This window comes from Colossoma macropomum, unplaced genomic scaffold (assembly GCF_904425465.1).
Source record: "Colossoma macropomum unplaced genomic scaffold, Colossoma_macropomum, whole genome shotgun sequence".
In the NCBI taxonomy this organism is placed as follows: Eukaryota; Metazoa; Chordata; class Actinopteri; order Characiformes; family Serrasalmidae; genus Colossoma; species Colossoma macropomum.
The window spans coordinates 14441219-14574073 of NW_023494796.1; the positions used below are offsets into that span (position 1 = coordinate 14441219).

Sequence of the window (132855 nt, forward strand, 5' to 3'; positions counted from 1 at the left end):
ACTCTGTCCATGATACAGTTATTCACTCTCTCTAAGAAGGTCTAGAGGTGTAATAGTGAAGATAATCTGATTCTCTGTGTTTCAGGTTCTGGTGGAAGGGGGAACCCAATGATTATAAAGGAAAGGAGGACTGTGCTGTAACTGGCTATAGAGGTGCTGGATATGAACGTGTATCAACCTGGGCTGATTATCCCTGTGATCACCTTGTAGTTGGAATCTGTGAGAAGAGTTTAACTGAATTTTAGTGAGCATGACCAGTAGAAAATTAATTTTAAAACTTGTTTGTGCATCAAATGCTTTCAAATCTTAAACCTCTGTAAATTTCACCTGCACTTCAAATATTGTTCATTGGCCTTTAATGGTTGACTTGGTGTAAGCCAGGGTACTCAAGATGAGAAGTAGAATGTAGTGTTAATAGAGGAAAAATTGTGCTGCTGCCTATTTTGGCAACAATACTGATGTAAAAGTGAGTGCTAATATCAAAAGTTTAAGTAAATAAAAGAGATGAATACAAAAAGCTTCCAGAACTGAGTAGAGTTTTTTTGCATTACCAAGGTGTCCAGGGGCTGTTTATTCAAATAAGAACAATGAATAAATTGAATCAGTAATGCGATGAAAAAACACAAGGCTCAGTGTATACACACAAAGGTTGAATCGGCAGACAGGTAATGTTACTGCTTGGAAGCTGAATATCTGTGTTTATTAGCCTCTACATTACATAAACACATAATATATTAAATGCTAGTTTTAGGCTGGAATTCCCCTTTAACTAAGCACAGTTAGTGAGTAAATGCCTTTGTTTCAGTTAATATTGTGGAAACAGCGCCTTCTGTAGGGGAAACCAAGCCTCCTCTCTTGTAAAAGCGACACTTAGACCTTCTTCTGGAGGGCTTTGTTGTATAGCAACAGACATGTTTGCTTTGCTGTGTTTTTTTTTACTGAGAATTTTGAGGTTTTCTGTAGTGTTGAACACTGTATGTGTATCATAGTGCTCACTAAATTAGTGCTCATTAAATTTTCTGCGATTTGATGAGTCGGAACCCACACAATTCAGCAGTAGTGTCAAAAACCTGCAATCACCCTTGCTGGACTAAGGCAGCAGCAGTCCTGGTCCTAAGCCAGCAGGTCCTGGTGCTCACTAAATTTTAAATTTAGAGATGCGATGGCACAGCTGAGAAACACTATTAATAATTTAGACTGATAATGCACATTTGTTTTGTGGGATGCCCTATGATGGACTGGTGACCAGTGATCGCTGGGATATGCTTTAGTACCCCCCGCGACCCAGGAGGATAAGTGTGTGTGTGTGTGTGTGGATAGTGTACATTTGTTTGGTGAGATGCCCTGTGATGGACTGGTGACCTGTCCAGGGTGTTTCCTGCCTTCTGCCCAATGACCTCTGGGCTAGGCTTCAGGGTCATCACCAGGCCCTAAAACACCCATATGCTATATGAGTTGTTCCTAGTTGATGCTTAGTTCAAAATATACTTTATACTTTAACAGACTGTCTTCATCAACAAAGCAATACGTCATTCGATTACTTCAATAAGTAGTCACATACAGACAGTCATCAGCAGACAACACTGCAGCAGACACCACAACAGTTACCGGAAACATTTAGTTGCAGTTATTACTGCACAAGGCAGTCACACCAGATACTGAGAGCAAAGGTTCACATACTTTTGCCACTCACAGATCTGTAATACTGGATCTCAATAAATAAATAACCAGGTCTAATATTCTTGTCTCATTTGTTTAACTTGGTTCTCTTTTCTTTACTATTAAGAATGTATGAAAATCTGATGAAGTTTTAGGTCAAATGTATGCAGAAATATAGAAAATTCTAAATAGACTTTCAAGCACCACTGTAAAGGAAAACAGTAATAATAACTTCAGCTCTCAGGGGATGTTTGGGAATTTTGGAACCAGTGAACATCAAACAGATTATACTCAGTTAAGCCATACTGGAAAGATCAGTTAGAACTTCAGCCAAAAAAATCCATTTAAACATACAACAGTGGTTTTCAACCTGTGGGCTGCAGCCCCCAGTGGGCCGAGGCAGTACTGCAGTTTTTTAATGCAAAAATTAGTAAAATTTAAAATAAAAGGTTATTTAAGGTAAGGCTAGGTAATTTAAAATATGACACATATTGTTGATTATTTGCAAACATGAAACATTTTATTAATTAAACTCATTGATTATTCAGGCAAAATGCTAGTTATTTTTATATTTTTTTGTGGGCTTCATCTGCGTGGGAACTGGAAATGAGTAACTACAGCTCTGTGCTGTTTGCTCAGGGGTCTTTTTGAATGAAGCTTTGAAACTCAACAACTTATACTGTCACTCAGAGACTAACAGTGAATGTGTATCTAAACCTGTCGAACTGAGTCACAACTCTGTTTGCAGCTTTCCTCTCTTCAGCCTGACATCCGGCACTCGGTAGCTGACAAATTATCCTTAAATCAGCAGAAACACACAAAAGTGGTTGTTTGTGTGGCTGCAAGTTGGGAATCCCTGATGCCGGTCTGGGGTGTTTTTTTCCTCCCCAGTTTGGTCGAATCCCACAGTCACACAATACCAGGAGGGCAAAAGTTAGACATGTGAAGCCAGCCACCACATCTTGGATTATGAAGGATCTGCTGTATTATATGTTTTATGTGTAATATTATGTTCAGTATGTGTTATAATATGTATGTGTTCTGTGTAATCAGTGTATGTTTTATGTGAGCTGTACAGAGGACAATGGGAGGACATTGTAAACAACTATTCCTGGCTGTCTATGTATAGGTTATGTATAGGTTGTATATCTAATTTGACAATGTACAGGCAACAGTGTGCCTGAGCCAGCCTATATAAAGATAGGCTTCTAGGTCGAGCAGGTCAGCTTGTCGTCTGTGAACCATGTGCACAATGAAGAAATAAAGATCAATGCTACAGACGCAAGGCTGGCCTCCTGTTCCTGGTTCTAAAGAAAGAGGGATCTAAAAATTCTACACATGGTGACCCGGATATTGCATGACCATTGATGTGAGTCAAGAACCAGTAAGATAGCCTCCTTATGCTGATAAGACTACATTTGTCACCCATCTACAGTTTGTAGCTGGTCTCTCTGTGTGACATTTCAGACTTTCACCTGACTTGGACTTCAGATAAATGATTAACAACTCCATTACCAAAACAATCAGAAAACTATCACAATTCATCTAACAAAATTTCTAATTTCCTTATTATACAGATAAACGTGTGAAATCCAATAAACATAATCAATATACAATATGAAATAAAACTGTATAAAAACATGCAACAGTGTCACAACCAACATGAGGGATGATTTATCCATGTACCACATTGATAACCATGCATTGACTTAATAAACCAAATTATATTCAATAATCAGAAACATTATGAAGGAAATGGCAAAGAATATTTAATAATACAAATAATACAAAAAACATTTTGCAGGGATTTGTCTAATTAACATCTCAAAAATATAGTTCAAACTTTAACATTGCTAATTGTTAAAATTAGAGCTTATGACTGATCTCCTCTAATATATGATATACTGAGACATACCGCCACTGTTACTTTTTGATAAAAGAAACTGTAAAAGCAAAATTTAAAAGGTAGATAAAAACAGAAATACAGTAATGGGTTGTAAATAAAAAAAAATTATAAGAGAGCTCTTGACAAGGCTTGCCTCAGTGAGCTGATCGGATAAATGAGAAAACTTTGTACTGCTGTGGAGCTCATAGTTCACTAGCAAAGTAATGAATCTGCAGTAACAGTCATGTACAACAGATGGAGTAGTTTGCTACATAAAACGCTGTTTTTATTGCTCTGGCTTTCTGTGAAATGGAAATTGTTTTAAGACATCAGTTCTGCTGTTTTTATTTATATCTACATTAATGTTGACTGGATCCCTCATCCCTCCATTTAACAGACTTCACTTGAGCTAATACAGTAGCAGATCTTACTTAAGTGAATGTTAAGTCAATGAATCAGTACCTTAAAAACTTAATTAAGAGTGATTATGTTTGGTGATGTCAGTAATTCCCCAACTGGCCACCAGAATACTAGCCCTGCTTCCAGGGTCAAGCCACCTGCACCTCATTACCTCCCTAATCAGTCTCACATTGACTGCTCCCCAAACTCAGCCAGTCGATGCAAAGCATTGCAAATCCCTTTGAGTCTGACTACTGAGCATTTGTTTTGTTTGACCCGCTGGTGTTTGGAACCTCTGCCTGACTTCTTGGAATCGGCCTTTACTCTTTTTTTCTTTCTGCATTGTCTGCCAGAGCCATAGGGCTGATTTACTGCCTTGTTGTTAATAAACCTGCATATGGATCCCTCACACCTCTCTGAGTCTGCATTGTCACAGGTGATGTGTGATGCAATGAATTCTGTGGGATGTTTTAATTAAGGATTTAAACAGAATGAATGAGAATTTGACTAATAGACAAGAGAAAAAGAAATGAGGAAAATCTCAAAGGGCCTCACTTATAAAACCTACTTAGTTCTAGACAGCAAGAGCTGTCTTTGTGATGTACTGCATCACATAATGCAACATTTCAGATGGATATAACCATGATTTTTTTTGTCACCTCTGATCTTTTTTCTGGGATTAATATACTCATATTCAGTACACCTGATGTGGATACATTAATGATCACATATAGTCAGGTCCATAAATATTTGAATGTAAACAAGGATAGTTCTTTTTGCTGTCTGTTACAGTATACTGGAGTTGAAATGAAATATAAGCTCAAAGTGCAGACATTCAGCCTTAATTTGAGGATATATACATGCAAATGGGGTAATTCAGATGTAAATACATACCTCCTGATCATATTCACTAATCCAGTGGTTCCTGGAATTCCCCCTGCCCTGCACATTGTAGTGTTTTCCAGCTCCCCACACCTCTACTTCAAGTCATAAAAGGGTTGTTGTGCTATTAGTTGGATTGTGTGTGTTAGGAGCAGGGGAAACATTAAAATGTGTGGGGGGTACTCCAGGAACAGGGTTAGGAACCACTACATTAATCCACTGAACTCCAGTATGCTGCGATAGGCAGCTAAAATAACAATAATTTTATTAATGTCCCAATATGTACCTGACTGTGACTTCTCTCCTACCAAAGCACCTTCTGACGGACAATTCTGTCTTGTTTGTGCAGTCATGTGACCCTTACTAAGTTTCTTTTTTTGTGTATGTGACCAGCCAGGAACCATTTAGAAACGCTCCTCCTTTAGTGTGTAGGGCAGAGGTGGGAACAAGTCATTAAGTTGCAAGCAACAAGTAAGTCTCAAGTCTTGACTATGAAGTCCCGAGTCAAGTCCCAAGTCAAGAGAATCGAGTCTCGATTCAAGTCCCAAGTCAGCGAAGGCGAGTCTCAAGTCAGTAGTCCTAATCTTCGAGTCCTAAAGAAGTCAGTCTGCATTCTTCAGCAAATTATGGCCACAACACTGAATAATGGTAACAGTACTATAGCCTTTTTAAATTTTTCACCCTTCCAACTAAAATACATAGTCTATGGTACACAAATAACAACACACTAAAAAAGAATTTTCTTCAAGGGTTCTTTAGTAAAGAAAATGGTTCGATAAAGAACCATGAACCCTCAAAGAACCTTTAGCATGATTAAAAATTGTTTTGCATCATGAAATGGTTCTTCAGATTTATGAAGAACATGCCGTAGATGGCTCTATATAGAACCTTTTTGAAAAGAGAAGAACCCCTTTGGGTGCTATATAGAACCCTTTTCAAAAATGTTTTATATAGAACCATCTACAGTACATTCTCCATCAATCTGAAGAACCATTTTATGATGCACAGAATGCTTTAATAATGCAAGGGTCCTTTGAGTGTTCATGGTGACAGAACCATTTTCTTTACTAAAGAACCCTTGAAGAAAACACTTAATTTTTTTTTTTTTAACCTTATATCTGAACATTATTTGTGATGATTTTTGGGTACACTGTGCACACAGGATTAAGATAAAAAAAAACTAGCCCAGCCAAGTAAAAACAACTGCTGGTTTGAGTTGAGTTTAAACAGCAGAAACCAAAATGACTGAGCTGAACAAAGTTTTCAGAAAAGGCAGCAAAATGATGGAGAATAAACGAAGCTGAAGTTGTTGACTTTTTTTCGCCAGCAGCTTCTTAGTTGAATTTTCCGTTCCACCTTCAATGGTGCAGCAGTTACGTTCAGGCGCCTGACTGCTGCACCATTTAAGGTGAAATGGCAAATTCCAATACGAAGTTGGCGAACAACAAGTGAACTGAAGCTGTTAAAATCTGTCAATAGAGAGAACTGTTTCTTTTGTTTTGCTACCATGAGGTTGCCTGGTGTTTCTCAATAAGACTGGAGTTTCAGTGCTGAGTGAGGGCTTATAGATGCTGTGGATGCTTCCAGCTCATGGAGGTGAACTTGAACTCTAACACTTGTCTTCCGACATAAAATAAATACAGTGCACAGTGACAGACATCTGACGACGATGCTATATCTCAGATTCATGGTAGGAAACTAATTCATTCACATGAGAAGTAACCAACAGAGTAGCAGTCTGCAGTCTGACGCCTCTCTCTACGCCTCTTCCACTTTGGGTCTCGAGCCTTTCCAAGTCATGACGGTCAAGTCTCAAGTCGAGTCTCAAGTCATCAAGTTCGTGACACGAGTAGGACTCGAGTCCAAGTCATATGATTCGAGTCCACACCTCTGGTAGGCCATTACATTTGGCTTGATTTGTGAGAGAGCATTTTCTTCAGAAGCGATCTCCTTATAACTTAAGCACTTTTCCCACAGACCCACCCTTCTTTGAGATGACATGGAATGTCATTCCAGCACTTCTGAGTATGTGTCAAACTCAAAAGCTCACCACAGTCCTCATGATTTGAATCATTTGGTTCACCTGGACACCAGAACCTGTAACCCAGAGAAACAAAACCATTAGTGAGACCTTCCAATTCAGTCAGGTTTAATGTTATGTGTTCAGATATGTTTCATATCATATGTTCAGTTAGGTTTAGTATAATAGAAGATAAGAAAATAACATAGTAAAACTATTTGCATACTTTTACTCCTCTGTTCAAGTTCAAGTAAGGAGGAGATTTAAGATGAGAATGTTTAGAGTTCGTTTAGTTCAGCCTGGTGTGTTTTCATGAGAGGAGAGGGAGAAATCATAGGCACTTACTTAATGGTTGGTGCTGAGCCGTCTGTCCATTTCCAGTCCCCTTCTGTCTTTGTGTCAGTCAGACCAATCCAAGCTCGATGTCCATCCAGTGTTTTAAGCAAAAATTCCTGTAAACATGGTTGCACAGTATGAAAATACTGCAGAAGAATAGTAGCTTTCTCACATGCACATGCTCTCTCTCACCTGTTCTTCACTGCTGTTTATGATCACCAGGTCTGCTCCTCTCTGTCTGCAGTCCTCTCTGCTCTCACTCCAGCTCTTCTCTCCAGTAGAAACGTAATAAACTTTGCCACCGAAGTAAAGCCATCCTTGCTTTGTATATGTATCTGTTCATAGAGCAGGACATACGCTGCTCAGTGTAATGTGGAAAAATGTGGAACACTAAGTTTTGAAAACAATGAATGTAATGTGGAGTTGTAGTTATTATTAAATGTGTTATTTTTACAGTAAAGACATGCTGTCAATCCAGACACTCCAATGAATTACTATAGCACTCTTAGTCTATTAGTAATGTTTAAAAATGGGTTTTGGCCCAAAGTTGAAAGTGAGGGCTGATCTTTCATCTTACAATCTTGAAGTCTTCCTTAATTGTATCATGCAGCACACCCGTCTGTAAGCATCTTCACTCATATGTTCCTTCACTCATTTATTCTTTTTATGTATTAAATAACGTAATTGTTGTTAGCAAGCAGTTTATTTCTCTCATACCTGCTCATAAGAAATGGGAAAAGACCTTTAAGCTTTGCTTAAAGCTTTGCTTTTGTCTGGTCAGGTCTGGTCAGGTCTTTTGTCTGGTCTTTGAAGGCAGTGTTGGATTTTGAATATCATAGTTGAACCACTTACACATGATAACAGCAAACTGGCAAATACAAGGAAAAAATTATACCCAGAAAAATAGCACCCCTTTATAGCAATGGTAGGGCTATCCAGCTATCCAGAGTAATCTGTTTGGTGGTTTTCTAACTGCAGGTGCCCATATATGCATGTGATGTGTTTTAAATGACATTTTGGAAATGGTTTGACTGATTTCATACAAAAAGGAGATTAGAAAAGAATAATTATCTTATTAAATAATAAGTAAGTATAATTATGATTCTGGTTCCCTTATTAACTGGGACTTTGAGAAATATTTTCTTACCAATAAAAGCCAACTTGTTCTGAAGCTCATCTTTCTCCTTCTTTAACTGGTCCCTCTCTATAGTCAGGTTGGTGCACCTGGTCTGCAATTCATCTTTCTCCAAAGTCTGTAGCTGGTCTTGGTGGGTAGCCAGGTGGTTAAACTTGACCCACAGCACTGTGATGCCAGTCAGCAGGAGAACACACAGCAGCCCCAGACACACTGCAGCCAGTCTGTAGCATCTGCTTCCTGCAGTGTAATGTCCTAGGAGGGAATGGATACAGAGACAGATTATTTAGCCTTATTTTATTTGGATATTCATAAACAGCAATCACAATATAGGTCTTTATTTGCCTTCAAGCCCTTCTTTTCTATTTTCTGGTGTCTGGCTGCAGGAAATGCTACCCCTTCATGGCTAAGGACATTTTCGGCCTTCAAGACTTCCTGTGCCGGCCTGTGTGATGCACTGCAGTTGCGGAGTGAGACTTTCCCTGCAGTTAAGGACTCTTTCCGGGCTAACAAAGTGACTCTATTCCATTGTCAGTGGAATCCCCTGCCAGCTGTGGGAACCATGTAGAAGTGCTAAATAAAAGTGATGACGATGATGGCATTTTCAGCTGCAGGCAGGGACAGTGGGTAAAATAACTGAGATAGGCAGACTGCAGATTTTGGAACCAGAAAGCCCACAGCTTTGCCAAGTGGAAGCAAGGTCCCAGCTGACCAGCAACACTGGAGCTGGAGCAGGACAGACCTTCCATGGGGAAAATCCTTCTTTGACCACAAGTTGAGCGTTGTATACAATGAGTGTTGCTCTTTGCCGCAGTCTTAAGTAGAGGAGTACACAGGTGCTGCTTTCAAGTGCAAGTTGGGTGGGTCATCAAAAGTGCGACTTCATGTGATTCATGAGAAGAGTGTTAATGTACATGTTTAAAATTTACATTATTATTAGCACTTATTATATTTGTATAGTGTTATTTGATTATTTTGATAGACTGTCTGCCTCTTTCCCCACCATGATTAAAATAGTGTTGGTATTACAATTCATAAACTAAAACAACTTGAAAACAGTAAGCACGTTCAGCCACTAGGAAAGGTGTCTTCAGAAGAGATTATTAGCTATGATATGACATGAAACAGGCAAGAGCCAATCATTCCGAGGAGGAGTTACAAACTAGAAGTTTGTGTGGGGCTGTTTTATCATCCTGCTCCCACAGAAAATCGGAATTATTTGTCTCGCACCCGCCCGCAACCAAGTATTTTGTCCTGCTCCTGCCAGCACTGTTCCATCAAGATGAACAGACATCCAATATCTGACACAGTCTAATTACAAATACAGTATCCTTGTAAGGACCCAGCCTGTGCCACCGTCGCCCTCTGCTGGCGGCCAGGTGCCATAACTTCAGGGAACTCCAATTCCCAGAAGCCCTTGGGCTGATTAGGCCCAACCATACACACCAGTGTACTCCTCTACTTAAGGCTGTGGCAAAGAGCAGCCCTTTGTCACACCTTTGTAGAGGGATGACTGGTACGGTACGCAGCCCAGGTGGGTATGTAAAAGAAAAGAAACAGAAAAGAAAAGGAAAGAGGGCTGGAAAAAACGTAAGAGAAATTGCCCCAAAACTACTTAAAAACCACAAGAAGGCTTGAGCTTCAAACGGCTCCAAGTCATACAAAAGGTGTTTGCTTGATTAAGAGCAACCAAGTGAAACAAAGTCTACCTCCCCCTCATAATTACAGAGGAAGTAACTTTTATTTTCTGATTATTTCACGTTTCTAGTTCAGCCTTTGTCTGAGCATGCTGCTTTCAGTGTTTCCTGCAGCGCTAACTTCACGGACTGCCGATCAGTACATCGTTCACCTCAACTCTGTGCCAAAGTCACATCCCATTATCTCAATAAATGTATTTAACACCCTTTCTCACGGGTTTTACGTCTTTGCACTTGGATCTGTTCCCAGCCGTCCCGCAACAATCCTCTGCTGAAATAACACAACAGTCACAGTTGTTAGACTCAAGTACCTTCACCAAATGCCATTGATTCCCAGTAAACACAAAGCAGGAATTAACCCACGGGGCGGTTATTTTTGGTGTTTGGCTGGGCTCAGCAGCTGTGGCCATATTACTGAAGGCCCCACTGTCTCTCTAAGCTGTAAAACTTTGCCTGTTGTTCACATAAATGGTTACTTCACAACTCTTTAGAATGACTTCATTCATTTTAACTGTTTTACTGTAATCCTTTTATTTTGTTTATATAAACAATGTAGTGATCGTTCTACTTCATTTAGGCTATTCATTATTTTGCAAGATTTCTTTTGTGTGTGCTCCGCCCTGCTCCCACCTGCAGTGGGCTGGTTCCCCGCCTGCTCCTGCGCACAACACTGAAAATTAGCACCGTGCTGCAAGATATTGTGACGGGTCCTGCAGGAGTGTAGACCTCTATTACAGACAACACACAGGTAAAGGACATAATAAGGGGCCAAGCTTATACACATATAAGATGTGTCTCAAAGTGAAGACAGCACACAAGGTAGGAGAGACCTTCCTAGCACTGATATATGAAGGCCCCTCTTTAATGCTCACTTTAGTGTACTTTCGAGATGGCCTGAACAGGCTGGACCAACATGCCACATTTTACTGACATAAGCAATGTGACACGTTTAAATATTGCTGCATTACATTAAAATTAACGCTTCATTACATTTCATTGCGATCTTTTGCGTTGCAGAATTTCTCCTCTTATTTTTCTGTTTTTGCCATTTTTCAGCTGTGCATGACTGATTGTGGGAGACTGAAGGTCTTGAAGGATACACCATCAATTTCTCACAAAAGAAAAACGCATCTCTCAGCAGCATTCAAAGGACCCTATAAAATGGAACAGCCTTTAGTGACATAACAGCCAAGAAATGCAACCTTCTTCAGCTACAGCTTTAGCTTTGAGGCATGGCTAACAGCACTGAAGACAAATAAAAACCACTTGGGATAACAATAATGACTAGGTGGGGTTATGAACTATGACAAACAGGTGAAAATATGGGGATATGGAGATAAAACAGAAGCAGGAATAAAACAGTGTGGCAACTGAACTGGGAAACTGTGACAGCATGGAAATTTAACCAAATAAATGGAATTCAGTTCAAACATATGTTTTTAATTTTTCAATGGGAGACACAAGTTACAGGCCCTGTGCTTATCTTGAAGAAAAAAAGAATCAATTGTCACACTTCCCTCATCCCAGCCTCCGAACTCCACTACCCAGAACCCCACTCTGGATCACATGACCACCAACCCCCCTCTCATGACTCCAGCGTTGTGCCTTACCTGACTACTGATTACACACACCTGTTCCTTGTCCTAAATAACTGTTAGTTTAGTATATAAGCCCGGGCTTTAGCTTAGTTCAGTGTAAAGTATTGCCTTTGTTATCAGAGCCTTACCAAGCCTTTCTATTTGTCTGTTTGCCATTTTGTGTATGACCCTTGCTTTGTTTGTTCTTTGACCTTGCCTTTTTCCCCTACCCTTTCAGTATTGCTGTGTCTGCTGGTTTGACGCTGTTTCTGTTTTTGGACATTTCTTTTTGGACTCTCCTCATGGTTACTGTTTTAGTGTATTGGCTTTTGACATTGAACTGACTTTGATTTCGGATTCCCCCTTTGTTAATAACCCCTTTTTACTTAAACGTGGTCTGCGAGTGTCTGAAGTCTGTCCGAGCATGACATAAATAGTAAATAAGCTAGTGACAGCGAGCTGAATGAATGTAATGAATCTGAGTACAAATTAAACTAAGTTATCTAAATAAGACAAAAGTCGGGAAAAAAAAAAACGTATGCTCTGTAGTGTATTGCTGTTTTTCAATGTATTTTTCAGTACTGATAATATTATACGTGCAGTGATTTTGTGTGAAATTGGATTTACTGCCTCCTGATTTCTTTACGCTGCCACATTGAAATTCAGCCAAAAAAACCCCGTCAGTTTCCTCAGATATGGAACCCAGACAGTTTAATGAGAAGTGAAACTTCTGTGAGAAGTGAAATCGCTTTTATATGATGAGAAAACTAACAAAGCTGGTGTCAGTGTGCCTGTTTTATTGACCTTTTGAAAGCTATATATTCATTTACAATAGAACTACAACCCCATTTCCAAAAAAAATGGGATGCTGTGCAGATTTTATAAAAATATAACGCAATGATATGCAAATCATGTAAACCATATATTTAAAGGAAACTACTACAAAGACAACATATGTTGAAACTAATTTTGTGTTTTGAAAAATATATGCACATTTTCAATTTTATGCCAACGACACATTCCAAAAAAGTTGGGACGGGGGCATGTTTACTACTGTAGTTTTGAAAGTGAAATGTTTTCCCATTCCGGTTTGATGTAGGATTTCAGCTGCTCAACAGTTTGGAGTCTCCTTTGTCGTATTTTTCATTTCATAATGTGCAAAATGTTATCAGTGGGTGACACGTCTGGACTGTAGGCAGGCCAGTTTAGCACCTGGACTCTTTTAATATGGAGCCATGCTGCTGTAATAAATGCAGAATGTGGTTTGGCATTGTCTTGCTGAAATAAGCAAGGCTTTCCCTGAAAAAGACGTCATCTTGATGGCAGCATATGTTGCCAAAACGTAAATATCGTTCAGCATTAATGGTGCCCTCACAGATGTGCACGTCACCCATACCATGTGCACTAATGCGCCTCTATACCATCATGAATACTAGCTTTTGAAAACTGATGTGCATTTCTGGCAGCATTCCTGGATCCTGTTTATATACAGTTTCTTCTTTGCCTTTTAGAGTTTTAATTAGCATTTGTAGATGCAGCGACAAACTGTTTTCACAGACAGTGGTTTTCAGAAGTGTTCCTGAGCTCATGCAGTGAATTCCTCTACAGAATCATGTCTGTTTTTAATGCAGTGCCACCTGAGGGCCCAAAAATCATGGCCAGCAAATACTGGTTTTTGGCCTTGTCCCTTGTATACAGAGATTTCTCCAGATTCTCTGAATCTTTTATGTACCGTAGATGATGAAAAGCAAAAGTTCTTTGCTTATTTTACGTTGAGAAACATTATTCTTGAATTGTTGCACTATTTGCTCAAGCAGTTGTTGCCCCTATCCCAACCTTTTTGGAATGTGTTGTTGGCATCAAATTAAAAATGGGCATATTTTTCAAAATACAATAAAAATTCTGTTTCAACATTTGATATGTTGTTTTTGTACTATTTTCAATGAAATATTAGGTTTAAATAATTTGCACATCATTGCATTTTGGTTTTTATTTACATTTTGCATAGCATCCCAACTTTTTTGGAAATGGGGTTGTACTTTTTTTCAAGTAAAATATCCTCTATGGAAGTATCATTTTTGCTTAACTTACTCATAAAATTATGTTGTCTCACATTAAGTGACCTGACAAGGAAGTAACAATAACAATCATTTCTGTTCTAGTACAGGGCTGATAATTATCTTTCCACTACACTGCTCAGCCTGCTCTAATGAGGGCAGAATACAGTCCAATTACAGAGATTGTGATATAGGCCAGTTAAAAAGTGCCTGTTATCAGTAACCAGCAGTCGGATTCATTTTCCTTCAGTTCTCGCTAGTTGGGGCTGTTCAGTTGTGTGTTTAGTGAACGTTTTTCTCTGTTCTCTGACAGGAGAGCAGTATGTTACAAAGTGATTCATCTTCCACAGACGTCTCATTGGTTTACTATTGCTATGCATTCTGGTTCCGTTCCCACTGATCTAAAGCACATAGACCTGTGTGGAGTCTAATCTTTTTTGCGGTTATTGGATGAATCATATATATATCAGAGCTGTCAATCAACTGTTCAGATAAAAATGACTTTTAGTGAACTTCAATATAATCATAAATAAACGCAGCACAGCTAGCACACAACTGAATCAGTGAACTATCAGTGATAGTTCTACAGTTAACTGCAATGACTTCTATGAAACTGAAAACATGCTAACTTGCTAAGGTGAGGAAGTGAAATTAAGACAGGGATGTGAGACTGGGCTACACATCAGCAGTGACTGACTAGCTAGCGTGCTCATTCTCTTTTGAATTCAAGTAAACCCACTGTTATTGGTGTTTTTGTCATTAAAGCTGTAGTGAGGAACTTCATAAGCGTTCAGGTTCATCAGTAGGGTTGTTTTGAGGAGAGATGTAAAAATGCATGAGAAATGTCAAGTGTGGCGTGAGAGCATGAGACTAGACCTAAATATATGAGCCTCACAACTTGGTGGTGAGTTTGAATGCCGTAGCTGTCCATATCTGGAAGCTGAAGAGGACAAAATATCTGATGGGATTGTGTGATGGAAAGAAGAGTGTCAGTCAGAGGGGAAATAAATAATAAGTAAAAAAAAATTAGATGCAGAAAACGGAGTTGAAATAATTTTGACTAAATAAAGTTTGGGTTCCGTGACTTTCTCAAATGTGAATTGTCAGATTTTTCATCATGATGCCATAGTTTTATGGTACACTGTTATACTGTGTTACACCACAAATAGAGTTTTTGTGATAAACCAGTTAGATGGCATGAAACATAATACAAACTACTGTTCTTTTAGCAGTAAAATGGGTCAATACCCTGTTCATTGACATATTGGTGTGAAAACATTTATGCTACATCTCTAGGGTGCATCCCTCAATGTGTAGGTGTGTATATATACTGCACCTGAGCTCTTGGGTTCCAGAAAGAAGGCTGTGGTCCTGTTGCTTTCCAAGTTGTCAGAGTCATCTGAATCAAATTTATCATACTTAATACCAAGTTTTGCTCTTTTGTAATCATTCATCTCCATTCTGTTGTCGTGTGTAATCCAGGCCTTGTGGGCAGCTTTGGAAGATGTATCAAGTTTATAACTTGTGGTGTGTTGTGAAACATTTGAATCATTGACGTAGGTGACCACAGAACAGCAGTTTTCAAGGGAACTGTAGAAGTCAAGGCAAGATTTAGAAAAAAGAAAACTCGGGTACAACTGCTAGTATGCTGACCATAAATGCAAAACCAAACCCTCAAATGACAGAAAAAGACCTGTAAAAAAAGTTTAGCTGAGACAGAAGTGGTGCTAAAAAAAAAACGTCTGTGAAAATCTAGATGCATTTTGGACTGATGAAGTAAAAATGCAACTTTCTGGTCACAAATCACCAAAGGTATGTTTGGACAAATAAAAGGAACAGCATTTGATGAAAAGAACACCATGCTAACTGTCAAGCATGGGAATGGATCTATTAAGATTTAGGGTGGTGTAGTAGTGAATGGCACAGGCAACACTGCACAGGTGGATGGAAAATGAATTTTACTGAATATCAGTAAATTCTGAAAGCAAATGTGACACATTCAAGAAACTACAGTGGAAAATTGGCTGACTTGTACAATAGGACAATAATCCAAAACATACCTCAAAATCTACCACAGACTACTTCAAGAAACACTGGCTCCTGCAAGGGCCCCTGTGGTTCCCTGGAACATCACTAAAAATGTATGAGTAGATCATTAACATGATGTGAACGTAAGATGGCTCAGGAATATTACAGAACTAGAATGATTCTGTAGGGAATAGTGGGATAGAATTTCTAAAACATCAGAGATACTTGCTGGCTACAAAATAACTGCAAGCTGTGATGTCAGCCAAAGAGGGTGTTATTAAGCAGTACATTAGTAGGGTGTCAACTTTTGTGTATGCCACAAAATGTACTTTTTAAGGAAGTTCTTAATATAAAGTAACTGTTTATTCACAACTGCAGAAAATGTTATTTTTAAAATTAGGTCTGCTGCGATGATAAATAACTGATTCAGGATTTTTGACTAGTCAGTGTACTCACGTGTGTCGTTACTATACCAAGGTGGGCATACAAGCAAATCCATCTACAGTCTAAACCGAATTTGGGCACTTTTAACTTGAACACTTAAGTCTAAAAATCAAATTTAAGAAGGAAATGTGCCCTGATTTGCCCTGCAGTGGGCACAAAGCCTCAGCACTCTAAATAGCACAAACTCCTCATGAGTAACCATGCTTCCCTGATCCCTTATTTTTGCTGACCTAAGCATTCTTGGAATCTGTGAAGGGAACCTCAATTGAGGAAGGAGGGAATTTCAGCTCTTTTTAAATGAAACCAAGCTCACTTCTGATCAAGTCAACTTAAAAAGGAGTGAGATGCTTTTTGTTCATGATTTAAGTGAATTTTAAAAGTAACTCTGGTCCTGTTCAGCACTGATGAGATTTCAGATTAATGAACCTTGAAAAAGGATAATTTAGTCATAGCTAAAGCCCCTGTCCTTCTAATGAAAAACAAATGACCCCATCTCAGGCCATTTGTCAAGCCTCAAGATGTCAGATGGTGTAAGCCAGAACTTTCACTATGTTGTGGCCAGTTTAGACCCCGTGAGGGCCTTTTAGGGTGGCAGAGGGAAAAAAAAACAACACAGCAAAATGTGTTGAATTTACTCAACACAATTACAGCAGAAAGTTGATGTTTTACATAATTTTCTTCATAAAAGAATAAAAACATTTAAATCAATCAAATTGAATGCATCACTTTTGTTTCCAGGGCATCAATGTTAATATTTTAGATCATAGAATTTAGACTGCCCTCATTACAGGTCACTCATGAGTCTGATGATAAAGCAGACAGACAGCTGAGTAAAAGGTGACATTATTACTAAACAGTCTTTGGCTGGGTGCCGAGCTGAGCTTAGCACAAACATATTCCACTCAGCACTGGATTCACCTCAGATGAATATGACCTCAACACACATACTCAGCTATAAAAGGAATTAACATGACAAATGATTATAGCTGATTCATTTTGCATCACTAGTGTATATATTACCTTTGCCTACTTCATTGACTCTAGCTCCCAGAACAGCACTGCTAAACAAACATGCATAATTTCATTATGTAGTAGAGTGACATCATTACTGTCTGCATCAGTCTCATCTGCACACAAAGCCAAGTTATTATTATGGTTAATCACCTACTGTTTCTGAATCATTAATTATGGTTTTAACTTTGCTCTAAGCTCAGGTAGCTCCCTTTTGACTTTTGTCTCATATGAGAAGAGGAGAGGAGAAGCAGGGGCTCACTAACCCGGTACTAAAGGCTGTTTATTTCTGTTATCTGAATAAAATCCTCATGACGAAAACACAATGTAAATTTCTTTTGTCTGTCAGTGGTAGAGGTATCAACGTCTACTGGTTACAGATTATATATACAGATTAAGTAAACTTTTAAAAGAAGATTAATTTAATCAAATGCAATATTTTGTATGATGTAGCTTCTGTTCCTGTAATGAAAAACAGTCTGACCTCCTATAGACCATTTGGCAAACCCACAAAAAAGAACAACCAGCTTTAGTTTAATTTCTGCTTAGTAACAAATTGATTTGGCAATACGTAGTTCTTGTTTCAAAGAAGAAATCTCTCAGACGAGTGGTGAAGGCCTCTCTCTTAAACAGCTCTGAGAGAATTGTCTTCAGAACATGTCTTGCATGTATAACTCAGTCTTATAACATGAGGTACGTGGACACCTGACCTTCACATCTACCTAAGCTTGTTGGACATCCCGTTTCAGAAAACATTGGCCTTAATATGGGGATCCTTCACTCTTCTGGGAGGGCTTTCCACAAGATCTTTGGAGGCTCATGTTCAGTTGCCCAGCCATGGAAACCCATTTAATGAAACTCCTAATGCACAGTTCTTGTTCTGATGTTTTTTCCAGAGGCTTGCTCTGTGAGTTTGTGATCTGCTGTCACTACTAGATGCTTCCAGATCACAATAATAGCACTTACAGTTGACATCGATTACATTGATCTAGCATGGCAAAAAGTGTGTAAACTGGCTTGCAGCAAAGGTGGCATCCTATTTAAGTACCATATTAAAGTCACTTAACTGTTCAGCACAACCAATTCTACTGCTAGTGTTTGTCTATGGAGATCGCATGGTTATGTGCTTATTCACACACCTGTTAGCAATTAGTGTGGCTGAAACACCTGAACTCAGTAATTAGGAGGGCTGTTGACATTCTTTTGTCCATATAGTGTGTCTGTCTCTTACAGAATCGGCCATAGTGTGTGTGTGTGTGTGTGTCTGTCTGTCTGTCTGTCTGTCTCTCTCTCTCTCTCTCTCTCTCTCTCTCTCTCTCTCTCTCTCTCTCTCTCTCTCTCTCTCTCTCATACACGAACACACATAAAAAATAAAATATACAACCAAAAAGATCATGTGCAAAGTCCAAAGGGATATTATTTTTTTTATTTATTTTGATGGGTGAGAACAGAATACAGCTTAAAGTATACATGGAATACGGGTAACAGCATTATCAGGATACAACAGGAAAAAAAAGTGCTGTCTGAACTACAGAATTGATGTGAATGTCAAAGGACTGTGTGGGGTCAAAAATAGCACTATAAACTACATTCCTATATACCTCTTGTAAGCATATGTCATGGTTATATAAGTAAAACAACAAGCTATACTGGAATCTGCCTAAATGGGTTACATGCATGCAAAGCTCACCAAGGTGAAGCTTGGTTACCAAAATGAAATCCACACAAGGACAGAAGTACTAGATATCAGTGCCTTTGAACGATTAAAAGCAACAGCAGCATGTGAATCAAAGAGTAATGGACCTAAAACTGAGTCTTGGGGAACACCCTTAGTAACAGACACAGTAGAGGATTTATGATTCTGAATAGCTACATATTGCTGTCTATCACTATGATATGAAAGTCAGCAAAGAGCAGATCCAGTAATACAAATGCTGCACATATGAGAGAGTAATAGATCATGAGATGGTAACAAAAGCGGATCTAAGATCAAGAAGCATCAGTATACTAAGAGCTCCTGAATAAATTGCACATGAAAGATAATCGGTAAGTCTTAAGAACTGATGGACAGAAGTAAGTGGATGGTAGATTGAGTCAATTTTATGCTGAAAAAAGTAAGCAAATTCATTGCATAATTTAACTGAACCAGAAGAAGCTACTACTGGGGGCTGCAGGAATTTGTCAATAGTGTTGAAAAGGGTCTTGGGCTGGCATGAGCTACGGTGGATCACCAAAGATGTATAAGTAGAATGAGCCCTATTTAAAGCATCTTTGTACACGTGGTCTCCATAGGCCAGAGAATATACAGTAAGGCCAGTTTTCTTATAAAGCTGCTTAAGACATCTTCCAGTGGCTTTCATAGCCCTAAGCTCAATGGTAAACCACAGAGAAGAGCAGGGAGGACGGCACTAGACTTTAAAACGATGCAAGAAAAGTATACAAAATGGAATTTTTATATACAGAGAGAATCTCAACAGGACAGAGAAGAGATGCCAGAGAGAAGTGAATCAGAAAAAGGATCCAGAGATTTCAGATTTCAGTTGCCATGGTTTTCTTAGATTAAAGATTCTAAGAGATTTAAAGTGAATTCAATAAAATAATGGTCAGATATACCAACATGGGTGCCCTGAACAACAATCAAATCCAGTCATACAGTTTAGGTCGTGTATGACCATGCTCATGTGTGGGAAAGTGTACATACTGTGTGAATCCAAAGCAGCTGACAAAAATCAGCACTAGTAACTAAAGCTTTGTCAGTGTGCACATTAAGGTCACCATGTAATATGACAATGTACAACAGAGCACCTATTTCACTAAGCAGTTCAGACAGATCCAGTAGAAAACTAGTCTGCATAGGCGGAAAATGATAGATTACTAGGACAGAAAGTAATGGAATCAGACCTTTTACATACAAGATGTTCAGAAGAAGATCTTTTGTAGGAGTCTATGGCCCGAAGATTTAAATTCTTATGGAATATTACTGCTAAACCCCCACCTCTACCTTTGACTCGAGGTTTAGACAGGTAGGCAAAGCCAGGAGAAGCAAGCAAATTCAGGTGCAAGATGTCAAGGTGTAAATGACAGTTTCTGCTATGTAGTCTGTTGGTGCATGTATAGTACCATGATGGGGAGATTGAAAGCTTTAAGGACTGTTAATCTAATGGAGGTGCATGCTGAGTTTAATACTTATGAATTTTAATGTCCGTCATAAAGACAAGGTGAGTTTAAAAGCATCCAAATTGGAATATCAAGTGTCAGAAAACTGCCTACCAAGTGGGACTTAAGTAGTTGCAGAGTAGTGTAAAGCAGGATTAAAACTTCCTGTAACAGACATTTAGACGTTTATGCAGTCATGAAGGTAATTATAAAAGTGAGAATGTTCATTAAACTGGAGTATCTACCCTGATAGCAAGAGTATAGTGGACCACAGTCGGCCCTCTGATGGCAAAGCTGGTGGTCCACTGGCGTTTTACTCAGCATTTTCTGGGCGGCCCACCGGTGGTTAAGCAGAGTAATAGACAAAATTCCACTTATCACTGCTCATTTTACAATCACAGTCCAATGTAGTTATTTTTCCTTCCCCTCTTTCTTTAGTTGTACTTTTGTACATTAGTTTAGTAAATGATTGTAATCTAGCACAGTGTCGGCAACAACACTTTCAATAAAATCATTTTACATTAGACCTAGTCATAATTTTTTTTCCTCTCAGTTGTTTGTAATATTTGTCTAAGTTTTATTTTCCAAAATAAAAGTCTGTGTGCATTTAAAATCTGTTTGAGGAGATTAAAAACTAGTTAGAGCTTGTATGCAGGACAGTAATCTGTGTGGTCCGAGGGTGGACCAGTAGTGGCAAACAGCAGACCGATTATATGCTCGCTGTCTGGGTAGTTTTTCCCATCATAGTCTGAGGCTGAATAGCAGATGGCAGATGCTCCAAAACAATAAAGCCAAGCAAAAGAGGGTAGTTCTCATCCTCCACTGTACAGTCAATGCCAGAGTGGCAAATCAGGCACAAGAAAGCTCAAACTGTAAGCATTACATCCAAGTGTATACCTGTTATAATTTGTAGCCCCAGTTTGCTGCTGATAAAGGAGTTTTGTACAGTAGATAGAAGCTGAAGTTAGCTTTTTATTCTCATTTCCCGTTCCGCTTTAAATTACGTAGCAGGTACATTGAGATGCCTGGATGGACGCTGACAAATAATTGCAGCACTTTCTGAAAGTAGAACATAAATTCAAAAAAGAAGCTAACATCAGCCTCAAGAGATTGGCGTATCAAATTCAGTGCAGTGGTGTGAATCTGGTCCTGGCTGACATGACAGGTAGTGCTCTACAAAGTTCATTATTATTATTTTTTTTTGTATCACCAATGTAGCAGTTTTCATGTGTGAATCTTGTCAAGTTGGACAGCAGCATGAAGAACTGCCAAAGTTGAAGGCAAAAATTAAAATATTACTTAAGGAGGATGAGGACATATCCGAGCAGGTGAGTAAGATTTGAAACATAAAAATGAAGATGAAAATGCACAGATTTAAGAAAATATTTTGCACGAAGGAAGGCAATGCTGTGTGTGTGTGTGTGTGTGTGTGTGTGTGTGTGTGTGTCTGGTTTAGGAGAAATACAGTTAAGTCTTTGAGGTGGGCTGGTCTATATCATGTAAATCTCAATCTAAGAAATCTCAATCTGTAAGTACAAAAACACTTTATGGCCCCGTTATTTTTAAGAGTGCAACATAAAAGAAGCAGGCAAAACAAGGAAAGGGGAAGCAGGCAACTGAGGTTGGAAAAAGGGAAATAAAGCAAAATTTTGCAATGCAAAGCAAAAAAGATAAACATATATAGAAAGAAAAAAGAGAGATGACATAATCTCAATCATGTGAAAATTGTCACAGTACTTTCCCTGCAGAAACTCAACAGCACAAATCCTTTCATTACTTCCTCCTCAGCTTCCTGTCTAGAGAGTCAAAGTGGAAAAGTGCACACACACACACACAGTGCCCAAACTGAAGATTTTAGTGTATTAGAGCTGGGACATCTGACAGAGCTGATCTGCACACCAAGAGCAGGATAACTGAAAACTTCAAAGGAGATCAAATAGGGTCTCAAATGGCAAAAACGAACCAGGAACGGCAGGGCTCAGGTGTGTATGTTCATGTTCTCTCACATCTGTACACCCACACATGCTAATTCTAACTAATTCTAATGGTTTAGTGCTGGGTTTTAATGGATTCCTTCCAGACGAGCAGGAGCATAACTTTTTCTACTTTTCTAAAATCAGCTGGTCTCAGTCTTCAAACAGTTGATCTCATGTGTTCGTGCTTTGTTGGAATGAAAACCTGCAGTCATGCTGACCCTTCATGGCTAAGACTGGACATGTCTAGTGTGAGGTGTGAACAGTTATACGCATACTGTGATACTTCAGCATTGCTGCTTTCTTTTTATAGGGTTTGTGAAAACGGGGAGCAGACTGGCTGCAGTGTGTCTAGAGCTGCCGTGTGTTCTCCTGATGACTGCCATCACAGTGCTGTGGGTCATGTTCAGTAATGTGACTATAGAGAGAGACCAGTTACAAGCCAGTTACACCAAGCTGAGTACAGAGAGAGACCAGTTACAAAAGGAAAGAGATGGAATCCAGGAACTGCTTCTGAAACTAGGTAAGTGAACATCTGTGGAGTTCAAAGACCATCATTGTATAATCTCTTCAAACGGCCTCAAAACTTTGTACATAACACCATCAGTTTTAGTTTAGGCTTGGACAGGTACAAACCCAGTTCCAAAAAAGTTGAAGCAGTATTTTGAAATGCTAATGAAAACAGGGAACACTGATTTGGAAATCTACTCTTAAGACCTCTATTTGAACAAAACAGTATGTTATGTGAATGCCTGTAATGCTTAACACATTCCAAAAAAACTGGAACAGGAGCAACATAAGACTAGGAACATGTTCAAACTATGTCTGGAACAGGTGAAGCAATCATGGTTGGGTATGAAAGGAGCATCCAGGAAAGGACTAGTCCTTTATGATCAAGGATGTGTTGAAGCCATCAGCAAAAACTTCAACAGTTTAAAAAGAATGATCCTTATCTAGGGGTTACTAGGCTGTTATTTATTTCACTCTTAACAGTGCATAATATCCTCAAAAGATTCAGGGAATCTGGAGAAATGTGAATGTGTAGGGCAAGGCCAAAAACTGCAACGGAATGCCCGTGACCTTTGACCCCTCAGATGGCCCTGCGTTAAATATCAGCATTCTTTTCTTATGGTTATCACTGTGTGGGAATATTGTGACAAATTATTGTTAATATACACTGTTCATTGCAGTAAAAGGCATATGTCCAGAAATGCTACAGACGTCTCTGGGCTCAATCCCATTTGAAATGTCATCTGACAAGTCAACCTTTCAGAAGAAAAGGACCATCCAGATTGTTACCAGCGTAATGGTTTGTTATGGTAACGGGGGTGGTGGGGCTATTAGGTGGTAAATTACATCTGTAAGGGCATCAATAATGCTGAACACATTTTGGAGCAACATATGCTGCCTTTTAGGCAATGTCTTTTTCAGGGATGTCCATGCATATTTCAACATGACAACACCAAGCCACTTTCTGCATGTTACAGCAGTGATCAACGACTGCAGCAAACAGTGTTCAATCAGAGAGTGCAGATGCTAGACTGGCCTGCCTGCAGTACAGAACTGTCTCTTACTGAAAATGTGCAAATTACAACAATGAAGGTCCCATATGGTTACACAGCTGAAGACTTCTGTAACATACGTGTGGCAAAAAAATCCTTCAAAACAATTTAATAAGGGGTCACTCTGTGCCACTGGTCACCAGCAGGGGGCCACGGCGGAGCAGTGGAAGAGCTGGTGGATCTGAGTCAAGGAACTCAAATCAAGTCAAATATTTATATAGCACTTTTTACAACAGGTGTTGTCACAAAGCAGCTTTACAGAAAAAAAATCAGGTTTTAGCCCCCAGTGAGCGTCGCCAATGGTGACGGTGGCAAGGAAAAACTCCCTAAGAGCAAAAGGAAGAAAACCTTGAGAGGAACCAAGACTCAAAAGGGGAACCCATCCTCTTCTGGTCGACTCCGGATAGCAGTCAATAAGAGCAGCAAATGAGATTTGACTGTTAATATAAGATACGGAAAGAAAGGAAAAGCAGGAGTAGTGATGTCTGTGATTAGAAAAAATGCAGCAGCAGCAGCAGCATCAGGAGGGTCAGTTCATGCAGGTGAGGTTTGCACAGCGTTGTACAGGAGGAAGCTCCATGATGGTCAGACTGGTCTGGGAAACAGGCGAGCAGTGGGCACCCAATAAAGGCAGAAGAAGCAACAGCATCAGATCACACAGAAGGGGCAGCTGTTCAGCTCGGCAGAGAGACACACAGGCAGTTAGTTCTGTTAAGACAGACTGATTACAGTATACAGTGTTAAGAGTGAAACAGAGACCCTGGCAGGCTGAGTTCAACAGTGTTACTATTACAGTGAAGGTGTGAGAGCACCAGGCACTCCTAGTCACCGTAGTGCACTATGTCAATGAAGCCCCAAAATCTGCACCCTTTAACTAACAGGAAAAGCTAATTACCAAAAGCTTGGCGAAACAGACAGGTTTTTAGGCTAACTCCAAGTCCCAGAATCCCTAGCGCTAATCAGCACTGTCCAGGCACACCTGCTGGGCTCAGCTTAAAAGCCCACACCAGCAACACTTCACTGTCACACCTTTGTAGAGGGTTGAATGGTACAGTACATTAGACGGAGGTTTGTATTTGAGCAAAGAAAAACGATGAAAAGAAAAAAGGGGAAAAAAGCCTTTTGAGGACAAAGAAAAGAGGAAATCAGTTGAAAGTAAAAGAGACCTGAAAGTAACACAAGAAACAGCTGAGCAGAACAGACAGGAAGCTCTGATCTGTCATTAAATCACAGTGCTCTGATCTTTGATTTTTATAGTCTCTGTTCTGTGAACATGCTGCTTCTTGGCATCTTCTTTGTTTGCCCTTTCCCACCATTATCTTCCCACCGTATCTTGAAGCGGTTTCTCCACCTGTTTTCCTATCTCCTAATATCACCATTACATAGTTCAGTGGTTTGAATCTGACATAGTGTATCACAAAAGCACTATTCTTTTTGTCTCCCATAGACATATTACCCATATTTGTACCTGTCATAAACAAAAAACATTTTTATTTATGACAGGTACAATAAACAACAAACACACTAATACTAATCTGCACAATTTGTGTCTTTGGCATTTTCAAAGTTGGCAGCTGTTTCATATTTTTTTTGACAGATTTATTTGGTAATGTGGTCATCTTGTATTTTTGAGTATGTAAATGATTAAATAACATTTCACTATCCTTTCAAAACTATCCACATGTGGTTACAAGTCAGTTCAATTACTTATTTTTTGCATCTAAAAATATGAACAAGAATCACACCAGCAGAACAGAAGCCCATCAGGCCCAAACCATTCTAATTAGTAATTTATCTCCTCTAACAGTGCTGATGAGCTGTTTTAAGACGAGAAAGACTGAATGATAAAGCTGTCATGGAAAAAGTAGAGAATGAATCATCTGTGAAAGATCATGAATGAATCAGTAGTTTATCATAAATTCGTGTTCACTATTATGTTCATCTAATGTTTATACTCTAAAAAAGGCTGGATCTACTACAGCTCCAGTCTTTACTACATCTCTACTGAGAAGAAGATCTGGAGTGAGAGCAGACAGTTCTGCAGAGAGAGAGGAGCAGAACTGCTGATCATAAACAGCAGAGAAGAACAGGTGAGAGAGAGAGAGAAATGGAATGAGTGAGTGGGAGAGAATAAACCATTGTTCATTATTCTTTGCTACAACATTCACAGGAGTTTATCAGTAAAGAATTTGGCAGCACTGAAGCTTGGATTGGTCTGACAGACAGTGACACAGAGGGGGTCTGGAAATGGGTGGACGGCTCAGAACTGACCACTGAGTAAAAGACCACTGAACTGAGCTCTGCTTATGGTTCATATTTCCCATTCTGTGAAGGTCTAGATGTGAAATAGTGAAGACATTCATTATTCTTCTTTCAGGTTCTGGTTTGAGGGAGAGCCCAATGATTATGACAGAAATGAGGACTGTGCTATAACTGGCTATAGTGGTGCTGGATCTGAACGTGTATCAACCTGGGCTGATTATCCCTGTGATCACCCTGTAGTTGGGATCTGTGAGAAAAAGATGAAAACAGAGTGAATGGCAGAAACTGCAGTTTTCACTCGTGGTGTTAACTTTTTGAAGTGGTACTTTTCTATACAGCAACGTGTTTATTGATCTTTATACCAGCTTTTTTATGCTGAATATACAGTTATTTAATAATAAAAATGTTTTCCATTATATGTAAGCCGTGATTCTTTTAAAATGTGTTATATGCAACTTCCAGAATGAAACTCTTCAAATGTTTCCTCAGCAAACAATGACAGGTATTTTTCCTCACCAGTAGGTGGCAGTAATTGCTGTAGTAGTTAAATGTCAAGCAGCCATAGAGTCTCGAGTTTCATCTATTAAAACATTTAAAATAGAAGATGTGCTTGTCATTTTCTAGTAATGAATGAAGAGAAAACAGGCAAATTTCATGGCCAATTTAGCTATAGAAACTCAGGTGATGTGTCTCAGAATTGGCTAACATGAGATTTTCCATCAGGCAGTGCAGCACAGTATGATTTAGTTACAAACCTGTGATTACATATTTTGTTGTCATCTCCACTGCCAAGTGTACGATACCCTACCACAGTCTCACCATGAAACTCTTCAACATGTGTATGCACATGTGCAAATAATGCCACTGGCAGGAGCCCTGTCACCCATCCTGTGGTCAGATCCAATTCCACCACTAGATGGGAGCAGAGAGCCACCTCTAGGTAATTAGAGATAACTGGTCACACCTGTGTTCGGCTCTACTGAAGAGTGGTTCTTTGTGTTTTCTGTGCTCAGTCATGAGTTTGCATGCATCTCTTGATCAAGCCAGTATTTGGGCAATTGCTCCCAAGTCTCTGCATTTGCTCCTGATCCCTTTAAGCCTTGCTCTCGAGTCACTTGTAACAACTGTGTAAGTGATAAAAAAAAAGGAAGAACTTGAATAAAATAAGACAAAGGGAAATAAAGTAAAAGAAACAGATTCAGCTTATCCTCCCTTTTCTCCTCCCTTTCTTGAGCCTTTTGGCTATCCCCACTTCTGGTGTTCTTTTTGAATGGTGGTGTAGTTCAGTTGGCTCTACTCTGGCCAGTGACCCTCTAGGCCACAGTTCCATCCCAGTGTGGGGAGTTTCTTAGTTTCTTCTCTTTGGAATAGTTTCAGTTAAGGTTTCTTCGTTTACTTTGTTCAGTTATACTATTCAATTTGTTTTTGTCCACCTCTGCCCACGGCTGGTGGTTCAACCAGTAGCAATTTGGCCTCCCATACCTGGAAGTCTGGGTTCAACTGATTTAGCCAGTATTCAAGCAGCTTAGCATGGTATGGCAAAATGCATGAACTAAAAAATATAACAAAAATAACATTCAATTCTGCTATTATATTTTCTGGAAATGGTCTCACCTACAGACTTAATAGTCTTGCAGGGAGACTTCAATGCTCATGTTGGCAATAACTGGGAAACCTGGAGGGGAGGATCGGGAAGAACGCCCTGCCTTATCTAAACCCGAATGGTGAGTTGATATTGGACTTCTGCGCTAGTCATGGATTGTCCATGACGAACACCAAGTTCGAGCACAAGGACATTCATAAGTGTACTTGGTACCAGAGTTCATTGGGTCGAAGGTCAATGATTAACTGTCATTTCATTTAACTTGGGACCAAATGTTCTGGACACAAATGTTCTCTTCGGGTGAAGAGAGGTGCTGAGCTGTCAACTGATCACCATCTGGTGGTGAGTTGGATCAGATGGCAGGAAAGACTGAGGGTTGGACCCGGTAGGCCCAAGCGAATAGTGAGGGTGTGCTGGGAACGACTGTCGAAGGCCCCTGCTTGGAATGATTTTTAACTCACACCTCTAGGAGAACTTTTCTCATGTGCTGGAGGAGGTAGGGGACATAGAGTCTGAAGGGACCCTGTCATAACCTCCATTGTGGAAGTGGTCAGGCATAGCTGTGGCCAAAAGTTTGTTGGTGCCTTACAGGGCAGCAACCCAAGAACCCCCTGGTGCTTTAAAAAAATAATTTATGGCCATCATAAACATAAAGCAAATATTTTTCATAAAACTTATTTTAAAAAAATAAGAATATATTGTGCATGTGCAATAGTAACAGGAAAAGCATCGTCAACCAGGAAATTGCTTCAGATGGCATGGTGGACATGAAGTGGCTCTTTATCTCCTGCCATCGTTTGTTATGCAGTGCAACTGCTATGAAATAGTGATGCGCATTAACTTTTTTAATTTGTGTTTTTAATGTTTTGACCATATATTAATGTTTCATTTTGATTATTTTGAGAGATACTCTAGACAACACCAGCAAACTAGCTAGCTAGCTAGCATCCTTGCTAGGTCTGCTGTCATGTTAACGGGTACAAAAGGTAGAATAAATAAACATGAAGTGATTATTGAATTGTATATTCAAATCAACAGTTCACGGTTTTTGAATTGTAGGTGACCTCGATATATTAGCATGGTATGAAGTGACTGATAGTGTTACCTAGCAAACTTGCATGATGGTTAGCATGACAGTTGCACCTCAATAGGAATGTTGTGCACAAACATTTGCTTTAATTAGTAGTGAAGTTGCAAGTGAATAGAAATTCTAAACCAGGGAATTTGATCACAGCTGAAATATATAAAGGTATGTTTATTTCTTTCACATTAGACTTTAAGTTTACATGTCTTGTAATGAGCCTCAGCAAATCCTGTTTAACACAGTGTGTACTACAACAAATGTTTGTGAATTAACATGTATTGTCATTTAATACATTTACACAGTGTAAGTAATTGTGTTGTGAATACAGAAGGTACTATTAACTCTTTAGAAATACATAACATTTATGTAAAAGAATTGCATAAATCCTACCAGTACTTCTAATTTAAACATTATTTTATTCATTCAGGTTTATTGAACATGATGGAGAAAAATAAATTATAATACCATTTTTTACATTGGATTTATGTATTTAAATTGAATGGAAAATTGACAGCCCTGCGATGGACTGGCGACCTGTCCGGGGTGTATCCTGCCTTCCGCCCAATGACAGCTGGGATAGGCTCCAGCACCCCACCGCAACCCAGAAGGATAAGCGGTTTAGATGTATGTATGTATGTATGTATGTATGTATGGAAAATTGACGTAATTAAAATACACAAGTTTTAACCTTTTGGGCTTAAATATTTTTTGAGTCTCCCAAATCAGCAGATAGGAATCAATGGGCAAAAAAGGTGGCAGCAGTGGTGATGGCTGAAGCAAAATCCAAAACATGGGAGGAGCTCGGAGAAACCAAGGAAAAAGACTTTCGGTTAGCTTCTAGCAGACAACTGTCCAGCAACTCCAAAAGGATATTATAAGTTGGTGGAAGGAGCACTTTGAGGAACTCCTAAACCCAGACCATATTCAATTTCCCTGGTGGAGGTCACTGAGGTTGCTTGCACCAGGGGTGGATGAGATTCACCAAGAAATGCTTAAGGCTCTGGATGTTGTGGGGCTGTCATGGCTGACACACCTCTGCAATGTCACCAGGACCTCAGGAACAATACCCTTGGACTTGCAGACCGGGGTGGTGGTTGCTATTTTTAAAAAAGGGGACCAGAAAGTGTGAGCCAGTTACCGGGGTATCACACTACTAAGCCTCCCTGGGAAAAGTTTATGTCAAAGTGCTGGAAAGGAGACTATGAATGATACTGTGGATATTGCGGATTGTAGAGGAACAATGCAAATTCTGTCCCAGCCAAGGAACGATGGACTAGCTTTTCACCCTCACACAGATTCTTAAGGGGGCATGGGAATTCACCGACCCTGTCTACTTGTATTTCGTGGACTTGGAGAAGGCTTACAACCATGTACACCAAGATATTTGTTGGAGCATGGGGTGCTGAGGCCACTACTCCGGGCCACTTGGTCTCTGTACTCTAATCCGTATACTCTCCATTAAGTCAAGCTTGTTCAATGTAAGTGTTGGACTCGCCAAGGTTGTGCCTTCTCTCCACTCCTGTTTGTGATATTCATGGACAGGGTATCAGGGCGTAGTCGAGGTCAGGAGAGCATTATGTGTGGAGGCCAGAAGGTGGCATCTCTGCTTTTTGTGAATGATGTCCTTTTGGCTCCATCACAAGAATACCTCCACTGCTCACAGAAGCAGTTTGCAGCTGAGGTAAGGGGAAAGGACCTGCCCCAGGTGGAGGAGATTAAGTATTTTGGGGCCTTGTTCATGAGTGATGGGAAGAGGCATCTTGAGATTGGCCACAGGCTGGGACAGATGGCAGCAGTAATATGGTCGCTGTACTGGACTGTATAAGTGAAAAGGGAACTAAGCCATAAGGCGAAGCTTTGTGTTTTCCAGTCACTCGACATCCCAAAGGGTCACAAGCTTTGGGTAATGAACGAAAGAATGAGATTGTGGATACATAGGGCAGACATGACCTGGGGGGTGTACTACGAAGCAGGATTTCAGGGTTAGCGAGCTAAGTTAAAGCTTACTTGGTTGTTTAACTCAGACTCATTCATGTCACAAGTCGCTCAGTTGTAAGAGAGTTGTATCACCATAGCAATTTATCCCCTGAAGCTAACCTGCTCAGAGCAGGTTAAATTATTCGAGCTCAAGAGATTGAATATAATCCTGCCTCTAAAGCAATTCTGTCTTTCCAAAAAAATTGCGTCACCCTTCTTAGATGACCCAGTGGATATTGGCACTTGCATTGTAAGAGGATCACTGTGCAGCGCAAGAGTATTTAGAGACAGATTGAATTTGCTTGCTTTGCCCAATGATGTACTGTTTGAAAGATATAGATTCTCAGCTGAGGGCATTATCTATATATGCAAACTTCTTGATCTTACGCAAGCAATTCCTCCCTCAGGAGCCACACACTTACAGTGCCACAAACAGTTTGTATAGAGTTGCGGTACTTCGCCACTGGCTCTTACTTGTACTCAGTGGGGGATGCTGAGCACCTAAGCAAGAACACTATGTTGGGCTATACACAGGGTTTACCTTGGACTGAAAGAGCTGCTAGATGTGTTTGTAGTGTTTCCAGGCTACTTGCCAGTGCAAAATATAAAGGAAGGTTTTTATCGGATTGCGGGTAGTTATTCCTGGTCGTGCTCATCTTTGTGTCTGTCAGTAGCTGTAGATAATGTTTGGGAATCCTAGAAAAAAAGACCCAGAGTAATCGGTGCCATTGATTGCACACACATTCCCATTATGACAGCCTTGGGAGAGCATGAGGCTGACTATGTAAACTGAAAGTCTTTCCACAGCATCAATGTGCAGTGTGTAGGTACAAAATTAAAAACTGTCAGTGCAGTTAGTAATGAAGCTACATGGGCCTAGGTAATTGATTCCATTACATTATTTACTTCCATAACAGTATTATTGTCCATAATGATATTTTGAAGTTCTGAACACATCTATTTCAGATAATTTGTGATCATCAGTGCCTGATAAGAAGTACTGATGCTAAATGGCCTGGTTCAGTACGTGATTCTCAGATCATCAGGGGGTCCACACTGTACCAGAAACTGGATCAAGGTTCCTCATTATTTGAATTTTTCTTCAAGTTCATTTTACTTGATTGTACTAAAACAAAGACCAGTGGCATGCAAGAATGGTGTCATGAGTTTATTGACTTCCATCAAAGTCATTTCTGTGGAGATAAAAATACAACTATGAGTATAACATGTAGACAATGAGTGCAATATATTGCAATGCTGCCTTCTTGTATTCAAGTTCCTGTATATCCAGCTTTATTATTTTTTTTATTTGTAGTGTCTTTAACTCAATGTCAAGTTCAAGTGCCCTTTTGTAAATGCTTCGGACGGTGTCTGTTGACTCACAATTGCAGGGGTTAGTTGCAGGGACCATGTACAGGGCAATGGACGGTTGAAGGCTTTACATATGCACCTCAGGTGTTCCTATGCTTGGCCTTGAGGTAGATGCTGCAGGCTCAGGGTGTGGGAAAGGTTGTCCTACACAAGATTCCATTGACCTACAGATAACAAACATGCTACGGTTGCTGATGAGTGAAGAAACACTGAATACCCCAACTGATATGTAAAAGACTCTGAAAATTGTTGGAATTCAAGTATAGCACATCCTTGTAAGTGAAATATGCAAGCATCCATAACAAATTGGCAACTTATTTTAGCTGTACATGATAAAGGTCACTCACCTCTACAGGTCTTTCTGAGCATGAAGATATGGTGCCCACATCTCCTGTGGAATCCATCTATGAAAAGAGGTTTACATTAATATGAATGTTTTTCAATATATGGTGTCTACAACTACACACACCTCTGCTTGAGAAGCTCCACCTATTGGAGCAGGCTGGCCCTCAAAATCAGGGAATCATTGTGTACTGTAACAATAAAATCAGCATCACAATAGGTTGTCATACAGACATAAAATAAGCCAAGCTATTTATTAAGATTTTGCTCATACATTCAACAAAAGTGGTCTAATCTCTGCTGCTCCCAGGGTTTGAAGAGCTGCCCCCAGTGATACCATTCATAATTGGCCTTCCACGGTTCGCCTCCAGAGCCAGCTCCTCAGTTGTTGTATAAATAGGTGGGGCCCCCCTTCAGTTTTTTTGCCTTGGCTTTTCTTGTGGTTGGCTAAGAGAAGTGTGAGTACATTTTTTAATAAAAGCCATAAAGATAATTTTCAACATAGGCAAAAGAGCATAAACAAGCAAACATGATGTTTAGTGTTCTTGTATTGTACTTTAACCTGCTGCCAAGACTGCTTTGGGTTGTTTGGATTGCACCTCTAAATACATAATTGTAATGGTTATTGCAATTTCAATCTGATTATAAATATGATTTATTGCTTAAACTAAAGAGGAGGTCAGGGTAACTTGGATTTAGTTTAAAGTCTACAGACCAATGCAGGGAAGAGACAGACACTCGTGCCGAGGATGCTTCAATCAAAAGTAACTTTATTGGCTAAATATGACACTACAGTTGGATAACTTGGCTAATAAACAAAAGAAAAGAAATAAACAAACAAAGGAAATGGCTCAGGTAATGTAACTTATTTCACAGTGTAAAATGGTATGCAAAGGTGGCTGAGGGCGCTCCTTGGGAAAGCGACTCGAGACTTAAGGACAAAGGATCTATAGGGCAACTTAACCTAAACTAACATATATCTAAAAGAGAATTCTTATCGAATAAAATGGCGCGAATCTTTACTGCACAAATGAAAGATAGCCAGCCTTACTTTGAAGTCAGGAGACAGGACTACGGGTCCTCTGAGATGGGTCGCTTGAGGACCGGCTGGAGCTCACACGCTGGGCGTTCCTTCGCTGGCCCTGGAGTCTTGGTGGGACTTTGCACAGGCGACGCACTGCAGTTGAGAGCCGGCTTCGGCGTCTCACCTGCCCGAGGATGAAGCTTGGAACCAGGGCAGTCTTCTGGCGAGGATTCGGTTCGCTGGTCGAGGTGCAGCTCTGGCTGGGCTTCAGAGTCTCTGGGCTTCTTCTTAGGGCTCTTTGAGGATGGAGCTTGGAACCAGGGCAGTCTTCTGGCGAGGATTCGGTTCACCGGTCGAGGCGCTGCTCTGGCTGGGCTTCAATCGGCTGGGGAAGTGCAGTCAAATTTCGAGGCTGCTAACCTGAATTAACTCAGAGCTGAAACTTGAAGAAATTCCTTACTTGGCCATGTAAAGAAATCTTCACTTTCCTCCCTAAGGTTGGGTTAAACTTAAAGGTATAAACAAAAGACAAACTACACGAACAACAAAATATCCAGATCTGATCTAAGCGTTCTAAACTCCTAAACTTTCTTTCTAACCGCGGTTGGCACAGACTTATGGAAGTTCCTTCTTCTTCTCTGGAACGTGAACTGGAACTGGCGTGTGCGCCGGTATTACCCAGCTGTTGGCCCCTCCCTTCGGGGGTGGAGCGAAGATGTTGATAGGTTCTCTTACCTAGTGGGTAATTAGCTATTCCTAGTTCTCAATTCTGAAGGGGGGTGGTTTCTCTGTGAGCGCCTTCCCAGGGAACTCCTTTCTTTGTTCCCTCTAGATTTGAAAAGTTTAGTTAGATTAAACCAAACAGTTTCAGATCATTGAATTAAGTTCCTAATATCCACAGCAGACAAACCTAACATTTGTGCATCATCCTACAGTTTTTATCCACATAACCTGAAAACAACTATTGTAAAGGCAGAAATAGTCTTACAGGTAACCCTTTGGATGTCTTTTCAAGGCAGGAGATTTAACACAGTAAAATCATTACTTCAAAAGAATAAAATCAAGTAAACGAGGAGAGTAAAAATAGAAGGCTAGATATAAGTGAAAAGAAAACCTAGGTGCATGCTTAGTGTTCTGAAATCACTACTTTAAATGGTTATTTCAGTAACTTTCAGACAGTTATCCTACACATTCCTAATGTCTGGTAAAAGAAAGGAGAATACACACTAAGTAACTGGGTACACAAATACAAGCATCATCTCTTGCAAATTAGATAGGGTTGATAGTCAAACATGCATATCAATGAGTGTTTCTGGGGTCCTTTGTGAGCAACAGTCCTTATAGTGGTGATGTGGTAATTCTTGTTTTCACACCTTGCGGTGCTGTGGGTCCATGTTTGAGATCCTCAGGGGATTTAGAAAGTTTAAATTTTCAGTTCTGATTGTCGTATCAGTTCCGTTCTTGGTATGTCTAGTTTAGTTAAAATGAGTCCTAACGAATGATTGCAGTTTGGAGTGGACATATACCTTAGAAATGTACTTTCTGTTACTTAAAGATAAAGTTGTCCACAGGACTTTGGAGAGCCACATGGCCACATTCCAGAGGGGGATTTCTTCTGTTCTGTTGCCCCCTGTGTCGAGGGAGAGGGATGCTGGTTCTTGATTCAGCTGTAAATTTGACTGAGTTTGGGGTTTTGAGTGTTAAGTCGACAGATTTACACTTTCAACTCCAGACTCACTGGAGCCAAAAGGCCCTTAATTTTTGGGTAAACACCCAGCTTGAAGTAAAGTTTCAGCCAGTGTTCGCTACATAATGATTGATAGGCTTTGTTTAATACAACACCCTACATAGCAACAGTTGTGCCTTTTCATGCAGAATCCTAATTTGTTCTGGCTGCACAATTAATATTTTGCTGATGATGTATGTGGAGCTTACGCATTGACGCGGCCTGCCATCTTTTCCCATGCTTCCTCACGAGCGTTTGCAGCAGAGACTGTATTACTTTTCGCCAAAAACACATGTTCGAAGTCCTCTGCTCTTCTGAGCTGAAGTAAGTGGCTCTGCTTTTCTCCATTATGCTGCACGTTCAGGCGGTTGAACACACCACAGGTTCTTACATTGTGTACCTGCCCACTTAACTGGATTGGAAAAACTTGACTTTATTTAGCTTCAGGGATTAGATTGAAATCCACCTTTGTGATACCAGTTAAGCCTGATGGGGAATGTTAGGCTGTCTGAAGCTGGCTTTCTTGAGCAAATACAGAATATATTATCAGAATATATGCTTCGTAGTACACCCCCCAAGCGGAGCTCAAAGTAGAGCCCAACTCCTCCACATTAAGAGGGGCCAGTTGAGGTGGTTTGGGCATCTGATTAGAATGCACCAGGCACAGCCTACTGGGTTGTGCTAGGACTTGCTGGAGAAATTATATCTCAAAGTTGGCCTGGGAGACTGTATTATTTGAAACTGCTGTATGTATATATGTAATTGATTTCTCACACCTGCAACAGACTTCAGGACTGACCTCTGCCAAAACAACAAACAAAACGTCACTAGCTCTAGAACACACTCTAGCTACCCTATAAACAAACAAAAGGAAACAAAAGACAGAGTGCTAACTTACCTCCCTGACCAGCCATACATATAGACAAACCCCATTCCCAAGCAAAAAGGGCAGCCACTCCCTTACAGCTGGTACACACTGACAATTTACACATACATATATATATATATATATATATATATATATATATATATATATATATATATATATATATAAAAAATAATAATATACACACACACAGTTACAAGGGGACAGGCTAAATTGAAGTTAAATACAAATGAAGTCAATAACCAATGAAACAAAGAATCAAGACTTACTAAATGTACAACACATTGCTGTTTTGCCTGTTGTGAAGTCTTCTCACCAGGCCATTGGTTTGCGTTTAAGCAGGTGGGAGGAGACGAAACCACAGAGTGGAAAGAGCAGGATCTGGGAGCGGGAGGGCGAAGCCACGGGACGGAATCTGGAATGTACACACAAAACACTCGAGACGAGGTGAAAACACAAGACATAACACCCCTGCCCCCCCACCAATGTGAACCGGGTCACAAAACAAAAACAACCCCCTAGCATCTAGAGAGAGCATCAGCAACTATACTGTCAGTTCCCTTCTTGTGATGATAGCAAGATTAAAACTTTGAAGTATGAGGGACCAGCACATTAGATGTTGATTTGTGTTAGATATGGGCTGGGGAAATACTAGGGGGTTGTGATCCCTGAAAACAGTAATAAGAGCTGAACTGCTACCAACGTAGATCTCAAACTTCTGCAGTGCAAAGGGAAGTGCAAGAGCTTCCTTTTCAATGGTACTATAGGCTCATTGATGCTTTTTCTTTGAAAAGTAACAAATGGGGTGATCCTCTTGTAGGAGGACTGGCTCCAGTACCACTGTCATCTACCTCCAATTTAAACAGCTTAAAAAGCCTTCACAGACTCAAACGCAGACTGGCACGCAGGGGACCAAACAAAAGTACAGGTTTTACAAAGGAGATTGCCTCCTGTTGATCCAGTAGCTGCATATGGTGTTCTCAGGTGTTTGAGTAAACAACATCATTCGGATAGGCATCTCAATTTGACACATCCCCTAGAACAATAGTCATAAGGCACTGAAAGTAGCCAGAGCATTTGATAGGCCAAATGCCATTATGGTATACAGAAGAAAATTGTCTGGCGTAGTGAAGGCAGAGATGTCAGAGGCACAAGCATTTAGGGGAACCAACCAATAGCCTTTCAGTAGGTCTAGTTGTCCCTGCTAGGTTTGTGAGCAAACATGATCAACACATGATCTTCCATTCAAGGAAGAGGAAAAGAATCTGTGACTAAATTTATTTTTTCTGTAATCAGTGCAAAATCTGCACGTTGTGTGGTTTCGGGACCAGAAGGCAAGGGGAACACCATAGGCTGTTATTGGGAACGGCAAGGCCATTTTTCAGCAAGTAATCAATTTCTTGTTGTAAGAGAAAACACTTTTGTGGGCTAATACAATAAGGGTGCTGCCTAATGGGTGAATGTCCGTTGACATCAATATTGTGACGTAGGACGAAAGTTTGAGACGGAATGTCAGAAAATAGAGAGGGAAACCTATCGAATAGAGCTTTAAGGTCAGACCGTGCATGTAACGGTAAGTACCACAGCTTTTCTGAGATGCATTGCAATGCATGAGAATTAGAAATGTGAGCACAAGGGAGACAGTTCCTACCTAAGTGGAGGTTATCACATTTGGGTGCATATTCACTGACAGAAGCTGCTACTACTGGAACAGGCATATGGGAAGAAGGCAGGGGAAGAAATAGGGTTTGTTTTTCCTCTGCAGAGTGAGCAACATAGGGCTTCAGCATATTCACATAGGTTATGTGAAATTTTTTTGCGATCATAATGTCTTTTTTTATTGCCTTCTAAGAGAAACACAGATTCTATTTTGCCAACTTTCAAGCTATGTGCAGATGCTCATGAAGCTTAGAAATGAATCTAAGCACATTATCATTAGAAGTCAAACGAAGGGGGGGACAACCGTTGTTCATAAAGTGCTCTAAGTGGGCCATGAATGAAATGACCAAAAAGTAGCAAATTTGGACTAAAACCAGTAGATTCCTACCAGTGTCACAAATAGCGAATATAAGTAGGGGCACTCCCTCATCTCAGTCTTCGCCAGTCTCGATGCAGTAGGTTCTCAACATGATGTTAAATGTCTGTTGGAAACGCTCAAGTGTGCCTTGTGACTCAGGGTGGTACGTGCTAGATACTTGGTGTTTTAATGTTGAGTTCATGGACTACCTGAGAAAAAAGCTGAGACATACAGGTTGACCCTTGGTTATACTGGATGCACTTAGGTAGGCCTAATGTGGTACAAACTTAATCAGAGTCTTGATTATCGATTTTGACTTTAGGGAATGCAAAGCTTCAGGGAACCTTGTAGCAGCACACAAGGCACGCCAAATTCAATTCGCCTGCATTGCCATAGTAGTCTTGGTAGAAAACGGCAGGACACTTTCCAACAGAAACGACTGACAGTATCTCGTAATATTTGAATAGACTGTCTAGGAAACAAACCTACTCAACACAAAGGTTTAAACACAGGCTCAACACCAGATTAAGTCAGAGTACTTGGCTGAACACACAATTCACCAGGAAGTAACACACTTAAAGCATTTACCTTCTTAGTTGGGGAGCTCAAGCGAGAACTTTTACATGTGAGAGCTGGACATACAGCAATAAGGTCATCCTGTTCATGACAAAAATATTCCCATTTCTCAGACAAAACATTGTGACAGGGATCTAAAATTTTGTCGGTAGGCTTCAGGCACCAGTTCATACGCTCTAAGAATTGTGGCTTTCACTATCTCGTAATCCAAGCTTTGACCCAACGAGGGAGAAGAACACACTTCCTTGACTTCCCCAACTAACTTCCACTGCAGTAACCGTGATCACAGATCCTTAGACCAACAAAGAGCGGTAGTGATATGCTCAAATATGGGAAAGTAAGCATCTACCTCATTTTTCTTTAAAAGCAGGAACAAGACTAACCTGTCGACTGACACCAGATTGCCCAGTGCACCTTACAGCTGTTGAGTGTGTGGGAGAGTGAGGCTTGGGCACCGGTGGTGCAGCAACTGCTTGGGCGACAGCGGGAGCGAAAGATCGAGCTATGAGAGATGCAGCACATCAGGCAAAACAGCAATGCGATGAAGTCCTCTTCCGACCAGGCCCCCGGGGCCCCTTTAAGCAGGTGGGAGGACACAAAACCATGGAGTGGAAAGAGCAGGATCTGGGAGTGGAAGGGGCTGAAAAAACACCTAGTGGAACATCTTATAACTAATTAGGTTAAGTGGCAACAGGTCAGTAACATGATTGGGTATAGAAAGAGCATCTCACAGAGTCTTTCAGAAGTAAAGATGGGGAGAGGTTCACCAATAATGCAACAATTTTAAGTTTGTCAACATAAAATAGCAAAGAACTTGGAGATTTCATCATCTATGGTACATAATATCATTAAAAGATTCAAAGAATCCTGCATAAAGTATACCAGCGATCACCAACCCTGGTGGTGCCTTCCTGCAGAATCAGGTTCCAACCCCAATCTACCACAGCCACCCCAGCTAATTAACACCTTAAGATTAAGACCAGAAGTCTTTGGCTGGATCAGGTGCATTACAGGTATGTGAAGTGGTGCAGCATGTTAGATGCAGGTAAGAACTGAACTCTTCAGGAAAGCAGATCTCCAGGGGGAGGGCTGATGACCACTGCTGTACATAGTATGCTATTTTAAACACAGCAGGTGAATTTGTCATGGACCATTTGTGATTGGCCTGCTCTAACCCTAGCTCCAACCTCTGCTTAAACACCTGTGTAGTTAGTTTATGAACTCATTATCCCTTATATCCTCCAGTTTGGCTTCACTGTGTACTGGCCTTGTGTACAAGTAGACCACATTTACACCTGGTCACTTCATGTGAGTAGTATCTGGATTATATCCTGATACGATTTTAACCACATGCATTTACACTTGGTAGTCAAATGCACCTCTGGTTAGTCGGATTGAAATCCGATTGCTGTGTGGGATGTAATATGCAAATCCTCTCATTATATGGCAACCAATTACCAATTATTTGTCTTATTTACCAATTACCAATTACTTTGTCTGCTGTTTGTTTTGCACAGTATTGTCTGTACATATGGCTATTAAGCATTTTGTTTCATTCGGCCCCCAACCGTGTGCGTCCCCCATGATTATTTTCCTTGCAGTCATGGATCACATGCCCAGTGACGTACTGCATGGGGAGGAGTTTTGCTTGTCGAATGTGTCTTGGAGCGACTAATGAATTTACACTGCTATAACCTCTGGCTCAAATGTGTCTCAGACCATCTTGTGAAGTGGTTTGAGTGATCAGATTTGATTTTATATCTGGTTTAAATATGTTTTGGGTGCAGTTACACATGCATTTTGTGTGTGGCTTGCCCTTATTCTGATATAATCCTGATACTCAGGACACATTAAGTGACCAGGTGTAAAACACTGTACTAACAATGTTTACTATCCGGTGTTGACCAGAGGAGGATGGGTTCCCCTTCTGAGTCTTGGTTCCTCTCAAGGTTTCTTCCTGTTTCTCTTAGGGAGTTTTTCCTTGCCACCTGTCGCCACTGGCTTGCTCATGGGGGTTTGGACCCGGATTTTTTTCTGTAATGCTGATTTTTTTTGTAAAGCTGCTTTGTGACAGCACCTCTTGTAAAAAGCGCTATATAAATAAACTTTGCTTGCTTGTTTGCTTGCTAAATGGGGTCAATGACAGAGTAAATTACATTTTTTCTCTGGTGTAATTCCTGCTCCATCCACTAAGTGGGAGTATGGGAGAGTTTTACTTGTTTAGACTTGTTTACATGATTAAGAGAAAAAAATGTAGCAAAGAAAAAAGGAAGTTTAAACAGCTGCATTACATGTTACCCCACTAAAACCTTGAGTTGAGGCACTTTTGTTTCAAGCTCAACAGAAGAATGAATGCTGATCTTTCTTTATATTTATTTGTTTATTTTGCTAATGTTGTTCGTTGAAACTTAGAAATGGATAAATGGACTGTTTGGATACTGCCTGGACGTAAAAACCTAGAACTCTATTTAAGAATCTAACTATCCAATTTTCTTTCATTTTGCACTTAATTTGTATGGATTTGAAAGGACTGAAAGAGCTCTAAACTTTATATGGACTGTTTTAAGTGAGAGGACCAAATAAACTGGCAACTCAGTGCATTCTCAATAAGTGTGTTACTGCTGTATATTATTTACTTTAACATTACTACACACAATGAGTGCAGTAACGTGCCACAGTCATGACTGACTGAGGAGTCTGAAGTGCGGCCTGGCTTAACATAGTAGCTGCATTTAGGTATTTAGTGTTATCAGTGTTACCTCGACAACATGTTTCTATATCATTCACCGAGCAGAAAACATTTTACCTCATGTAAAAGACAACATATAGCATTAAACTGTTAGTGCTAGCATTAGCTCATATATTGATTTAACCCACAGTGGCTAAAATAAGTGTACACCTCTCTCTGCTTCCTCTGTGCTACTGAATTTGCTGCACAGCCCTGTTGGAAAAATGACTGGCAAAGTAGGCCTAATGCTACCATAATTCTCGCATTAAAATGACTCTCAGTTGTCAGCTTTCATGATGTAAACCTAAACTTCAAGAAGTTAATTGGGCATTTTTTTACTTCATGTGAGCTAGCTAAGTTCTTTTCTTGGCAATGATCTCCTGGAGCGGCACACTTTGGTAACGGTAACCCTTCTTTGGGGTTAGGAATGCTAAAGAGTCTGTTTCCACTTTTTCCCCCAACTGCGACTTAAACTTCTAACTGTGAACATAAGAAAACAATACCTTAAATAGTGCTACCTTGTGATGTTCCTCTGCTCATGAATCCATCCTGTGACTGTCCAACACCTCAGTTTTTTCTAGGCTTATCAGAGTTTCATATCTAGAGTACCCCTCAAATACAAATATGTAACACACTATGTTTAGGCCTGGACCTTAAAGAGCGATTAGAGCTACTTAGCAACTCTTAGCAGCCTTTAGTGTACTTACAGCATTTGGGATTAGCAAACAGTGTCAGATTCCAAATCAGTACATATTTTTCTCAGAGTACTGAATTTATCTTTAAGAGGGACAAAAATAGTGCTTTAAAAGTACTATAATGGTAGCGTAAAGGCTTTATGTGCTACATATACAAAACATTTTATGTATAGCATAACTTTTTACACACTTTAAGCGCTTTACAGAGACAGCAACAACATGTAAGAGACAGTATGAGGCCTTGAACTATGCTTTTTTCACACTTTGACCACAAGAAGCTACTGGTCTTTGGACATTTCCTGAACTGACAGCAACCAAGCACTAAAAATAGAAATGTGCATATAAAGTACAGATGATCTGTATAGTTTTCAGACAGATAATGACACAGTAATTCAACCTTTCAGTGGGTCTCTTATAGATCAGACGGTGTATAATGTGATCAGCATTGAAGAGCTGAACAGAGGAATGCAAGTTAAGATGGTGGTGTATATCTATGAGAGTGCAGACACTGTTAGACGCCATGACCCCAACACAGAGATGGACGACACCAACAGCAAAGAGGAAAACAGAAATTCACAACACGGGAATTACAAGTAATTATTGCAATTGTCTCTGCCTAATGAAGTCAACTGTTGACTGATCAACTGTTAGATACACTGGTAAGAATCAAAAAGACACTGGTGAGCTCATTGATCACTCGTGACCCCATGATGTCTGATGTGACTGAATGTGAACTGGGCTATTGATGCTATTGTTATGTTTAGTCAGTAGGGGTTGCTGTTCTGCTTTTTACATGACTGTGCAGGTGACACTTCATTCAGCACCAGTTGTGTGGGTGGACTGACAGCCTGTGTCAAAGTCACAGACTGATGGTGTTCTGAATTATTGATCCTGAGTCTTTTTTTATTCAGTTAGCATATTGCATCATGTGTTTTGTATTTTTGTGTGTGGATGAATTTGCAGTGTTCATTTGTGGCTGCTGAATAACTGAAATGCAACCTGTTTACCAACCTGACCAGACCAGTTACACCAACCTGACTATGGAGAGAGACCAGTTACGCACCAGTTACACCAACCTGACTATAGAGAGACCAGTTACACCAGCCTGGCTGTAGAGAGAGACCAGTTACGCCAACTTGACTACAGAGAGAGAGACCAGTTACGGACCAGTTATCCAGTCTGACTAAAGATAAAGACCAGTTACAGACTAGTTACACAAACCTGACTATATAGAGAGACCAGTTACAGACCAATCACTAGGTGGGCAGAGCTTGGAAAACAAGACTATATTGAATATAGAAAGGAGCAATGTTGCACTGTTAGCACTAGCATTAGCTCATATACTGATTTAAACCCCCCTAGTGTCTAAAAAAAAAAGATGATGCTCTGTCTGCCTCCTTGGTGCTACTCAATTTGTTGTATTTACCTGCTTGATAGGTAACTGTCAAAGTAATGTTACAGCAGGGCTAAAATGTATTTCTGATAATGTCACTGACTCACAGACAGGGTGTTTAAGCCACTGTGTAGTTTTGGACTCAACGTCCCACTAGCACCTCACAACCCGGGATGTTTTGGAGGTCTTAAGATTAGGAGTGCTCCATAATTAGAAATTTTCAGCTTAAATATGAATAGAAGGAGCTGTTAATTAGCTAGAACCCTGTATTTGTTCCTTTTACACTGAAATAGTTTTGGTTATATGCATACACACAGGAGCAGGAAGCTAGTCACTAACAGCAGCTTGAAGAGGAAGAAGCCAGCTGATGCAGCATGGGGAGGGGCTGTTACTTAGTCAAATTAACATCTCAGTCACGTACGTGATGTTCTTCTGAAGTCGTCATGTGACTGTCAGAAACACCCACGTTTTTTAATGCTTATCACAGTTTCAGATCAGACCACAGACCACAATGTAACACACTATGTTTAATGCTGACTAGAGCAGAGCTGTTCTGGAGAACCTCAGATGGATGGGCGGATAGATAATAAATTCATCAAAGAAATTGTTTATGAAATAAAATAATTCTTCAAATATTGTTTGTGGCCTTTGGTGCCCTAAAACTCCTCCCAGAAGGGAGCTTTTCAAATTCATTAAACAGAGGATGTGAAATATCCCTCAGAATCTTATAGACATTCTGTCTAATAAAAGCCTCATACACCTCACACTGCAGTTTCTGTGATATTACTAGGGTTTTCTCTGCTGTTCTGAAAGTTCTACACAATGTCTTCCTGTTCCTTACTCTATTAATGCCATGGTAAGTAGAAATGTTGCACACTTTTGCAAACTAGCTCTGTCTGTGCTTACATTCTAGAGAGGTTACAAAAAAAAGATGTTTAGGTTTCTGTGAAGATGTAAATGTTGTAAAGTCTTTTAATAAATATATTTAGAATTATAGCTATGAGGCTAAATCTACAGTTGATTCTGAATATATTCACAAAAATGAGACTAATTGATTGAACTAAGCAAATCATGGTAATATGTGAACTTCAAGTCTTATGACAGTAGAGTGAAGGCACTATGGGCTACATGTACAGAACATTTTACACAATTACATTTACAGTACTTTCAGCAACAAGAGAGAACAAGAGGTCTGAACTCTTTTCACACTTCAACCAGAAGAAGCTATTGGAGCTGCGTCATTTCCTGAACTGACAGCAGATGAGCACTAATAATAGGAATGTGCATATGAAGTGCAGATGATTAGTAGTTTCTTTCAGACGGACAGAGAGACAGTAATTCAGCCTTTTAGTGAGTCTTTTACAGATTAGAGATGTTTCAGAACATTTATGATGATGTGATCAGCATTGAAGAGCTGAGGAGAGGACAGCGAGCTGATATGGTGGTGGATATTTATGAGAGTGCAGACACTTTTAGATGCCATGACCCCAACACAGAGCTGGAGACCATCAACAGCAAAAAGAAACCAGAAGTTCACAACACAGGTATTGGAAAGTTTTGCAATTTTTTGCTGCGTAATGAAGTCAGCTGATGTAACATCAACTGTTAGGTGCACTGGTAAGAATCAAGAAGACACTGGTGAGCTCATTCATCACCTTTTGACCCCATTGACTATTCACTGAATATGCACTGAGCTAGTAATGCTACTGTTGCCTCCAGTCAGTGTGAGTTACTAGTCATATCTGTCTGTGCAGACTGAGTGTGCATATAGGCAATAGCAGGCCAGTCTAGCGCCCACACAAGTATGTATTTCTGCAGAGGGGAGCTCTTAGGGCAGGGGCGCTTAGTCTTCATCCTGGAGAATTACCACCCTGCAGATTTCAGATCCAACCCTAATCTAACACACCTGCTCTGTGTTCAATATCATTAAGGCCTTCAAGGGTATTTGAACGTAACAAGTGTGCTGGATCTCCAGGGTGGTAGGTCTCCAGGAACAGGATTGGGCACCCCTGCCTCAGGGCCTTTTAGGCCTTTAAAAGTATTATTACTACTCTTATTTCATGGGTTGCATTCTTGAAACACCTAACAGAAAACTGGCTAATCAGGATAGTTTTTTCCTGCAGTATCTATGTAGATGGCTAAGCTAATATTGGTTAGGACTTTTCTCCAGCTCTAGAACTCCTATTATGTTACATTGCCTATTTATATAACTACAAAGTGACAGAGGAAGCAACCAATCACATTTTGACTTTCAGTAGATGGGACCAATTTTGTGAGGGGGGAAAAAAACTTCACACTAGGTCTTCAGAAAGTCATAGATACGTCACTGACCTGTAAATACGAGCAGCAGCCTAATCAGTGGGTTATAGAAATACAAACCCAATTCTAAAAATAGTGTGGAGTATGTGAAATGCTAATAAAAGCAGAAAGCAGTGATTAGTAAATTTGCCCTGTATTAACTTGAAAATAGTACAAAAACACTACTTCATATTTTACCATATGAACATATACGCTCATTCCAAATGTGATGCCTGCAACACATTGCAAAAAAGTTGGGACATGAGTATGTTTACCACTGTGTTACATCACCTTTCCTTTAACACCACTTAATTATCTCTTGGGGACTGAAAACGCCAATTGGTCCAGTTTTGAAAGCGTAAAACTTACATTTTTTCACAAGTCTTTAGCTGTTTGACATACAGGGCCTTCGTTATCATACTATGAGCTTATGAAGACACACATTTTCAATGGGAGACAGGTTTGGACTGCAGGCAGGCCAGTCATGAACCTGCACTCTCTCATTACACCACAATGCTGTTGTAGCACATGCAGTATAATCAGATTGTAGTGTTTGGCCCAAATAACGCACAAAACATGTTTGTTGAGGTTGTTCTGGCTACTGTGCTTGTGAAGAAATACTCTCATAAACTAAAGCACACATACTTTTGTGTTCATTTCCCACTAGGTGGAGACACTGCACAGAGCAGATGCAGCAGACTGGCTGCAGTGTGTCTCGGGGCTGCTGTGTGTTCTCCTGCTGACTGCCATCACAGTGCTGTGGGTCAAGTTCAACAACCTGACTATAGACAGAGACCAGTTAAAGATCAGTAACACCAACCTGACTACAGAGAGAGACCAGTTACAGGCCAAAAACACCAATCTGACTGAAGAGAGAGATCAGTTACAGACCAGTTACACCAGTTTGACTATAGAGAAAGACCAGTTACAGACCAAAAACACCAATTTGACCAAAGAGAGAGACCAGTTACAGACCAGCTACATCATCTTAAATAAAGAGAGAGATCAGTTACAGACCAGTTGCACCAGCCTAACTATAGAGAGAGTTCAGTTACAGAAGGAAAGAGATGGATTGCGGGAAATGTTTTTGAACTTGGGTAAGTGAACATCTATGGACTTCAAAGATCACAATTTTCGAATTTTAGAATTGTGTAAAATCTCGGTATCTACACAACTAGCGCTAAAAGCATGAAGACAGAAATTAAGGCCTACTGTTATACATCTTTTTCATGGCCAAGAACAGAGCAGTGATGAAGTCTTTATTCGAGAGCGTGGTGTCCATCGTCTGCAGTAGCCAAGCCTGAAACTGTTCTAGCATACAGGCTTTTATACTGTGTATTTCCCCTGCAGCTATTGGTACATGTGCTAAGGATTATGTCAGCACAACAGACATTCTGTCAAGTACTGTCAAGTAGCTGTTTGTGCATATACTAAAGACCATAGACAGTCTGTTTAAACACATACAGGCAGCTGTTTGTGAAGTCACTAAGAACAAAAGATGTTCTTTTGTAAGTCAGGAAACACATACAGTCAATATTTAAGGTGAGCTAGTCATGTGATCAGTCTTTAGAGAGATTTGCAAGGGAAAATAGTAAAAAAATCACTAAAAATAAAGAATGAAAAAGGGAGAAACAATCCATGTTGATGAGAAATAAAAGCGCAGAAGTGTTTGTTAGATTACAATTATGATTATATGCATCTGGGATTTGTGCATCATTGCTATTGCAACAAAACCGTAAATTCATATTAAGTAAAATTTCACTCTCCTCATGAAACTCAATTACGCGATTCAAAAATGCCAGTAACTTTGTTTCTGTCCACGTCTGGTTACAAACCAGTTCAATGAGGCATTTTGCATGTAAAAATATGACAAGAACCCAACCAGGAGAACAGAAGTCTGACAAGCCCAAACAATGATCATGAACAAATTAGTAGTTTATCCATTGTTGGAATTCTACTCTGGTTTTAGGGGGTCTCTTTAAGACTAACGATTGGGTTCAACAGGCAGGCTGCAAATGCAGAGTAGCTTTATTAGGGCAAATCTAATACTCACAGTGACAAAGCAGATCCATTTAGCAACAAACAGTAAAGAAAGCAAGTCAAACACAGTGAAACAATCCAAAGAAACACAGCTCAGCACTCAAGTAAGGAACACAGAGACTTCACAAGGTCAGATGATGAGGTATATGTAGAGGGGTGTTTTCACTCTAGAGTTTCTTTCTGGACCCAGGACCATTTCCAACTCTGCAGGTGTGGAAATTATCCACTCCCGGTGGTGCATGTGGGGCTTCGTGATTGGTTCGTTTTGTAACATGACTGCTTCGACTTACGTTACTTCCCTTTTCACGTTTTGTGTTGGTGGGGAAAAGATTGTTGTGGACAAACAGTGCTGTCCTTTGCCGATAAGAGTGTTTGAATCCAAGAAAAATAATAAAAAGCATCAAACGGATGAAGTTAGTGCCTATTATTTTGCAAACCTGCATGCAGAAAAGTGACGTATGGAATTGCATAATTGATCCCCAGTTCTGGGTGTGGACTCAAGTATTTCGGGATAAATGTGAAATTGTGAAAATGTGTTTGAGCTGTTTGTGGAGCTTCTGGTCCTTTTAGAGTTTGTGAAAAGTTATTTTTGCTGGTTTACAACTAATTTATCATCTCATCAGACTATTGTAATTGGTCAGACAGTTAAGGTCACCGGCAAAAAGCGAACAAAGGGAGGGAAAAAAAATGTCACCTTTACACTGTCTGAAAAATCGTCTGAATAAATTGCACAAATAAACCACATTCAGTGTGTAAAGACCTTTAGACAGATAAAACCACAGGACAGAAACAAACAAGCTCCTCCCAGCAGAACTTCAAATTATATTTATTTGAGGTTCGGCTTCGAATCATGAAACTGATGCTTTGTTGTAAAAGACTAAAACAGAAACATTTTAATTTTTCTATTATATTAACCACATAACCCAGCTTCCCCAAACTTCAGATTTGGTTGTTTTTAGGGGAGCTCACAACTCTATTTTGGGAGCTAAGCTGGCCTGGCTCCCTCATCATTTGAATGGTGAACACTCATAACACTGAGTTCAGCATTGTGTCTGTCTTTATGTTTATACTCTGAACAAGAACGAGGCTGGAGATACTTCAGCTCCAGTCTTTACTACATCTCTACTAGAAGAAGAGCTGGAGTGAGAGCAGAAAGTTCTGCAGAGAGAGAGGAGCAGACCTGCTGATCATAAACAGCAGAGAAGAACAGGTGAGAGAGAGAGAGAGAGAGAGAGAGAGAGAGAGAGAGAGAGAGAGAGAGAGAGAGAGAACCATTGTTCATTATTCTTTGCTACAACATTCACAGGAGTTCATCAGTAAGGAATTTGGCAGCACTCAAGCTTGGATTGGTCTGACAGACAGTGACACAGAGGGGGTCTGGAAATGGATGGACAGCTCAGCACTGACCACTGAGTAAGAGACCGCTTAACTAAACTCTGCTCATGATTCATCTTTACCATTCTGTGAAGGTCTAGATGTGAAATGGTGAAGACATTCATTATTGTGCTTTCAGGTTCTGGTGGGAGGGGGAGCCCAATGATTATCAAAATGAGGACTGTGCTATAACTGGCTATAGTGATGCTGGATCTGATAGTGTATCAACCTGGGCTGATTATCCCTGTGGTTACCCTGTAGTTGGAATCTGTGAGAAAAACTTAGCTAAGACTGAATGACGAAGACTGTTTTTTTTTTTTCATTCTTTCAACAATAGAACAATAGAATACTTGCCATTCATCAATGTGTTTATTGATCAGTTTCTACCATTAAAACACTATAATGATTAGGAGATGTGCTTGTGCTTGTTGTTTTCTGTTTAATGAATAAAGACAGTAGTTAAAACATTATGAGCAGTTTAGCTCAGAAACTCAGGTAATAAAGGTCCAGATGGGCTAACATGAGCTGGTACAGCACAGTATGGTTACAAATCTGTGATCACACATTTTGTTGTCTTTTCCACTACCAAGTAAACCAAACCACACCTGTAGCTTTTTTGATGGCATAGCAAGCATGCAGAGCTTGAACACATGGGCGGGGCCAGAAATAGTGCGGAGCATTAATGGGGCAAATATAAAATGTTTGACACGACTGTTGTCATAACTAGTTTAGACAGTAACAGTTGTCTGTCGATGTAACACAACAGTTACCAAGTTACAATGAAATGATTATTTAAGGAGACCAATTACAGATCAGTTACAATGATACAGATAGAGACCAGTTAAAGACTAGATATAATGACACAACCACAGAGAGAGAAAAGTTACAGACCAGTTACAGAGACACATGATTCAGTGTTACTGAATTCATATCAGTGAAAACTGAACTGTTCCATGTAAAATGAGTCCATCTGATTCTTTCAATAGCTGCTGTTCACAGACTCTCAGTTCTGCATTGAATGTGAAACAGTACATGTATTACTGAATAGCGCCCTCTGCTGGTTACAATTAAAACCCTCTGGCTGTCACAGATGCTTCCTCTGTATGAGCCGAATGTCAGTGAAATATTTCTGTGTCTGTGAATCTCATCAGACTTGTCCCTGTTGGCCTCAGCTTGACTATTATGAGTCTGGACCCAAATTACTATAAAGCTGCTTTGTGACGATAACCAGGTTTCCATATTTTAAGACCTATTTTGACATGTTGATTAAAAGGGGCTTGATGGAAATGACAAATACTGAGTAGAATTGTGAAGTTTATATCATTGATGTTGGGACAAAACCTCCAATCTCTATTTTTTTATTTATTTATTTTTTTTGAATTTGAATTTGAATGACACTACATGAAAATTTCATCATAAATGATATAATAAAAATAAATAAATAAAAAAGGTCCAAAATTACTAGGAACCAGTCATTTCTCTGTTCATCTCCATTAAGGCTGCATGCTCTAAGTGATTACTGAAGAAATCAAAACGCATCTTAAGTTTGTTAAGAAAAGGTATTAAGAAATATTATATATATATATATATATATATATATATATATATATATATATATATATAGTGGTGTGAAAAAGTGTTTGCCCCCTTCCTGATTTCTTATTCCTTTGCATGTTTACACTTAAATGTTTCAGATCACCAAACAAATTTAAATATTAGACAAAGATAACACGAGTAAACACAAAATGCAGTTTATAAATGAAGATCTTTATTATTAAGGGAAAAAGAAATCCAAACCTACATTGCTCTGGGTGAAAAAGTGATTGCCCCCTCGTTAAAACATAAATTAACTGTGGTTTATCACATCTTTGAAAAGCTGAGTTCAATTTCCCTAGCCACACCCAGGCCTAATTACTGCCACACCTGTTCTCAATCAAGAAATCACTTAAATAGGACCTGCCTGACAAAGTGAAGTAGACCAAAGATCCTCAAAAGCTACACGTCATGCTGCGATCCAAAGAAATTCAGGAACAAATGAGAAACAAAGTATTTGAGATCTATCAGTCTGGAAAAGGTTATAAAGCCATTTGTAAAGCTTTGGGACTCCAGCGAACCACAGTGAGAGCCATTATCCACAAATGGTGAAAACATGGAACAGTGGTGAACCTTCCCAGGAGTGGCCGGCCGACCAAAATTACCCTAAGAGCGCAGCGACGACTCATCCAAGAGGTCCCAAAAGACCCCACAACAACATTCAAAGAACTGCAGGCCTCACTTGCCTCAGTTAAGGTCAGTGTTCATGACTCCACCATAAGAAAGAGACTGGGCAAAAATGGCCTGCATGGCAGAGTTCCAAGACGAAAACCACTGCTGAGCAAAAAGAACATAAAGGCTCGTCTCAGTTTTGCCACAAAACATCTTGATGATCCCCAAAACTTTTGGGAGAATACTCTGTGGACTGACGAGACAAAAGTTGAACTTTTTGGAAGCTGTATGTCCCATTACATCTGGCGTAGAAGTAACACAGCATTTCAGAAAAGGAACATCATACCAACAGTAAAATATGGTGGTGGTAGTGTGATGGTCTGGGGCTGTTTTGCTGCTTCAGGACCTGGAAGACTTGCTGTAAATGGAACCATGAATTCTGCTGTCTACCAAAAAATCCTGAAGGAGAATGTCCGGCCATCTGTTCGTGACCTCAAGCTGAAGTGCACTTGGGTTCTGCAGCAGGACAATAATCCAAAACACACCAGCAAGTCCACCTCTGAATGGCTTAAGAAAAACAAAATTAAGACTTTGGAGCGGCCTAGTCAAAGTCCTGACCTGAATCCGATTGAGATGCTGTGGCATGACCTTAAAAAGGCGGTTCATGCTCGGAAACCCTCCAATGTGGCTGAATTACCACAATTCTGCAAAGATGAGTGGGCCAAAATTCCTCCACAGCGCTGTAAAAGACTCTAGGTTTAGGGGGCAATCACTTTTTCACACAGGGCCCTGTAGGTTTGGATTTCTTTTTCCCTTAATAATAAAGACCTTCATTTATAAACTGCATTTTGTGTTTACTTGTTATCTTTGTCTAATATTTAAATTTGTTTGCTGATCTGAAACATTTAAGTGTGACAAACATGCAAAAGAATAAGAAATCAGGAAGGGGGCAAACACTTTTTCACACGTGTGTGTGTGTATGTGTATGACCGACAGCCGATTTGGTCAGACTCTGAAGATGAGTCTACACTAAATTCCCAAACTGTCAGTTGGTCTGTGTGGAGCTGGAGAATGAACTGCCGGCTGTGCAGCGAGTGAGCGGAGCTCGTTACTCTGATGCAGCAACGAGCTGCTTGTTAAGGAACTATAATTTGGCGGAAGGAGTTGCAAACATTAAAATATATTAAATGCCGCGTTCACGGCCCGATTTATTTATTTCTTACTTTATTTATTTAACTGTTGTATAATAGCAATAGAACACTCGAGGTTGTATGTTATCACGAATAACATCACAGCTGTGACCAAATCACTGTTTCTTGAGCCATTGTATTTGTCAGTGTGCTTCCAAATGTAGCCATTAAATTAAACGAAACATCAAGAACTTGTTCAATACTGATTTCCCTGTAAACTCTATATTTCTAAGAAGCTTTACATAATATAGACAGGCTTATTCTCTGATACGGAGTGCATTGTAACATTTCAGTTATTCACTTGAATTTAATAAGATTTAATTAGCTGCAGAAAATCTGGCTAATGTCTGTTGTAAAAAGCACTCTATAAAAACAGTGAGCAGAAAAGAATTAAAACATTTCTAAAGAAGAGTCATCTGAGGCAAATGATGCCCCTTCTGCACTTCAACCATGTTGTTTATACATGGTCCTGTGACTCTCACAAACACAATGAGAAGACTACACAAAGACACAAAACCTCTTCCAGTAACTTCTGGAAGAGGTTACACAAAACACGGGTGATAGCAGTGACTTGGACGGCTAAGCTAGGAAAGAAGAAGGGCCAAGTGCAATGTCTTGGCTTCATGCTAGGCTACCTCCATTCGCTAGGGGGAGACAAGGCACCACTAAGGGGTAATTAGGGCTGAGCAGTAACAGCTGTGGGCACCCTACTTAAGTCTTGAGTTTATGCTGCTATGTGTGTGTCTCAGACTAAGTGGGTATATTTGGTATATTGGTTCCTCTCTTGAGTACTGGTTTCTAGAGTATCTCTCAGCATAAGTACAAAAAAAAAATATGTGTTCCCCTTTACTTTTCTGAAACTCTCTTTAGTTTGAAGACACTCCTTAGGGGGGCAATTACCTTTAGGTCTTGAATAAATCTTTATCTTCAATAAATGGAATCATCATTTAAAAGCTGCATTTTGTGTTTAAAGATGTGGGTGCAGTGCATCAGGGATCAGGATACACTGGACAACATCCAGATACAGGATGCATTTGAATGCTAAATGTGAACAGGAACAAAGACAGGAGGCCGGACAAACAGGGAACAGGGCTCATCAGGAACAGTCAAAGGAGCCGGTGCTGGAGCAGCCCAGAGAGCTGGCAGCTGAAATGGCTCCTCAGTGGGCAGAAGCGGAGCAGTGAGTGAGGCTGTATGGGTAGAGGCAAGGTTCTCAGCTGCTGGCAGGGCAGCAGTGATACCCTCGATACCTGGTGGAGCAGCAGCAGCAGCAAGTTTTGAAGAGGCCACTTTCACTGAGAAAGCAACAGTAGCACTATGGACCATGACTATGCAGCCAGTAAATGAATATAGTGTAAATTACTGTAATGTGTCATGGCAACGTGTGCATAGCTTCATGCCATCATTGGCTGGGTACTGTTATGAGGCGCAGTATGATGTTTTTTTTACCCCAAACATTTCATGCAGCATGAGAGGCAGCAGGATTTGATTAAAACTAGTAGTATTAGCTTGGCAGCCCATTAAAATAATATTGCATTTTTGTATGATTACCACTGACACAATACATCTCAAATACAAAAATTAAGCTCTCTTAGGGGCCCTCTGACAGCCGCAGAGGCCCTGAGCAGCCGCTTAGTTCGCTTGTGCATTGGGCCACCTCTCCCTAAAAGTGCTTATTAAAAGAAATCAGTTTATTTCATCAGGACAAAGTCTACACATTTGATCAAAATCATGAATATTTAATTTTGCCATTATACGGTAGTTATGAGGGGAAGGGAAATAATAATCAAATAATGAGTCGTCATTCCCATCCCTAAGCATCTGTACCATTAAAATCAGTTCCCATTTTTTGAAGAAAGCTGTAAATGCTTTAAACTTGGTAACTGGATAGCTACCATATAGTACACATTATTTATGTGTAAATAAAATGACACTGGTTATTAATGAACTTACATAGTAGCATATTTAGTAATGACGCTTAATAAGAACAGGGTTAGTCTTTCTTTTATGTTCTATATATTTATTGGGTACATGTGTAGTACAGTCTCCAAAGTGCTGTGTAATTATTTAGAGTAAATGATGTCAAGTTCCAAGACGATCTAACGTAAGTACACTGAAAAACCCAAAAGGTTGTAGATACTAAGTAAAGAAAAGATCTAGAAAAATATGTCCTAACTGGATAACTATTTGGAGTTATGAAGTAAGTATAGAATAGTAACTAGTGAAAATCACTAAGAAATTAATAAGAACCCAGTAAACTATAATACGAATCATTGCTTTCACATCCCAGATTAATTTTTGGTTCTAGGTAACAGGCAGGCCCTCTCTTTGTTGTGACTTTTACCACAAATTACATGCTATACTGGTTTTTCTGATTTATTTTTCTGTTTAAGCATATGACGTAGTGGTGGAATTTAATGTGCACATGCATTGACCATCTTGTTATTCCGAATAATGATTATGAGATGTTTTACTGTGACGTTATCAGCTTGTTGTCTATATCCTGTTAGATATTTCATTGTATTTAGATTTTCAGCTCAAATGTGAACAGATGGAACTAGCTAGAATATAATTATATAATATAATTAGCTAAAACCTTATAATTGTTCCTTGACATTGAAATAGTTTAGGTTATATGCATACACACAGGAGCAGGAAGCTAGTCACTAACAGCAGCTTGAACAGGAAGAGGCCAGCTAACCCTGTTGACAGTAGAATGGTGTGGCTGCTAAAGTGTAGCTCTTGAGGTGTCAGGCTAGCAGACGCAGCATAGGGAGGGGCTGCTACTTATGAATTAACATATCAGTCATGTGATGTTCCTCTGCTCATGAAGTCGTCATGTGACTGTCAGAAACACCAAGCTTCTTCTATGGTTATCACACTGTCACATCTACAGCAGCTCTCAGACTTCAATGTAACTCACTATGTTTAATGCTGACTACAGCAGAGCTGTTCTGAAGCGCACAGTTTAGAGCTCCCCTGCACTGCTGATGGATGGATGGATGGATGGATGGATGATACATTTGTCAAAGATGATTGTTTGTGGAATAAAATGGTGTTAAAACAGGAAAAACAGTATCTTGGCACAGCAGGATTGGATCTGGGCTTGAGAGCCCTGAGAACTACTAAACAAGCCACAGCAGTCTATAGTGTACTTACAGAATTTGACCTTAGCAAACAGTGTCAGACTCCAAATCAGTACATATTATTCTGAAATTGCTTAATTCACCTATAAAAGGGACAAAAATAGTGTTTTACAATAGTAGCCTGAAGACATCATGGGCTATATCTATAAAACATTTTACACAATTACAGCTCTTTCATGGGACAGCAACAACTTGTAAAAGAGAACATGAGGTCTGCACTCTGCTCTTTTCACACTTTCACCAGAAGAAGCTACTGGAGCTGCGTCATTTCCTGAACTGACAGCAGACAAGCACTATAATACCAATGTGCATATGAAGTGCAGATGATTATCAGTGTTTTCAGACAGACACCATAATCCAGCCTTTTAGTGAGTCTTTTACAGATTAGAGATGTCTCAGATCATTTATGATGTGATCAGCATTGAAGAGCTGAACAGAGGACAGCGAGATGAGATGGTGGTGGTTATCTATGAGAGTGTAGATGCTGTTAAGTGCCATGACCCCAACACAGAGATAGATGACATCAACAGAAAGAGGAAACCAGAAATTCACAACACAGGTACTGGAAAGTTTTGAATTTTTTTCTGCATAGTGAAGTCAGCTGATGTAACATCAACTGTCAACTACACTAGTAAGAATTGAAAAGGCACTGGTGAGATCACTGATCACTCACGACCCCATGGAATATTGACAGAATGTGCCCTGAGCTAGTGATGCTACTGTTACCTCGAGTCAGTACGAGTCAGTAGGAGTAACACTTCATTCTGCAGCAGTTGTGATTAGACTGACAGCCTGTGTCAAAGTTTAACACCTGTGCTTTTCTGAATTGATTAAAAGAGCACTCGGGAGACATGGTTAAGACCGTGAGTGTGCATAGATGCATGAGTAGGTCAGTCTAGCACCCACACTCTTTTAATTATGCATTTCGAAGAAAAATAAGTCCACGTTCTCTACAGAGACCATACTTTTGCACATTTGTTACACAGAATGTGCCAGAATGTTATGTAACTTTTGCACCATGTTTTATGCAGAGGAGAACCCTTAGGGCAGGGGCGCTCAGTCTTCATCCTGGAGATTTATCATCCTGCAGTTTAGCTCCAAGCCTAATCTAACACACCGGTTCCAAGTCATGAAGGCCTTCAGGGGTGTCTGAACCTTAGAGGTGTGCTGGATCTGATATCTCCAGGGTGGTAGGTCTCCAGGACCAGGATTGGGCACCCCTGCCTCAGGGCCTTCTAGGCCTTTAGAAGAATTAGTAGTACAGTAACCCTCTTATTTCATTGTTAAGTCTTGGATAGAAACACACGGGCTCAATTCTTCACCTAACAGAAAACTGGCTAATCAGGAACAGTTTTTTTCTGTGGTATGTAGGTAGATATAGCTAAGCAATCTCTCTTATTGGTTAGGACTAGTAGAGCTGAAGAGACACTGGCCGTCCATATAATTATAACATGGCAGAGGAATCAACCAATCACATTTTGATTTCCATTAGGCGGGAGTAATATGGTGAGGGGAAAAAGCTTCACACTAGGTTTTCAGGAAGTCATAGATACATCACTGGCTGTAAATACGAGCAGCAGCTTAATCAGTGAGTTGTAAGAAATACAAACCCAATTCCAAAGAAGTGTGGAGTATGTGAAATGTTAATAAAACAGAAAGCAGTGATTTTAGTAAATTTGACCTCGCAACAGTGCAAAAGCTCTATTTTATGTTTTATTTTATGAATTTGATTACTTGTTGCAAATATATACTCATTCCAAATTCGATGTCTTCAACACATTCCAAACAGTCTGTTTATGGACTGAAGACACCAATTAATTCAGTTCTGAAAGTGTAATCTTTTGCCATTGCTCTGTTACACAGGTCTTTAGCTGACTGTACAGGGCCTTCATTGTCATATTGAGTAAGAAGACACACGTTTTCAGTGGGAGACAGGTTTGGACTGCAGGCAGGCCAGTGTAGCTCCTGCACACTCTGATTACGCCACAATGCTGTTGTAACACATGCAGAATGTTTCTTGGTGATGTCATGTTGAAATAAGCATGAGTGTCCCTGAAAAACAGATGTTGTTAACGTATGACTTTAGCTGTGCAAAGTACAGTCTTAATGTGCATTTGTGGAGGCTTCCTATTTATTTTCCAACCACCAGTGGTGGACAGTAACTACGTTAAATGTAATTCGTTACTGTACTTAAGTAGTTTTTTCATGTATCTGTACTTTACTGAAGTTTTTCCATTTTGGGTGACTTTTTACTTTCACTCCACTACATTTCAAAGTCAAATATCTTACTTTTTACTCCACTACATATGAGAAATCTGGCGTTTCTTTTGGTTTATGTGTGTATAAAAACGTAACATGTCAAAACGAAAGAAGTGCAAAGCAAGAACACCAATCAGGGCACAGCACACACTTTGTTTTGAGCTTGTTTTGACCTGTTGGACATACCGACCCAGTACAAGCACATGGTTCAACGTCAGTGCAGCAGCGTAAAATTTTGGGAGAGTCTGTTCAACATAAATGATGAACTAACCTAACTTTGTGTAAATAGACCACAATATATAAATATGTTCACATATGCAGTTGTGACTGGCGTCTGTCTTTTTTTCTAAATTTATACAAACACTTTCATTTTATAGTAAATTTGTTTTTGCTAGTTTATGTTTATGAACAGAGACCTACGGATGCAATATAGTAAAGGAAAACTCATTTATGAACCTTAAAGCAAGGTTTTATTAACCTTAAACTTGTAACTAAGTTGAATTAAGTTAATTAATCCTTAGTACTTTCACTTTTGATGCTTAAGTACATTTGAAGGCAAATACTTTTGTACTTTTACTCAAGTGGATGTTAAAAGGGAGGAACTTCTACTTTTACTGGAGTAATATTTGACCTTGGGTATCTCTACTTTAACTCAAGTACATGATTTCGTGTACTTCGTCCACCCCTGCCAACCACTGAGCTCCTCCTTTATAGCAGCTCTGATAACACACCCGCTGAATGCTGGCAGTGTTAACTGAATGAAGAAAGGCTTAACTGCATTAAACATTGCTGTGAGTAACATGTCTGTATTTTGGTCTCCGTGTAAAACACTGAAACGATGAAAACATGAAATAACTAATATTCCATCATTAAAACAACAGTCTGGCACAATATAATAGGTGAGCTTCCCGGTCACCGTTGTCAGTGTCCTCAGTCTTCCTGTTGACAGTAGTGATGGGAATTCCAGCTCTTTTTAGAGAGACGGTTCTTTTGGCTCGGCTCATTTTTTTTGTTGCTTAAATCAATTTATTACCAAATTATGTGTTAAATGAATTACTAATATAAAAACATTATATCAAATGTTTATTATTTAAATGGCTTTATTTATATACTCAACATGGAACAGAGTGCTACAAAAATAAATTATAAAATACAAAAATCAAAGACCCATCTAAATTAGACAAAAAGGTCCAATCTCTCATTGTGTATATTATTTGTAAATTCGTACAGTGAAACAACACAACATCAACAAAACATCACTCACAAAATATGAATTAAAATGTGCAAAACAAAAAGAAAAAGCAGCAATCTCGTGCAATCATTTTAGCCAGTTCCTCATCCATTGTGTTTTGTTTTGCTGGGGTCATTGCCTTTTGCAAAAAATGGCTCATAGAGCTCTGGGTTGTAGGTCTAGGTGGTTGTGGTGGTGAGCTGGATGATGGTGCAGACGTTGTAGGAGCAGCAACAGTTGCAGTAGACACACTGGCACCTTCATTAATAGCAGGTTCCCCTGCTTGTCTTTTCTCTTCTAACTGCATTGATGGATGAACCGTTCGCATATGCCTGTGCAGGTTGTTTGTGGAGCCTGCTCGATATGAAATTTTAACTTTGCACAGTCTACACTCTGCCTTTGAACCATCTATCACATTAAAATGTGTCCAAACTTTACTACATTTCCTGACACTCATTTTCCTCAGCTTTCCATCGTGTAGTCTGTCTGACTATGTATGAAGTTCTCTCGCTTTCTTGACCAATCACGCTTTAACAGAAAAAAAAAAAAAAAAAAAAAAAATCGGCTAACAATCAGGAGCTGGCTCCCGTCGTTCACTTCAAAGAGCCGGTTCTTAGAGCTGGATCGTTCGCGACCGACCCATCACTAGTTGACAGGGACCTACTGAATTCATATTCACTATGTACTAATTCACTACTTACGGAACTGCCCTGTTGAAAGAAAATAAAATGGTCTAAGCTGGTTTATGCTGGTCTAGTGCTGGTTTGGTGTTTGTTTAACTGTTCTCTGCAGTCTGAGTTTATTTAAAACATAGAAGCGGTTTAGGTGTGAAAACACTCATGAACTAAAGCACACATGCATTTGTGTCCAATTGCCACTAGGAGGAGACACTGCAGGGAGAAGATGTAGTGGACTGGCTGCAGTGTGTCTGGGGCTGCTGTGTGTTCTCCTGCTGGCAGCCATCACAGTGCCATGGATCAATTTCAACAACTTTACTATAGAGAGAGACCAGTTACAGACCAGTTACATCAACCTGACTACAGAGAGAGACCAGTTACAGATCAGTAACATTAACCTGACTAGAGAGAGAGACCAGTTACAGATGTGTTACACCAACCTGATTATAGAGAGAGACCAGTTACTGACCAGTTACACCAACCTGACTAAAGAGAGAGACCAGTTACAGAAGGAAAGAGATGGATTCCAGGAAATGTTTTTGAAACTGGGTAAGTGAACATCTGTGAACCTCAAAGACCACAATTTTAAAATCTCTACAAATGGCTTAAAAGCTCAGAATCTTTTTTATTTAGGCTTGAATATAATTTATTCACAAACAAAAATGCACAAGTAGCGTGAAGACAGAGGTTAAGGCCTACTGTTCTACATCTTTTTGTGGCCAAGAACAGAGCAGTGATGAAGTCTTTATTCGAGAGCGTGGTGTCCATCGTCTGCAGTAGCCAAGCCTGAAACTGTTCTAGCATACAGGCTTTTATACTGTGTATTTCCCCTGCAGCTATTGGTACATGTGCTAAGGATTGTCAGCACAACAGACATTCTGTCAAGTACTGTCAAGTAGCTGTTTGTGCATATACTAAAGACCATAGACAGTCTGTTTAAACACATACAAGCAGCTGTTTGTGAAGTCATTAAGAACAAAAGATGTTCTTTTGTAAGTCAGGAAACACATACAGTCAATATTTAAGGTGAGCTAGTCATGTGATCAGTCTTTGGAGAGATTTGCAAGGGAAAATAGTAAAAAATCACTAAAAATAAAGAATGAAAAAGGGAGAAACAATCCATGTTGATGAGAAATAAAAGCACAGAAGTGTTTGATTATGATTATATGCATCTGGGATTTGTGTATCATTGCTATTGGAACAAAACCGTAAATTCATATTAAGTAAAATTTCACTCTCCTCATGAAACTCAGTTATGCGACTCAAAAATACCACAAAATGCCAATAACTTTGTTTCTGTCCACGTCTGGTTTCAAGCCAGTTCAATGAGGTGCTTTGGATCTAAAAATATGACAAGAACTAAACCAGGAGAACAGAAGTCTGACAAGCCCAAACAACGATCATTAACAAGTTAGTAGTTTATCCATTGTTGGAATTCTGCTCTGGTTTTAGGGGGTCTCTTTAAGACTCTAACGATTGGGTTCAACAGGCAGGCTGCAAATGCAGAATCGCTTTATTTGGGCAAATCTAATACTCGCAGTCACAAAGCAGATCCATTTAGCAACAAACAGTAAACAAAGCAAGTCAAACACAGTGAAACAATCCAAAGAAACACAGCTCAGCACTTAAGTAAGGAACACAGAGCCTTCACAAGGTCAGATGATGGGGTATATGTAGAGGGGTGTTTTCACTCTAGAGTTTCTTTCTGGACCCAGGACTGCTTTCAGTGAACTCTGCACGTGTGGAAGTTATCCACTCCCGGTGCTGCTTCATGATTGGTTCATTTTGTAACATGACTGCTTCGACTTATCATGTTACTTCCCATTTCACATTTCGTGATGGTGGGGAAAGAATTGTTGTGGACAAACAGTGCTGTCCTTTGCTGCTAAAGTGTTTGAATCCAAGGAAAATAATAAAAAGCAGCAAATTAATGAAGTTAGTACCTATCATTTTGCAAACCTGCATGCAGGAAAGTGAGTTATGGAATTGTGTAATCGATCCACAGTTCGGATGGAATTCTTGTGTGTAATAGCAGATCAGTGATAATGAGCCCCTCCCCCAAACAAGCCCAGAATCAGCCCTGGGTGCGAACTCAAGTATTTGGGATAAATGTTTGAGCTGTTTTTGGAGCTTCAGGTCCTTTTAGAGTTTGTGAAAAAGTTTTTTTTGCTAGTATACAACTAACTTATCATCTTGTTTGTTGCCATGCCAACAGCAGAGACTACTGTAATTGGTCTGACAGTTAAGGTGACCAGCGAAAATCGAACAAAGGGAGGGAAAAAAAATTGCCTTTTCACTGCCTGAAGCCACTGGACAGAAACAAACAAGCTCCCCTCAGGAAAACTTCAAATGATCTTTATTTGACGTTCGGCTTTGAATCATGAAACTGATGCCTTGTTGTAAAAGACTAAAACAGAAACACTTTGAGAGTTTGATTTGATCTAATTTATCTATTATATTAACCACATAACCCAGCTTCCCCAAACTTCAGATTTGGTTGTTTTTAGGGGGGCTCACAACTCTATTTTCGGAGCTAAGCTACCCCTGGCTCCCTCATCATTTGAATGGTGAACACTCAAAACACTGAGTTCAGCATTGTGTCTGTCTTTATGTTTATACTCTGAACAAGGCTGGAGATACTTCAGCTCCAGTCTTTACTACATCTCCACTAAGAAGAAGAGCTGGAGTGAGAGCAGAGAGGACTGCAGAGAGAGAGGAGCAGAACTGCTGATCATAAACAGCAGAGAAGAACAGGTGAGAGAGAGAGAGAGAGAGAGAACCATTGTTCATTTTTCTTTGCTACAACATTCACAGGAGTTCATCAGTACAGAATTTGGCAGCACTGAAGCTTGGATTGGTCTGACAGACAGTGACACAGAGGGGGTCTGGAAATGGGTGGACGGCTCAGCACTGACCACTGAGTAAGAGACCACTTAACTAAACTCTGCTCATGATTCATATTTACCATTCTCTGAAGATCTAGATGTGAAATGGTGAAGACATTCATTATTGTTCTTTCAGGTTCTGGTTGAAGGGGGAGCCCAATGATTATGAAGGAAATGAGGACTGTGCTGTAACTGGCCATAGAGGCGCTGGATCTCATAGTGTATCAGCCTGGGCTGATTATCCCTGTGGTCACCCTGTAGTTGGAATCTGTGAGAAAAACTAAGATTGAATGACAGACTGATTTTTTCATTCTTTCAACAATAGAACAATAGAATACTTGCCATTCATCAATGTGTTTGTTGATCAGTTTCTACCATTAAAACATTATAACGATTAGATGTGTTTGTGCTTGTTGTTTTCTGTTTAATGAATAAAGACATTAGTTAAAAGATTGTGGGCAGTTTAGCTCAGAAACTCAGGTAATAAAGGTCCAGATGGGCTAACATGAGCTGGTACAGCACAGACCGGTTGTTGTCATTTTGTTGTCTTTTCCACTACCAAGTAAACCAAACCACACCTGTAACTTTTTTGATGGCATAGCAAGCATGCAGAGCTTGAACAACATGGGCGGGGCCAGAAATAGTGCGGACCATTAATGGGGCGAATACAAAGTGTTTGACATGACTGTTGTCATAACAAGTTAAGACAGTAACAGTTTTCTGTCCAAGTAACACAACAGCTACCAAGTTACAATGAAATGATTATTTAGAGAGACCAATTACAGATCAGTTACAATGATACAGGTAGAGACCAGTTAAAGACTAGATATAATGACACGACCACGGAGAGAGAAAAGTTACAGACCAGTTACAGAGACACATGATTCTGATTCTAAGTGTTACTGAATTCATATTACTGAAAACTGAACTGTTCCATGTAAAATGAGTCCATCTGATTCTTTCAATAGCTGCTGTTCACAGATTCTCAGTTCCGCATTGAATGTGAAACAGTACATGTATTACTAAATAGCGCCCTCTGCTGGTTACAATTAAAACCCTCTGGCTGTCACAGATGCTTCCTCTGTATGAGCCGAATGTCAGTGAGTTATTTCTGTGTCTGTGAATCTCATCAGACTTGTCCCTGTTGCCCTCAGCTTGACCATTATGAGTCTGGACCCAAATTACTGTAAAGCCGCTTTGTGACAATAACCAGGTTTCCATCCACATATTTTAAGACATCTTTTGACATGTTGATTAAAAAGGGCTTGATGGAAATGACAAATACTGAATAGAATTGCGAAAAATTACATAACAGTTTATATCATTGATGTTGGGACAAAACCTCCAATCTCTATTGGAGATCTCTCTATTTTGTTGTTTTGATGTAATTTGAATGACACTGCATGATTTTATATATATAATATATATATATATATATATAATATAAAATACACATATTCCGGCCACGCAAGCTGATTGGTTGAGAGGCATGCTGACCGTGCTGTTATTTCGCCATAACATCACAGGTTTTTCACAAACTCTGTATCACTACCCTCAGACGCTGTTGCTAAGCAACAACTTTGACAGCTGTAGGAGACACTCAAGCCATCTGAACGCTTTCACTTCTTACTTTGCTCACAAACAGAAAATGGATACTTTTAAGATCACTGTGCCAACAGAATTCAGACGCTTGGTTAAAGAACAAAAAGGAGGCTTTACTACTGAAATCAGAGTCCAAGGTTGTAGTCGAAAAACAGGCAGGGTTCAAATCCAAAAGACACAGCAGATACAAACAAACAAACAAACATATCACACTTGTGACGATCCAAAAAGGGGTAGGCAGAAGGCGTCGTCAAAAAACAAGAAAAAAGCTCAAAAACAGTTATCAGAGAACCAGGGCAAACAATCCAGAGGGCACAGCAAAAGTCAGAGTCAGAGAAACGAGAGGTAATGGTCATTCACAGAAACACACAATAGATATAACGCTCAGTAGTTCGCAAACAGAAACAATACCTCGCAACTTTCTATGACTAAAGCCTGGGCTTATAAGCTAAACTAAAAGTCATATGATCAACAACACACCTGGCACACGTCCGTATTCCAGTGATCTAGCGCGCTGATAGAAAAGTGAGGAAAGGTCAGGAGTCAGGAGATCTCCCAGAGGATTGTTACTCTGATGTAGCAACGAGCTGCTTGTTAAGGAACTATAATTTGGCGGTAGGAACAATAAAACATATTAAATGCCACGTTCACAGCTCAGTTTATTAATTTATTACTTTATTTATTTAACTGTTGTATAAAAGCAATAGAACACTCGAGGTAGTGTGTTATCACGAATAATGCCTTTGGCTCGTGCCTACGACCAAATCACAGCCGTGATGTTATTTCGTGATAACACATTCCCTCTCACGTTCTATTGCTTAAATATATATATTACACTACACTTCAACCATGTTGTTTATACATGGTCCTCTGACACACAGAGATAAAACTAAAAACATCTGGAAACAGTAACTTCTGGAAGAGGTTACACAAAACACAGGTGATAGCAATGACTTGGACGGCTAAGCTGGGAAAGAAGAAGGGCCAAGTGCAATGTCTTGGCCTCATGCTAGGTCACCTCCAGGTGTTAGGGGGGAGACAAGGCACCACTAAGGGGTAATTAGGGCTGTGGGCACCCTACTTAAGGGGTGCTCACACACTGCTTTCTGCTCAGTCTTGAGTTTATGCTGCTATGTAAGTGGGTAATTTTGGTATTGGTTCTGCTCTTGAGTACTGGTTTCTTGAGTATCTCTCAGCATGCAAGTACCAAAACCAAACAAAAAAACTGCGCTCCCCTTTAGTTTTCTGAAACTCTCTTTAGTTTGAAGTATCAACCCTCCTGAGAAACTGGTAAGTTCAAGTCTCGCTCAGTGCAACCTTTTTCCAAGCTCTCAAGACTGTACTGCTCTGCACTTGACTCCATTTTTTGCGCTTGGCCAGGGGCTTCAGATCCTTCTCAGTGGCTTACCTCATAGCGTTCTGGTATCTGAACAAGGGAACCGCCAGCCATCACACTACACCAAGGACCCCTCAGAACTGGAACAGGCCTAGGAACTGTAACAGGGCAAAGATACAGACCCAACAGTCCTCCTCAAGGTCAACACTCTGGTGATGTCAGCAATGTACAGGTGTATAGTACAGCATGTAGCTTTTGCGTTTGTGACAGACTCGTGATGTACAGGCTATGTAATACTGTACCTTCCAAAAACAGCTTGTTAATGAGAGAGACAGGAACAATATTAAAAGTTATATTTTGGTAAAGCAACCACAACAAAACAATGAATATAAAGTATTTTTGAACAATGAATAAAGGGGTTGTTGTGAGATGTAGGACCATAATTTTAATGATGAAAAATGTTGAAGATTCAACAGTACAGTGAGGCCGTAGCAGCTCTCCAGGCCAAGAACAGCATGGCGAAGATGAACCAGAGATTAGCCTGTGAAGTCTACTGAACGAGCAGCACATTTAGTAGAGGCCACTTTTAGTGGCTACTATCCGAGAGAGCAACAGTAGCGCTGTGGTACATGACAGTGCAGCACTTTATGCATTTTTATATACAATAACTGTATTGTATTGCTATTTTTCTGCAAAGTTTTTTTTTTTTTTTCCACAATGGAACGGCTGACAGTACTTTTCAGGATGGTCCTGGAATGGTTTTAAAAAAGTCTGGAGCTCTTGGGGAAGGGTGAAAAATACAGTTACACATTGTGCTATAAATTCAATACATAGAAAAGAATAGAGGCACAGGATATCTAGCATGGTACCTCAAGACCATGTCCAGAAACAAATTTCAACAGCAGTCCACAGTGCCTCAAGCACAAGGCCCAAACCACCGAAGATCTACAGCCATAGTGCCTCTGCAGCTTGATGAGGATGGCTGCAGGGAGGCTATATCATTTCTTGTTTAACTGTCCTGATGAAACAGGTGTGTTTCAGAAGACGATGTCCTTGCATCATCGCCGGGACCTACTGCATGACCCACAGCGAACCACAGGTGTTTTTGAAATATTCCCATGTTTTTTTAGATGTTATATAACTAGTGAGTATTTCCCAGTCTTTAATTTGGTTAGTTATAAGCAGTTAGCAGTGCACTGACCATTGGCTTGATGTTTTTGTAACAAGGCTGGAGGTTAGGGAACCAGCCCTGTGGCCAGTTCGATCCCCTCAGCTGACAGTCCATGACCAAAGTGCCCTTGGGGGTTAGGTGAGCAAGGCACCTAACCCCCAACTGCTCCCCATGTGCCATGGATAGGGCTGCCCACCGCTCTGGGCAAGTGTACTCACTGCCCCCTAGTGTGTGTGTTCACTAGTGTGCATGTATGTGGGTGTTTCACTGCACGGATGGGTTAAATGCAGAGGTCTAATTCCACAGTATGCAAAACACAGGTGGCTGATGGTTCTGAATTCAACCAGTAAGCTACATTATATGCTTGGTTTATATTATAAATAGCTAGGGTTATTTCATTTGTGCATCTGAAGTAGATACTAATGACTTTTAATGGCTCTAATGTTTTTTCCTCCTGATAGATCAGGACAGTGACATGGCTTCTCTGGTGCTCCTTTTCTATCTATTGCCACCCACAGCTGGATGAAAGAGAATAAAAATAAGTCCCAGTGATGGTGGACAAATTGGTGCACTTTCACAAGGTGTGTGTATATCTGTTACATACATATGCGCTAGTTTTTTGGTTATATTAAACACCTTGCAAAGGCTTTTTCTTACCCCAGAGATGTAAGTTTGCAAAAACAGTGTTTTCCTTCTAAGTGAATGGAGAGATACATTCATTTAAGATAAACATACTCCCAGTAAAGTGCATGTTCTTGCACTGACTGGTCCAAATGGAAGACCTATTACACTGAAGCATGGAGCAGCAAATACCACTGTATAGATAAGAATCTGATTTAAAATTTTAAGGTGTTGAACATTATTGTTCTGTTTTTCAGTCATGCATGAACATCTGTGAGGAAGACAGGGTAATCAACTATACATCCATGCTGTTGGCTAAACCCAGCACAGAATTCATACTTTCTACATTGTTGCGGACAAACGGCTCATCCTCTGCCAAGCCACCAGCTCGTTGGGTGCTTTTGATGAACCGTTTAAGCAGAGTTAAACTCGCCTGGAGTCTGTGGGGGGAAAATCAACTGAGGAAGGAGTGGATTTTCATATTTAGTTATATTTAAATGTACCAAACTCAGTTCTGTTAAAGTGAACCTAAATGGGAACCACAACTCCTTTAAAACTCAGACCTCACCTGGATAACTCCATCATATAACAAATCTGATTAGCTCAGCCATGTCCATATAATAGCCACTGTAATATAATATTATATTATACAACCCCATTTCCAAAAAAGTTGGGACGCTGTGCAAAATGTTTATAAAAACAAAATGCAATGATGTGCAAATCATTTAAACCCTATATTTCATTGAAAAATACAAAGACAACATATCAAATGTTGAAAATTGTATTGCTTTTTGAAAAGTATATGCCCGTTTTTAATTTGATGCCAATAACAAGTTCCAAAAAAACATTGGGATGAGGCAACAAAAGGCTTGTGTAATGCTAAAAAGAACACCTAGTGGTTAATTGGCAACAGGTCAATAACATGATTGAGTATAAAAAGAGTATCTCAGAGAGTCTGAGTTGTTCAGAAGTAAAGGTGCGGAGGGGTTCACCACTCTGTGAAAGACCATGCTTTCAAATAGTGCAACAATTCAAGAATAACATTTCTCAACATAAAATAACAAAGAACTTGGGGATTTCATCATATACAGTACATAATGTCATTAAAAGATTCAGAGAATCTGGAGAAATCTCTGTATGCAAGGGACAAGGCCAAAAACCAGGATTGACTGGCAGTGATCTTTGGGCCTTCAGGCAGAACTGCGTTAAAAACAGATTGCATGGGCTCAGAAGCACTTCTGAAAACCACTGTCTGTGAACACAGTTCGGCGCTGCATCCACAAATGCAAGTTAAAACTCTTTAACGCAAAGAAGAAACTATATAAACAGGATCCAGAAATGCTGCCACCTTCTTTGGGCCCAAGAGGGAAGTGGAAAAGTGTCCTGTGTTCCATCAAATCAACATTAGAAATTGTTTTTGGAAGTCATGGACACTGCGTCATCTGGGCTAAAGACCACTCAGCTTGTGCACAGTTCAAAAGCCAGTATTCATGATGGTATAGGGGTGCATTAGTGCACATGGCATGGGTGACGTGCACATCTGTGAAGGCACTATTAATGCTGAATGATATATATACATGTTTTGGCAACATGTGCTGCCACATGCTGACAGCTGTGAATAGCTGACAGCTGGGCATTCAACATTAGAACTTTTCCAACGCTTCCACCCAACCAGAATGCTAGATTTACATAAACCAAACCAACACTTCACTTCACCAACCAACAGCACCCTTCAGTATAAAGCATGTGTCCACTCACTAGAGGCAAAACTTCTGCCCAATGAAGACAACATAATTACTAAGTTAAAATCAGACAGTTGAGATGTGCAAAGGTGAGGAAAAACAGCACAGCAAATTTAATAACCTAAACCTGACGACTGTACACTAAAGCTTCTTGGTTTTCATAGATTACTGTAAAAGCATACATAAAAAATATGTTATAAAAATCTATATCTGTTTATACTAAACCACAGCTAAGGAGAAGGTGGATTACTGATACAGCTAATTAAACATAATCCAGCCTAATGTACCATCTGATTTCTTAATTATGGTATATTATCATGTAACATCCATATGTTAGGTAACAAAAAAATTCTCATGCTTATTGTTGTATTGGTAGCACTATACAACAACTTTAAATTACCGTTATATTCTCATTCTATTGCCAATATAGCCTGCTAAAGGACTTGTTGTTAGTCTAAAGTGAGCAGCTACTGGAACTGGACTGAAGATGATGATGATTTAACTAGCAAATTTGTTGAATTTTTCAACAGACGTAACTGAACAGACATGACTCAACAGCTTTCCAGGTATCCCCTTATAAGCAAGCCAAAGGCAACTGTGGGAAGAAAATGATGAAGCAGAAATGGTTAGAGGAACCAAAATTTGAAAGAGGAACCCATCCTCCTGCACAGAGCTGTAGAATTAATACAATAATAAAACAAGTGATGTTCGCAGAGGCAGTCAGATTAGACTAAGCACAGATAAGCCAATGACTCCAATGACTAACAGTAAAAGTAGTCATGTTTATTTACTGACCTGCTGGTCATTTAGAAGCCCCCTTCCTCAGATATGTTATGTGTTTTCCTGCTCTTCACCTGATTCAGTATAACAATTCAATACCAATCCCTTCTTAAGGTGCAGTGGTGTGGATGGGCAAGGAGAACACAAAAAGGCACAGTGACTCCATTTATCAGTGTTGAGAACTTCTGCCCTACAGCTTATATAAGAGTCCTCAAATTGTTAACAAAACATCTTGTGACTCTCAGTCAGGTATAATCAGCACGAGAGTTAGGACCAGATGTCAGATAAGGCTTAGGTTTAGGTTTTAGGATGAGTTTAAGGTTAGAGTTAGAGAGAGCATTTGATTTTGGGTAAGGGGAAAGTTCTGCCCAATGAAGACAGCATAATTATTAAGTTAAAATCAGACAGTTGAGATGTGCAAAGAGGAAAAACAACACAGCAAACTTAATTATCTAAACCTGCCAATTGTACACTAAAGCACACTGCCACAGTGGCCATGGAAAACATTTTCTGAGAATACAGCTGACAATGTTTGTTGGAACCTACACTATCATGTGATAGTTTAACTTTGACTTTGTTTCATTTATCTCTCTCTGTCTTTCTGTTTGTCTTTTCTCTCATGTCTTGGCTGATAACTGTAAAAGCATACATTAAAAATGTTGTCTTTTTTTTACCACTCATACAGTTAATGAAACATAATCCAGCCTGATGTTCCATCTGATTTCTGAATTATGTTACATAATACTACATCATCAATATGTTAGTTAACAATACAACATGCGTGAGGACGTTTAGTGATGGTAACACATTACAACAACTTTGATCTACTGTCAATTTCTGATTTGATCGCTAATATAGTCTGCTGAGGAACTTGTCAAGTTAGCCTAAAGTGAGCAGCTAATGGAACTAGATTAATGCATGCTCATTTAGTGAGTGCTCCAAATAAGAAAAATATGGGGTTTGGAATTCAAGCTTAATCTTATAATTACTCTGATAAACTTTCATAAACGTTTATATCGTAGTGTCCCGCTACCAGCTTGTTTGGCTGTGAATGCATGGGAGGCGTGGCCATGTGGAAGAGCAAGTGCAAAGCAACATGGGTATCGCCGTGCAGCGGTCATAGAGACTTAAATAATGTAAATAAATTGTTGTTTTAAATGTTATCGATGCCACATGTATGTATGATATGCTGTGCTGGGTTGTGAGGGTAGTTGTGCAGTGTCCGTGCTTACTATATATGTGAGAGGTATGGTTGGAGGTGACCTACCCTCTACCCTCTTGGAATGGCCATTCAGACTGAGCTAAAGGGTGGATCTCCCCTGCGCCATTATAATAAGAGAGCACTCATTTGAATTGTTCTGTTTCCCGCATCATCTTCTTCTGCGCTGATGCCGCAATATTAAAGCTATGATGTATGTTAGCCTATAGTGTGCGTGCAGCTTACTGGAACATCTCAAGAAGTCATAAAGTAAATCTAGTTCCACAATTGAATCTCAAAAAAACCTTCAGAGAGTACAGAGGACCTCTGTGTCCCATCGCTAATTACGAACATGCTGGGTGATGACAACGAAATGAAGGCTTGGGCAATGGCAGATAGCAAATAATGATTGGAGGACTGAGAAAATAAGGCTTGTCAGAGGGAGTAATGATTTTCACTGTCCATAAAACAGCCATCAAAAACAAATCAAATTTCATTATCTTAAAAAACGCGGCTTAATATATTTTTTCCTCATCCCTGGTAGGCCAGTGATCAATCTGGGTAGGCCACGGCCTAAGCAGGCCTATCGTGGCTGTGCCTGTGCTACCAAGTTTGAGTGTATTTATGAGAATAAATTCTTCATTCTTGTTCCACCTTAAATTATGGACCAGTTACATTGAGACATTGTTACATCCAGGCTGCCAGCCTGAGAAGCCTTGGGAAGTCATTCTCAGCCACTATCTTAATCAATATGGTAGCAAACCCTTTGGACAGCAGGGAAACATGAAAACATACATATAAACAATACAAAAAACTAAACTGATGTAGAGTTGCATCCATATTGTACTAGTGTACTTACACCAGATTACACATACACGCCATAGACTATTTACCGGAATTATCAGAAATAAAGGTGAGTAACAAGATACCTGTGCAAAAAGATGAGTTTCAATTTAGCAGAATTCAATTCAGAAATTACTGTAGAAAGCAGTACAAAGAGGACATTCAGAATGTTCAGTTACATTTGTTGCAGCTTTCCATGCAATCCCCTTATAAGCAAGCCAAAGGCGACAGTGGGGAAAAAAGTAATGAAGCAGAAATGGTTAGAGGAACCAAAATTTGAAAGAGGAACCCATCCTCCTGCACAGAACTGTAGAATTAATACAATAATAAATGTTAACAGAGTCAGATTAGACTAAGCACAGATAAGCCAATGACTAACAGTAAAAGGTAATCATGTTTATTTACTGTCCTGTTGGTCATTTAGAAGCCCCCTTCCCTAGACATTTTAAGCGTTTTCCTGCTCTGATACACCTGATTCAGTTAAATAACAACACTTCTTAAGGTGCAGCGGTGTGGATGGGCAAAGAGAACACTAAAAGGCACAGGGACTCCAGTATCAGGGTTGAGAACTTCTGCCCTGCATCTTATCCACAAGTCCTCAAATTGTTAACAAAATATCTTGTGACTGTCAGTCAGGTATAAACAACATGAGAGTTAGGACCAGCTCTGGGGTAGGGCTTAGGTTTAGGTTTTAGGATGAGTCTAAGGTTAGGGTTAGAATGAGCATTTGATTTAGGGTTAGGGAAAAAATGACAGTACTGGGTAAAAGTCAGAGACCATCCCTCAATTATTTAAAGAAATCTGCAGGCATATTTTTTCAACAACTCAAAAATTTTGTCTTATGTGTTGGTTGCATGTTCTGTTTCTTAACATGCATGTAATCACAAATTAAATGACGTCATGGTCTGGACTCTGGGGTGGTTAAACCTTTGCCAATGCCTCTGCCCTGCAGTGATGCAAAACCAAACCAAGACTGTGTCAACTGACATCAACCACAATGCTGGATTTAGATAAACCCGACCAACACTTCCCTTCACTAACCAACAGCATCCTTCAGTATAAAGCATGCGTCCACTCACCCGAGGCACAACTTCTGCCCAATGAAGACAACATAATAAGTTAAAATCAAGACAGCAGAGATGTACAAAGACGAGGAAAAACAACACAGCAAACGTAATATTCTAAACGATGACCATACACTGAAAGCACACTGCCACAGTGGACATGAAAAATGTTTTCTGAGAATACAGATGTATGTTGAATGTTGAAACTTATACTAAATCATGTGATAGTTTGACTTTGTTTTACTTATCTCTCTCTGTGTCTTTGCTTTCATTTTTCTCTTTTGCTTCTTAGTTCTCTTTTATTACTGTAAACATATTCATTACAAATATGTTATAAAAGTCCTGTGTATGTTATAAACCTCAGCTAATAGGAATGTACGCTGCTCATACAGTTAATGAAACATAATCCAGCCTAATGTACCAGCTGATTTCTGAATTACACTTCATGATACTCTACTCTATCGGTATGTTAGTTAACAGTGAATTGTTTCATGCTTGCTGTAGTGTTGATAACAAAATACAACAGTATTGAACTACTTTTAATTCCTTATTTGATCGCTAATATAGTCTGCTAAGGAACTTGTCATGTTAGCTTTAAGTGAGCAGCTACTGGAACTAGACTAATGCATGCCCATTTAACTAGCGAGGTCATGAGTGGTCCAAATAAAAGAATTATAAGGTTTACAAGCATAACCTGATAATTACTCTTATAAACTCTCACATTTATTTCATGGCTGTGATGTATGTTGGCCTATAGTATGTGTACTGCATACTGGAACATCTCAAGAAGTCACAAAGTCATTCTAGATAACATTAGCGTAGCACCTCATACAGAGGTAAGCATAGTATGCGGTAACATCTATGCCATCTAGGCCAGGGCATAGCTTTTCTGAGGTTAGCTGAGAACCCATCACTGTCCACAAGTGAATCTCAAAAAACCTTCAGAGACTAACAAGAACCCTGGTGTCCTCACGCTAATTATGAACATGATGAGCGCTGAAAACTAACAGAAGGCTTTGCCAGTGGTGAATAGCAATGGTTGCTGTCAGTGATGAGGCAATAAGGCCTTACAGAGGGCGTAGTGATTTTGACTGGCCATAAAAACATTATTAAGATTATTACCTTAAAAAATGCAGCTTCATAAATATTTTCCTCATTTGACTGAGTAGACCGGTCGTCAATCTGAGTACGACCAGGCCTACCCAGGCCTATTTGTGGCTGCACCCCTGCTACCATGTGTGAGTGTATATATGAGACCATGCTATGTAAAGAGTTGCAGAGTGTAAAGCAGGATTAAAAATTTCAAAAACAGACTAGAATTTCATGCAGTCTTGAACATAATTATAAGTATGATCATTCATCCTGCTAGCATGGCTGGTCATCTGTAAAACCAACCTATGTTGTGTTTTGGATGCTGGTATGCATGTTGACCATCTAAATCAGCATCTGAATACAATATATGTTGTGTTTTGGATGCTGGTATCCTAGATGAGCATCTAAACCAGGACCAGACCAGCGTAAACCATTTTAGACCAGCATGGACCAGCATTTTTTTAGCAGAGCGAGTCTCCTACAGTGGATAGAAGCTGAAATTCCCTGTCCCACCTTAAATTATGTAGCAGTTACACTGAGATGCTTGTACAGGTGCCAGCTAGTAACTGAAATTTGAATAAGAATCTAACAGGAGCCAGAAAAGATTAGTGTAACCAATTCAGTGCAACAGTGTGAATATGGTTTTGAGGACACCAAGCAGGTGGGCAGTGAGAAAGGCTGACCTCAACTTACTTAGGTAGTATTAGTTTGTGGCATGTTGACTGTCATGATTATGTCACATTTAAGATAATAGCTTTCACCAGTTTTCATATTACCTTGGTTATGTCACTGTAGCATACATATAATAAATAAGAGTAAGAGATGAAAATGCACAGATTTTAGAAAACATTATTTTTCATGTGTGTGTGAGTGTGGTCGGAGAAATAGTTTAAGGTGGTCTGCTGTATATTTTATAACTCCTGGTCTGAAAACAAGTCCCCTCCAGCCCTTCATTCAGCCAAAATATAAACAAGACCCCGTATAAAGAAGAAGTGCTAGACGTGTGGGCTTTTCCTTATACATAACTTCTGCATTTGAGCTCCCCAGTGTCACATACATTCAGTACTGTTGATTTGGAGAGCGTATTGTGAAGCTGCCTCTGTCCGACTAAACATCGCCAGATTAGGACAATGAAAGAAATGAGGATTGAGATGAACGAGGATGCATATGTTAATCCAGACGAGTTCCAGAGACGCGAGCACATGCAAAGAAAGAAGAACGCTCCAAACACCTGGGAAACCAACCAAGGCTCTTCAAGAACAGGTAAATACATACATGCTTATAGGTAGGGGGCCTGGGCATTACGCCAGAAGAGCTGTTTGGCGCTGCTCCAAAAACTCTAACTCCCAGAAGCCCTTGCGCTAATCAGTGCTGACTGGTTGCACCTAGAAAACGCTGCATAAAAGCTCCCACGAACTGCAGCTCAGCATTACACCTTTGTAAAGGGGTAACCGGTATGATGGGAAGGAAAGAAAAACAGACAGACAGACAGACAGACAGAAAGAGCATTGCAGCTGGCAACAGAAAAGAAAAGAACGAGAATCTAAAGGGGAAAAGGTAAACCAAAGATCCAAAAGAAAAGACAATATCAAGGGAGGTTGGTGAGCTGGACTGTGGAAGGTTCAGCTATCAGCCTTGGTTCTGTATCAGAATCTTATAAGAACAAGTGGTGCATTATTCACATTCTGAGCTCGTAGAGGTAGAGTAACCATATTTCCTGCCAGCACTTGAGGGGTTCTCCTTCCCTAATTGTGTGAGAGGACAGAGAAGGATGCTGGTCTGCAAGCCAGTTGCTAGAGAGAGGAAAAAGGGGACAGAAAAGAGCCAAAAAGACTGTATAGTAAGAACCCTGACTGATGTGTGATGGTTGCTCTCAGCTTAAATGTGTAAATAAAGCACGTTTGTTAACTCGCGCTGGAGTTTGTGTGTGTCTTTGAGCTGTTGTTGGGCTTCCACAGTCAGTGTGTGTCGGTCCTTCCCCAGCCCGGCGCCACAATGACTTGTTTCAATTTAGAACTTAAATGCAATGTTAGGCATAGAATATGTATTTCAACATAAAAAATAATGTAAGTATATATAAGTTGGGGTGAGGTATTCCTATTAACATATTTAATTGTGTAATTATTCAAATGTGTTAATTGTGTTTTAGACACTGTACACTGTTTTACTTGTTACTGGATGTATTTAATTGTTTAATGGTATTGAAATCTAATTTAAAATGCATTTAAATGTATTGTAGTTGCTGTATAACTCAATGTGTAGCAGTGAAGTGTATCAGTATAATAGTATACTTAATATGTATTCAAGTATAATAAGAATCAGGTCTACAAATTACATAATTACATCTACTTAAGGGCAACTTAAGTTGTTCGTAAAAAAGCACTCAAATGCGTTTAACATATCAATCATAGCTATTTCCAATTTAAATGCACTTAAGTTGTCATAAAATAAACAACATATTAGCATGAAAGCCTACATTTCCCTGCAGTGGGCAGTAAGTTCAGCAGCCAAACAGACGGTCTTTTTATGTACAGTCATATGCAAATGTTTGGGCGCCCCTGGTCAAATGACATCCTGTTGATTTTCTAAAAGGAGTTATTAAACAAGCCTGAAACCCCTCTTTTTCCAGTCTAATGGCCTATAAAATTCCATCCCTACCTTCCGATTCCAATGACAAAGTTTTCACAATCCGCACCACCACGTCATCTCCTACCTGCTCCGCAGTCCTATATTAGTCGTACCACAGTTTTAAGAAGGCAGGTTCAACTCACTAGCTCCAGGCAGAGGCCGCCCAGAAGTCCAGCCTAAATTCTCAGAGTTCATACTACCACCATATATTGAAGACACAGCCTGAACTCACAGTGAAGATAAGTTAACTTAGGAACACAGTAGATGTGTCGTTACATTATTTATACTGTTCAGACAAATCAGTAGCAGGTAGGCAGTGGGGAAATAAAATAATAAAATAATATAATAATATGAATATGAAGATGAAGATGAAGCCCAGTTAGTTGCTACACAGAGTCAAACTTCGTGAGATTTTACCTAACTGTCATGGTATCCCCTGCTGGGCTCTGCCTGATGCACCTGAGGAGTCTTATGTCATGCTGCTTAATAACAACTTTACAAGCCAGAGGCCTCCAAATCTCCTGGTTGTCCTGATCTTCTGTCTACCCTCAATGGCCGGGTTTCCATTCAAACATTTTTCAAATGATATGCGCGTTTACAAAATTTCAGCTGAAAAAAGCTAAATTTTTCTTAAATTGTGCTTCCATCTACTACAGTTATGCAAAGAAACTTTAGATGACGTAAGCTACCATGATTAGGGACTGAATCAAAATGAACAAGATGGGGATTTAATTAAGTTTTTACTTTAAATAGAATTATCTTTACAGTCATTTGCCTCCTTTTATGGCATTGTTTGAAGCTCAGCAATGCCTCACCTAATGAGGGCCAAAATTTCAGTGCCTCCCTGATGACATCCACCTTGCATCTGGGAACACAAACACACCAGACAAATCTGGGAGCACACTGTGCAGGGTCATTTTTCAACAGGCTTTGGATTAGGCATTTCAGAATGCCACAAGCACCCTTCCAAAAGCTATGTGCCGTCTGTAAGGCCAATCATTTCTCACTTATGTCGTCATTCATTTGAAAAACCTTTTCTATCATCCTTTTTGCATTTCAGCTTTAGCGATATTCTAACTTTTCCACCTCGTCGTAGCATAAACTCTTTTTGCGTTTTTTGGGTGCAATTTTTTTTTTTCCATTCAGGTTTCTTTTTGCGCATTTTCAAAAATCTGGTGGATGGAAAACCCACTAATGTCTCAAGTGTGTTGTACATTACACTTTATTGTACAATCTCTTGCCTTCATCGTTAGTACCCGACTCCAGCCCAGCTTCGGTCCCTACTCCAGACTCTGATCTAGTTTCACCTCCTGACTTTTTGGCCTGTCCCTGTGTTTTTCTTCAGTTTCCTAATACCGTCTAGTTTTCCAAGTCTGTCTACTTGTCTGGCTCTCTGACCCTGGCTCTGTCCATGGCTTGGATCTATTAACTTTTCTAGTCCCAGGCTTTCAGGCTTCCCTAGTTCCAGCCCTGTAGGTGGCTTCATTGCTGGCCCTCGGGTGTCCCCATTGTCCATGCTTGGTCAATCTACTGTCTGTGTCCTTGTTACCATCTCTCTCCTTGTTGCTGTCATCATCCTGGTGCCTGTCCTTGTCCAGAACTCTGTTGCTGTTCCCATCCTGGCCTCTGGACCAGGCCCCTCTCCTGTCCTGGATTCAGCTAGGTGGGGCTTGTTTTCGAGCCCTGGGAGCTACATGTTAGATGGGAGGGAGTCTGTCATGGGATCCCTGACCAGGCGTCTCCCTGTTCAGTCTCCATCCTTGTCTTGTCCCTACATTTCTTTGGTTCTGGCCAGCTGTGTCTAGTCCGTAGGCCTAGACCATCTCTGAACCTTTCTCTTGTTTAATTTTGTGTATTGAAACTCTTCATTTCTACACATTTTCTTTTGCACAGTCTTGTGGATGCAGCCTAGTCCTGTTTGGTTCCTCATTTTGTCTCCTTGTTAGGCTGCTCTTGTTTTGTTTTTTAGTCGGTGGATCTTCTAGTTTAGATGTCCTAGATGTTAATCCCAGTCAAAGATTTTTCTATTTATTTTTTTTTTTTTTTAGAAATTATGTTCTAGAAATGATTCACCTAAAACCTGTTTTATCAAACAACTATACTCTTTTGTTCTTCCAACTTCATTGCAATGTTTATTAAGCTAGAAAAAGATCTGGTTTTCAAAGTGTTATGCAGGTTCTGGTAACTTAACTGGATTTTTTGTTTAAATTAATGAGCTAAGTACATGGAGATTCACTCGAAAGAGGCCCTGAATATTCTGTTGTAACTCCTGTTAGGATGAAGCAGTCTAAACCAAAAAAAATACACTACATACCTTGACACGTGTAATTGATTGCATTTCATGAAATGCTGGAAGTGATCTCCATTTTCTGCCAGACACACGAAGGGGTATGGGGGTATGCCCCGGAGGTTAAACGTCACGACAGCTGTCCAGTGCCTACCTCATTGCTCCAATGCAGGGGTATCCCAGCTTGTTCAAAGCTCCATATACTGAGGAGCACATTGCATGTTGTTTCGTTCAGATTGCTTCGTCCAAGAAAGAGTTATTACAGAATATTCGGGGCCTCTTTCGAGTGAATCTCCCTGTATTTTACTTACTGATTAAAGCAAAAATGAATGTCAGAACTGTTTGTTTATAATCCTTTTAACTGATGCATTTAGTTGTTCTCATAAATACATTTCGACAACACAGGAGGCAGATGTTCCACAGTGGCTGCAGTGTGTCTGGGGCTGCTCTGTGTTCTCCTGCTGGCTGCCATTGGCCTGCTGTGGTTCAAGTTCAGTGGAGAAAGAGAAGATCTTTCAAAGAGCTTTTCTGATTTGGGTGAATTTTTTCAAATAATTAGTGGCAAAAATAATTCATTTCTGTCTTGCTGCATTAATTATGGTCAAAACAACATAAATGTGTCATGACTTACTGAGTGATTTCCTTTGTTTAAGATGGATGGAGGTATTTCCGCTCCAGTATGTATTACATCTCTACTGAGAAGAAGAGCTGGAGTGAGAGCAGACAGGACTGCAGAGAGAGAGGAGCAGACCTGGCGATCATAAAGAACAGAGAAGAACAGGTGAGAAGCGAAGCACTGTCTGAACCTAATCAAATTCTTGATGCAGAGAACATCGCCTGGACTGAAACATCTTTACCACCAGGTCACTTTGAATGGAAATACTATTACTGAATTACAGATTCATTGCAGAATTCCATTCAACTCTTAATTATTACTGCCAGACTGTAAAAACTATGGACACACAAATCAGTACTGGATTGATGTAATTTCATTGCATTGCAATTTGTAATTTCATATCTTGGCTGAACAATCACAGGAATTCATTGTTAAAAGTATGGGCCAAGGCTGGATTGGTCTGACTGACAGTGACACTGAGGGAACCTGGAGATGGGAGGACGGCTCAGCACTGAAGTAAGAGCTCACTGAACTGACCTCCAGTCATGAGGTATTTGCTAACTTGCTCTGAAGTGGATCTCCAAGCAATATCCAAACACGGTGGACACTGATTTCTTCTTTCAGGTTCTGGAAAAGTGGGGAACCCAACAGTGCAGCAGGAGATGAGGACTGTGTTACAGCTGGCGAAGGGTCTGATCCTGTTTGGAACTGGGCTGATTATCCCTGTAATCACCAGTTTGTTTGGGTCTGTGAAAAGAGAGTTTTTTGACTGAATCTGCAGGAGATCGAAGAGGAAACAATGTAAAGACGGTGCACATTTAAAATCAATTAATTAGACTAAAAAAAATATATCCGTGTGTCTGTATGTGGATGTCTGTCTGATAGAATCTCTATTTTGTCTCCACCTCCACCCAGGCTCTTGTATATTGAGATAGAATAAGACTTGTAGAAAGTTAATAGCATTAATGCTAGTTGTATTTAAAGGGTTTACAAAGGATGTGGTCAGTGGCTAATGTGATTCCAGCAGTAGGTGGGCTTGTTCAATTCAACTGTGTCTCGTCTTGGCAGTTGGCGAGTAGCCTTTGGTGAGAGTAGCCGGTTGAACTCCCAGTGATTTCTCTCGCTATATCGACCTTTTAAACACAATTTCTGACAATTTCGCCACAGGATAATAACATTTAAATTTGATTCTTAGCTGTTAAATCCAATTGTGAGTTTAGTGTGTCAGACTAAAGGTTAGCTGCTAGTTAAATCAGTTAATCAGAATTGTTTCAGATACAGAAATTACAACATTGGACATGTATTTGAAGCAGATGGGATTTTAAATAGTTAGGTATTTATAACTCACATTGCATTCAGGTAACCATACACATTCATTCTTTTAACAAGGTCAGTTTGGAAAATGAAAAGAAACATAATACAAATTGAAACGTGCTTCTGTCGTGTTACCTGGTGTCAACATTATAGTTTCACATAAAAAAGACAAAAAGCAATAAGACTTCATCTTGTTTTCTGGGTCATTTTTGATAATTACACGTTATTGGGTTTATGGACTTTGTACCCCCAAAAGTTGGTTTTAAAGCTGGAGCGACCCATGTAACTTGCGGTGTTTTATAATGATCATACTATTATAGATCCTATCATTACCATCACTGTAAGGGTCCAGCCTGCGCCACTGGCCGCCAGAACTCCAATTCCCAGAAGCCCTCAGGCTGATTAGGCACACCTGTGGACTCCTCTACTTAAGGCTGTGGCAAATAGCAGCTCTTTGTCATACCTTTTTAGAGGGGTGAACGGTATGGCATGCAGGCCGGGTGGGTATTTAAACAAAACAAAAAGAAAAGAAAAGAGGGCTGGAAAAAAACAAAAGAGAGTTATTGCCCCAAAACTACTTAAGTGTTTTACCTATTGTCGCCTGTGCTTCCCGGTGGTGCAGCAGTAACTCCACGGGCCCTCATAAGAGCCTGGCTCTGAGTCACCTCAACCTTGACGTGCCAAATTCACACTCCATCGCCTCAGTAAATTTATTTAACAACCTTTCTCACAGGTTTTCATCTTTGCACTTGGGTCCACCTCCCTGCCGTCCCATAACAATCACATGCATTAAAAATTATAATAAGAGATGATGAAATTAAAAGGCTTGGAAGAAAAAAGTACATCCTACATTGTGATTATCACAGAACATCTAGTCAATAAGGACAGAACTCTGAGGTCTTGTCAAAAAAGGTACAACACCCACTTTATATCATAACAAGACAGTGACTTCATTAAATTTAAACCATGATGTTTCAGCCCACATTCTAGACCTTTTATTAGATGCACACAAAAGAACAACTTCAATACTCTGACAGATAAAACAGATTGACAGGTATGGGGACTAGGGGACCTCTACAAGCAATTATGACAGGAGCCATGTCTCAGAGCTAAGGATGCACTCAAGGTAGGACTGGTATACAAAGGCTCCTCTTCAGTGTTCATTCACACACATTTGAGACGGCTTGAGCAGGGGTCTGGAAAAAGGTGGACAAGACAACACCGACCACTGGGTAAGGCACAACTGAACTCTGCTCATGATGCACTCATCCACTCCTGCTCACTGAAGATGGAGATGTGAAATAGTGAAGACTTTTTTGTGTGTTTCAAAATATTGGAGCACATCTTAACTTTACCTTAACTTTTCATGTTTTTAATTATGACTTTAGGGTTACTTTAAAATATTAGCCTTACTCACAAACTGCCAGTCTTTCACGTCATGGGTACTCAGTGAACTACTTTAATTCAGGGTTGCCCAACTGTTCATTCCAATCAAGCAAGAGCACAACCTGCTCTACTTGTTTAATCAAGTGGTCTCAGTCTTTGAAAAACAGAGGTGAGCTCTTGCTTGGTTGGGATGAAATCCATAAAGAGCCAGTGTGACTGTAGGTTAAGATCGGGACGCCCTCCTTTAGTTACACTAATCAATAATGAATACATAACTAAATCACTCATAAAACAATACTGTCACATGCTACACAGTTGGGGGTAACCTCTATTTATGATTACTGTTGAGGAGGGGTCTCAAAGATGTATACCAGATTGATCTTTTAACTTTGGAATTACAAACAACAGATTTTAATCAATAAGGCAAAAAGGAAAAGTCTCAGGAAAGCAGTATAGTTTTTAACTGTATTGGATTTGATCCAGTGTTATCATTCTGCATTGATTACTTGTTTCCCAGTGTTTTAGTATGAGCGTTTAGTCTTAGCATACCATTTAAAAAAAAGTCCTATTAAAATCACTTCACTCAAACTCAAATATTATACTGTACAAATATATAATTGTGATCTTTGAAATATTTCCATATATTGCTTCACTTAGCTTTGGCCATTTCGCTTAATGTGAGATCATTGACAGTTTGTGTTAGGCACTCTAGTCTATCATTCTGTTTCACAAAAACAGTGCAGTTTTAATGTTTGTCTTGTGTTAAACTCTTGTTGAAATTATTTTTCCTTTTTTTTTTATTTAATTATATGGCTTTAAAATGACAATCCAAAAGTAACACACAGTAAATGGGTTACATTGTTTTAATATAGTAATCCTATAGTAATCTGTAACAGAATACATAAAAATACAAAAATAACCTTCCAAACCTGCTGGTAGTTCAAAGGCAGGGGAGGTGAGCCAGCTACCGTGGGTTAAAATTCCATGACTGACTAGGTTGTACCCCTGGGCAAGGAGCTACACTCCCTATTGCTACACATGCTGTAAGTGACATAACAACATAAACCCTTTCTGGCTCCGTTATTTTTAAGAGTGCAGCATAAAAGAACCAGCCACAAGAAGGAAAGGGGAAGCAGGCACCTCAAGAGCTGAGGCTGGAAAAAGGGAAATGAACCAAAATATATTTTTGCAATGCAAAGCAAAAAAGGATATATATATAAATAAGGAAAGATGACATAATCTCAATCATGCCACAGTGCCTCCCCTGCAGAAACTCAACAGCACAAATCCCTTTGCCACATCCTCCTCAGTTTCCTTTCTAGATAGTCAAAGTGGAAAAGTGCACAAACAGTCCCAAAACGGAAGATTTTAGTGTATTATTTGGAGCTGAGACATCTGACAGAGCTGATCTGCACACCAAGAGCAGGATAACTGAAGACCCCAGAATGGAAACAAACTTGTATGAAAATCCAACAAGTAGAGCAGGTTCAGATGACGGCTGGACTGTGTATGAAAACATCAAAAGAGATCAAATGGGGTCTCGAATAGCAAAAACGAACCAGGAACGGCAGAGCTCAGGTGCGTATCCACACACCCTCACATGCTAATTCTAATGGTTTAGTGCTAGATTTGAATAGATTCCTTCCAGACGAGCAGAAGCATAACTGGTTCTACTCATTAAATCAGCTGATCACAGTTGATCACGTGTTCCAGCTTTGTTGGAATTAAAACCTGCAGCCACGCTGGCCCTTCATGGCTAAGACTGGACATGTCTAGTGTCTAGTGTGAAGTGTGAACAGTCATGCACATATTGTGATACTTAAGCATTGCTGCTTTCTTTTTATAGGGTTTGTGAAAACAGGGAGCAGACTGACAGCAGTGTGTCCGGGGCTGCTGTGTGTTCTCCTGCTGGCTGCCATCACAGTGCTGTGGGTCAAACTCAACCACCTGACTACAGAGAGAGACCAGTTACAGACCAGTTACACCAACCTGACTAAAGAGAGAGACCAGTGTAAGACTAGTTACACCAACCTGACTACAGAGAGAGACCAGTTACAGACCAGATACACCAACCTGACTATAGAGAGAGACCAGTTACAGACCAGATACACCAGCCTGACTATAGAGAGAGACCAGTTACAGACCAGATACACCAGCCTGACTATAGAGAGAGACCAGTTACAAAAGGAAGGAAATGGAATCCAGGAGCTGCTTCTGAAACTAGGTAAGTCAACATCAACAGTAATGCTACAACCTCATCAAATGGCCTTAAAGTGTTTGGCTTGGACATGTACAAGCCCAATTTTAAAAAAGTTGGGACCGTATTTTGAAATGCTAATAAAAACAGGAAACACTGATTTACAAATCTACTTTTTTGACTTCTATTTGAACAAAGCAGTATGTTATGTGAATGCCTGTAATGCTTGTAACACATTCCAAAAAACTGGAACAGGACCAGTGTAAGACTAGGAACATTGTAAAATGTTTGAACAATATCTTAAACAGGTGAGGCAATCATGTTTGGGTATGAAAGGAGCATCCAGAAGAGGTCTGGTCCTTTATGATCAAGGGTGTGTTGAAGCTTGCCACTTTCCCAAAAATCCATCAGCAAAAACTCCAACAGTTTAAAAAGAATGATCCTTAGACAGGGATTACCAGGGTGTCATTTACAACCCATTTCCAAAAAAAGTTGGGACACAGTGCAGAATGTAATCAAAAATAGAATGCAATGATGTACAAATCATGTAAACCATATTTTTAATGGAATATTCTACAAAGACGACATGTCAAATGTTGAAACTGAGATGTTTTGTTTTTTGAAAAAAATATATTCATTTTGGATGGGGGCATGTTTACCACTGTGTTTCATCATTTCTTCTTTTAACAACACTCTGTAAGCGTTTGGGAACTGAGGAGACACTGCTGTAGTTTTGAAAGTGATATGTTTTCCTGTTCTTGTATGATATAGGATTTCAGCTGCTCAACAGTTCCGGGGCTCATTTGTCATTTTTCATTTCATAATGCACCTAATTTTTCAGTGGCGACAGATCTGGACTGCAGGCAGGCCAGTTTAGCACCTGGACTCTTTTAATATGGAGCAAAGCTGTTGTAATACATGCAGAATGTGGTTTGACATTGTCCTGCTGAAATAATCCTTTAATCTTTATAAAGTCCTTCCCTGAAAATGACGTCGTTTGCATGGCAGCATATGTTGCCAAAACATGCATATATCATTCAGCACTAATGGTGCCTTCACAGATGTGCACATCACCCATGCCATGTGCACTAATGCCTCCCTATACCATCATGAATACTGGCTTTTGAACTGTGCACTGATAACAAGCTGAGTGGTCTTTAGCCTGGAGGACACAGCGTCCATGATTTCCAAAACAGAATTTCAGATGTTGATTCGTTGGACCACAGGACACTTTACCACTTCCCCTCAGTGCATTTTAAATGAGCTTGGGCCCAGAGAAGATGACAGCATTCCTTGATCCTGTTTATGTACAGTTTCTTCATGTTTTAGAGTTTTAACTTGCATTTGTGGATGCAGCGACAAACTGTTTTCACAGACAGTGATTTTGAGTTTGTGTTTGAGTTCATGCAGTGATTTCCAGTACAGAATCATGTCTGTTTTTAATGCAGTGCTGCCTGAGAGCCCAAAGATCATGATCAGAATATACTGGTTTTTGGCCTTGTCCCTTGCATACAGAGATTTCTCAAGAATCTCTGAATCTTTTAATGTTATTATGTACCGTAGATGATAATAGCAAAGGTTTTTTTCCTATTTTATATTGAGAAACGTTATTCTTGAATTGTTGCACTATTTGATCATGCAGTCTTTCACAGAGTGGTGAACCCCTCCTCACCTTTACTTCTAAAAGACTCAGCCTCTCTCCGATGCTCTTTTATACGAAATCATGTTACTGACCTGTTGCCAATTAACCGGTGCTAACAGGTGTGGTGTGTGTTTTTTATTTATTTATTTATTTTATTTATTTTATTTATTTATTTTTTTTTAGCATTACATAAATATACAAGCTTTTTGTTGCTCCCATCCCAACTTTTTTGACGTGTTGTTAGAATCAAGTTCAAAATGGGCAAATATTAAAACAAAAAACAAAACAAAACAAAACAAAATTGTATTGACCTGTATATTCAATGAAACATAGGGTTCAAATGATCTGCACATCATTACATTTTGTTTTTATTTACATTTCGCATGTTACAGCAGCAACCAAAGACTGCAGCAAACAGTGTGCAATCAGAGAGTGCAGATGCTAGACTGGCCTGCCTGCAGTACAGAACTGTCTCCTGCTGAAAATGTGCACATTACAACAATGAAGGTCCCATATGGTTACACAGCTGAAGACATCTGTAACATATGTGTGGCAAAAAAAACACCTTCAAAACAGTTTATATAATGGGTCACCATGTGCCACTGGTTACCAGCAGGGGGCCAGGGCGGAGCAGTGGAAGAGCTGATGGATCTGGGTCAAAGATGGATCAAGTGAAGTCAAGTCAAAGTTTATTTATATAGTACTTTTTACAACAGGTGTTGTCATAAAGCAGCTTTACAGAAAAAAAAATTGAGTCTAAGCCACCAGTGAGCGTTGCCAGTGGTGACAGTGGCAAGGAAAAACTCCCTAAGAGCAAGAGGAAGAAACCTTGAAAGGAATGAAGACTCAAAAGGGGAACCCATCCTCCTCTGGTCTACTCCGAATAGCAATCAATAACAGCAGAAAATGAGATTTGACCGTTAATATAAGATACGGAAAGAAAGGAAAAGCAGGAGTAGTGATGTCTATGATTAGAAGAAATGCAGCAGCAGCATCAGGAGGGTCAGTTCATGCAGGTGAGGTTTGCACAGCGTTGTACAGGAGGAAGCTCCATGGCGGTCAGACTGGTCCGGGAAACAGGCGAGCGGTGGGCAACAGAAGGAGCAACAGCATCAGAGTGCACAGAAGGGGCAGCTGTTCAGCTCGGCAGAGAGACACACAGGCAGTTAGTTCTGTTAAGACAGACTGATTACAGTATACAGTGTTAAGAGAGTGAAACAGAGACTCCGGCAGGCCGGGCTCAACAGTGTTAGTATTACAGTGAAGGCGTGAGAGCAGCAGGACGACAGCACCAACACTCCCAGTCACCGTAGTACTGTTAGGCCATTTAGGGCTTTATAGGTCAGTAAAAGAATTTTGTACTCAAAATACAAACTCCAAGTCCCAGAATCCCCAGGGCTAATCAGCCTTCAGCACTGACCAGACACACCTGCTGGGCTCAGCTTTAAAGCCCACACCAGCAACACTTCACTATTGCACCTTTGTAGAGGGTTGAATGGTACGGTACATTAGACGGAGGTTTGTATTTGAGCAAAGAAAAGCAATGAAAAGAAAAAAGGGGAAAAAAGCCTTTTGAGGACAAAGAAAAGAGGAAATCAGTTGGAAGCAAAAAAGACCTGAAAGTAACACAAAAGAGAAAGCTGAGCGGAACAGACAGGAGCTCAGCTCTAAAATGTCGTTGAATCACAGTGCTCTGTTCTTACATGCACAAAAAGTCTGTGTTTGTTTTTTATAGCCTCTTTTGTTTGAACACGCTGCATTTTGGCATCTTCTTTGTTTGCCCTTTGCTGCCATTATTTTCCCACCGTATCTTGAAGCGGTTTCTCCACCTGTTTTCATATCTCCTAATATCACCATTTACATAGATCAGCGGTTCGAATCTGGCACAGTGTACCACAAAAGCACTATTCTTTTTGTCTCCCACAGACCTATTACCCATATTTGCACCCGTCATAAACAAAAGCCATTTTTGTGTTGTGCAGGAGAGTTTCTGTACTGAAGAGAAGTTATATGTATGATATGCATCTGTGTTCTGGATATCCAGGAGTAGTAGAAGCAAACTTCTATGTAAGCAAACATAGCCACACTTTCTGGTGCAGAAGCAGCTGTTACATATAGTTTTTTGACAGGTTTATTTGGTAATGTGGTCATCTTGTATTTTTGGGTATGTAAATGATTAAATGATAAAATTTTCACTGTCCTTTCAAAACTATCCACATGTGGTTACAAGCCAGTTCAATGAGTTTTGCACCTAAAAATGTGAACAAGAATCAAACCAGCAGAACAGAAGCCCATCAGGCCCAAACCATCCTAATTAGTAATTTATCTCCTCTAACAGTGCTGATGAGCTGTTTTAAGAGGAGAAAGACTGAATGATAAAGCTGTCATGGAAAAGAGTAGAGAATGAATCATCTGTGAAAGATCATGAATGAATCAGTACTTTATCATAAATTCGTGTTCACTATTATGTTCATCTAATGTTTATCTAATGTTTATGCTCTATAAAAGGCTGGATCTACTTCAGCTCCAGTCTTTACTACATCTCTACTGAGAAGAAGAGCTGGACTGAGAGCAGACAGTTCTGCACAGAGAGAGGAGCAGACCTGCTGATCATAAACAGCAGAGAAGAACAGGTGAGAGAGAGAGAGAGAGAGGAATGAGTGAGTGAGAATGAATCATTGTTAATTATATTTCCCTACAACATTTACAGGAGTTCATCAGTAAAGAATTTGGCAGCACTGAAGCTTGGATTGGTCTGACAGACAGTGACACAGAGGGGGTCTGGAAATGGGTGGACGACTCAGCACTGACCACTGATAAGAGACCACTGAACTGAACTCTGCTCGTGATTCATCTTTACCATTCTGAGAAGGTCTAGATGTGAAATGGTGAAGACATTCATTATTGTTCTTTCAGGTTCTGGTTTGAGGGGGAGCCCAATGATTATGGAGGAAATGAGGACTGTGCTATAACTGGCTATAAAGGTGCTGGATCTGATAGTGTATCAACCTGGGCTGATTATCCCTGTATTCACCCTGTAGTTGGGATCTGTGAGAAAAAGATGAAAACAGAGTGAATGGCAGAAACTGCAGTTTTCTCGTGGTGTTAACTTTTGAAGTGGTACTTTCTGTACAGCAACATGTTTATTGATCTTTATATATACCAGCTTTTTTATGCTGAATATACACAACATGTATTTTATAATAACAATGTTTTCCATCATATTTAAGCTGCGATTCTTTTCAAAAACTTGTTATATGCAACTTTTAGAATGAAACTCTTCAAATGTTTCCTCAGCAAACAATGACAGGTATTTTTCCTCACCAGTAGGTGGCAGTAAATGCTGTAGTAGTTAAATGCCAAGCAGCCATAGAGTCTCGAGTTTCATCTATTAAAACATTAAAATAGAAGACGTGCTTGTCATTTTCTAGTAATGAATGAACAGAAAACGGCACTCAGGTAATGTGTCACAGGATTTGCTAACATGAGATTTTCCATCAGGCAGTGCAGTACAGTATGATTTAGTTACAAACCTGTGATTACATGTTTTGTTGTAATCTCCACTACCAAGTGTACGATACCCTACCACCGTCTCACCATGAAACTCAACTATTTCCTTAGCAAAAATATTTTTCTTCACCAGTAGGTGGCAGTAATTGCAGTAATAATTATCCCTATAGTATCTGTGGGCTTTTTCCCTGAAAAGGCACCTAAGTTTTCAAAATACCAGCACATAGAATTAGAGCTTTCTGTGAGATACTGTGTTTCCTATCACCGTATTAAAGATGCATAACGCTTTGTTTATTTTTGGGAATTTGGGTTGGTAAGCGCTTATAACAAATCATTAATTTGTAACAGTAAAACATGTCTCAAACTTGCGCTTGAGCACAATTGGCCTTGCTGTCTCGGTGGGCAGGATACCCCCCCACACAATGATTCAGCACGATGCTTTGCAGCGCATGCATCTGTTAGCTGACATAACAGAACTGCAGGTTGGAGCTATCGTGTGAATGGGGGAGTCCTAACTAGGAGGTGAAATTGGATTTGTCTACATTGGGGAGAAAACTGAAAATAAATACAGTGTAATTTATATTTTATGCATTTCACTCCGATAATGCATTTAAATTGCATTGTCAAAGACAGCCAAGCTAGAAAGAGGACAAAATTCAAATGTAAACAGGAAACAGCACCTCTCCTCCTTACAGTTATATATTGCCACCCTACTGCATTCGACTTTCGAACGTGTCGATCACACGGTCAGGGTGGGGCCAGCAGCACACACAGCCTGGAAAAGGCTTTATCTAAAAACGTAGTGAGTTTATAGCTTCTTTTATGTTAGCAGATGAGGTGAAGAAGAGAAATATATATTCACTTGTCAATCTTAGTATCGTTATATACAACCCCACAAGAAAGTGTTTGATAAACCAGGAAACTGTAATTAATCTGGGTAATAAAAACTTGGCTTCCTTCTCACCAGCTTCTTTTTTTGAATTTTCCATTCCACCTTAAACAGTGCAGCAGTTACATTCTGTTGCTTCAGTGAGCCTGAATGTTACAGCAGCACCATTTAAGGTGGAACGGAAAATAAAAGCTTATTTCATAAACTGAGAACAGTGGCCAAAAGTAAGGCTGGACAAACCAGTAGAAGCCATGCAGGAATATCTTCCTGTTTTTGTAATAATAATGCGTAAAAAGGTAAGCAGAGCTTTAGAGACCTCCTACCCGAATTCAGCCTGATTTACACGTGTCTGTGTGTACCAGTACATTTACAACTGAATCATTTTATAAGTACATTTTAGGTAACAGATAAACTGGAACCGAGTAATATTTCCACATCTGATGCTCACAATGTAAGTTACAAAATAGCCTTTGATGCTGTATTAATCTCTAAGACAAAGGATGTCAGGGTAAGTCTTTGATTTTATTAAATAAACACAGACACTAGGTAGGTAGAACCAGACAAGGTAACATAAGAAATCTAAAACAATAAACCGAAATCCTGACAGATAAAGACACAGGTAAATACAATGGCTGCTTACACAGATGGACAAGATCATGAGAGGATGGAACTACAGACAAAAAACATGACTGGGATAAGCAGAATATTCCAGAACGTTAAGCTTAAGGGAATTTTGCGGCATCAAAATGCTTAATTAACACTATAATTCCTGATAAATTCAGACATTGAAAAGCTTTTATTACCTTCATCTTCATATGCTGGTACATGCATTAGTTGATACTGAGTAATTGAATCATATGGCTGTTAATATGACATTCATTTGTTCCTGATCAATGACTTGAATTACTTTCTGATTCATTATTTATTAGTAAATCCCTTAATTACTCTCAGATCGTGTACCCTTACTATAAGTGGTTACCATAATGCTGGTCTTACATTTGCCTAAAACAGCTTGACGACTTCCAAGCTTTTTGGAATAATGTTCTGTGGACTGATGCGTCAAATGAGAAACTTTTTGGAGTCCACGCATCCCATTACTTCTGGCATGAAACATCTTACCAAAAGTCAAACATGGTGGTGGTAGTGTGAAGGTGTGGGAATGCTTTGTTGCTAGGGACTTGGGTGACTTACCATAATGAAAAGGAACCATATATTCTCTGTAGATTCACACACACCAGATTTGTTAGTAGAATATGTATGTGTTGATGCATGTTAGCTATTAGTGAACTGGGCATATGTGCATGTGCAACACCTCAGATCTCTAGTGACTATATTGAAGATATGCATTATGATAATCCTAACAGAAAAACATACAATATATTTGATACAAAAACATACAGTATATTTGGCTGCTGCTCTTTTGTGACAAAGTATGAAAAAACAAGGAGCAGGGTGATCTACACAGATTCAACAAACTGGCTGCAATGTCTGGTGTTGCTGTGTGTTCTCCTTCTGGCTGACTATAGTCAGGTTGGTGTAACTGATCTGTAACTGGTCTCTCTCTATAGTCAGGTTGGTGTAACTGATCTGTAACTGGTCTCTATAGTCAGGTTGGCATAACATGCCTAGAGAGAAACCACTTACTGACCAGATACAACAACCTTACTTAAAGAGAGACCAGTTAGACCAACCTGAGTTTTAGAGAAAGACCACTTTAAAACACACTTCATCAAGGGGATCGCAAAGAGGGACAACCTTCATATGAATTTGGGTAATATGGGAATTTGGGTAATATTCAGACAATTATATCAAGGATTGAAAATTAATATCTAAAAGCATTAATTTAATAATAAAGCAATGAATTACAAATATGTGAAATTGATCAATTTGTGACAGGTCAGTCTCAGTCTGCCACTGGCAAGAACCCTGTCACCCATCCTGTGGTCAGACCCACCACTAGATGGGAGCAGAGAGCCACCTCTAGGTAATTAGAGACAACTGGTCACACCTGTGTTTGGCTCTACTTAAGAGTGGCTCTTTGTTTGTTCTATGCTTTAGTCATGTGTTTGCATGCCATGTGCATCCATCTCTTGATCCAGCCTGTATTTGGGTAATTGCTCTCAAGTCTCTGCGTTTGCTCCTGATCCCTCTAAGTCTTGCTCTCGAGTCACTTGTAACAACTGTAAGTATTAAAAAAAGGAGGAACTTGATGAATAAAATAAGACAAAGGAGAATATAGTAAAAGAAACAGATTTTAGTTATTCCCCCTTTTCCCCTTCCTTTCTTGAGCCTTTGGCTAGCCCCACTTTTGGTTTTGTTTCTGAGTGATGGTGTAGTTCAGTTGGTTCTACACTGGCCAGTCACCCTTTAGGCCACAGTTCAATCCCAGTGTGGGGAGTTTCTTGGTTTCTCATCTCATAGTTTCAGTTAAAGTTTCTCATTCATTTCTAGACTTTGTTCAGTTATACTATTCATTTTGGTTTTTTTTTTTCTCTGCCATCTGCCCTTGTGTTCTGCCATTGAGGTCCACCTCTGCCCATGGCTGATGGTTCAACCGGTAACAATTTGGCCTCCCATACCTGGAAGCCTGGGTTCAATTGATTTAGCCAGTATTTAAGCACCTTAGCAGGTTTTGGCAAAATGCAAGCAAGCAAGTTTATTTCTATAGTGCTTTTTACAACAGGTCCCCATGAGGAAGCCAGTGAGCCAACTCCCTAAGAGCAGGAAGAAGAAACACTGAAAGAAACTAAGACTCAAAAGGGGAACCCCTCCTCCTCTGGTTGACACTGGATAGCAAACAGCGTTAGTGTAAAATAGTATAATACAAAAGGGGGAAAACAGGTGGAGCAATGGTTGAAAGGATTAGTTTTAGTTTATGCAGCAGCATCATTGGGAGGGTCAGTTCATGAGGGTGAGGTTTGCACAGCATTGTACAGCATGAAGGTCAATGGTGGTCAAGCTGGTCCAGAAGGCTGGCGAGCAGTGGGCACCCGATCAAGGCAGAAGAAGCAACAGGATGGGCAGCTGTTCAACTCGTCAAAGAAAGGAAAACACAGAGTTAGTTCTGTAATGAGTGACTGATCACAGATTACAGTATTAACAGAGAGGCAGAGACTCTGGCAGGTCTAGCTATTATAGCCTAACTTAAAGGGAGAAATCATAAGGTAACAGAGACATGAGGGCTCCCTGAGATGTCTGCGCCCCTCCGCTCCACCGTCAGACTTGAGTGAACATGTGAGAGCAGCGGGACGACAGCATCAACACTCCCAGTTAACCATAATACTCTATGAGCATGAACCCCCAGATCTGCACCTTTTATCTGACAGGGAAAACTCATTACCAAAGGCTTGACTAAACAAAGTTTTTTCGCCTAGACTTAAAGACTGAGGCTGTGTCTGAGTCCCGAAAAATGACTGGAAGATAATTCCAAAGCTGGGGGGCTTTGTATGAAAAGGCTCTCCTCCCTGATGTAACTGTAGCTTGTTAAGGCTTTGGCTGGAACGTCCAGCCAGCAGGGCATTACAGTAATCTAGCCTTGAAGTAATAAATGCATGAACTAACTTTTCTGCATCCTGTAGACATAATGCATTTCTTAATTTAACAATGTTGCGGAGATGCAGGAAGGCTGTTCTAGTAATATTAGTTATATGTGCGTCGAAGGACAGATCAGGGTCTGTTGTGACACCAAGATTTTTTACAGATGAAGTTGATGCAACTGAGAAATTTAAGTTTGTGTAAAATTAGACAGTTTGTTTCTAGCAGCTTTTGGACCAGGAAGCAGAACCTCTTTTATCCGATTTTAGAAGAAGAAAGTTACTCGACATCCAGTCCTTTATGTCTTTTATACAGTCCTCAATCTTGCTAAGTTTAATTTTATCATCTGGGTCGCTTGCTAAATATAACTGAGTGTCATCGGCATAGCAGTGGAAATTGATGCGTGTTTACTGATAATGCTGCCCAGTGGTAGCATGCATAATGTGAATACTATAGGTCCTAAAACAGAGCCTTGTGGAACACCATACTTAACTTTTGCGAGGGCAGATGATTCACTGTTTACATTAACAAACTGATAGTGAATAATAGAGAATAATAAGATTGTTTACAATTTTTACTAGTGCTGCCTCTGCACTATGATGTGGCCTTAAACCAGACTGAAAATTTCATGTATATGACTCCTATACAAATAGGAGCTTAATTGTTTTGCTACAACTTTTTCCAAGATCTTAGAGATAAAGGGGAGATTCGAGATGAGTCTATAATTTGATAGTTTGCAGGAATCAAGATTAGCTTTCTTGATCAGTGGTCTAATTACTGCTAGTTTAGGAGTTTTTGGGATATAGCCAAGGCTAAGAGAGGAGTTTATTATTGACAGAATAGGCTTGGTTATTTCTGGCAAAATTTCTTTGAGTAAACCTGTAGGAATTGGATCTAACTAAATCTAACAAGTAGATTTTGTGGACGAAACCACTAACTAGTTCATTTTGTTGAAGTAAGGTAAATGATTCCAGCCTCTCTGCAGTAGTTACAGTATTCTCTAGATCTAGATTGTAAGATCTGCATTGTAAGGCAGCAGGTTTGTAGAGGTTAATTGTGTATTCTGAATTTTCTGCCTAATTTTTTTCAATTTTATCACTAAAGAAATTCATAATCATTGCTGCTATAGGCTAATGGCTTCTGGGGTTCAGTAACTGGTTCTTTGTAATTTTAGAAATTATGGTAAATAATAATCTAGGATTATTCTTATTGTTTTTTTATGAGAGAAGAGAGATCAGTTGAGTGTACTGTAGCAAGTGGTCTTCTATAGTCTATAAAGCTCTCCTTCCAGGCGGACTGGAACACTTCTAGTTTAGTCACGCACCATTTTCGCTCAAGTTATCTGGCAGTCTGTTTTAATTTCGTATGAGATTAAGTAATGAACTGAGACTGCTGTGCTCTGGGGGAGAATGGCAGAGTTATCTATGTTTACACCAAAGGTCAGAATTAAGTCTAAAGTGTGGCTGCAATAATAAGACAGTCTCAATTGAGTGGAACCTATGTGGCGTCTCAAGGCAGTTTGCGATATGAGCATTATTTCTAGTATCAGTATTTTTATTAGCACTTGCCTTATTTACAGAATAAGTGGTAGCATTCGCCTTATTTTCAGTATTAACACTGGCATTATTAGCTATAACATTTCTATTTTTGGCGCTACTTACGTGGCCTTCACTTTGTAGTCAGTGGATGGCCCTCTTGATGTTCCATGAGAGGACTTCAGTAAAGCACTGGCTGCTCCCAAAACGAAGACCAGTTGTCCACGTAGCCCAGGCCATTAAGGGCGCACCAGCCGCGGAGCCAGGACTGCAGCGTGAAGAGCCTGCTGAAACGCTCCGATCCCCTCCTGTATGTGGGAAGAGGTCTGGAGATGACGATCATGACGTCTGTCACCTTCCTGGTGGTGTCCATGGGCGTCTGGTAGTGCTCCCTCAGGACCTGACTACGCCGGGCAGAGATGTCGTTGGTCCCGACATGAATAACCACGGTCCTGAAGGCGTTGCTTCTGCTGAGAGCCCGCGAGAACACGAGCACCTGGAAAACAAGAGAAGTGGCATGGCTGTTTATACCTTTTACTTTACGTGGCGGACAATAGAGCTACTGATAACATAAACTGAGTCCTATGGAGAGGGCCGAGGTCCGGGGCACAAGGTTGGGCGGCGCGGTCCGAGACGTAGGTGAAGGTATAGGTGGTGAGCTGAGGGTGGCGAAACGGTTGCAGGAGGTGAAAATCGGCTGGGGTGGTGGCGTGGATCTGCAAGGCCCTGGCGGCGCTGGCGTTCCCAGGGACCATGTGGGGCTGGCGTGAGAACAGCGTCTCCCGGTGTACGAAAAGACGAGGCTGGCACAACCACCGAGGGGGAAACTTCCCGGGCGGCTTCGAGCTGCAACTTCGGCCGAAGGAGCTCGTCCTGCTTTTTCAGTAGGGCGGTGATCTGCCGGTCCAGCTGAGCCAGCTCTGAGCTCAGTGCCTGGAGAGCACGTTCTTGGGCAGACACCATGGTGTCTGCATAAACTTAATCAAATTGCATAAACGTAATCAAATTTGCACAAAAAATAAATCACAAATATTCAATTCTGCTATTATATTGCCCCCCCCATTATATTGGATGGTCATTTACACCCCAATCTAGACAATCTACAAATGTGCAAATTATCATCAAACTATCTTGTGAATGTCAGTTAATTGTGAAGTGTTGGGGCCAGTGTAAGGGTTATGTTGTGGGTTGAGGTGAAGGTGCAGTGCTGTGAAAAAGTATTTTCTCCTCATCTTATTTCTTTTATTTTCACTAATTTGTCACTTTTAAATTTCAGATCATCCAACTAATTTTAAGATGAGGACAACACAAGTAAACACAAAATGCAGCTCTTAAATTCTCAAACCATTTGTTGAAGATAAAGATTTATACAACATCTATATCATGTTAAAGTAATGGTGAGGGAGCCAATCAAGCTGAAAAAGGAGGTCTTTAGGGACTGGTTGGCCCAGAGAACTCATAGCTTCATAGATTAGTTTGAAATCCACCTTCGTGATACCAATTAAGCCTGATGGGGAATGTTAGGCTTTCTGAAGCTGGTTTTCTTGAGCAAATACCGAATATGTTAAACTTGCATCGTAGTACATCCCCCAGGAGGAGCTCAAAGTAGCCACTACTCCTCCACATTAAGAGGGGCCAGCTGAGGTGGTTTGGGCATCTGATTAGAATGCACCAGGCACGGCCTACTGGGTCGTCCTATGATTTGCTGGAGAAATATCTCCAAGTTGGCCTGGGAGACTTTAAAGTCTGTATTATTTGAAACTGCTATATGTATATTTGTAATTGATTCTCACACCAGCATGACTTCAGGGCTGACCTCTGCCAAAACAACAAACAAAACGTCACTAGCTCTAGGACAAACTCTAGCTACCCCATAAACAAACAATAGGAAACAAAAGACAGAGTGCTAACTTACTTCCCTGACTAGCCATACACATAGACAAACCCCATTCTCAAGCAAAAAAGGGCAGCCACTCCCTACAGCTGGTACACACTGACAATTTACAAAATATACAGTTACCAGGGGACAGGCTAAACTGAAGTTAAATACAGAAGTCAATAACCAATGAAACAGACAAAGAATCAAGAACTACAACATGTACACAACAGGCAAAACAGCAATGTGATGAAGTCTCCTTCTGACCGGACCGCAGGTGGGAGGAGATGAAACTGCAGAGTGGAAAGAACAGGATCTGAGCGCAAAGCCACGTGATGGAATCTGGAATGTACACACAAAACACACAAGACCAGGTGAAAACACAAGACATAACACACAGCCTGGCATGTCACCAAGAACAATAGCACTGGAAAGTAGCTGGAGCATTTCATAGGCCAAATGCCATTATGGGTTACTGCAGAAAATTATCTGGCATAGTGAAAGCGGAGATGTCAAAGGTACAAGAGGTTACTGGAACCTGCAAATAGCCTTTCAGTATGTCTAGTTGGCTCTGCTAAGTTTGTGAGCAAACATGATCAATACAATCTTCCATTCGAGGAAGAGGAAAAGAATCTAGAACTGTGACTGCATTTATTTTTCTGTAATCAGTGCAAAATCTGTACGTTATGTCAGGTTTCGGAACCAGAAGGCAAGGGGAACACCATGGGCTGTTTCTGGAAACTGCAAGGCCAGTTTACAGCAAGTACTCAGGTGCTGTCTAATGGGTGGATGTCCGTTGACATCAATATCGTGATGTAGGACAGAAGTTTGAGACGTCAGAAAATAGAGGAGGAAACCTATAGAATAGAGCTTTAAGGATGAACTATGCGGCTAACGGCAAGTAGGACAGCTTTTCTGAGATAAATTGCAATACGTGAGAATTAGAAAGGTGAGCACATGGGAGTTCCTACCTAAGAGGAGGTTATCAATTTTGGGTACGTATTCATTAACAGAAGCTGCTACTACTTGAACAGGCAACTGGGAAGAAAGCAGGGGAGAAATAGGGGTAGTTGCATTTTCCTCTGTAGAGTGAGCAACACAGGGACTTCAGCATATTCACATGGGTCACCCGAAACTTGCGACGATGGTCAGGAGTTGCAAGAACATAATTAGTGCTCGATATCTTTATTTCATAAAGGCCGTACAAGCATGTCTGCAGGGCAGAGACAGGCAGAAGGGCAAGGACACTGTCAACAACATTAAACGCATGACTAACAGCTTTGCGATCATAACGCCTTTTCATTGCATCCTAAGAGGAACACAGATTCTATTTTGCCAACTTTCAAGCTATGCGCAGATGTTCACGAAGCTTAGAAGAAGCAAAGCACATTGTCATTAGAAGTCAAAAGAGGAGACAACCATTGTTCATAAAGCACTCTAAGAGGGCCATGGACTAAATGACCACAAAGTAGCAAATTTGGATTAAAACCAGTAGATTCCTGCACAGTGTCATGAATGGCGAATATAAGTATAGGCACTCCCTCATCCCAGTCTTTGCTAGTCTCGATGCAGTATGTTCTCAACAAACGGGATGATCAGACATGATTTTAAATGTCTGATGGAAATGCTCATGTGCACCTGTGTGACTCAGGGTGATATGCACTAGATACTTGATGTTTAATGTTGAGTTCACAGACTACCTAAGAAAAAAGCTTAGACAAAGTTTGACCCTTGGTCAGACTGGATGCATTTAGGTAGGCTGAATAAGGTACAAAACCCTGAGCCTTGATTAACAATTTTGACTTTAGGGAACCTTGTAGCGTCACACATAAGACATGCCAAGTTCAGTCCCCTGCACTAAGATGTCACTGCCACAGTGTCTTGCTAGAAAATGATGGAACACTTTCCAACATAAACAACTGAGCTGTGCCGGTATCTTGTAATATTTGAATAGGCTGTCTAACATCACTGGTCTCAGACAAGGAAACAAACTACTGAACACAAAAGGTTTAAACACAGCCTCAACATCAGACAGTTTTATCTATAAGAACAAATTCATCAGCTAACGCAGCAGCAACAGACAGTCTGCACAGTATTTGCTGATTAAGATACACAGCAATTTTCAATAGCAGGAGCTCCTTAAGCTCCTTAATTGTAGTGACTTTACTAGCTGTGCACCATTTCTCAAACAAAACAGTCTTCTCTCTGGCAAACTCAAAGAAGTTCTGGCTGGAGGTTTTCGACAGGGATCTAAAATTTTGCCAGCAGGCTTCAGCACCAGTTCATTAGCTCATAAGTTCATCAGCAGCAGCGAAAGATCGACCCGCAAAAGATGCAGCACATCAGGCAAAACAGCAATGAGGAAGTCCTTTTCTGACCAGGCCGACCAGGCGCCTTTTAAGCAGGTGCGAAGACACAAAACCGTGGAGTGGAAAGAGCAGGATTTGGGAGCGGAAGGGGCGAAGCCACGGGATGGAATCTGGAATGTACACACAGAACACACAAGACCAGGCAAAAACACAAGACATAAAAGCGATGCTAAAAAAAAAAACCTACTGGAACATCTCATAACTAATTAGGTTAACTGGCAACAGGTCACTAACATGATTGAATATAAAAAGAGCATCCCAGAGAGTCTTTCAGAAGCAAAGATGGGGAGAGGTTCACCAATAATGCAACAATTCAAGTTTGTCAACATAAAATGGCAAAGAACTCAGAGATTTCATCATCTATGGTACATAATATCATTAAAAGACTCAAAGAATCTGGCATAAAGTATACCAGTGATCACCAACCCTGGTCCTGGACATCTGCCTTCCTGCAGAATCAGGTTCCAACCTCAATCTACCACACCCACTCCAGCTAATTAACACCTTCAGAAGTCTTTGACTGGCTGGATCAGATGTGTTATTAATATGTGAAGGGGTGCAGCAAGTTAGATGCAGGTAAGAACTAAACTCTTCAGGAAAGCAGATCTCCAGGAGGAGCGCTGATGACCACTGCTGTACATAGTATGCAGTTTTAAACAAAGCATGTGAATTTGTCATGGACTTACCCATTTGTGATTGGCCTGTTCCAGCCCTAGCTCCACCCTCTGCTTACACACACCTGAAGCTAGTTTATGAACTCATTATCCCTTATCCTTCAGTTTGGCTTCACTCCTTGAGAAATCTTACTGCCGACTCTCTCTAAGACTTGTTTCCTAGTTTTATTGGTCGTAATCATTGATATCACTGGTGAATGCTTGCTTGTGTTTTGACCTCTGCCTGCTGTCTTGACAATGAGTATCAGATTGCCCGTAATGAAGCTACTTCACACATGTATCCTACCTCAGGTCCTCTTACATTACAGAGATCTGCAGGTTTTGCTTAGCAGCCACAACTGAAGCAAAGTCAGAAAAAAATATGGACAGCCAGGAATGCTGAGAGAACTGTGTACTGGCCTTGTGTACATAGACCACATTTACACCTGGTCACTTCATGTGATCTGGATTATATCCTGATACGATTTTAACCACATGCATTTACAGTTGGTAGTCAAATGCATGTCTGGTTAGTCGGATTGAAATCCGATTGCTGTGTGGGATGTAATGTGCAAATCCTCTCATTATTCGGCAACCAATTACCAATTGTTTATTCATTCAGCCTCTTTGTCTGCTGTTTGTTTTGCACACTAGTGTCTGCACATATGGCTATTATGCATTTCATTCTGTTCGGCCCCCAACCGTGTGCATGTGGGTCTATGACACAGTAAATTACAATTTTCTCTGGCGTAATTCCTGCTCCATCCACTAAGTGGCAGTATAGGAGAGTTTTACTTGTTTAGACTTGTTTACTTGATTAAGAGAAAAAAATGTAGCAAAGAAAAATGGAAGTGTAAACAGCTGCATTACATGTTACCCCACTAAAACCCTGAGTTGAGGAACTTGTGTTTCAAGCTCAACGGAAGAATGAATGCTGATCTTTCTTTATATTTATTTATTTATTTTGTTTTGATTTGTTTGTGGACTTTTGTGAGCTTTTGGATGATGCTTAAACTCACACACACATAGAGGAGGTCAGTTCATTGCAAGTGAGGAAATTGCTCCCATTGAAACCTTTCCTAAGCCTGGAGTATAACTGGATAAATGGGAATGTTTAGGGAACATAAATAAAATGGGAATGTTTAGGGAACTGCCTGGATGTAAAAACCTAGAACTTAAACTCTTTTTAACTCTAGGATTCTAACTCTGATGAGAGAAATCCAGTTTTCTTTCATTCTGCACTTCCATTTATGGACTTGAAAGGACTGAAAGAACTCTAAACTTTAACTGTTTTGAGAGAGAGAAAAAAATGACTATTAAAGTGACATATGTGGTGTTTTGTACATCCCGTGGATTCTCATTAGGGGTGGTACATTTTATTCTTGCGTGTTTCCTACGAGGTAACCATTACAACATGACTGGTGGTTAAGAAACTGCAGGGGCCACAGTGGTGAGATCCATGCTTACTGCATGACCTACAGCCACATCCAGTCAATCACAGGGTTCAACTGACAAGTGTAACGAAAATAGTTGCTCCCGAGATTCTCGCATGGTTAACTTCTCACAAGTAGAAATTTTGTAAGTTGATCCTAAAAAAAATTCAGAGCATACAAATGTTAGCCTAGCAACCTGGTATTTGACCCAGAGTTTAGTAGGTATACAAGATAAAAAGGTAATGAGAGGTACAAGGTAGGTACCTAATAAACTGGCAGCTCAGTGAATTCTCACTGTCTTACTGCTGTATATTATTTACTATGCTAACATTACTGCATTCATGGTGTGTATTAATGTGCCACAGTCATGACTGACTGAGGAGCCTGAAGTGTGGCCTGGCTTACCATAGTAGCTGCATTTAGATATTTAGTGTTATCATTGTTATCGCCACACGTATCTACTTCATTCACCGAACAGAAAACATTTTACCTCATGTAAAAGTAAAATCTAATGTTACACTGTTAGCGCTAGCATTAGCTCATATATTGATTTAACCCACAGTGGCTAAATAAGTAATTCTCTCTCTACTTACTCTGTGCTACTGAATTTGCTGGACAGCCCTGTTGGATAGGTGACTGGCAAAGTAGGCCTAATGCTACCGTAATTCACATTAAAATAACTCTCAGTTGTCAGCTTTCAGAATGTAAACTTAAACCTCAAGAAGCTAATGGGCATTTTTTGTTTCATGTGAGTTAGCTAAGTTCTTTTCTTTGAAATGCTCTCCTGGAGCAGCACACTTTGGTGACGGTAACCCTTTTTTGGGGCTAGGAATCCTAAAGAGGATGTTTCTGTTTTTTCCCCCAACTGCGACTTAAACTTAGGGTTTCTAATTGTTAACATGAGCAAACAATACCTTAAATAGTGCTACCTTGTGATGTTCCTCTGCTCATGAATCCATCCTGTGACTGTCAAATACCTCAGTTTTTTCTAGTCTTATCAGAGTTTCATATCTAGAGTAGCCCTCAAATACAAATATGTAAAACACTGTTTAGGCCTGGACCTTGAAGAGCCATTAGAGCTACTTAGCAACTCTCAGCAGCCTATAGTCTACTTACAGCATTTGGAATTAGCAAACAGTGTCAGATTCCAAATCAGTACATATTTTTCTCAGAGTGCTGAATTTATCTTTAAGAGGGACAAAAATAGAGCTTTAAAAGTATTATAATGGTAGCGTAAAGGCTTTATGTGCTACATATACAAAACATTTTATGTACAGCATAACTTTTTACACACTTTAAGCGCTTTACAGAGACAGCAACAACATGTAAGAGACAGCATGAGGCCTTGAACTATGCTTTTTTCACACTTTAACCACAAGAAGCTGCTGGTCTTTGGTCATTTCCTGAACTGACAGCAACCAAGCACTAAAAATAGGAATGTGCACATAAAGTACAGCTGATTAGCAGTGTGTTCAGACGGACAGAGACCCAGTAATTCAGCCTTTTAGTGAGTCTTTTACAGATATAGAGATGTCTCAGAATGGTTATGATGATGTGATCAGCATTGAAGATCTGAACAGAGGAGAGCGAGTGGAGATGGTGGTGGTTATCTATGAGAGTGCAGACACTGTTAGACGCCATGACCCCAACACAGAGATGGAGGACACGAACAGCAAGGGGAAAACAGGTTTTACAGGTAATTATTGCAATTGTCTCTGCCTAATGAAGTCAACTGATGACAGATCAACTGTTAGATACACTGGTAAGACTCAAAAAGGACACTGGTGAGCTCATTGATCACTCGTGACCCCATGACGTCTGATGGGATTCACTGAATGTGAACTGGGCTAGTGATGCTATAGTTATCTTTAATCAGTAGGGGTTGCTGTTCTGCTTTTTACATGACTGTGCAGGTGAAACTTCATTCAGCACCAGTTGTGTAGGGTGGACTGACAGCCTGTGTCAAAGTCACAGACTGATGGTGTTCTGAATTATTGATCCTGAGTCTTTTTTTATTCAGTTATTCAGCATATTGCATCATGTGTTTGTATTTTTGTGTGTGGATGATTTTAGCCTGCAGTGTTCATGTATGGCTGCTGAATAACTGAAATGCAACCTGTTTACAACACAACTATCAGCAGCTACCACTGCTTTTTTGTTGACATGTCCCCATCTGGGGGCTCATATGACATTTTAGTGACAGTCATGTGCACTCATCTCATAAATATGATATTTCCAACACAGAAGCAGCATAAAGCAAATGTCTCTTTTGTCTTTCTATCTGATCTTTTTGTTGTCTAAGAGAAGTTACAAAGATATTAGTGAGATCTTTCTTTTGAATTTTCCCTATAAGTGGTCTTGTTACAAGACAGTAACAAAACAGATACTACAGAGTGGCTGCAGTGTGTTTCAGGCTGCTATGTGTGCTCATGCTGACTACCATCATAGTGCTGTGGGTCAACTTCACTGCAGAGAGAAACCAGTTACACCAACCTGACTATAGAGAAAGAGACCAGTTACAGACCAGTGATCCAGCCTCACTATAGAGACAGACCAGTTATGGACCATTACACCAACGTGACTACATAGAGAGACCAGTTACAGACCAGTTACACTAACATAGAAACACGCTTCATCAGTGTGATTGCAGAAAGGGACAACCTTCAAAAGAAACTTTCCCATTTGAGTAAAATTTAGACACAGCTAAACTTCAGATTACAATTTTATATCTAAAAGCACAGCCGCTGTTTAAGCCACTGTTCTATAAATGGAAATGAAGTTTTAAATATGACTGAAGTGTTAAAACATATTGTGCTGTTCTGAATTGTGAAAAAGAGAGCAGTTGTCTGTTTAAAAAGCATATTAAAAAGGCTTTGTTTTATTCATTTTGTCACCAGGAAGAGGAAAATAAACAACATGATAAGAAAAATGTGGGGAACATGAAGGGAAAAAAAAGATAAAAACAAAAGAGGCTGGAAAAGTTACAATAAACAATTTACAAGTTAAAATGTTCTGAAACTCTGAAGCCCTTATTAGTATGGCGAGAACCCACTAGCACCTCACAATCTGAGATGTATTGGAGGTGTTAAGACCTGGAGATTTTCAGCTTAAATGTGAACAGAAGGAACTGTTAATTAGCTAGAACCCTGTAGTTGTTCCTTTACATTGAAATAGTCTGGGTTATATTGTATGCATACACACAGGAGCAGGAAGCTAGTCACTAACAGCAGCTTGAACAGGAAAGAGGCCAGCTAACCCTGTTGACAGTAGAATAGTGTGGCTGCTAAGGCGTAGATGTTAAGGTGTCAGGCCAGCAAACGCAGCATAGGGAGGGGCTGCTACTAGAGACACCACATTTCTTCAATGCTTATCACAGTTTCACACTATGTTTAATGCTGACTAGAGCAGAGCTGTTCTGAAGTACCTCAGCACTGCACAGTTTAGAGCTGCCTTGCACCACTGATGGATGGATGGATAGATTATAAATTCATCAAAGAAATAGTTTGTGGAATATAATGTTCTTTGTGGCCTTTAGTACACTACAGCTCCTTCCAGTAGTGAGCTTTTTAAAATTCATTAAAAAGAGGAAGTGGAAAATCTCTCACAAACTGCTAGACTTTGTCTATTAAAAGCCTCATACACCTCACACAGCTCTGTCTTTGATATTCCTAGAATTTCTGTGATATTCCTAGGAAAGTTCTAGGCAATGTCTTCCTGTTTCTTACTCCATTAATGCCATGCCAAGTAGAAACGTTGCACACTCTCAAACAGACTTTTGCAAAATAGCTCTATCCATACTTACATTCTAGAGCTGGGAAGTTAAAAGATGTTTTGGTTCCTAAGAAGATCTAAATGCTGCCTTTTTATAAATATATTCAGAATTAGTTGTGAAGCTGAATTTACAGTTGATTTTGAATATATTTATAAAAAATTTAGCCTAATTGATTGAACTTGATTGAAATTACGGTAATATGTAAACGTCATGTCTTATAATAGCAGAGTGAGGGCATTATGGACTACATATACAAAACAATTTACACAATTACAGCACTTTCAGGGGACAACAATAACATGTAAGAGAGAACATGAGAGGGAACATGAGGTCTGAACTCTGCTCTGTTCACACTTTGACCAGAAGAAGCTGCTGGAGCTTAGTCATTTCCTGAACTGACAGCGGCCGAGCACTAATAATAGGAATGTTCATATAAAGTTCAGGTGATTATCAGTGTTTTCAGACAGAGAGACAGTAATTCAGCCTTTTAGTGAGTCTTTTACAGATTAGAGATGTCTCAGAATATTTATGACGATGTGATGAGCTTTGAAGAGCTGAACAGAGGACAGCAAGCTGAGGTGGATATTTATGAGAGTGCAGACACTGTTAGACACCATGACCCCAACACAGAGATGGAGGAAATTCACAACACAGGTTTTACAGGTAATTATTGCAATCTTCTCTGCCTAATGAAGTCAACTGACGACAGATCAAGTGTTAGGTACATTGGTAAGAATCAAGAAGACACCGGTGAGTTCATTGATCACTCATGACCCCATGATGTATTCTGATGAGATTTGCTGGATGACACCAACAGCAAGAAGAAACCAGAAATTCACAACACAGGTACTGGAAAGTTTTGCAGTTTTTGCTGCATAGAGAAGTCAGCTGATGTAACATCAACTGTTAGCTACACTGGTAAGAATCGAGAAGGCACTGGTGAGATCACTGATCACTCATGATCTCATTACTATTCACAGAATGTGCACTGAGCTAGTGATGCTACTGTTACCTCCAGTCAGTATGAGTTGTTAGGAGTAACATTTCATTTTGAACCAGTTGTGATTAGACTGACAGCCTGTGTCAAAGTTTCACACTTGTGCTTTTTTGAAATGATTAAACGAGCACTCGTTAAGACCGTGAGTGTGCATATATGCACCAGCAGGCCAGTCTAGCACTCGCACTCTTTAATTATGCATTTCTAAGTGAAAATAAGTACATATTCTCTACAGAGACCACACTTTTGCACATTTGCACAAGATGTTGCATAACTTTTACACAGGCCATGTTTTATGGGGAACTCTTATAATTAAAGAATGACAAAGGAATCAACCAATCACATTTTGATTTCCAGGCTGGAGCAATTTTGTGAGGGGAAAAAAAGCTTCACACTAGGTCTTCTGGAAGTCATAGATACATCACTGACTGTGAATATGAGCAGCAGCCTAATCAGTGAGTTGTAAGAAATACAACCCCAAATCCAACAAAGTGTGGAGTATGTGAAATGCTAATAAAAGCAGAAAGCAGTAATTAGTAGATTTGACCTGTATTGAATTTAAAACAGTACAAAAAACAGTATTTTATATTTTACCTTTTTTTTTGTAAATAGATGCTCATTCTTAATGTGATGCCTGCAACGCGTTCCAAAAAAGGAGCATGTTTACCACTGCGTTATGTCACCTTTCCTTTTAACAACATTTAATAAACGTTTAGGGACTGAAGACACCAGTTGATCCAGTTTTGAAAGCGTAATTCTTTGCCATTTTTTCACAAGTCTTTAGCTGACTGTACAGGGCCTTTGTTGTCATATTTTGAGCTTAAGAAGACACGTTTTAAGTGGGCAGACAGGTTCGGACTGCAGGCAGGTCAGTCATGCACCCGCACTCTCATTACACCACAATGCTGTTGTGTTCTACATATGTAGAATGTTTCTTGGTGTTGTCATGTTTAAGTAAACGTTGGTGTCCCTGAAAAACAGACAATGTTAACATATGACTTTAGCTGTGCATAGTACAGTCTTAATGTGTATTGTGGATGCAGCGATGAACAATGTTTATGCACAAAGGTCAAAGTATTTCCGAGCTCATGTGGTGATGTCCATCACAGAAACATCATTTTCAAGGCAGTGCTGTCTGAGGGGTTTGGCATTTATTTCAGTCATACAAGACCAGACTTCTATCTCTTTTAATAGGGAGAAAACCAAAAATACAAAACTAAAATCTTTAACGTTTCAAAAACCTACTTGAAATTACTGGTTAACTAAGACACAAAAAGCATGAATAATTTGTAGTGTTTGGCTAAAATAACACACAATGTTTTTTTCAGGTTGTTCTGGCTGCTGTGCTTGTGAAGATCTCCAAATGCTGAGTTGAGCTTTACAGGGATTTTCCTATTCATTTTCCAACAGTTGGTCTAATCAGGTTTATGCTCGTCTAGTACTGGTCTGGTGTTTGTTTAGCACTCAGTGCTCTGAGTCTACTTGAAATGCTGCAACAGTTCAAGTGTAAATACTTTTAATAAACTAAAGCACACATGCTTTTGTGTTCATTTCCCACTAGGTGGCGACACTGCAGAGAGCAGATACAGCAGACTGGCTGCAGTGTGTCTGGGGACTGCTGTGTGTTCTCCTGCTGGCTGCCATCACAGTGCTGTTAATCAAGTTCATCAACTTGACTACAGAGAGAGACCAGTTACAGACCAGTTACACCAACTTGACTATAGAGAGAGACCAGTTAAAGACCAGTAACACCAACCTGACTATAGACAGAGACCAGTTAAAGACCAGTTACACCAACCTGACTAAAGAGAGAGACCAGTTACAGACCAAAAGCAACAACCTGACTAAAGAGAGAGACCAGCTACAGAAGGAAAGAGATGGATTCCAGGAAATGTTTTTCAAACTGGGTAAGTGAATATCTGGACCTTAAAGACCACAATTTTAGAATCTCTACAAATGGCGTAAAAGCTCAGTATCTAACACCATCCATTTTTATTTAGGCTTAAATATACATGAAGACCTTTGATGCAAATTGTTTTTATGCACTTCTTTATTCACAAACAAAAACGCACAAGTAGCGCTAAAAGCAAAAAGACAGAAGTTTAGGCCTACTGTTCTACATCTCTTTCATGGCCAAGAACAGAGCAGTGATGAAGTCTTTTTTCAAGAGTGTGGTGTCCATCAGTCTGCAGTAGCCAAGCCTGATAACTGTTCTAGCATACAGGCTTTTACACTGTGTATTTGCCCTGCAGCTATTGGTACATGTGCTAAGGATCACGTCAGGACAATAGACATTCTGTCAAACACATACAACTAGCTGTTTGTGAAGACACTAAGTGTAATGATGGGGTATATGTATAGGGGCGTTTTCACACTAGAGCTTCTTTCAGGACCCAGGACCATTTCCAGTGAACTCTGCATGTGTGGAAGTTATACACTCCCGGTGCTGTGTGTGGCTTCGTGATTGGTTCATTTTGTAACATGACTGCTTCGACTTTTCGATGTGAAAATGTGAAGTTTGAGCTGTTTTTGGAGCTTCTGGTCCTTTTAGAGTTTGTGAAAAAGTTATTTTTGCTAGTATACAACTAATTTATCATCTTGTTTTTGCCATGCCAACAGCAGAGACTATTGTAATTGGTCAGACAGTTAAGTTCACCAGCAAAAATCGAACAAAGGGAGGGAAAAAAATAAGTCACCATTTTACTGTCTGAAAAATGGTCTGAATAGATTGCACAAATAAACCACGTTTGGTGTGTAAAGACATTTTGACAGATAAAACCACAGGACAGAAACAAACAAGCTCCTCTCAGGAGAACTTCAAATTATCTTTATTTGAGTTTTGACTTAGAATCATGAAACTGATGCTTTGTTGTAAAAGACTAAAACAGAGACATTGTGAGAGTTTGATGTAAACTAATTTTTCTATTATATTAACCACATAACCCAGCTTCCCCAAACTTCAGATTTGGTTGTTTTTAGGGGAGCTTACCGGTCTTTTTTGGGAGTTAAGCTGGCCTGGCTCCCTCACCATTTGAATGGTGAACACTCATAACACTGAGTTCAGCATTGTGTCTGTCTTTATGTTTATACTCTGAACAAGAACAAGGCTGGAGATACTTCAGCTCCAGTCTTTACTACATCTCTACTGAGAAGAAGAGCTGGAGTGAGAGCAGACAGTTCTGTAGAGAGAGAGGAGCAGACCTGCTGATCATAAACAGCAAAGAAGAACAGGTGAGAGAGAGAGAGAGAGAGTGAGAGAGAGAGAGAGAGAGAGAGAACAATTGTTCATTATTCTTTGCCACAACATTCACAGGAGTTCATCAGTAAAAAATTTGGCAGCACTGAAGCTTGGATTGGTCTGACAGACATTGACACAGAGGGGGTCTGGAAATGGGTGGACGACTCAGCACTGACCATTAAGTAAGAGATGACTTAACTGAACTCATGATTCATATTTACCAATCTGTGAAGGTCTAGATGTGAAATAGTGAAGACATTCATTATTGTTCTTTCAGGTTCTGGTGGAAGGGGGAGCCCAATGATTATGAAGGAAATGAGGACTGTGCTATAACTGGCTATAGAGGTGCTGGATCTGATAGTGAATCAACCTGGGCTGATTACCCTTGTGGTTACCCTGTAGTTGGAATCTGTGAGAAAAACTAAGATTGAATGACAGACTGATTTTTTCATTCTTTCAATAATAGAACAATAGAATACTTGCCATTCATCAACGTGTTTATTGATCAGTTTCTACCATTAAAACATTATAATGATTAGGAGATGTGCTTGTGCTTGTTGTTTTTTGTTTAATGAATAAAGCCATTAGTTAAAATATTATGGGCAATTTAGCTCAGAAACTCAGGTAATAGGGGTCCAGATGGGCTAACATGAGCTGGTACAGCACAGACAGGTCTGAAATCTGTGATCACACATTTTGTTGTCTTTTCCACTACCAAGTAAACCACAACACAGTTGTAACTTTTCTGTCGGCATAGCAAGCGTGCAGAACTTGAACATACGGGCGGGGCCAGAAATAGTGCGGAGCATTAATGGGGCGAATACAAAATGTTTGACACGACTGTTGTCATAACTAGTTTAGACAGTAACAGTTATCTGTCCAAGTAACACAACAGCTACCAAACGCATTGAGCAGCATTTGATTGAAGTCTATTTGAAGCTTTTTCTGACTTTAAATGTAAATCATTCTCTATTTTTGCTATCAGCAACTCAGCTTAGCCAGTTATTTACTCTTCCTAATGTGGACAAAGCACTATTACAGCAATATTAAGTGCTGCAAAATAGAAACTAGAGTCATATGGATAACTTCTAGAGTTAACTTCAAGATTAATCAAAGTATTAGATATGTATGTAGCAGGAATGATACTAGCATGTATGCTAGTGCCAAAATACTGATATACTTCAATGCAGTTACAAAGAAATAATTATTTAGAGAGACCAATTACAGATCAGTTACAATGACACATGATTCTGACTGACTGAAATTCTAAATGTTACTCAATTCATATTAGTGAAAATTGAACTGTTACATTTAAAATTCTTTTCTTCCATGTAGGAATGAGTCCATCTGATTCTTTCAATAGCTGCTGTTCACAGAATCTCAGTTCTGCATTGAATATGAAACAGTACATTTATTACTGAATAGCGCCCTCTGCTGGTCAGAATTAAAACCCTCTGGCTTCTGTCACAGATGCTTCCTCTGTATGAGCTGAATGTCAGTGGGATATTTTTCCTTGTTGCCCTCAGCTTGACCATTGTGAGTCTGGACCTAAATTACTGTAAAGCTGCTTTGTGACAATAACCAGGTTTCCATCCACATATTTTAATGCATATTTTGACATAACGTACAGCAAGAGATGAGCTATTGTCTCTGGCTTTACATCTCCAGGGCGGACCAACAACGCAGGTGCGTCTAATAGAGTGGACAGTGAGTGGACACAGTGTTTAAAAACTCCAGCAGCAATGCTGTGTCTGATCCACTCATACCAGCACAACACACACTAACACACCACCACCACATCAGTGTCACTGCAGTGCTGAGAATGATCCACCACCCAGATATATATATATATAGTGAAATTAGACTTTAAACAAGCATTTTCAAATCAATGGCTGTTTCTTGAGCCATTGTATTTGTCAGTGTGTTCTGCTTCCAAATATAGCCATTAAATTAAATGAACAAGAACATCAAATAAACATCAACAAGAACTTGTTCAATATTAAACTATATCTACATTTCTAAGACATTTTACATAATATAGAGAGGCGTGTTCTCTTATACAGGGTACTTTGTAACATTGTAGTTATTCACTTGAATTTAATAAGATTTAATAAGCTTTTGAAGAAAAGCACAAAAACAGTCAGCAGAAATGAATTAAAACATTTCTAAAGAAGAATCATCTGAGGCAAATGATGCCCCTCCTACACTTCAACCATGTTTATACACGGTCATGTGACTCTCACAAACACAACGAAACAAAGGCTACACAAAGACAAAAACGTGAGGGCTATAAATACACAGAGATGAGACTAAAAACAACTGGAAACAGTAACTTCTGGAAGAGGTTACACAAAACACAGGTGATAGCAATGACTTGGAGGGCTAAGCTGAAAAGGAAGAAGGGCCAAGTGCAATGTCCTCATGCTAGGCCACCTCCAGTCACTAGGGGGGGACAAGGCATCACTAAGGGTTGATTAGGGCTGAGCAGTAACAGCTGTGGGCACACTGCTTAAGGGGTGCTCACACACTGCTTTCTGCTCAGTCTTGAGTTCACGCTGCTATGTGTCTGTCTCAGACTAAGCTGGTAATTTCAGTATTCGTTCCTCTCTTGAGTACTGGTTTCTTGAGTATCTCTCAGTGTAAGAAAAAAAAACTGCATTCCCCTTAAGTTTTCTGAAACTCTCTTTAGTTTGAAGATGCTCCTTTGGTGTTTCTTTTGTTTGGCCTTAACTGCCCTTCTTTTGGTTATCAACCCTCCTCCTCAGTGCAACCTCGTATTTCTTTTTTTGCAAGCTCTTGAGACTGTACTGTGTGATGGCATTTTAGGGCCACTGTTAATAAAAATAAAAAAGTAGACTTGGAGAATAAAAGTCGTACTATTTCGAGAAAAGAAGACGTAATATTTGGAGGATAAAGTGAGCTAACTGTAGGGGCTGCCGTAACGTGTTGGGGTCTCGGTTGCTGTACTGGCACCCCGGAGTTCCGCTCACTCCTGTCTCCTTGTGGATTGATCATTCTGATTATCATTCTCACTGTCTGTGAAACTACATGCCTTCTTTGAATGGCACGGAGATGTAGCCACCGATAGCTGTGTAGACGGTCAGCGCCTGCGATTCTCCTTCAACAAAACAGACAGACAGTTTCCTCCGAGTCCGTCTGGCTCTTTTTATTCTAAATAAACACAGTTTCCTGCTCGGCCATTTCAGCTGCTTCTTATACTAATAACAGGCTGGTGCTGATGTGTCAGGAGAGACAGGGAGACTCAGTATTTCTTTATGGGTGAAATCGATATGAAAGTATAACTCCACCAACTCAACGCCCCTCATTTTAACACGAGGAAGTCCTGCCTTCCCTTTGCAAAAGACTTTGGCCACAATATTGCGACCTTTCCTGGTATTAATGCCTCTTTAGTGTCGTAATTTCACGACTTTTTTCTCAAAATAGTACGACTTTTTTCTCAAAATATTCCAACTTTATTCTCGAAGTCTACTATTTTTATTTTTATTAGGCCCAACAGCCCTTCTCTGGTGATATCGGCAATGTACAGATGTATAGTACAGCCTGCATTTGTGATAGACTCGTAAGATGTACAGGCCATGTAATACTGTACCTTCCAAAACCAGCGTGTTAATGAGAGAGATAGGAACAATATTAAGTTATATTTTGGTAAAGCAACCCCCAACAAAACAACAAATATAAAGTGATTTTTTGAACGATGAATAAAGGGGTTCAAACGTGACAACAAGCAACAACTGACTGACATCAAACAAGAACCGAGCAGAACAAACATCAGACTAGAACAAGCAGAAAGGTGGACTGATTAAGCAGAAATGAAGCTCCAACCAGCAGCAGCGCTACTTAAGTGTATAGTTAAAAGGTTTAGGGGGGCTATTACTTTACGGATGATATAAATTACGGATGATTTGATGAGTTTTTAATAAATCTTCATCTTCAATAAATTACATGATCATTGAAAAGCTACATTTTGTGTTTACTCATGTTGTCTTTATCTTATATTAAAATTAGTTGGATGATCTGAAACATTACTTTTTCACAGCACAGTATATAATTAAAAAAAAGATGTGGGTGGAGTTAAAGTGATGACAATGCATGCTTAACTTCCTCAGGATCAGAATACACTGCTGGACAACATCCAGATACAGGATGCATTTAAATGCCAGGTCTGAACAGGAACACAGACAGGAGGCCGGCCGAACAGGAAACTGAGGCTTATCAGGAACAGTCAAAGGAGCCGGTGCAGAAGCAGCCCAGAGAGCTGGCAGCTGAACTGGCTCCTCAGTGGGCACAAGTGGAGCAGTGAGTGAGGCTGTAAGTGCGGGGTCAAGATACTCGGATGCTGGCAATGCAGCAGCAATACCCTCGATCACTGGTGGAGCAGCAGCAGCACGTTCAGTAAAGGCCATTTTCAGTGGCTACTTTCTGAGAGAGCAACAGTGGCACTATGGTCCATGACTGTGCAGCAGTATATGCATTTTTATATTCGATAACTGTATTGTATTGCTATTTTTGCAATATGGTAGTACAAAAGTTCAAAAGAGAAATGTAATATAATTAAAGCAGTTTTCTATTTTGGCTGCATTTTACATTGGAACGGCTGACAATACTTTTCAGGATGGTCCTGGAACGGTTCTGTAAAAAGCCTGGAGCTCTTGGGGAAAGGTGAAATATACAGTTACACATTGTGTTATAATTTCAAGACATAGAAACGAAATGCAGCTCCATAGTAGCCCAGCTCCATAGTAACATCTATTAGAAAGATCTAAAATTACATGGCAGAGATGTGAGGAACATTGTCTACTAGTATTGACTCTGGCTAACATCAGCTTTCTAAATTCTGTTTGTTAGAAAAGGCCACCCAGGAGGGATGGAGGTACTTCAGTTCCAGTCTTTACTACATCTCTACTGAGTAGAAGACCTGGGGTAGCAGTAACAAGATTCAGTACAAAAAGAGCATCTCAGAGAGGCTGAGTCTTTCAGAAGTAAAGGTGGGGAGGGGTTCACCATTCTGTGAAAGACTGATCGGTCAAACAGTGCAACATTTCAAGAGTAACATTTCTCAACATAAAATAGCAGAGAACTTTCATCATATTTGGTACATAATGTCATTAAACAATTCAGATAATCTGGAGAAATCTCTGTATGCAAGGGACAAGGCCAAAAACCAGTATTTGCTAACAATGATCTTTGGGCCCTCAGATGGCACTGCATTAAAAACAGACATGATTCTGTAGTGGAAATAACTGCATTAGCTCAGCAACTCTTCTGAAAACCACTGTCTGTGAACACAGTTCGGCGCTGCATCCACATACGCAAGTTAAAATTCTAAAATGCAAAGAAGAAACTATATAAACAGGATCCAGAAATGCTGCCACCTTCTCTGGGCCCAAGCTCATTTAATATGGACTGAGAGGAAGTGGAAAAGTGTCCTGTGGTCTGACGAATCAACATTTGAAATTGTTTTTGGAAATCATGGACACTGCGTCATCTGGGCTAAAGACCACTCAGCTTGTTATCAATGCACTGTTCAAAAACCAGTATTCGTGATGGTATAGGAGAGTATTAGTGCACATGGCATGGGTGACGTGCACATCTGTGAAGGCACCATTAATGCTGAACGAAATATACATGTTTTGGCAACATGTGCTGCCACATGCTGACAGCTGGGCATTCATTATTAAACCTTTGCCAATGCCTCTGCCCTGCAGTGATGCAAAACCAAAGCAAGACTGTGTCAACTGACATCAACCACAATGCTGGATTTAGATAAACCCAACCAACACTTCCCTTCACTAACCAACAGCATCCTTCAGTATAAAGCATGCCAGAGGCACAACGTCTGCCCAATGAAGACAACATAATAAGTTAAAATCAAGACAGCAGAGATGTACAAAGACGAGGAAAAACAACACAGCAAACGTAATATTCTAAACGATGACCGTACACTAAAGCACACTGCCACAGTGGACATGAAAAATGTTTTCTGAGAATACAGCTGACAATGTATGTTGAAACTTACACTAAATAATGTGATAGTTTCATCTATCTATCTATCTATCTATCTAATGAAACAATCCAGCCTAATGTGACAGCTGATTTCTGAATTACACTTCATGATACTCTACTCTATCGGTATGTTAGTTAACAGTGAATTGTTTCATGCTTGCTGTAGTGTTGATAACAAAATACAACAGTATTGAACTACTTTTAATTCCTTATTCGATCGCTAATATAGTCTGCTAAGAAACTTGTCATGTTAACCAGTCAGAACCAGTCACTGTTAATTGTGTAGTCTTTTCAAGGTGTCCACTATTGAATCTCAAAAAAACCTTCAGAGACTAACGAGAACATTGGTGTCCTCACACTAATTATGAACATGATGAGCGCTGAAAACTAACAGAAGGCTTTGCCAGTGGTGAATAGCAATGGTTGCTATCAGTGATGAGGCAATAAGGCCTTACAGAGGGCGTAGTGATTTTAATTGGCCATAAAAACATTATTAAGATTATTACCTTAAAAAATGCAGCTTCATAAATATTTTCCTCATTTGACTGGGCAGACCGGTCGTCAATCTGAGTACGCCCAGGCCTAACCAGGCCTATTTGTGGCTGCACCCCTGCTACCATGTGTGAGTGTATATATGAGACCATGCTATGTAAAGAGTTGCAGAGTGTAAAGCAAGATTAAAATTTTCAAAAACAGACTAGAATTTCATGCAGTCTTGAACATAATTATAAGTATGATCATTCATCCTGCTAACATGGCTGGTCATCTGTAAAACCAACCTATGTTGTGTTTTGGATGCTGGTATGCTTGTTGACCATCTAAATGGTATCCTGTGTGAGCATCTAAACCAGGACCAAACCAGCATAAACCATCTTAGACCAGCATGGAATGCATGCTTGTCTGTGCTGTTTATTTTTTTTTTAGCAGAGCGAGTCTCCTACAGTGGATAGAAGCTGAAATTTCCTGTTCCACTTTAAATTATGTAGCAGGTACACTGAGATGCTTGCACAGGTTCCAGCTGGTAAATGAAATTTGAATAAGAATCTAACAGGAGCCTCAAAAGATTAGTGTAACAAATTCAGTGCAACAGTGTGAATATGGTTTTGAGGACACCAAGCAGGTGGGCAGTGGGAAACACTGACTCCATTACTTTGTGGCATGTTGACTGTCATGATTATGTCACATTTAAGATAACAGCTTTCACCAATTTTCATATTACCTTGGTTATCTCACTGTAGCATACATATAATAAATAAGAGTAAGAGATGAAAATGCACAGATTTTAGAAAACATTATTTTGCATGTGTGTGTGAGTGTGGTCGGAGAAATACAGTTAGAGTTTAAGGTGGTCTGCTGTATATTTTATAACTCCTGGTCTGAAAACAAGTCCCCTTCCAGCCCTGCATTCAGCCAAAATATAAACAAGACCCCGTATAAAGAAGAAGTGCTAGACGTGTGGGCTTTTCCTTATACATAACTTCTGCATTTGAGCTCCCCAGTGTCACATACATTCAGTACTGTTGATTTGGAGAGTGTATTGTGAAGCTGCCTCTGTCCGACTAAACATCGCCAGATTAGGACAATTAAAGAAATGAGGACTGAGGTGAACGAGGATGCATATGTTAATCCAGACGAGTTCCAGAGACACGAGCGCATGCAAAGAAAGAAGAACGCTCCAAACACCTGGGAAACCAACCAAGGCTCTTCAAGAAGAGGTAAATACATACATGCTTATGCACACAAAACACAAGACCCACAATAGAAAAAAGTTGGAAATTGCAGTTATTGCTTCAGACTCTACAGATTGGCTCACCACTTGTGAAAAAGAATCATACTTAAGTGTATCAGTAGTGTAAAGTAAATAAAGAATACTCAGTACATTTCTTAATTTCATGTATTTTATAGAAGTATATCTAAAATATACTTTTCTGTATTTTTGAAAATTGTTTTTAAAGCAACACATTGTTTGTTGATGTTTGTTAACGTACTAAAATATCTTTAAACAAAAGTATACTTACTGCAAGGGGTCAGGCCACAACGTCGGCCACCAGCTGTTAGGCGCAGCTCCAAAAACTCTAACTCCCAGAAGCCCTTGCACTAATCAGTGCTGACTGGTTGCACCTAGGGAACGCTGTATAAAGGCTCCCGTGAACTGCAGCTCAGTGTTACACCTTTGTAAAGGGGTAACCGGTATGGTACTTTAGCCCAGGTGGGAAGGAAGAAGAAAGAAAGAAAGAAGGGAAGAAAGGAAAAAAGAAAGAACAGACAGACAGAGCACTGAAGCTGGCAACAGAAAAGAAAAGAACGAGAATCTAAAGGGGAAAAGGTGGAACAGAAATCCAAAAGAAAAGACAATATCAAGGGAGGTTGGTGAGCTGGACTGTGGAAGGTTCAGCTATCAGCCTTGGTTCTGTATCAGAATCTTATAAGAACAAGTGGTGCATTATTCACATTCTGAGCTCGTAGAGGTAGAGTCGCCGTATTTCCTGCCAGCTCTTGAGGGGTTCTCCTTCCCTAATTGTGTGAGAGGACAGAGAAGGATGCTGGTCTGCAAGCCAGTTGCTAGAGAGAGGAAAAAAGGGACAGAAAAGAGCCAAAAAGACTGTATAGTAAGGACCCTGACTGATGTGTGATTGTTGCTCTCAGCTTAAATGAGTTTGTGTGTGTCTTTGAGCTGTTGTTGGGCTTCCACAGTCAGTGTGTGTCGGTCCTTCCGCAGGCCGGCGCCACAATAAGTTGTTTCAATTTAGAACTTAAATGCAATGGTAGGCATAGAATATGTATTTCAACATAAAAAATAATGTAAGTATATATAAGTTGGGGTATTCCTATTGACATATTTAATTGTGTAATTATTCTAGTGTTAATTATGTTTTCAGACAAGTACACTATTTTACTTGTTACTGAGTGTATTTAATTGTTTAATGATATTGAAATCTAATTTAAAAGGCATTTAAATGTATTGTAGTTGCTGTATAACTCAATGTGTAGCAGTGAAGTGTATCAGTAAGAGTCAGGTCTATAAATACATACTTAATTACATCTACTTAAGGGCAACTTAAGTTCTATGTAAAAAAGCACTCAAATGCATTTAACATATCAATCACAGCTATTTCCAATTTCTAATCAAACGACATCCTGTTGATTTTCTAAAAGGAGTTATTAAACAAGCCTGAAACCCCTCTTTGTTCCAGTCTAACGGAAAAATTCCATCCCTACCTTCCGATTCCAATGACAAAGTTTTCACAATCCGCACCACCACGCCATCTCCTCCCTGTTCCGCAGTCCTATATTAGTCATACCACAGTTTTAAGAAGGCGGGTTCAACTCACTAACTCCAGGCAGAGGCTGCCCAGAAGTCCAGCCTAAATTCTCAGAGTTCATACTACCATCATATATTGAAGACACAGCCTGAACTCACAGTGAAGATAAGTTAACTTAGGAACACAGTAGATGTGTCGTTACATTATTTATACTGTTCAGACAAATCAGTAGCAGGTAGGCAGTGGGGAATGGACATTTTCTTTACAAATAAAATAATAAAATAATAATATGAATATGAATATGAAGATGAAGCCCAGTTAGTTGCTATACAGAATCAAACTTTCGTGAGATTTTACGTAACTGTCATGGTATCCCCTGCTGGGCTCTGCCTGATGCACCGGAGGAGTCTCATGTCATGCTGCTTAATAAGAACTTTATAAGCCAGAGGCCTCCAAATTTCCTGGTTGTCCCGACCTTCTGTCTACCCTCAATGGCCGGGTTTCCATTCAAACGTTTCTTAAATTATATGCGCATTTACAAAATTTCAGCAGAAAAAAGCAAATAAAATTGTTTTTCCATGTACTACAGTTATGCAAAGGGACTGAATTAAAATTAGCAAAGTGGGGATTTAATTCAGTTTTTACTTTAGTAGTAGAATTATCTTTATAGCCATTTACCTCCTTGTATGGCCGCATTGTTTGAAGCTCAGCAATGCCTCACCTAATGAGGGCCAAAATTTCAGTGCCTCCCTGATGACATCCACCTTGCATCTGGGAACACAAACACACCAGACAAATCTGGGAGCACATTGTGCAGGGTCATTTTTCAACAGGCTTTGGATTAGGCATTTCAGAATGCCACAAGCGCCCTTCCAAAAGCTATGTGCCGTCTGTAAGGCCAATCATTTCTCACTTATGTCATCATTCATTTGAAAAACCTTTCTTTCTCCCTTTTTCACATTTCAGCTTTAGCAATATTCTAACTTCGCGTTTTTTGGGTGTTTTTTTCTAAACTTTGGCTTTTTCCATTTAGGTTCCTTTTTCAAAAATCTGGTGGATGGAAAACCCACTAATGTCTTCTGTGTTGTACAATAAAGTGTAATGTACAATATCTTGCTTTCGCTCTCGCCTTCATCGTTAGTACCCGACTCCAGCCCAGCTTCGATCCTCTGATCTAGCTTCACCTCCTGACTTTGTGGCCTGTCCCTGTGTTTTTCTTCAGTTTCCTAATACAGTCTAGTTTTCCAAGTCTGTCTACTTGTCTGGCTCTCTGACCCTGGCTCTGTTCATGGCTTGGATCTATTAACTTTTCTAGTCCCAGGCTTTCAGGCTTCCCTAGTTCCAGCCCCGTAGGTGGCTTCATTGCTGGCCCTCGGGTGTGCCCATTGTCCATGCTTGTTCAATCTGCTGTCTGTGTCCTTGTTACCATCTCTCTCCTTGTTGCTGTCATCATCCTGGTGCCTGTCCTTGTCCAGACCTCTGTTGCTGTTCCCATCCTGGCCCCTGGACCAGACCCCTCTCAGTTAGGTGGGGCTTGTTTTCAAGCCCTGGGATCTACATGTTAGATGGGAGGGAGTCTGTCATGGGATCTCTGACCAGGCTTATCCCTGTTTAGTCTCCATCCTTGTCTTGTTTTAACATTTCCTTGGTTCTGGCCAGCTGTGTCTAGTCCGTAGGCCTAGACTGTCTAATCATTGTCTGAACCTGTGTCTTGTTTAATTTTGTGTATTGAAACTCTTCATTTCTTCACATTTTCTTTTGCACAGTCTTGTGGATGCAGCCTAGTCCTGTTTGGTTCCTCATTTTGTCTCCTTGTTAGGCTGCTCATTTTGTTTTCTAGTCTGTGGATCTTCTAGTTCTTCTAAATGTTCTAGATGTTAATCCCAGTCAAAGATTTTCCTAGAACCTGTTTGTTTTTTTTTAGAAATTATGTTCTAGAAATGATTCACCTAAAACCTGATTTATCAAACAACTATACTCTTTTATTCTTCCAACTTCATTGAAATGTTTATTAAGCTAGAAAAAGATCAGGTTTTCAAAGTTCTATGCATGTTCTGGTAACTTAATTTTGATTTTTTGTTTAAATTAATGAGCTAAGTACATGGAGATTCCCTCGAAAGAGGCCCGAATATTCTGTTGTAACTCCTGTTAGGATGAAGCAATCTGAGCCAAAAAAATACACTACATACCTTGACGTATGTGTAATCGATTGCATTACATGCGTTGCTGGAACTGATCTCTATTTTTTGCCCAACACATGAAGGGATATGGGGGTCTAAACGTCATGATGGCTGTCCGGTGCCTACCTCATTGTTTTGTTGTTTTGTTCAGATTGCTTCGTCTTAGCAAGAGTTATTACAGAATATTCGAGGCCTCTTTTGAGTGAATCTCCCCTGTATTTTACTTACTGATTAAAGCAAAAATGAATGTCAGAATTGTTTGTTTATAATCCTTTTAACTGATGCATTTAGTTGTTCTCATAAATACATTTCGACAACACAGGAGGCAGATGTTCCACAGTGGCTGCAGTGTGTCTGGGGCTGCTCTGTGTTCTCCTGCTGGCTGCCATTGGCCTGCTGTGGTTCAAGTTCAGTGGAGAAAGAGAAGATCTTTCAAAGAGCTTTTCTGATTTGGGTGAATTTTTTCAAATAATTAGTGGCAAAAATAATTCATTTCTGTCTTGCTGCATTAACTGTGGTCAAAACAACATGTTTAAACGTGTCATGACTTACTGAGTGATTTCCTTTGTTTAAGATGGAGGTATTTCCGCTCCAGTATGTATTACATCTCTACTGAGAAGAAGAGCTGGAGTGAGAGCAGACAGGACTGCAGAGAGAGAGGAGCAGACCTGGCGATCATAAACAACAGAGAAGAACAGGTGAGAAGCGAAGCACTGTCTGAACCTAATCAAATTCTTGATGCAGAGAACATCGCCTGGACTGAAACATCTTTACCATCAGGTCACTTTGAATGGAAATACTATTACTAAATTACAGATTCATTGCAGAATTCCATTCAACTCTTAATTATTACTGCCAGACTGTAAAAACTATGTACACACAGATCAGTACTGGATTAATATAATTTAATTGCATTGCATTTTGTAATTTCACATCTTGTCTTAACAATGACAGGAATTCATTGTTAAAAGTATGGGCCAAGGCTGGATTGGTCTGACTGACAGTGACACTGAGGGAACCTGGAGATGGGTGGACGGCTCAGCACTGAATGTTGGGTAAGAGCTCACTGAACTGACCTCTGGTGATGAAATATTTGCTAACTTGCTAAGTCTTTCATGCTCTAAAGTGGATCTCCAAGCAATATCCAAACATAGTGGACACTCTGATTGCCTCTTTCAGGTTCTGGAAAAGTGGGGAAACCCAACAGTGCAGCAGGAGATGAGGACTGTGTTGCCACTGGCGAGGGGTCTGACCCTGTTTGGAACTGGGCTGATTATCCCTGTAATCACCAGTTTGTTTGGGTCTGTGAGAAGAGAGTTTTTTGACTGAATCTGTGCGAGATTGAAGAGCAAACAATATAAAGACTGTGCACATTTTATGTAAAATCAATTAATGACACTTTATATGTTTTATTCTGGTAGTGCAGAAGACTATATGAATAATGTTGCTTTTTGTTTACATTTAAATCATGATTAAAATTTCTAACGGGTCACAATGATGTATAAGAGTACATTAAAATTGGCATTTGTAATATCTGTGCGTCTGTATGTGGATGTCTGTCTCATAGAATCTCTATTTTATCTCCACCTTCACCCAGGCTCTTGTATATTGAGACAGAATAAGAAAGTTGGAGAAAGTTAATAGCATTAATGCTAATTGTTTTCAAAGGGTTTCCAAAGGATGTGGTCAGTGGCTAATGTGATTCCAGCAGTAGGTGGGCTTGTTCAATTCAACTGTGTCTCGCCTTGGCAGTTGGCGAATAGCCATTGGTGAGAGTAGCCGGTTGAACTCCCAGTGATTTCTCTCGCTATATCGACCTTTTAAACACAATTTCTGACTATTTTGCCACAGGATAACAACATTTAAATTTGATTCTTAGCTGTTAAATCCAATTGTGAGTAAACTAAAGACATAGCTAACTTGCTGGTGTCAGACTAAAGGTTAGCTGCTAGTTAAATCAGTTAATCAGAATTGTTTCAGATACAGAAATTACAACATTGGACATGTATTTGAAGCAGGTGGGATTTTAAATAGTTAGGTATTTATAACTCACTCACATTGCATTCAGGTAACCATACACATTCATTCTTTTAACAAGGTCAGTTTGGAAAATGAAAAGAAACATAATACAAATTGAAACGTGCTTCTGTTGTGTTGCCCGGTGTCAACATTATAGTTTCGCATAAAAAAGACAAAAAAGCTGGGCCCAGCCTTATAAGGTTATGGCACTTCGTGAAGTGCCATAACTTCAGGGAATTCCAATTCCCAGAAGCCCTCGGGCTTATTAGGCCCAACCTGACACACCTGTGGACTCCTCTACTTAAGGCTGTGGCAAAAAGCAGCCCTTTGTCACACCTTGTAGAGGGGTGACTGGTACAGTATGCAGCCCAAGTGGGTGTTTAAACAAATACAATATAGTAATATAGTAATCCTGTAATCCTATAGTAAACTGTAACAGAATACATTTTAAAAATAACCTTCCAACCCTGCTGATAGTTCAATGGCAGGAGAGGTGAGCCAGCTACCATGGGTTAAAATTCCAGGACTGACTAGGTTGTACCCCTGGGCAAGGAGCTACACTCCCTATTGCTGTACATAAAATAAAAGAAATAAAAAAGAGATGACACAATCTCAATCATGTGAAAACTGTTACAGTACTTTGCCTGCAGAAACTCAAAAGCACAAATCCTTTCGTTACTTGGAATGAAAACCTGCAGCCATGCTGGCCCTTCATGGCTAAGACTGGACTGGACTGCATATTGTGATACTTCAGCATTGCTGCTTTCTTTTTACAGGGTTTGTGAAAACAGGGAGCAGCCTGGCTGCAGTGTGTCTGGGGCTGCTGTGTGTTCTGCTGACTGCCATCACAGTGCTGTGGGTCAAGCTCAACCACCCGACTACAGAGAGAGACCAGTTACAGACCAATTACACCAACCTGACTATAGAGAGAGACCAATTACAGACCAGCTACACCAAACTGACTATAGAGAGAGACCAGTTACACCAAACTGACTATAGAGAGAGACCAGCTACAAAAGGAAAGAGACAGTATTTTGAAATGCTCATAAAAACAGGGAACACTGATTTGGAAATCTACTTTTTTGATCTCTATTTGAACAAAACAGTATGTTATGTGAATGCCTGTAATGCCTGTAACACATTCCAAAAAAACTGGAACAGGAGCAACATAAGACTAGGAACATGTTCAAACTATGTCTTAAACAGGTGAATCAATCATGGTTGGGTATGAAAGGAGCATCCAGGGAAAGGCATATGTCAACAATGTCCAGAAATGCTACCGACGTCTCTGGGCTCAAGCCCATTTGAAATGAACTGATGCATAGTAGAAACGTATTCTACTTTCAGAACGAGTCAAACTTTCAGATTGTTTACGGAAATAATGAACATTGTGTTCTTCAAACCAAAGACCTTTCACAACAGGTGTTGTCACAAAGTAGATTTAGAGAAACAAATCTGGGTCTAAGCCCCCGGTGAGCAAGCCAATTGCGACTCAAATTGTTTGCTATTGTTTGCTATCCGGAGTCCTCTGGTCGACTCTGGATAGCAAACAATAACAGCAGAAAATGAGATTTGACCATTAATATAAGATACGCAAAGAAAGGAAAAGCGGGAGTAGTAGGAAAAGCTAATTACCAAAAGCTTGGCTAACCAGACAGGTTTTTAGCCTAGACTGAAAGACTGAGGCTGTGTCTGAAACCCGAACACTGACTGGAAGATTATTCCAAAGTTGGGCCCCTGTTCTGTAACAGTTTGTGTCTTTGGCATTATCAATGTTGTAAATTATTGTAAATAACATCATAAACCACGGTGAAAGGCTAGGTAATCATTATGATCATTTTAAATACTGGCACATGCTTATAGATGAGATAGAAATAAAAGAGCAGGAGAGTTTCTGTACTGAGGAGAAGTTAAATGTATGATTATATGCAACTGTGTTCTGGATATTAATGATTAGGCACACATTCATGGTGCTGCAAGCAAACGTATATGTAAGCAAACATAGCCACACATTTTGGTGCAGAAGCACCTGTTTCGTATAATTTTTCTTGTATTTTTGGGGTAAGTAAATGATAAAATTTCACTGTCCTTTCAAAACTGTTCATGTCTGGTTACAAGCCAGTTCAATGAGGGTATTTTTTTTTTGCATCAAAAATATGAACAAGAATCAAACTAGCAGAACAGAAGCCCATCAGGCCCAAACCATTCTAATTGGTAATTTTTCTCCACTAACAGTGCTGATGAGCTGAGAGAGAGAGAAATAATGAACCATTGTTAATAATATTTTCCTACAACATTCACAGGAGTTCATTAATAAAGAATTTGGCAGCACTGAACTTGAGCTCATGATTCATATTTACCATTCTGTGAAGATCTAGATGTGAAATGGTGAAGGCATTTATTATTGTGCTTTCAGGTTCTGGTGGGAGGGGGAGCCCAGTGATTATAACAGAAATGAGGACTGTGCTGTAACTGGCTATAGAGGTGCTGGATCTGATAGTGTATCAACCTGGGCTGATTATTCCTGTGGTTACCCTGTAGCTGGGATCTGTGAGAAAAAGATGAAAACAGAGTGAATGGCAGAAACTGTGTTTTTCACTCGTGGTGTTCACTTTTGAAGTGGTACTTTTTATTCATCAACATTTATTGATCTGAGCTTTTTTATGCTGGCATATGAACACAACATTTATTTAATAATAACAATGTTTTCCATTATATTTAAGCTGTGATTCTTTTCAAAAACTTGTTATATACAACTTTTAGAATGAAACTCTTCAAATGTTTCCTCAGCAAACAATGGCAGATATTTTCCTCACCAGTAGGTGGCAGTAATTGCTGTAGTAGTTAAATGTCAAGCAGCCATAGAGTCTCGAGTTTCATCTATTAAAACATTAAAATAGAAGATGTGCTTGTCATTTTCTAGTAATGAATGAAGAGAAAATTTCAGGGCCAGTTTAGCTCAGAAACTCAGGTAATGTGTCACAGGATTTGCTAACATGAGGTTTTCCATCAGGCAGTGCAGTACAGTATAATTACAAACCTGTGATTACATATTTTGTTGTCATCTCCACTGCCAAGTGTACGATACCCTACCACTGTCTCACCATTAGAAAGAGACTGGGCAAAAATGGGATCCATGGCAGAGCAGCAAGGCCACTGCTAGCCAAGAGGAACTTTAATAGGTAGCACCTTACAGTAAAGATACATGATTGGACAGCAATTAAGGCATTTACTAATGAATAATCTAACAGACAGTAATGAGTCATTAGTCATGAACAAGTGAATATGAATATATTAATAATTAATATTAAATTACCCAGCATTAACTAATGCATGCAACAACATAAGAAGATGAAGATAAAAGACTTTCTTCAATGTCTAAATCTATCAGGAACAAATGTGTTAATTGAGCATGCAAAAGCAAGTTAAGCACATCAGCATACTTCTAGAATGCTGGCATGCCATCCTTTCCCGTGATAGGATCGTGGACTTAGACTTGGAGGTGTTGATCCGCATTCCAACCTCTTAACCCTCAGCTGCAAACCACTCCAGTGAGCGCTGGAGGCATCCATGCAATCCAGCCAAAAGGACATCTACCGCAAATAGAAGACACGCCACCCTCTGGCCACCACACGTAATGCCCTCCTGACTGCGGCTACGCCTAGACACCCTGTCCATGAATATCACAAACAGGAGTGGAGACAAGGCACAACCTTGGTGAAGTATAACACTCACACTGAACGAGTGGGGCTTGGGCACCGGTGCTGCAGCCTGCTTGGGCAACAGCACCAGCGAAAGATCAAGCTACGAGAAATGCAGTACATTAGGCAAAACAGCAATGCGATGAGGAAGTCCTCTTCTGACCAGGCTGCCGGGGTGCCTTTAAAGCAGGTGGGAGGACACAAAACCATGGAGTGGAAAGAGCAGGATCTGGGAGCGGAAGGGGCTGAAAAAACACCTAGTGGAACATCTTATAACTAATTAGGTTAATTGGCAACAGGTCAGTAATAAATATGAAAAGAGCATCCCAGAGAGTCTTTCAGAAGTAAAGATGGGGAGAGGTTCACCAACAATTCAAGTTTGTCAACATAAAATGGCAAAGAACTTGAAGATTTAATCATCTATGGTACATAATATCATTTAAAAGACTCAAAGAATCTGGCATAAAGTATACCAGTGATCACCAACCCTGGTCCTGGACATCTGCCTTCCTGCAAATCAGGTTCTAACCCCCATCTACCACACCCACTCTAGCTAATTAACCTCTTCAGAAGTCTTTGATTGGCTGGAACAGATGCATTACTGCTATATGAAGGGATGCAGCAAGTTAGATGCAGGTAAGAACTAAATTCCTCAGCAGATGTTCCAGGAGGAAAGGGCTGATGACCACTGCTGTACATAGTATGCAATTTTAAACACAGCAGGTGAATTTGACTTACCCATTTGTGATTGGCCTGTTCCAGCCCTAGCTCCACCCTCTGCTTACACACATACCTGTAGCTAGTTTATGAACTCATTATCCCTTATATCCTTCAGTTTGGCTTCACTCTTTGCAAAATCTTACTGCTGACTCTCTCTAAGACTTGTTTCCTAGTTTTATTGGTCGTATTCATTGATATCACTGGTGTATGCTTGCTTGTGTTTTGACCTCTGCTTGCTGAGTATCAGATTGCCTGTAATGAAGCTACTTCACACATGTATCCTACCTCAACTCCTCTTACATTACAGCATTTTGCAGGTTTGCTTAGCAGCCACAACTGAAGCAAAGTCAAAAAAAAAATGGGCTAAAATCACATCCAGGAATGCTGAGAGAACTGTGTACTGGCCTTGTGTACATTTTTCTCTGGTGTAATTCCTCCTCCATCCACTAAGTGGCAGTATGGGAGAGTTTTATTTGTTTAGACTTGTTTACCCCACTAAAACCCTGTGTTGAGGAACTTCTCTGTTCCAAGCTCAGCAGAGGAATGAATGCTGATCTTACTTTATTTTTATTTATTTATTTTGTTTTGGTTTGTTTAATGACTTGTGAGCCTTTGGATGAGGCTCACACGCATGTAGAGGAGGTCAGTTCATTGCAAACGATGAAATTGCTCCCATTGACACTTTTCTGGAGTATAAATGGATAAATGGACTGTTTGGATACTGCCTGGACATATAAATCCAGGACTCTAACTCTGTGTAACTTGAAGATTCTAACTCTGATGAGAGAAATCCAGTTTTCTTTCATTCTGCACTTCCATTTATGGACTTGAAAGGACTGAAAGAACTTTAAACTTTAACTGTTTTGAGTCAGAGAAAAAAAAAAGACTATTAAAGTGACATTTGTGGTGTTTTGTACATCCCATGGATACTCATTAGGGGTGGTACATTTTATTCTTGCGTGCTTCCAATGAGGTAACCATTACAACATGACCAGTGGTTAAGGAACTGCAGGGGCCACAGTGGTGAGATCCAATGCTTCCTGCATGACCTACAGCCACATCCAGTCAATCGCAAGGTTCAGCTAACCGGTGTAATAAAAATAGTTGCTCCTGAGATTCTTGCTCTATCAACTTCTCACAAGTAGAACTCTAAAAGTTGTAAGTTGATGCTAAATAATTTTGAGAGCATACAAATGTTAGCCTAGCAACCCAGTATTTGACCCAGTGTTTAGTAGGTATACAAGATAAAATGGTAATGAGAGGTACAAGGTGTACCTAATAAACTGACAGCTCTCTCTCACTGTCTGAATTCTCACTGTCCTACTGCTGTATATTATTTACTATGCTAACATTACTGCATTCATAGTGTTTATTAATGTACCCAAGTCATGACTGACTGAGGAGCCTGAAGTGTGGCCTGGCTTACCATAGTAGCTGCATTTAGATATTTAGTGTTATCAGTGTTATCTCCACACGCATCTACATCATTCACCATTCACATTTTACCTCATGTAAAAGACATCTAACGTTAAACTAGCAGTGCTAGCATAAGCTCATATATTGATTTAAGCCACAGTGGCTAAATAAGTACTTCTCTCTCTGCTTCCTCTGTGCTACTGAATTGGCTGGACAGCCCTGTTGGATAGATGACTGGCAAAATAGGCCTAATGCTACCGTAATTTTCACATCAGAATGACTCTCAGTTGTCAGCTTTCAGAATGTAAACCTAAACCTCAAGAGGTTAATTGGGCTTTTTTTTGTTCCATGTGAGCTACCTAAGTTCTTTTCTTTGCAATGCTAACCTGAAGCAGCACACTTTGGTGAGAGTAACCCATTTTTTGGGGGCTAGGAATCCTAAAGAAGCTGTTTTCCGTTCCTCTGCTCATGCATCCATCCTGTGACTGTCAAACACCTCAGTTTTTTCTAGGCTTATCAGAGCTCCATATCTAAAGTAGCCTTCAAATACAAATATGTAAAACACTGTTTAGGCCTGGACCTTGAAGAGCCATTAGAGCTACTTAACAACCCTCAGCAGCCTATAGTCTACTTCTAGCACTTACCATTAGCAGACAGTTTCGGATTCCAAACCAGTACATATTTTTCTTAAAGTGCTGAACTTATCTTTTAAGAGGGCTTTAAAAGTATTATAATGGTAGCGTAAAGGCTTTATGTGCTACCTATACAAAATTTTTTGTACAGCATAACTTTTTACAAACTAAGTGCTTTACAGTGATAGCAACAACATGTAACAGACAGCATGAGGCCTTGAACTATGCCTCTTTTCACACTTTGACCACAAGAAGCTACTGGTCTTTGGTCATTTCCTGAACTGACAGCAACCAAGCACTAATAATATGAATGCGCATATAAAGTACAGATGATCAGTAGCTGTTTCAGACAGATAGTGACACAGTAATTCCGTCCTTCAGACACTCATATGCGTTCATCTCGTAAATATGATATTTCTAACACAGAAACAGCATTAAGCAAATGTGTAAAGGACACTTTCCATCTGATCTTATTGTTTTCTAGAAGTTACAAAGATATTAAAGAGATCTTTCTTTTTATTTTTTTCTCTATAGGTGGCCTTGTTACAAGAAAAAACAAAGAACAGGTTGCAGTGTATTTCAGGCTGCAGAGAGAGACCGGGTTCACTGCAGAGAGGGACCAGTTACAGACCAGTTACACCAACGTAGAAACTTTGTTTCATTAGTGTGAGTGCAGAAAGGGACAACCTTCAAAAGAAACTTTAAATTTTAAAAATTTAAAGTTAAATTTAAAATTTCATACCTAAAAGCACAACCTTCACCTTTATGGGCCCTAAGCAGAATTTGATTTGGGGGCCCTCCACTGCCTCGGTGCCACCAATACTACTGACTATTGTCAATGCGTGGACTTAGTTATTTGTTTGTAAATGAAAAAACATTGGCTATTTATGATCTTACATAGTAGCATATTTAAGTAATAGCATTTAATAAGAACAGGGTTAGTTTTCTTTTATAGTACTTTAATTTTACTGTGTTCTTATAAGCTTAATATCTAATCCCATTAGATATTTCATTGTATTTTAGTTGCATATAGCCTGTTTGGCACTAGACAATAACTACTTGGAAAGGTTAGACAAAACACAGGTTATAGCAATGACTAGGTGGGCAGAGCTAGGAAAACAAGACTGGATTGAATATAGAAAGGAGCAGAGCTGCACGGTTAGCACTAGCATTAGCTCATGTACTGATTTAACCCCCCTAGTGTCTAAAAAAAGATGGTGCTCTGTCTGCCTCCTTGGTGCTACTCAATTTGTTGTACAGACCTTCTTGATAGATGGCTGTCAAAATAATGTTACAGCAGGGCTAAAAATGTGTTTCTGCTTATTCCACTGACTCACAGACAGGGTGTTTTAGACTGTGTAGTTTTGGACTTGATAGCCCACTAGCACCTCACAACCCGGGATGTTTTGGAGGTTTTAAGATTAGGATTTCTCCATAATTAGACATTTTCAGCTTAAATGTGAACAGAAGGAACTGTTAATTAGCTAGAACCCTGTGTTTGTTCCTTTACACTGAAATAGTTTTGGCTATATTATATGCATACACACAGGACCAGGAAGCTAGTCACTAACAGCAGCTTGAACAGGAAGAGGCCAGCTGATGCAGCATGGGGGAGGGGCTGTTACTTAGTCGAATTAACACCTTAGTCACGTGATGTTCCTCTGCTCATGAAGCCGTCTTGTGACTGTAAAACACCACGTTTTTTTCATGCTTATCACAGTGTCACATCTACAGTAGCTCTCAGACCTCAATGTAACACACTGTTAAATGCTGACTAGAGCAGAGCTGTTCTGAAGAACCTCAGATGGATGGACGGATAGAAAATAATTTCATCAGTGACATTGTTTGTGGAATAAAATAATTCTTCAAATATTGTTTGTGGCCTTTGGTGCCCTAAAACTCCTCCCAGAAGGGAGCTTTTCAAATACATTAAAAAGAAGATGTAAAAATTCCACAGAATCTGATCGATCAGAAAGCCTCATACACCTCACACAGCAGTTTATGCGCTATGCCTAGGATTTTCTCCGCTTTTCTTTAAGTTCTAGACAATGTCTTCCTGTTCCTTACTCTGTTAATGCCATGCCAAGTAGAAATGTTGCACACTCTCAATAAGACTTTTGTAAACTAGCTCTATCCATGCTTACATTCTAGAGCTGGGAAGTTGAGAAAGATGTGTAGGTTCTGAAGATGATCTAAATGTTGCAAAGCCTTTTAATAAATATATTCAGAATTAGTTATGAAGCTGAATCTACAGCTGATTCTGAATATATTTATAAAAAAATGAGCCTAATTGACTGAACTAAGAAAAGTATGGTAATATTTGAACATTGTGTTATGATAATAGAGTGAAGGCACTATGGGCTGCATGTACAAAACATTTTACACAATTACAGCACTTTCAGCAACAAGAGAGAACGTGAGGTCTGGGCTCTTTGACCAGAAGAAGCTACTGGAGCTGCGTCATTTCCTGAATTGACAGCAGACAAGCACTAATAATAGGACTGTGCATATAAAGTGCAGATGATTATCAGTGTTTTCAGACAGAGACACAGTAATTCAGCCTTTTAGTGAGTCTTTTACAGATTAGAGATGTCTCAGAACATTTATGATGATGTGATCAGCATTGAAGAGCTGAACAGAGGAGAGCGAGTCGAGATGGTGGTGGATATTTATGAGAGTGTAGACACTGTTAGACGCCATGACCTCAACACAGAGATGGACGACACCAACAGCAAGAGGAAACCAGTAATTCACAACACAGGTAC

General features: G+C 39.9%; 2 protein-coding genes and 1 long non-coding RNA gene across 3 annotated transcripts; 2 read left to right on the forward strand and 1 right to left on the reverse strand.

Annotated features, from left to right (window-relative positions):
• Positions 1 to 6741: 6741 nt before the first annotated feature.
• Positions 6742 to 8037, reverse strand: LOC118816800 (C-type lectin domain family 17, member A-like). Its single transcript, XM_036583395.1, has 4 exons — positions 8034 to 8037; positions 7374 to 7516; positions 7191 to 7297; positions 6742 to 6922 (listed from the first exon to the last, which is right to left on the reverse strand). Exons 1-4 carry the CDS (start codon positions 8035 to 8037, stop codon positions 6784 to 6786), a joined length of 393 nt encoding a protein of 130 aa, XP_036439288.1. The 3' UTR covers positions 6742 to 6783.
• A 14006-nt stretch (positions 8038 to 22043) lies between these two features.
• LOC118816801 (C-type lectin domain family 4 member F-like) lies at positions 22044 to 89257 on the forward strand. The gene is made up of 5 exons (XM_036583396.1): positions 22044 to 22268; positions 22573 to 22782; positions 88838 to 88962; positions 89040 to 89120; positions 89246 to 89257. Exons 1-5 carry the CDS (start codon positions 22235 to 22237, stop codon positions 89255 to 89257), a joined length of 462 nt encoding a protein of 153 aa, XP_036439289.1. The 5' UTR covers positions 22044 to 22234.
• LOC118816487 lies at positions 25821 to 26630 on the forward strand. The gene is made up of 3 exons (XR_005007873.1): positions 25821 to 25911; positions 25992 to 26098; positions 26199 to 26630. It is a non-coding gene; the product is annotated as an uncharacterized LOC118816487 (long non-coding RNA).
• Positions 89258 to 132855: the final 43598 nt, after the last annotated feature.

Bases quoted from the DNA above. Each gene is read 5' to 3' on its own strand.
- LOC118816801 (XM_036583396.1), top strand. From the start codon at position 22,235: ATGGCAAAAACGAACCAGGAACGGCAGGGCTCAG. The intron at 22,269-22,572 runs GTGTGTATGTTC...TTCTTTTTATAG, and splicing joins CCAGGAACGGCAGGGCTCAG to GGTTTGTGAAAACGGGGAGC. The intron at 88,963-89,039 runs GTGAGAGAGAGA...CAACATTTACAG, and splicing joins TAAACAGCAGAGAAGAACAG to GAGTTCATCAGTAAAGAATT.
- LOC118816800 (XM_036583395.1), bottom strand. The intron at 7,298-7,373 runs GTGAGAGAGAGC...CCATGTTTACAG, and splicing joins TAAACAGCAGTGAAGAACAG to GAATTTTTGCTTAAAACACT. The intron at 6,923-7,190 runs GTAAGTGCCTAT...TCTGGGTTACAG, and splicing joins GGCTCAGCACCAACCATTAA to GTTCTGGTGTCCAGGTGAAC.